Source organism: Budorcas taxicolor, chromosome 11 (genome assembly GCF_023091745.1).
Source record: "Budorcas taxicolor isolate Tak-1 chromosome 11, Takin1.1, whole genome shotgun sequence".
Taxonomy (NCBI): Eukaryota; Metazoa; Chordata; class Mammalia; order Artiodactyla; family Bovidae; genus Budorcas; species Budorcas taxicolor.
The window spans coordinates 158706246-158847866 of record NC_068920.1 but is presented as its reverse complement, the minus strand read 5'-3'; the positions used below and the strand labels follow the sequence as shown (position 1 = coordinate 158847866).

The 141621-nt window shown below is 53.2% G+C and overlaps 3 protein-coding genes across 4 annotated transcripts; 2 read left to right on the top strand and 1 right to left on the bottom strand.

The window, feature by feature from the left end:
• The first annotated feature begins 69004 nt into the window (after positions 1-69004).
• IER5L (immediate early response 5 like) lies at positions 69005-70546 on the top strand. Its single transcript, XM_052649389.1, has one exon. The coding sequence runs from the start codon at positions 69196-69198 to the stop codon at positions 70414-70416; it is 1221 nt and encodes a 406-aa protein (XP_052505349.1). The 5' UTR covers positions 69005-69195; the 3' UTR covers positions 70417-70546.
• Positions 70547-93967: 23421 nt separating this feature from the next.
• Positions 93968-127425, bottom strand: PTPA (protein phosphatase 2 phosphatase activator). Of its 2 annotated transcripts, XM_052647644.1 has the most exons (10): positions 127224-127425; positions 120594-120691; positions 117075-117161; positions 111927-112052; positions 110090-110207; positions 108525-108624; positions 107538-107662; positions 106479-106579; positions 99211-99318; positions 93968-95361 (listed from the first exon to the last, which is right to left on the bottom strand). In XM_052647644.1, the coding sequence occupies exons 1-10, from the start codon at positions 127252-127254 to the stop codon at positions 95281-95283; spliced, it is 975 nt and encodes a 324-aa protein (XP_052503604.1). In that variant the 5' UTR covers positions 127255-127425; the 3' UTR covers positions 93968-95280. The 2 variants fall into 2 exon arrangements, with proteins under 2 accessions (XP_052503604.1, XP_052503605.1); XM_052647645.1 differs by lacking the exon at positions 106479-106579.
• A 681-nt stretch (positions 127426-128106) lies between these two features.
• CRAT (carnitine O-acetyltransferase) lies at positions 128107-140981 on the top strand. Its single transcript, XM_052647746.1, has 14 exons — positions 128107-128278; positions 130754-131017; positions 133461-133579; positions 134656-134709; positions 135267-135432; positions 135767-135941; positions 136364-136542; positions 137083-137183; positions 137524-137643; positions 137793-137915; positions 138004-138139; positions 138684-138746; positions 139500-139637; positions 140136-140981. The coding sequence occupies exons 1-14, from the start codon at positions 128252-128254 to the stop codon at positions 140349-140351; spliced, it is 1881 nt and encodes a 626-aa protein (XP_052503706.1). The 5' UTR covers positions 128107-128251; the 3' UTR covers positions 140352-140981.
• Positions 140982-141621: the final 640 nt, after the last annotated feature.

The following is a 141621-nucleotide window of genomic DNA, read 5'->3' as shown; positions in this document are numbered from 1 at the left end:
GGTCCCTGTAGCCTTACAGAGCCCTTGGCCAGGCAGAACAAATATGAGAAGCCCAGAATCAGAGTTCTGAGGCCCCATCAATGTTCATTTCCTTGCAATTTTAGCACATATCCCAAGCTGCTGGAATTACCTCCCAAGCTGCTATGAGACAGAATGACCCTGGAAAAAGCAAGTGGGAACAGCTGACGTCAGCACAGGTAGGGAGGGAGAAGGTGGGGAAAACAGGCAGCCAGGTGGAGAGGTTGAGAGACTTGGGAGCTGGACTTCTGGGTTCAAGCCTAGCCCTCCTCCATGCCGTGTACCAAGGAAATGACCTTGGCGAAGTCATTTCAGCTCCCAGAGTATGAGTTTTCTATCTTTAAAACAGGGATAGTCATTTAAAAGTCTAGAAATAACCAGCACTGGAGAGGGTGTGGAGAAGAGGGAACCTTCCTCCACTGTTGGTAGGAATGTAAATTGAAGCAGCCACTATGGAGAACACACTGGAGTTTCCTCACAAAACTAAAAATAGAGTTGCCATATCATCTTGCAATCTCACTCTTAGACATACATCCAGAGAAAACTAAAATTTGAAAAGAAACATTCATCCCAGTATCCGTAGCAGATTATTTACAATAGCCAAGACATGGAAGCAACATAAATGTCTGTTGATATGACAAGATGAATGAATAAAGAAGATCTTTCTATATATATATACATGCACACACAGGATAGAATATTACCCAGCCATTAAAAAGAATGAAACAATGCCATTCACAGCAACGTGGATGGCGCTAGAGAATACGAAGTGAGTCAGAAAGAGGAAGATAAATACCATACGATATCACTTACATGTAGAATCTAAAATATGATACCAATGGACTTATGTAAGAAACAGAAACAGACTCACAGAGGCAGAAAACAAAGTTAAGGGGTTTCTCGAGTGGTCTGTGGTTAAGACGCTGCACTTCGAGTGCAGGGGGCAGGAGTTTGATCCCTGGTCATTTTCCCTGTCGGCTCAGAGGTTAAAGCATCTGCCTCCAATGCGGGAGTCCTGGGATCTCTCCCTGGGTCGGGAAGATCCCCTGGAGGAGGAAATGGTAACCCATGCCAGTACTCTTGCCTGGAGAATCCCATGGACGGAGAAGCCTGGAAGGCTACAGTCCACGGGGTCGCAAAGAGTCCGACACAACTGAGCGACTTCACTTACTTACTCACTTACTGGGAACTAAGACCCTATTAATACATGCCTCAGTTCAGTTCAGTCGCTCAGCCATGTCCGACTCTCTGCAACCCCATGAATCGCAGCACACCAGGCCTCCCTGTCCATCACCAACTCCCGGAGTTCACTCAGACTTACATCCATCGAGTCAGTGATGTCATCCAGCCATCTCATCCTCTGTCATCCCCTTCTCCTCCTGCCTCCAATCCCTCCCAGCATCAGAGTCTTTTCCAATGAGTCAACTCTTCTCATGAGGTGGCCAAAGTACTGGAGTTTCAGCTTTAGCATCATTCTTTCCAAAGAAATCCCAGGGCTGATCTCCTTCACAATGGACTGGTTGGATCTCCTTGCAGTCCAAGGGACTCTCAAGTCTTCTCCAACACCACAGTTCAAAGGCATCAATTCTATGGCACTCAGCTTTCTTCACAGTCCAACTCTCACATCCATACATGACCACTGGAAAAACCATAGCCTTGACTAGACAGACCTTAGTCGGCAAAGTAATGTCTCTGCTTTTGAATATGCTATCTAGGTTGGTCATAACTTTTCTTCCAAGGAGTGAGCGTCTTTTAATTTCATGGCTGCAATCACCATCTGCAGTGATTTTGGAGCCCCAAAAAATAAACTCTGACACTGTTTCCACTGTTTCCCCATCTATTTCCCATGAAGTGATGGGACCAGAGGCCATGATCTTAGTTTTCTGAATGTTGAGCTTTAAGCCAACTTTTTCACTCTCCTCTTTCACTTTCATCAGGAGGCTTTTTAGTTCCTCTTCACTTTCTGCCATAAGGGTGGTGTCATCTGCATATCTGAGGTTATTGATATTTCTCCCGGCAATCTTGATTCCAGCTTGTGCTTCTTCCAGCCCAGCGTTTCTCTTGATGTACTCTGCATATAAGTTAAATACATGCCTCATGGCATAGCAAAAAAAAAAAGAGAGAGAGACAATAAAATTAGGGTTGCCAAAGGGGAAAAGGATAGAGGAGGAATAAAGTATGAATTTGGAGTTAGCAGACACAAACTACTATATATAAAATAGATAAACAGCAAGGTCCTACTGTATAGCACAGGAAAGTATATTCAATATCCTGTAATAAACCATAATGGAAAAGAGTATGAAAAAGAATATATATATATATATATATATTTCTGACTCACTTTGCTATTATACACCAGAAACTAACACAACATTATAAATAAATCAACTCTACCTCAATTTAAAAATTAAAAAATAAAATAAAGCCCCAGCTTTGGGGGAAAGAATTCCATGGAAGAGAAAAAAAAATAAGCAAAGTGAAACAGGGATATGACAAAATCCACCTCTCAGGGCCACTATGAGGATGACTTGGGGTAATATTTGTAAGGTGTTCAGCACAGCATAAAGCACATTCTTGGTGCTCCATAATTCTGGTTATTATTGCCTTTATGATTGTCATTTTTCCTCTTACCTCCATCTATAGTATTGCTGCTGGAATGATGGTGGCTGATCCAGCATTCCCAGGAGAGAAATAGCCTTCCTGAATGTTTGGCCCCTGTTTGGTGTTCAGCCCTTGTTTGGCCCAGCGGCCCCAGTGGCCCCAGGTCTTCCCCATTCCTGTGCACACTGCACCCCATATGGGGTCCAACTCGAGAGAGGAAGCTTCTTCCACCAGAGCGAGAGCTCAGAAGGCTCCCCCGAGGTCTTTGTAAGGCTCTATACCAGGCACTCCAGAGATGTTGCCTCATGGACTCCTCACCCCATTTTACAGAAGGGAAAACTGAGACTCAGAGAAGTTGAGCGATCATCTAAGATCCCCTAGCTAGTAAGAGTCAGAGACAGGATCTGATCATAAGTGGTTGCCCTCACCTACTGGGCTACACCCTTCTTCTCAGCCATTGGCCAAATTGGAAAGTTCAAGAAGTCACCTTGGGACAAGGAGGAGGGGGCCCAGGTAGAGGTCCCAGAGCGGTCCATGACAAGACAGCGAAGCAGAGCCCACGTCAGCAATGCGGAGTGATGTACTGGGCCCCAAGGGTCTACCATTCTGACCCCAAGTGCCCACAGAGACCCTGCTCTGGTTAGCTGTCAGGGGCTGAGGGTCCATCTGGGTACCTCCGGGGGCCTCTGCATGCGTGATACGTCAACTTCTGTCATGCCCAACTCTTTGAGACCCTATGGACCTTAGCCTGCCGGGCTTCTCGGATTCCCCAGGCAAGAATACTGACATGAGTTGCCATTCCCTTTTCCAGGGGATCTTCCCAACCCAGGGATTGAAACTGCCTCTCTTATGTCTCCAAGATTGGCTGGTGGGTTCTTTACCACTAGTGCCACCTGGCAAAGCCCCTGGGGGTCCCTACTATTCTGTAATCAACCCAAGACCCATGGAGCTTCCAGACAACTTGCTGTTACTTCCTGTCAACTGACAGGATGACTGTCAACCCCATCCTTCAGCTGACTTTTGGAGCCAAAATGCAGGTGGTTTTTTATTGTAGAACATTGATGAAGGGATGACCATGTATTTATTCATTGGCTGTGCTGGGTCTTCGTTGCTGTGGGCCGGCTTTTTCTAGTTGTGGTGAGTGGGGGCTACTCTTTGTTGCAAGGCACGGGCCTCTCGTGGTGGTTTCTCTTGTTGTGGTGCCCAGGCTTCAGTAGTTGCCACATGCAGGCTCAGTAGTTGTGGCTTTCAGGCTTAGTTGCTCCACGGCATGTGGAATCTTCCGGGACTGAACCCATGTTCCGTGCATTAGCAAGCAGATTCGTATCCACTGCACCACCAGGGAAGTCCCCAAAATGCAGATGTTAACATTCCTTATGATAAACTTCCTCGGTAAGTTGTAGACACCAGAGAAATCAAGAAATCATTGTGGATCTTAATTCTGCCCCAACAGGAACCAGCACCTCCCCCAGCTTTGGGCCCTGCAGACCTGGGAACCCTCCCAAGCCCCTCTCCCGTCGGCTCATTTGCGATGGAGGCTATTTACTTCTGGGTCTTTCACGACCCACTCTTCACCCACAAAGTCACTCGCCTCTGAAGATGGGGGTGGGTGTTCCTAGGCAACAAAAACCATCGCTGAACACAAGCGCTCTAACCCTGTTTCTCTGTCTTGTAAATCTCTCATTCAATCAGTCTGCAGATTTACTGTGAAGCTGTACCGGGCGTGGTGGGAACTTGAGGCTCAGACTCCCAAGCCAGGGGAGGCACATGAGCCACCATCTTTAGCCCCTGCTCCTGCCAAGAGCCACGTGCCTCATGCTTTCAGGCACTGACCCCTGAAAAGCCCAAGAACAATGCCAGGAAGTATGTGTTATCACTACTTCATAGACGAATGTGTCACTTTACCCTGAAAATATATGCCTTGAGCAGCTGCTAAGTGCTTGACTTGTGCAAGGGGGCGGGCGCACGATGACGGCAAAGATTCCCTAAGCCCCCTCCCTGCTTCCTTCAAAGACGATCCCCAGTAGGAGAGGCAGACTCTGAACAAGAGAAGAAAACAAGGAAGGGGGGAAAGGCGGGCAGCAGAGTGCAGTAAACACCGTGGGTGACAAGACTTCGGGAAAGCGACAGAGGAGACCTACTTTAAGCATGCGGATCGGGGAAGGGCCTGTCTGAGGAGGCAACGTTCGAACCACTCCAGTCTCGTCTCCGTCCTTTCCGGAGCTTCAGGCCACGTCCACCCCCGGCAAGGATGCTGGGCCAGCTGGAGAGGCAGGCAGCCCTGCCCTCATCCTCTCCTTCCTCCTGCTTCCCCCCGTGGCGGGGGAGGTGGGAGGAAATATCACATCCTCCACCAACGAGCTGTGTGACCTTGGGCAGTCACTCTGCGTCTCTGGGCTTGTGTCCATGAAATGATCCACCCCATCCTGTCCTCCATAACTGAGGTCAGAGATGAGAACGTGAGGGACCATTTCATCGAGTTTAAAGCACTTTACAAGGCGCAGGGGAAACAGGCTTCTTCATTGCCCCCAAGCTCTTACTAACGGGGCATCTGTGGGCCTTTGGGATCCTCCAGTGCCCAGCGGAGGCCCCATCATGTGCTCCTCTTGCTGAAGGCGAACTGAGGCTTGATGGCAACATGGTCAGCCTGAAGTCTCCCAAAATTAGGTAGTGAGAAATAACCCCCCTAGTAATACTCGTGGCAGACACTACTGAGCACTTGCTGTGCTCAGGTCAATACCAAGGGTCTTACATGGATTGTCCCAGTTCGTCCCCAGAGCAGTCCTGCCCGGAAAGCTTTACGGCCGTTAGCTCTGTTTTATGGGAAGGTGGGCAGCCAGCAACCATTCACGACCCTCAATTTAGACCCAGAAAGAGGCAGGAAGGCCCTGGCCGGCATTTAAGACAAATGGGAAGTCATTCAGTCATCCAGCCCCGACAGATCCCACCACATGCCAGACACGTTCTAGGTACCGACGAACCACAGACAGAAATGCAGGTCCTCGTGGGGCTTACATCCTAGCGGGAAGACAACAGTGAGCGAGGGAAAATGCGCTGCGTTAGGTGCCAGGGAAGACAAGTCCCCAGACCCTCTTGCTCCAAGCACCACGCTGTTGGGACAGCAAGTCTATGCTTTTCAGCCATTGCTGCTGGAAGGTGGGGTTACCTGCATCTCTGGCTGCGTCACCGGCATCTTTCCCTTCGTCATGAGTGTCTGAATCGCCAAGACAGCAGACAATCTGAGGCAGGAACTTCATTCGAAGTGCACTGCCAGGTGGAGCCGGCCAGAGGGACCAAACGTGGGCCTCGGAGTCCTCCCGCAAGCCCGGGGCCGCATCTCCCTCATCATGGAGTAAGCATGTGATTAAGTAATCTTATTACCGGAGTCCCACGTGATCAGACGCCAGGCGACACTTCGAATTGAAATTAATTCCAACGTTCAGCCAAGTCCCTGGGTGTCTTCCTTCCAGGGAGGCTGTTGAGAAGGAAATGAGGTCTGCATGTTCCCAAGACCCCAAGGAACCAGCCCAGAGGGCTGAGGCTGCTAGAGGTTGGGACTGGGGAGGGGGTTCAGCTTGTCGTTACTCACCCTTAAATCCCAGCCACCTTCATGGACAAGGGGTGTCTACAGGAATGCCCCACACACGTCTTGATCATAACCAGGTTCCTGGGACTTGCTTGGCAGTTCAGTGGTTAAAGTTCCATCCTTCCACTTCAGGGGTCAGGGGTTTAATCCTTGATTAGGGAACCAAGATCCTGCATGGCACATGGCAAGGCCAAAAAACAGAAAAAATAAACCAGATCCCTTGTTGCACCCTCTTCAGAGAGCTTCCTCCTCCAAGGGCCCCTCACTCTACAAACGACTCCATCGTCCTGTCAGCCATCCTCTCGAAGTTCTGAGTACCCCCTGCCCCATGGCCTCATGTCCAACCTGTTGCGGGGTCTGCCCGACTTCTAGAGGGATCTCAAATGCCTTCTTTTGTCTCCATCCCTCCAGCCTCCTCCTCGCCCCCAGCCTCATCACCTCGAGCCTCCTCACGACACTGGCTTCCTGGCTGTGGACTCTTCCGGTGCTCCCGCCGCACAGGAAGTGATCCCCCTCCTGCCCAGAACGTCAGGTCCCAAGTAGTTGCTGGGGAGACCACGCCTCCAGCCCTCAGAAACCCTAGCCCCTGCTCAGCAGTCTCCAAGGACATAATCCCAGGGGGAAGAGGGCAGGTCCACCCAGGGCCTCTGTCAAGCAGGCGTCTCGGGCTGTGAAGGCTGAGTCGAGTGAAATAACGTGCTGTGTGAGCTTCAGGAGTCACTGTCCCTCTCTGGACTTGGGTCTCCTCATCTCTAAAATGACTGGCCCACCCTGCCCTCTGTCACTGAGATCCACAGGGGAATGAAAGGGAAGCATTTTATATATCTTCAAGTTTATATCACTGTCTGGGAATGTCCCCATCACTCTTGAAAATCCCAGGAGGTGAACATGTGTCTCCAACCCAACATTGCCCCCCGAATCCCGCCAGCCTCCTCCAAGTCACAGCTAGGAGTCAGAGGAGATGGGAACCACCAAGAGACCAAGCAAACAGCTTCTGTAAGAAGCAAGGAAGAGACAAGAGAATGGGACCTTGCAGGTCTCACTCATCACCGCACCCCCAGCACAGGGCCCTGCACACAGGAGGTGCTCAATCAATGCTCCAAATGAAGAGTGAGGCCCCCACCCCACCTAGCTGCTCCTCACATCAGGGAGGACAATGCCAGCAAAGACCTGCCTGGACCAGGGCGGTCAGCATGAGCTTCCTGAGGAGCAGAGCCTGGCCTCACAGGACTCGGCAGATGTGACTAGTCAGAGGAAGGGAAAGGTGGTCCTGGAAAGGCAGAGGGACAGGGAGGGACAGGGAGGGTGGGACAAGGTCACGGAAGGACAGTGGCTAGAATCTAGTGGGAATGCCCCATCCGCCCAGTCCTGCATCAGTGCTCTGCCATGAATGATACAGATTGGGGGAAGTCCCACAGCCAGGGATCCTAACCCACGTCAGAGACCCAGAGTCCTTGCACATCATCGCTGAACTGGGCACCTCCCTGCTTGACTTTCTCCTTGAAGCAGGCCTTGGAATTTGTGTGCACAAGAAGGAACTTTATAAGAAATAGGGTTTCCCATAGTTGGAATTAAAACTGTCCCCTCTGATATATTCCCCTATTTCTGGGATTTATAGTCCCACTTCTTGACTTAAGGGCCAGGGAGAGGGTATGAACTTCAAGGAAATTGTGTGTTAGAAGGAACCTGAAGTCACTCTGGGCAAAAGATCAAGCAGGTAATGTAGAGGGAGAACAAAGAAGGGATACCTTCTAGCAGGCAATACCAGGTCAGTTGCGGGGTATGGGATGGGTCCCCAAAGAGCCAGAATGATTGACAATGTCAGGGAAAAAGTGAGATATCATCCAGCTATTTATCCATCTATACGTCCATTCATTCATTCCAGATTATTAATTAAGCCCATAGTCTAGCGGAGTGACAGAGAAGTATGTAATTATAGTCAGTGTAATCATGGGGAGTACAGGGTACCATGGGAGCCCAGAGGGGACACCTAACATAGAAAGAGGTTGGAGGGTGAAGTCAAGGAAGGCTTCCTGGAAGAGCTGATGCCTAGCCTGATACTTAGAGGGCAAATAGAGCTTAGTCCACAGGCTGAAGGAACCAAACAGCACCTGCTGACACTCGGAGGTGCGTGACTTTCAGGGACCAGAACAGCTCCATGTGACTGAAGCAGAGAACACCACAGAGGAGGCGTGAGAGGTGAGTTTACACGGGAGGCTGGCCAAGGCCAGATCTGCCTGGACCTGGGGAGAACAGTGAAGACTATAGTCTTTACTGGAGAGCAGTGGGAGCCTGTCTAGACTTCTAAATACAAGAGAGATGTGGCCAGATTTCCTGTTTAGAAAAATAACTCAGCGGGGACTGGGTCATTTTGACCAGGCTTCTAATTGAAGATAACTTAAAAAGCTGAAGTATCTATGTTCAATGTAGAGATAGAGATGCGTGCGTGCGTGCGTGCCTGCTCAGTTGCTTCAGTCATGTCTTACTCTTTGCACCTCTACAGATTGTAGCCCAACAGGCTCCTCCATCCATGGGATTCTCTAGGCAAGAATACTGGAGTGGGTTGCCATGCCTTCCTCCAAGTGATCTTCCCCACCCAGGGATCGAACCCACGTCTCCTGCATTGCAGGCAGATTCTTTACCACTGAGCCAATGGAGCAGCCCAGAGATAGAGATCTATATTTCCAAAAGCATTAAAAGTTTACAAGAGAGTAAAAAATTTTCAAACCATACCTGAAGGTCAAGCAGGAACCCAGAGAAGAGAATGTACATGGAGACCATTCTTTCCTAAAGAGCTTTTCCAAGCCCAGAGAAGTATTCCCTTTGCCAGTTGTGAAGAACTAGGTTCAGTTCAGTTCAGTTCAGTCGCTCAGTTGTGTCCAACTCTTTGCGACCCCATGGACCGCAGCGTGCCAGGCCTCCCTGTCCATCACCAACTCCCGGAGTTTACTCAAACTCATGTCCATCAAGTCAGTCATGCCATCCAGCCATCTCATCCTCTGTCATCCCCTTCTCTTGCCACCTTCAATCTTTCCCAGCATCAGGGTCTTTTCAAATGAGTCACCTCTTCACATCAGGTGGCCAAAGTATTGGAATTTCAGCTTCAACATCAGTCCTTCCAATGAACAGCCAGGACTGATCTCCTTTAGGATGGACTGGTTGGATCTCCTTGCAATCCAAGGGACTCTCAAGAGTCTTCTCCAATACCATAGTTCAAAAGCATCAATTTTTCAGCACTCAGCTTTCTTTATAGTCCAACTCTCACATCCATACATGACTACTGGAAAAACTATAGCCTGGACTAGACAGACCTTTGTTGGCAAAGTAATGTCTCTGCTTTTTAATATGCCTTCCAGGTTGGTCATAACTTTCCTTCCAGGAGTAAGCATCTTTTAATTTCATGGCTGCAGTCACCATCTGCAGTGATTTTGGAGCCCCCCAAAATAAAGCCTGCCACTGTTTCCACTGCTTCTCCATCTACTTGCCATGAAATGATGGGACTGGATGCCATGATCTTTGTTTTCTGAATGTTGAGCTTTGAACCAACTTTCTCATTCTTCTTTTTTACTTTCATGAAAAGGCTCTTTAGTTCTTCTTCACTTTCTGCCATAAGCATGGTGTCATCTGCGTATCTGAGGTTATTGATATTTCTCCCGGCAATCTGATTCCAGCTTGTGCTTCCTCGAGCCTAGCATTTCTCCTGATGTACTCTGCAAATCAGTTAAATAAGCAGGGTAACAATATACAGCCTTAACATACTCTTTGATGTACCATGACGAAGCATGGTAGAAGCAGCCAAAATTCTCTCTGGAAAAAGGCAACTTCATTCCATGCCTTAGATTTCCTTGCACTCAAGTTTTCAAATACTACACGACTGAGCTGATGACCAACGTACAAAGAAAACTGGCACACAAAGAAGTAAGGCATCCAAGAAACAAAAAGAACAATAGAAACACACCTGTAAAGTTTTCAGATATTGGAATTAGCATTAAACAGCTATGTTTACTATGTTTTTGAAAATAAAAACACAAGAAACATCAACAGAGAACATAAAACTATAAGTGACATAGCAAACTGGCCAAATAGAAGTTCTAAAAATGAATAACTAAAATCTAAAAATTCTGAGACTTTACTTCTTGACCTTTTGGTGATGGTCCCTTACTCTTCCACAGAGCTGTATGTTTATAATTTATGTGTTTTATGCATGTATTATATATTTCAAAATAGCAAAAGGTAAAAAAAACACTCAGTAAATGGGTGTAAGAGCAGGTTAAATGCAGACAAAGAAAGAATTGGGTCAAAGGAAGATAAATAAAAAGAAAGTATCCTGAATGTGTTGCAGAGAGACCCAAAGATAGGGGAAAGGAGAGAGTAAGAAACAGAGAGGATTGAAAAGGTGGAGTTTAATTAGAAGAAAGAAAAATAGAAGAAGATAGTTAGGCAAAGGCAGTGTGTAAGAGATAAAGGCTGATAATTTTCCAGAAATAATTAGCAGCATCAAGACACCCAAAGAGTCACAGGAAAGATAAATTTTAAAAATCCGCACTTCAGGACTTCCCTTGTGGTCCAGTGGCTAGGACTCTGCACTCCCAGTGCAGGGGTCCGGGTTCAGACCCTGATCAGGGAGCTAGATCCCACAGGCCACAGCTAAGAGTTCGCATGCCACAGCCAAGACCTGGTGCAGCCCTATTAATTAATTTAAAAAAAAAAATCTACACCTCAGTCCAGCATGGTGAACCTGCAGAAAGCCAAAGGTGAGGAGATAAGATACCTAACAGCAGTCAGAGATTTAAATCAAAAAAAAAAAAAAAAAGAATCAGATTCACTTTCCATGGCTCCCTAGTTAGACCGACAGCCAGCTCCTCCACGGCAACAATGGAAGCCAGAAGCCATGAGAGATACTCCGCATCCTGGAGGGTTGGAGGCAATGAAAGGACACTTGGGACTGCTGAGTGGAGAAGAGTACAAGGGCCAGAGCAGAGGCTGAGAAACCAGCCAGGGGCTGAGATGATGGCCGCCTAGACCAGTTCAGCAGCAATGGGGAAGGAGATGAGGGGACGGGTCTGAGAGAAGCTGAGGACGCAGAGCCAGGATGACTCGGTGAATGATGACTTGGTAACAACTTGATGTCTGACTGTTTATGGGGAAGGAGGAGGTGCGCGTGAAAGCCAGGTCTGACTCAAGGGGCTGCTGGGCTGGAGGGGCCCCACGGGGATGGGAGTGTAGAGAAGGACCAGGTTTGGGAGGGGGTAGGGCTTAGTTTGGGATGTGGTAGTCAAGAAAATCAAGACCACTGGTACCCAAAGGAAGGAGAATCTGCCAGGCAGAGGAGACAGGATAGACATCCGGAGGAGGAGGAAACATGTGAGTATGTGAATGCTGAGCCGCTTCAGTCGTTTCTGACTCTTTGCGATCCCATAACTGTAGCTTGCCAGACTCCTCTGTCCATGGGATTCTCCAGGCAAAAATACTGGAATGGGTTGCCATTTCCTTCTCCAGGGGATCTCCCGACCCAGGGATCGAACACACATCTCCTGCAGCTCCTGCATTGCAGGCAGACTCTTTACTGCTGAGCCACCAGGGAAGCCCAAGAAGAAGCATAGTCAGTAGTTCTAAAGGGCAGAAGGTGGGAGCAGGGAGATCTACACGGTGGCAGGTTTGCAGAGCAAGACACTCACAGCTGCAGGAGGCAGCAAGGTTGACAGGAGACGATGAGAGAGAGCAAGCCTGGACAGGGAGGCTGAGCAGGCAGAGCCCCTCCAACCAGCAGAGCCTGGCTGAATACACGTGCTTGGCCAACCCTTAAGTTTACCCTCAAGTAAAGCAACGTCTGCTCTACACATAGTGGGTGATAGTGGTTGGAGGCCACAGTGAGGGCAGCGCTTCGCCTGGTTTCCTTTCTCCATTCCGGTGCAGAGAGCCAGCCCTGCTCACCTGTTATCTTCTCCTCCAGTGGTGACTTCTGAACCATAAGTAACACCTAGCAAACTCCGGCAGGTGTGACACCAAGTCAGAAAACTGAGGCAATCAGAAGCAACGATTGCTTGGCAGAGTTTTTTCTCTTTTCTTAAAGGTATTTAATTTGGATTGAAGGATAACTACAACACTGTGTTGGTTTCTGCCAAACATCAGCATGAATCAGCCATCAGCCATAGGTATCCATATGTCCCCTCCTTTTTAAGCCGCCTTCCCTCTTCCCACCCCATACCATCCCTCTAGTTGTCACAGAGCCCCAGTTTGAGTTCCCTGAGTCACACAGCAAATTCTCACTGGCTATCTATTTTACATATGTTAGTGTATATGTTTCCATGCACCCAGCCCCTCCTGCCTGTCTCCCTGCTAACCCACTGAACCCTTCCCACCTCACCCAGAGAGGATGTCTGCAGAGAAAGGCATATATCCTCATCTATCCTCATCACAAACTGAAAGCCAACAGATTAGCCTTGCTGATGTCCCCAGAGGTCCCACCTCTGGAGCTAAATGCACAGCCATCTAAGGACATGGAGACCTTACCTCCCAGGGCAGAGAAACCCCAGGGCTCCCAAGAGCCTGTAAACTTGGGGGAACTGAGGCTACTCGGAGCCCTCCTGCTCCTGCCTGCCTCGCAGCAGCTTGTTTCTACAAAACCTGTGGGCTGAGACTCTGCGTGTGACTCACCTCCCTCCCTTCCTCTCTCTGAGTAAATGTCAAGTAACATCAGTTATCCCATCTCCTTCAGCAGCCTCACTCCCCGCTCAGTTTTGGCGGAGCTGTTTACCTCAGCTGGATCAATCAACGTTTGGGGAGAAAATAGAAACCCTTTTAGATCCAATTAATGAAAATTGGGCAGCAGGAATGTGCCTGTTTAAAATTTCACTACCTGCGCAGGGAAAAGACTGGCGATGTAGGAACGTGGGCCCTGTTGTCAAGCCCTGGACTCTGCCAACATTCAGAAAAAAGAAAACCTATTTCTGCAGGGGAAAGAGCTGGATCCCCTCCTCCCAAACTTGGTTCTGGTCAGACACTTCCTTGCAGGTACAGAGCCGGAAGCAGCCTCTTTGCTGGCTCCTTGGGGGGTGACCAGGGACAGGATGAAGGAGTGGGAAGGGTTTGGGGTGAGGTGGGGGCCACATGAGTAGCATGAAAGCTTGGGGGAGACTCGGGGCCCAGCAGCTGCTTTGGGTGGGGTTTACTGCACGCTGACCGCCCCCCGTTGCAAGGGCCTCTGCTTCTCTATCTCCCTCTCCCGCCCTTCACGCTGTTCCCAGGGAGCCCTGCCCAGCAGACCATCTGCACCCAGGCCTTCGCTGGGCTCGGACAGGGACAGGAGGTAGCACAGTTCTTCCAAGCACACGTGATGATCACCTGAGCTGATAGTGGCCCACGCGCGTCCCCAGCACTGCACTGGGACGGGCCCAGCGTGTGCCAGGTGCTTAATAACCAGGTATAGCTCCCCAGGGCGTGGCAGCACCCATTCATCCGCACCACTCAGGGTTGAGAGGACACCCAGGAATGGCACGTTCCCTGTCCCTGAGGGCCACGGTCTCTAGGGCAGATGGAGAAGTTGACCATGGGCTACAAAGCCAGGTGACCAGCATCAGCTGGGTGAGTGAGGTGAGTAGGGTACGATGGGAGAAAAAAGGAGGGATGAGTAGGGGCAGGAAGGAAGTGCTTACAGGCAGACAAGGCAGGAAAGGCGTTCCAGGCAAAGGGGATGGCTCGAGCCAGGGTCCCAGTACAGAAGACAGCACCAGGCGGTGGGCACAGTCAAGGTGGGTGGAGGGAGGAGGGAGGGGGCAGGGGTGAGGCTGGCTGGGCCCAGAGCCACGGGCTCCCTGCAGACTGTCTCCTGCCAGCTGGCCCTTTGCTGGCAGAGGGGGTGATGCCTGGCTCCCGGCGATGGAAGAAGCACCTGGGTGAGCATGGCATGGACGTCTCTTCACCCTGCCAGCCGCAGCTGGGGCTTTCATGGAAGCGCCTAGCTCCGGAGGGGTGCACACAGGAAGGACCCCAGCTGTGCTCTGCGCAGCTCTGCCAGGTTCAGAAAGGCCTGGCAGAGAAGGCAGGCTGCCCTGTGCTGGCCCAGAGCTGAGGCCCTCGCTGTCCTGGCGTGGAGATGAGGCCACATCTGAGAGGGCCTGGGTCTTCTGTGCAGCTGTGCGGCCCGGCCTCGCTCAAACTGTCCCGGAAAGCAACACTCGAGCCCTCCCAGGGGCTACCCATGGTGCAGGGCTGGGGCACAGTGTCCGGCCACCCTCTCACACGTGGTGGGTAGGGCCTCTGAGGTGGGAGAGTCGGGCTCCGCTGGAACAAACAACCCCCAAATCTCAATCTCGGTGGCACCACACAACAAAAGTTGTTTTTTTTTTTCACTAGCACCTCTTGGCCAGAGCTCTGCTCCACAGAGTCACTCAGGGCTCCAGGCTGGGAGGGGCTCCCCTGCTGGTAGCTCCCCAGGGGGATTTCTCCGTCACCAAGACATAGGAAGACACAACACGGAAGTTGGTGTTCAGGCCAGGGGGTACCCCGGTCACTTCAAATCTCAGCCTGTCGGACAGAGACAGAGCAAAGGGGCTGGGGCAGGAGACACAGATGGATCATTTGGCATGACCATCCTTGACGCAAGCAGTGACGAGAATCCTTCACGTGGGGCCCCAGACCTGGTGGCCTCGGGCACTCCAGCTTAACCTCTCAGGGTCTCAATCTCTTGGCTGGTGGAACAGGGACTGGGTAGTCTTGGCCTCGCTGGGTTGGAGTGGGGAACTGAGAAGTAGAGTCAGCAAAGTGCTTTGTGCCACAGGAGGCCCACAGACAGCTGTTCCCTGTGTGTGTGTGTGTGTGTGTGTGTGTGTGTGTGGTTCCGCCTCCCATCTCTGACTGCAATGGTTATTAGTGAGAACTGTCAAAACATTTTGTTGCATTCGCTCTTATTTTATAAAAATGAGTTGGAAAATGCACAAGCAGAGCCATGAGCACCAAGGGAGGAAGGCTGGGCATGGTTGGTGTAACGGGACCAAGGGCAGACATCCAGAGACACACCAGGAACCATGGACACTGATCGTCCTTTGGCCGTGCCCTGGATGTACACACAAACTCCTGACCTTGTAGCATCTTGACAACGGTGCCTGAAAAGACACAGTTGTCTTTTGCTGCTTTGAAACTGAAACCGCTGTCGTGTCCAACTCTTTGGGAACCCATGGACTGTAGCCTACCATGCCCTTCCGCCCATGGGGTTTTCCAGGCAAGAGTACTGGAGTGGGGTGCCATTTCCTTCTCCAGAGGATCTTCCCAACCCAGGGGTCGACCCCGGGTCTACCTGCATTGTAGGCAGATGCTTTACTGTCTGAGCCACCAGGGAACTGCTGCTTCAGGGGAACAGAAACCCCATTATAACACTCAAGTGTATGTCACATTCACCCATTGACCTGCCAAGAGTTTTCTTCAGGAACATCATACATTGAAAGGAAGGGATTCCCATGGCAGGATTCCAGGTGTCCTAGGGGTGAGGGGCAGAGGAAGGCTTAGCTAGTTGCCAAAGGAAGTTGGCTCCATAGAAGCGGCAATATTTAGGGTTGACCCAAAAGGGTGAATTTTGGGGCCTGACCCAAAAGGACTTCCCTGGTGGTTCAGATGGTGAAGAATCTGCCTGCAATGCAGGAGACTCAGGTTCGATCCCTGGGTCAGAAAGCTCCTCTGGAGAAGGGAATGGCAACCCCCTCCAGTATTCTTGCCTGGAGAATTCCATGGACAGAGGAGCCTGGGGGCTACACAGGGTCACAGAGTCAGACATGACTGAGTGACTAAGCGACGCACGAAAGTGTGAATAGTCACATCCTGGAGAAAGGGAGACTAACAGACGTCGAAGGCCAACTCTCCTGGCAGCGAGTCCCCCAGTTGCCTCCCATACAGAGGCTGCAAAAGTCATGCGCTTGCTTTCCCGCCCCCCTTGCAGCCAGAAGAGGCCATGGGACTATGCTCTGGCCAATGGCATATGAAGCAAAGGCTCCAGGGGCCTCAGGGGAAAACCTTTCCCTCCCTGATTAAAGGGGAGAAGTACAGGAGGAGAGCACTGTCTCCACACCCTCACTGTACCTTCTGTCACACACCCTCACCCTTCCCACCTGGGCTTGTGGTCTGGTGAAGATGGGATGCTGGAGCTGCGGCAGCCACCTTGTCAGCATGAGGCCCACGCCTAGAGCTGAGCAGCCACATTGTCAGCATGAAAGATATACCTAGAGAATCACAGAGAAGCAACCCAGGGCCCTGACCCTGACCCTAAGGTGGAATAGGCCTTGTAAGCACCTTCCCTGGTCTTCTTTTTAGGTAAACGTTCATTGGTCTGGGAGTTTGTCTAACACCTGTGGCTAAAGGCATATCTAAGGATATAAGGTAGGATATACGGTCCTACCCACCACGGAGCCCACAACAATGAGCAGCTTTTGCCTCTAGAGACCATCTCAGGAAAGAAAGTAAATTCCCACTGAGGCACAGAATGTTTTCATTATATCATCTAAAATCAGAACAAAGGGTGTTCCTACATAGCAGCAAGTCTGAATGTTACTCAGGGCCCCCAGCCTCCCAGCTAAAGCCCACTCTCCTGCGCCTCCTCCACTTTCCTAACTGCCCTTCAGCTCACCATGACCTCTGGTTCCTTAAACACACAGAGCTGTGTGCTATGTCCAAGCCCTTATCAACCAGGGCCCTGCCGACTGTGCCCGACCACTGCCCTCCTGTCTTAGCTTGGGCTGCTGGACAAAACTCCGTAGACTGGGGCACTTTGACAGCAGGCATGGATGTTTCACAGTACTAGAGGCTGGGAGTGGAAGGTCAGGTGCCAGCATGGCAGGGTTCTGGTGAGAGCCCTCTACCTGACTGTTGGGGTCATTGGGACTGAGGGGCTGTGGAGCAGTGGGATCAAGGGAGATGTCCCGTCTGACATGTGGGAACAAAAGGCACTGCTCTCAAGGAGACCCCACCTGGAGGGCAGGATGCTGGAGACAGAGCCCCAGGGCCAGGGCAGGCAAGCTGTAAAAAGCAAGCAGAAGCCTAGGCCAGGTCAGCAAGGGGTCAGGGGTCAGAAAGGAGAACCCAAGAGTGGGAGGGGCAATGAGCCTTGGGATTGAGAGGCCAGTCCTGGAGTCAGACAGACCCCAGTGGGCTCAAATCCCCATGCTGCCACTCGGAGCTGGGTGATGGGGCCGGTCAGGGCCCCTGGAGCCTCTGCACCCTCGACAGAGACGTGGGGCCCCGGAGGGCGGGTGAGGACAAGGACTCACTGCGTGTTCCCATACTGTCACTAGTGACGAGCAGCGCTGGCATCTCTGTGGGAACCACCGTGTGAACGTGCTTGACCGGGGATTGAACCCATGCCCTTTGCATTGGAAGCACGGAGTCTTAACCACTGGACCATCAAGGCAGTCCAGGAACCACAGTTTAAGAAGCTGTGAAAACTACCTTATGCCTCCACCCTACCCCCCAGCCTTGCACCCAGTGATGCCCACACCTCTGTGGCCCTTCCCTTCTGCCCTCGGTTTCAGGAAAAAGTTTCTGAAGTCAAGGACAGGGGTGAGGCAACCCCCAGGAGATTCCGGAATCCTGTGGTGGGCTGTGGCCTCCTCCCCATCCCCTTATTGGTCGGCTATAACTCACACCCTGGGCCTGGAGAAATGTTCATTCCATTTGGGGTTGCCAGATTAAACAAATAAAAATATAGGATGCTTTGTTACATCTGAGATTTCAGATAAACAGTGAAGAAAATCTTAATTCAAGTCTGTCCCATGCAATATTGAGGACATACCTACCCTGAAAAATGACTATTTACCAGAAATTTAAATTTAACTGGATGTCCTGTATTTTATGTGGCAACTCTAATCCCCTATGTCCTTATGCCATACCCTTCCTAAAGATCCATCCATGGCTCCCCAGTGCCTTAGGCCAATGTCCCGTCTGCAGCTCGCGGGATGACAGAGGCCTAGCAGAGACTCCTCTGAACCAGCCCCAGCAGGAAGGAGCAGTAGGGCCCAGAGCGTGAACAGCCAAGAAGACTGTGTCGGGGGCAGGGTGGAGGGGTGTCAATTTTTCTTTTCTGAAGACAATGAGGAGACAAGAAAAGAAAACCCCATGCCACCCACCCCCATCCTGGCACCCTGCCCTCATCAGAGAGTAAAAAGGGTCAGAAAAAGCCCTTTTATGTTGTGGTGGCCCCCCCGATGGGAAGGGCAACGGAGCGATCCCTCCATCCATGTCCCAGTAAATGAGCCCAGCAGAGGCTTGGCGACCCTCCCGCTGTGGCCACCCTGGATTCCCACCACGAACCTCATCCCCATCACAGACTTCTGCCTAAAAAGGCATTTCTTTTTGTTTTAAGCCCCTACTTCCTCCTCTGCCTGGGTGGGAAACCCCTGGTTTCAGATCAAAGGGACCCAAAAATTCACATGGCATTTCAAGTTGAGTTGCAGTTGAACCACTGACTTCAGAGAGTTCCCAAGGGCATCACAGGGCAGAGTCGTCCTGCCCTTTGTCCTCCTGGCCACGGGAGGGAGAGATGCCCACTTCCTAGAATCCTGGACCAGCTACAAAGGCCACAGGCCTCCCTGCCTTCAGACTGAGCAAGAGGCCAACCAGGGGCATGACTTGGGGTGCATGCAGGGATGAGACCCTAAAAGAAGAGATTAAAGCAGCAACAGTCGGGGCGTTTACAGGCACAGTGCAGGAACTTCCCAGGTGGCTCAGTGGTAAAGAATCTGCCTGCCAGTGCAGGAGATGCAGGTTCGATCCCTGGGTTGAGAAGATCCCCTGGAGAAGGAAATATCAACCCACTCCAGTATTCTTGCCTGGAGAATCCCATGGATAGAAGAGCCTGGCGGGCTCAGTCCATGGAGTGGCAAATGCAACTGAGCACACACTCATGCACACACACGTGCTTCACAAGCAAATCTAATCCTTGAAGACTTGCTCCAAGTAGACCTTGGAGCTCACCATCGCCTGAGAGCAAGCTGGGTCCATAAGTGACTGATATCTGAGCCCCTGACCTGGGGCCCATCAGTCTCACTTACTTACTTGGGGAATGATGTGGTCAAGGTCTGTCTCCCCCATTGCTGGGGATGGGCGGCGTTGGTGCCCATCTGTCTGCCTCCCTGCAGACCCCCAGCACCCCAGCACCATACCGGACATAGAGCAGGAACTCAGGGCAGCTTCGTGGGACAGAGGAGGGAGGAGGGCCGTGAACTGCGTGAGAGCAGGCATCTAGCCTGACCCGCTCCCCACCCTGCACCCTGTGCTCCGTGGGACCCCCCAGGAAGCTGTGTTGAAGCAACCAGGGCTCCCTCCGTCAGCACCATAAAATCAGTTCCTGGAATTTAACCAGTGAGCCATCATCAGGAAATGCAATACCTAGCTTCTGCATTGTGTCCCCTCCGTCTCCCTCGGCGGGGGAGCGGGGGGTGGGGCGGGTGGCACGGGCTGGGCTCATCGCACAGATGAGGAAGCAGAAAGAAGCCTACTTCCTCGTCACAGGCAGGCCAGCCTAAATCCCAGGGCAGAGATACGTGAAACTCTAGAGGCAGTCAGGGGAGGGATTCTTCCAAAAGTTAGGATAGGGGTTACCTCTAGGGGAGACAAAGGCGGTGCGAACAGACAGGGGCACACAGTGGTGAGGGGCAGTGTGGAGGGGAAGGGGCCCCAGGGTGCCAGTGGCGACACGCTATGCCCTGACTTTCTAGGAGCATGTGAGAGAGGGATTTCACGACCTGTAAAGGCTTTGCCGGGACTTCCCTGGCGGCCCAGTGGTTAGGACTCCGTGCTTTCACTGCAGGGGGTGTGGGTTTGATCTCTGCGTGGTGCAGCCAAGGGGGAGAATAAAAAAGCTTTGGCTTCCACGTTCTGCTGCTCCTTGATAACCCACTCCTCCTCTGAGGGTCCCCTAACTGTCTGCTCCTTAGGGCTCTGGCCCAGGTCCTCTCCTCACTGCTCCATTCCGCACCACCCCCCCACCTCCACGTCCCCTCCAGGTCTGGCTCCAGCCCCATCTACACACTCCCAGGCTTCTGTCTTCAGCCCAGCTTACCCAGCTGCTGGTCAAATGACAGAAGCTCCTCAGGGCCCCCACAACATCCAGGCCGAGACCCAGGAAACAGGCCAAGAAAGAGCATTCGAGGGGCAGAGACAGGATGTGCAAAGGCCCTGAGGCCAACATGAGCCCTCTCCGTTGCAGGAACTGAAAGTCGCTCCTCGTGGCAGAGAGGAGGAAAAGGGAAGGGACTGGAGGGGGTGAAATTGTGCAGCGGCAAGGACTCTGGGGTCCCTGGGGCACAAATGCTCGCGTTTTCATACAGGCCTCCACCTTACACCCCAGGATCCCCCAAAGGCACCAGCTCAGGCCTCGTGTGTTCTCACAAGCGGGGTTTATCCTTCCAGCCCAATTCAAGCCCTCGCCTTCCCAAACCACTCTCCCTCTGTCCCTCCTCCTCTCCCGCCTCATCCTCACCCTTCTTGCGCCCCCTCCTCCTCCTCCTCCTCCCCACTATTTCACACACCCTCCTGATTGTATGTGTTCAGCACACTGTGCACAGCCCTTTTTGTTTTTGTGTTTGTCTAGTTGCTAAGTTATATCCGAATCTTTTGCAACCCCATGGACAGTAGCCCACCAGGCTCCTCTGACCATGGGATTTCCCAGGCAAGAACACTGGAGCAGGTTGCCATTTCCTCCTCCAGGGGATCTTCCCGACCCAGGGACTGAACCCACGTCTCCTGCATTGGCAGATGGATTCTTTACCACTGAACCACACGGAAGCCCTCTCCTATTTCACACACACTTCTCATCTGAACAAGGAAGCAGGGACTAGCGCAGCCCATCCCATGTCCCCACTAGCTAGCGGACACGACAGCCCAGGACCCTGGGAGCCAGGAAGTATGTTAAGCATCCGCAACCAGCCTGGAAGCTTCTTTCCAAGAATGGCCTCAGTCTCCTTCTTGCTTTCTCATCCCACCCCTCCTCTGGTGGGTGCACCCTGCCGCCATCCACTTCCTGCACCGCTCTGTCTGCCGAGGGTGGTCGAGCTCAGGCCTGGCTTTCATCAAACACCACCCATCCCGAAGGGCATGAGCTGATGCGGAGGAGGAAGGGGTCAGGGGAAGGGGTGGAATTCTCCAGATTTTCTCCCAGCCTCCAAAGGGCCTCCAGAGAGGTGGTTATATAAGCTTTCTTTTTAAAAAGCGTGGAAAAGAATGTTCTCCAAGCATTAAGAAGTGCCACACAGGACAAATAAGGGGTGGATACCCTGCCTGTGGGTAGGGCCAGTCCTGAGCCAAGAAGACCCAACTGCTCCCCAGGGTTGGGGGCTGGACCAGCCTGTCACCTTGGGTCCTCAGGCCAAACTCGGAGCCAGGCAGGAGGAGGTGCTCAGAGAATATTTGCAGACTTAGCAAATGAAATCAAAGGAGGGAAAAAGATCTGAAAAGGAGGAGAAACAGGCCAGGATTGGGAGTGCAAGGAGGGAGCCCGGGAGAGAAGGCAGGAGGGTAGCTCCTGATGGGAATGGGGCTCTGGAATCAGGAAAACTGCTGAGTAAAAACTGTCTTTGAAAAGGCCCCAGATTATTCATCTAAGTAAGTCCTCATCTCGCTAAATTTCAGTTCAAGCGGCTGCAAATATTTGAAATGAGTAATTTCTCCTGATGAAGAGAGTCTGATTTTGATTTTGCCTAATTTATTTCACGATTTCGGGGAGCACCCAGAGAAGAGGGGGCTGTGGCTGTCACCAAGCATCTCCTGGCTGCCCTCTCCTCCAGGCGGTCTCCCTGCCCTATTCCACCCCACCCCAGAGCGGAGATCCTTGGAAGAGGACAGTGGGCTGGTGCCCTGGACCAACGGAGGAGCCTGCCTGGACCACACGTGAGCCCTTAGGCCCAGGCAGCAGAGGGGGCCCCCATCAGGGGACAGAATCAGAGCCAGGTGGCCCCAGGACTCCATGAGCTCCTGGCCAATGCAGACTCCCCTGGGCCTCCAAGCCTCTGGTCCACTCTGTCACAGCTGCCAGCCCTGGGCCCCTGAGCCCCTGTAGGAGTCCCTGAACCCAGTTAGTCTGCCTCAGTTAACCTCCCAGCCCATGGCTTCCAGGGCCCCTCTCTCCTCTACTCAGTCAGACAGTTAAGTCGCTCAGTCGTGTCTAACTCTTTGCACCCCGTGGACTGCAGCACGCCAGGCTTCCCTGTCCATCACCAGCTCCCGGAGCTTGCTCAAACTCGTGTCCATCAACTCGGTGATGCCATCCAACCATCTCATCCTCTGTCGTCCCCTTCTCCTCCTGCCCCCAATCCCTCCCAGCATCAGGGTCTTTTCCAATGAGTCAGTTCTTCACATCAGGTGGCCAAAGTATTGGAGCTTCAGCTTCAGCATCAGTCCTTCCAATGAATATTCAGGACCAATTTCCTTTAGTCCTGATTTGGTCTGACTGATGTGGTCTCTTTGCAGTCCAAGGGACTCTCAAGAGTCTTCTCCAACACCACAGTTCAAAAACATCAATTCTTCAGCGCTCAACTTTCTTTATAGTCCAACTCTCACATCCATACATGACTACTGGAAAAATCATAGCTTTGACTAGATGGACATTTGTTGGCAAAGTACTGTCTCTGCTTTTTAACATGCTGTCTAAGATGGTCATAACTTTTCTTCCAAGGAGTAAGCGTCTTTTAATTTCATGGCTGCAATCACCATCTGCAGTGATTTTGCAGCCCAAGAAAAGAAAGTCTGTCACTGTTTCCATTGTTTCCCCATCTATTCGCCATGAAGTGATGGGACAGGATGCCATCTTAGTTTTCTAAATGTTGAGTTTTAGGCCAACTTTTTCACTCTCCTCTTTCACTTTCATCAAGAAGCTCTTTAGCTCTTCTTCACTTTCTGCCATAAGGGCAGTGTCATCTTCATATCTGAGGTTATCGATATTTCTCCTGGCAATCTTGATTCCAGCTTGTGCTTCATCCAGCCTGGCATTTCTCATGATGTACTCTGCATATAAGTTAAATAAGCAGGGTGACAATATACAGCCTTGCCGTACTCCTTTCCCAATTTGGAACCAGTCTGTTGTTCCATGTCCAGTTCTAACCATTGCTTCTGGACCTGCATACAGATTTCTCAGGAGGCAAGTAAGGTGGTCTGGTATTTCCATCTCTTGAAGAATTTTCCACTGTTTGTTTTGATCCACACAGTCAAATGATTTGGCATAGTCAATAAAGCAGAAAGAGATGTTTTTATGGAACTCTCTTGGTTTTTCTATGATCCAACAGATGTTGGCAATCTGATCTCTGGTTCCTCTGCCTTTTCTAAGTCCAGCTTGAACATCTGTAAGTTCATGTTTCACATACTGTTGAGCCTGACTTGGAGAACTTTGAACATTACTTTGCTATCGTGTGAGATGAGTGCAAGTGTGCAGTAGTTGAGCATTCTTTGGCGTTGCCTTTCTTTGGGATTGGAATGAAAACTGACCTTTTCAGTCCTGTGGCCACTGCTGAGTTTTCCAAATGTGCTGGCATATTGAGTGCAGCACTTTCACAGCATCATCTTTTAAGATTTGAAATAGCTCAGCTGGAATTCCATCACCTCCACTAGCTTTGTTCATAGTGATACTTCCTAAGGCCCACTTGACTTCACATTCCAGAATGTCTGGCTCTAGTCCAGTGATCACACCATTGTGGTTATCTGGGTCATGAAGCTCTGTTTTGTATAGTTTGTCTGTGTATTCTTGAAACCTCATCTTCATACCTTCTGCTTCTGTTAGGTCTATACCATTTCTGTCCTTTATCGAGCCCATCTTTGCATGAAATGTGCCCTTGGTATCTCTAATTTTCTGGAAGAGATCTCTCTAGTCTTTCCCATTCTATTGTTTCCTCTATTTCTTTGCACTGATCATTGAGGGAGGCTTTCTTATCTCTCCTTGCTATTCTTTGGATCTCTACATTCAAATGGGTTTATCTTTCCTTTTCTCCTTTGCCTTTAGAGTCTCTTCTTTTCTCAGCTATTTGTAAGGCCTCCTCAGACAACCATTTTGCCTTTTTGCATTTCTTCTCCTTGGGGATGGTCTTGATCACTGCCTCCTCCTATACAATGTCACAAACCTCTGTTCATAGTTCTTCAGACTCTGTCTATCAGATCTAATTCCTTGAATCTATTTGTCACTTCCACTGTATAATTGTAAGTGATTTGACTTAGGACATACCTGAATGGTCTAGTGGTTTTCCCTACTTTCCTCCATTTAAGTCTGAATTTTGGAATAAGAGGTTCATGATCTGAGCCACAGTCAGCTCCCAGTCTTGTTTTTGTTGACTGTATAGAACTTCTCCATCTTTGGTTGCAAAGAATATAATCAATCTGATTTCGGCATTGACCATCTGGTGATGTCCATGTGCAGAGTCTTCTCTTGTGTTGTTGGAAGAGGGTGTTTGCTATGACCAGTGCATTCTCTTGGCAAAACTCTGTTAGCCTTTGCCCTGCTTCATTTTGTACTCCAAGACCTAATTTGCTTTTACTCCAGGGATCTCTTGACTTCCTACTTTTGCATTCCAATCCCCTATGATGAAAAAGATATCTTTTGGGGGTGTTAGTTCTAGGAGGTCTTGTAGGTCTTCACAGAACCATTCAACTTTAGCTTCGTCACCATTACTGGTCGGGGCATAGACTTGGATTACTGTAATATTGAATAGTTTGCCTTGGAAACGAACAGACATCATCTCATTTTTGAGACTGCATTCAAGTACTCCATTTTGGACTTTTCTGTTGACTATGATGGCTATCCCATTTCTTCTAAGGGATTCTTGCCCACAGTAGTAGATATAATGGTCGTCTGATTTAGATCTTACAAGATAGCAAAGTAGAAGGACATGCACTCATCTTCTCCTGCTAGAACTCCAAAATTACAACTCGCTCCTGAACAACCATCGACAGGAGAATGTTGGAGCCCACCAAAAAAAGATATTCCACGGTCAAAGGCAAAGGAGAAGCCCCAGCAGGATGGTGAGTGAAGTTGCTTAGTTGTGTCTGACTCTTTGTGACCCTGTGGACTGTAGCCTATCAGGCTCCTCCGTCCATGGGATTTTCCAGGCAAGAGTGCTGGAATGGATTGCCATTTCCTTCTCCAGGGGATCTTCCCATGCCAGGAATCGAACCCAGGTCTCCCGCATTGCAGGCTGACGCTTTACCGTCTGAGCACCAGGGAAGCCCATATGCCAGTGAAAGCTATCATGCAGGAAGCAAGATGGTAGGAGGGGCGAAATGGCATTAAGAATCCCTGCCAGGGATGCTCAGAGGGCTCGCACAAAACTTTGTGCGCACAAGGAGACCCCACAGAGACTGAGCCAGACCTGCCTTTGAGTGTTTGAGTGTCTCCTGAGGAGGTACAGGTCAGCAGTGGCCTGCCACAGGGGCAGGGGCTCTGGGTGCCGCAGACCTGGGTGTGGCATAAGCCCTCTGGGAAGAGGTCGCCATTAACCCCAGCATAGAGCTGCCAGAACTTACCCAGGACTGGGAAACAGACTCTGGGAGGGCACAAACAGAACCTTGTGCACCAGGACCCAGGAGAAAGGAGCAGCGACCCCATGAGAGACCAACTCAGACTCGCCTGGGGGTGTCCAGGAGTCTCTGGGGAGGCGGCGACCTGCTGCAGGGTCGGGGCACTGAGTGTGGCAGTGCATGCACGGGACCTTTGGAAGGAGGTCGCCATCATCTTCAGTAGCTCCACCATAGTTTGGCCTCAGGTCAACAACAGGGAGGGAACACAGCCCTGCCCATCAACAGAAAATTGGATTAAAGATTTACTGAGGATCTCCTCGCCCATCAGAACAAGACCCAGTCTCTCCCACAGTCAGTCTCTCCCATCAGGAAACTTTCATAAGCCTCTTATCCTTCTCTCTCAGAGGGCAGACAGAATGAAAACCACAGTCACAGAAAACTAATCAAACTTATCACATGGAGCACAGCCTTGTCTAACTCAATGTAACGATGAGCCATGCCGTGTAGGGCCACCCGAGATGGACGGGTCATGGTGGAGACGTCTAACAAAATGTAGTCCACTGGAGAAGCGAATGGCAAAACCACTTCGGTATTCTTGCCTTGAGAACCCCGTGAACAGGATGAAAAGGCAAAAAGACATGACACTGAAATATGAACTCCCCGGGTCAGTAGGTGCCCGATAACGTTACTGGATAAGAGCGGAGAAATAACTCCAGGAGGAATGCAGAGACAGAGCCAAAGCGAAGACAATGCCCAGTTGTGGGCGTGACAGGTGATGGAAGCCAAGTCCGACGCTCCTCTGCTCACCATGGCCAAAGTGTCCCTGGGCCCTGGTGGCTTCTCATCACTCAGGCAAGCACCCAGCAGTCCCTTGTTTCTTCTACAAGGATTTTGAGCCCAATATCACCTCCTCTTGTGAAGCCTGCACTGCCCCATGGGAGGCAGAGGGCACCTGTGGTTCCCCCACCCTGCAGAACCCTTGACCCCAACCCTTGAACCGTTGCCATCTAAAGGCTTCCCTACTTTCCTCCCAGGAGCGAGGCCCAGGGATGTTTTGTGACTTGTGGCTTCCCAGCCTGGTACATACAGTACACCAGGGAAACACTGGGGCTGAGAATTAACTATAAGTGCACAGATGAAGTGATGGGTGTCTGGTTAAACACACAAGGGAACCAGCGGCTAAACTCAAAGTCCATCCTGAATGAACAGAGGCCCCCACACCCTCTCTGGCTCCGGGGGAGGTCAGTCTTTGGAACCTCTCCGGAGTCCACCCACCTAGACAGGGAATAAAAGGTCGGCCTTGGCCCTGGGACCCAGACAACACAGTATCTCATCAGCCCCTCACCACAGGCAAAGTGTGGCTGACTCAGGGCCATATGTTGCCACTGGGAGAAGGCCACTGAAATGGCATACATCGGGCACTCAATAAACATTTGCCAAATGAATGAATGGATGGATGCAGACAGAGATGCGGGGATGGAAGGAGGGATGCAGGGATGGATGAATGGATGGATATGGATGGATGGATGGAGAGGTGGAAGGGGGGATGGTGGTGGTGGTTTAGTCGCTAAGTCATGTCCAACTCTTGCAATCCCATGGGCTATAGCCCATCAGGCTCCTCTATCCATGGGATTCTCCAGGCAAGAATACTGGAGTGGGTTTGCCATTTCCTTCTCCAGGGGATCTTCCTGACCCAGGAATCGAACCCAGGTCTCCTGCATTGCAGGCAGATGATTTACCAACTGAGCTATGAGGGAAGCCCAGAAGGAGGGATGGATGGATGTAAAGAGGGATGGATGGATGGAGGAAAGGATGGGTGGATAGATATGGATGGGTGGATGAAGAGGTGGAAGGATGGATGGATGGAAAGAGGGATGGAGAGATGGATGGAGAGATGAAGGAATGGCTGGAAGGATGAATGGAGGGCTGGAGGGATGGGTAGAGGGAGGGAGGGATAGGGAGATTCCTTCTGATTCTAGACCCCTAGTAAGGAGTACAGGCTCTGGGTAAGAGAGCCTGGGCTTCGATGAGGTTTTGCCACTTCCTGGCCTCAAGACCACATCAATCCACTTAACCTGGGGTGTGGGGCTTCCAGAGCATCTGATGTGCCTTCTCTCCAGGGGCCCCAGGAACCCAAGGCCCCGACAACCCGGATAACAGCTGCAACAACCCAGAGCATTGATCGGGCGCCTGGCCTACGCCAAAACTTCTCCATACCGTGTCACCCACAGATGATACCACCCTGACCTCGTTTCAACAGATGAGACTGAAGTACAAAGAGATACAATAGAGCAACAGGTCCCAGTTTAGAGAGGGGAAGCATGCACGCCTCCCCGCCCCCCCTTCAATTAACTCAGTAAGAAGGGGAAAGGGCAGAGGGACAGGAGTCCAAAACCTGGGTCCAGGCCAGCTCTGCCCCTGCCAGGACACCCACAGCCCGCGGTCCTCCTGTCTCTGACTGTGAGCCTGCCGTCCCCCACTCTGGATCGAGCAACCCCCAACACAGGTGCGGGAAACGAGGAGCTCCAGAGGACGGAGCTCAGCCCAGAGGCCTCAGTTGAGTCCTGAGCCCTAGAGACGAGGCAGGTGTGTGCCCAGTGGGCAGGGGCATCAGAGGGCAGCAGCACAGAACAGGAAAAGGTGGGTGTGTGACGCCTGGGAGCGGCGCCCCGTGCTTTCTCTTGCCTTTTCCCTGTAGAGGAAACTCAGCCTCAGGTCGGAGATGTTAAAGTCAGCAGGCAGGTGACGACGGGCTGTACACACAGGCCCAGGAGCCCTGGTCCATTTCAAGGATGCTTGACCTGACCCTACAGGGCTCCAGGATCTATGCTGGGGTGGAGTTAAAAGCTGAGTGAGGGTGGGGGATCCCTGCCCTTGAGGGTTCGAGGTGGGGGAGGCGAGGCAAGAAGAAGGATCGTTCGTGGGGGCAGGGATTGCACCCCAAGGCGGACAGGGCTGGCAGCTCCCACCACCAAGGATCAGCTTCAGGACAGAAGTAATACCAGGCCCAGAACTCCACCCTGACCCGCAGGGACTAGCCCAGACATTGCCACCCATCCTCCCAGCGAGGCTGGGCTGGGCTTACACTCCAGAGGGGAAATACATGAGCTGAGTGAGCAACTGAGTTCCCAGATTTCAGGATGCCCACAAGGGCCGGGGTAGGAAAAAGGAGGGGGATTTCTGGTTTTAAAAATGCAGGTTCCCAGGCCCCATTCCAGAGATTCTGATTCTGTCCCTCTGAGCCCACTCCCAGGAATCTGCATTTAACCAACTACCCAGGTGACTCTTGGGCAATGGGTCCAGCAGGGCATCACTGCCTGATGCTGTATGGATGGAGAGCCTGGCAGACGTAAGGGCAGGTCCCACCTTCGCCCCTTCCCTGCTGCGTGGCCTTTGACCTTCTACTGGTGCCCCACACAGCCAGTGGGTGCAGGGTTTAAAAGATCAGGCTCCCCACTCAGATGACCTGAGTTTCTGTCCCACCTCGGCACCTCACTGCCTGTGTGACCTTCCACAGGCTAATTAACCTTTCTGGGCCACAGTTCTTTCATCTGCACAGGGAAGGTAATAATAGCACCTGCTCCCAGGGGTATTGATGGAAAATCCATGTATACCCTCAACATTCAATGAACCGTGACTCTTGGGCACCAATTCTCCACTTCCCAACAGTCTCCCTGCACCTGCCTTCACCCCCAGAGCAGCAAGACAGATCCTATTAAAATCTGTGTCCCATCAGGTCACACCCCGACTGACAACCTGCAGAGGCCTCCTGGCCGGTCGCCTTCTTTCTCACCCTGGACCACTGAGATGCTGTCCGTGTCTGTGCTCTCAGCCCCACGCACCACCCAGCCCCTGGCTCATGGGCCTGCCCTGCCCAGGAACCCTCCCTGGCTTGGCTCCTTCCATCCAGGCCCCAGTCCAATCGTTAGTATCCATTGTGCCCTGACTTTTTTCATTTGAAGAAACTATTTACATTTGCTCCAACAGACACACCTCGTTTTACCAGGCTTCCATTTATTGCACTTCACAGATGCAGTGTTTTTTACACAGTGAAGGTTTGTGGCACCCCTGCCTCGAGCAAATCTCTCGGTGCCATTTTTCCAACAGTACTGGCTCACTTCACATCTCTGTGTCACAGTTTGGTCTTTGAAATATTTCAAAAACAGCAAAAATATATATATATTTATATATGATTCACTAAAGGATCAGGTGATTAGCATTTTGGGGGGCAACAAAATTTTTTAATTAACGTGTGTACTTTGAGGATTTTTTTAGACACGATGCTATTGCACACTTAATAACCTAAGTTATAGTGTAAATATAACTTTTATATGCACTGGGAAACAAAAAAAAATACCTATGACTTGGGCTTCCCTGGTGGCTCAGTGGTAACGAATCTGCCTGCCAATGCAGGAGACACGGGTTCGCTCCCTGGTCTGGGAAGATCCCGCAAGCTAAGGAGCAACTAAGCCTGTACACCCCAGCCACTGAGCCTGTGTGAGGGCACAGACACGGACATGGACAGAGCCCAAGAGCTGCAACTACGGAAGCCCACGTACGCTAGAGCCCGTGGTCCACAACGAGGGAAACCATGGCAATGAGAAGCCCGTGCACCGCAAGCAAAGAAAGGCCAGCCCAGCAACAAAGGCCCAGTGCAGTCAGAAATCAAAGAAATAAATAATTTTAAAAAAAATACGCATGACTTGCTTTATTGCAATATTCACTTCATTGCAGTGGTCTAGAACCAGATTTACAATATCTCCAAGGTATGACTGTACCTACCAAAAGAAACTCTGAAAACTTCTTTAAAAACTAAGAACAGTGATTACTGGGACAGGGAACCAGGCAGATAGGAAATCTATTCTGGACTTTGAACCACATGAATGTTTTATATATTCACTCATAAGAAGTCTAAATAAATGGACAGCTACTTCTTTTAAAAGAGTCTCCACTTTTTTCATAGAGAAAAATGAAAAGACAGCTTACCGAGTGAGAGAGGATTTTGCAAATAACATGACAAATAAGGGGCTAATCACTCAGTCAATTCAGTTGCTCGGTCACGTGCAACTCTTTGCCACCCCATGGACCGCAGCACGCCAGACTTCCCTGTCCATCACCAACTCCCGGAGGTTGCTCAAACTCATGTCCATCGAGTTGGTGATGCCATCCAACCATCTCATTCTCTGTCGTCCCCTTCTCCTCCTGCCTTCCATCTTTCCCAGCATCAGGGTCTTCCAATGATATTCAATATATATATAAGCAGCTCATACAACCCAACATCCAAAGAAAAAAAAACAGATTAAAAAAATGGGCAGAAGAACTGAATAGACATTTCTCCAGGAGGAAGTACAGATGGCCAACAGACACATGAAAAGATGCTCAACATTGCTAATCATGAGGGAAATGCAAACCAAAACTACACTGAGATGTCACCCCACACCTATCAGAATGGCTATCACCAAAAAGAACACAAATAGCAAATACTGGTGAGGATGTGGAAAAAGGGGACCCTCTTACACTCTTGGTGGGAATGTAAATGGGTGCAGCCACTGCAGAAAGCAATATGGAGGTTTCTGAAAAACACTAAAAAGAACTACCATATGACCCAGCAATTCCACTCCTGGGTGCACATTGTCCAAAAATGAACACACTAACTTGAAAAGATACACGTATCCCAATGCTCATAGCAGCACTATTTACAATTGCCAAGACATGGAAGCAACCCAAGTGTCCATCAACAGATGGATGAAATTGTGGTGTGTATATATACACATATACATAGGTTTCCCAGGTGATGCTAGTGGCAAAGAACCCACCTGCCAATGCAAGAGGCTTAAGAGATATGGGTTCAATCCCACAGTTAGGAAGATCCCCTGGAGGAGGGCATGGCAACCCAATATTATTGCATGGAGAATCCCATGGACAGAAGATCCTAGCAGGATACAGTCCTTAGGGTCACACAAAGTTGGACACAATTGAAGCAACCTAGCACTCACACACGAATATATATATACACACACACACAACACACACACTCAGACATATACCATGGAATACTATGCAGCCATTAAAAAGAATGAAAAATTTGCCATTTGCAGCAACTTGGGTAGACTTAGAAGACATTATGCTAGGTGAAACGTCAGAAAGACAAACAGCGTAAGATATACAGTCTAAAAAATATAACAAACTAGTGAATAAAACAAAAAAGAGCTAAACTCACAGATATAGAGAACGAAATAGTGGTTATCAGTGCAGAGAGGGGAAGGAGAGGGGCAATATAAGATAAGGGAGAAAGGGCTTATTATGGGATTATATGAAATCATGTATGTGAAACTTGAGAACTGTAAAGCAGTATAGCATTTAAAGGTGCTTTCAGTCAATTTTTTTTTAAGTGTGAACTATTACCTAGAATAAAAGTGACCTCAAAACTTGAAAAAAAAAGTTTTAATAAATAAATTTTAGGGAATTCCCTGGCAGTCCAGTTGGTTTCACTGCCAAGGGCCTGGGTTCAATCCCTGGTCAGGAAACTAAGATCCCACAAGCTGTGCAGTGCAGCCAAAAATAAAATATATAAATAAATTTTAAATTTTAAATTCCTTCTTTAGAGAGGTTCTGCATGACCAACCTTAATAAGCTATCTCCTTTCCACCACTCTCATCCCCTCATCTGCTTTATTTTTATTCATAATCCTGTCATTGACTACCATCATTTTAAATGTGTATTGGCTGATTATTGTATATCCCTCCCATTGCAATGTCACCCTGTGAGCAGGGGACCATATCTTGCCCCAGTGTCAGAAATGTGTCATAGATCCCAGAGGGAAAGAGTGAAAATCATCCCAGAGTTGCTCACCTGCCCAGCTGTGTGCATCTCCACACACAATCCAGGGCTGGTTGATGTCACACCCAGGATTGAACCTGGCACACCATCAGTGCTCAATAAATGTTTGCTGAGTGAATAAAGAAATGAATGTCTAAATGAACTTTTAATAGATGGACACATACCTTCCAGAGGGACAAGCAAAACCTTCTAAGAGGAAAACACCAAGAAGAGCTACTGGCGTAGAGGAGTTACGCCATATGTGGTGACGATAATTATACTAAAGTGTGAATGACTTACCCGAGTCTCTTTCTTTGAGCAGGATGAAGAGAGCCCTGAGAAGACTGGGAGGAAGTAGTTCCTGAGACACAAAAATTGTCTTTGGAGTTTTTCTCCAATAATTGTATCATTTCCTTTTTCTTTTCAAAAACCGTCTGTTGGTGTGGGCCTCTGCTTGCCTGCTCCCCTCCCTGCTGTAGGACATCTAGACAGGAGCCCCCACCAGAGAAGCTACAGCTTCAGACTCGTGATCAGGAAGCCCACAGCCGCCCCGCCCCCCCCGGCCAGGGACCAAAGGGGCCACACCTAGGTGTTGGAACTAGGAGAGCAGGGAGTGACCGCCTCTCACTCCCCCTCCACCCCCGGGCTCCTCCAGGCCCTACCCCTGGCTGCCTTGAGAGGCTACAGTGTGCAGTGGAAGGACCCTGACTTCTGGAATCTGGATCCTGTCCCGGCTCTCAACCTTCCAGTACAGTCTATGCCTCAGTCACTTTCCCCACTGTGGGATAGGCCTGGTTTTATTTCACCCCCACATCTTTGGGAAACAGTTGTGCTATTGCCCCATTTCACAGCTGGGGAGGTTGAGGCCAGAGACTCGCTTGCTCACACATTATAAGGGTGTCCTAAGCCAGGCCTCCCACCCAGCTGACCTGTGCTCCCATCCCCTACTGCTCTGCCTTAGCCAGGTGCTCTGCCCAGGGATCCTCAGTTTCCCTATCAGGAAAATGCGGGGGACAGAGGCTCCTCTTCAAGTTTATTGTGAACACCGAGTCACTTGAAAAATGACTCACGGAAGCGTTTGACCCAGGAGGGGCTCGTCAAACGTCTTCCCTCCCATGGGAAGTCCTGCATCAGCTCCCATGGACCGCAGCCTTGGGAGAGTGGCTTCTTCCGTTTCCCGTGGGAGTGGGATGAGGGTGTAGGGAGGCACAGATGGAGGATGGCTGGGAGGACCCGCAGGGGCGCGGTGCCCACCAAGCCCAGCGTGGGAAGGGGCTGGGGCTGACAGCCCACGTGCCAGGACCCTGGACCCCCTCCCCACCTGTCCCCACGGGGACGTGGTGCCTGCTGCCATCCGGGCTCCAGCAGGGCTGCGAGGATCTGGCAAAGGAAACTAGACAGAGAGGAAAGAGCAGCCCCCTCCTAGCTTTTGTCTCTTCTTTGCAGCGCTGATTTTTGGTGGGTTTTTTTTTTTAATCCAGCCACGCTATGGTCCCATCCGGGGCCCCCTGCCTCCTCCCATCTCCTCACTGGTGGCTGTCACACGATAGACATTTTTAGTGGTGACAGCTGGCCTTGTGGAACTCGGCTCGAGTACGGGAATGGTTTTTTAAAAAACTAGCGAGCCAAACCACCGTCACTTTAAATAGCACTGCCTGGGGAGGAGAGGCGGGGAAACACGTGCAGGCAGGAGCTCCGTGTCCCCACGTCCCCACGTAGGGCTGGGCTTCCACACGCAGCAGCTTCGATGGAGGGAGGTCCTAGCTGCTAGGACTTCAGAACCCCTGGCTCCCCGCTCTGCATTTGACTAAGGGAGAAACTGAGGTCCAGAGCGGAAGGACGTCACACCCAGGATCACACGAGCACATGTGTGTGCGCATGCGGGTCCGGTGCCACGCCCGTCACTGCGACAAGGCCCCGCCTCCCGATGCCCCCTGTCCTTTCCAGACCTTGGAGACAGCCCACTGCAATGGACCGTGACTGAGGACCGCTGCTGAGACCAGTGTTCCCAGACTGAGCCACCGTGAACGCCGAGCCCCCTCACCCGCACCGTGCCCCGGAGTCTAGACAGGCTGGACCTCAGTTAACATCTGTAAAGGAAAGACAGGTCCCAGGCTTGGATCCCCGGGAGTCCACAAGCCTCCCGGGGACCCTTCCTCTTTGTAACTGCAGGGATCTGAAGCCTGTGGACTCCCCTTGGCCGTCCAACGCCAAGACCTGTCACGGCTGTCCCCGCCACATTCCCTTCGGTAGGGTGAAACTGACCACCACGGGCCACTGACAACACAAAATGGATGGATGCCACCACTGCTTCACACACAGATCGCGAGCTCCAGCTCCAAGCCCGGGAGACCTGGGCTCCGATCCTGGCTCTTCTCCTCCTTGCTGTGGACCCAGCAGTTCATGCCACACTGAGCCTCTATCGGCATCTTTGTGGGTGAGGAGAAGACTATCCGTGGACCTGATTGTGGGAATCGGTTAGAAAATGCATGTAGCACCCAGAACCCAGCACCCGCCTCAGCAGGTGGCGGCCGTTCCTAAGATCACCAAGGCGACAGTTCCTTGTCCCTTCACCACCCAGGTCACCCCTCTCTGGACATGTGCCCCTTCGCTCTGACACCTGTAAGGGGCAGCCGATGCTCGGCACAGAGCAGCACGGAGCCGGGAGAGTACCCGAGGACACGCCCCTTCCTTGCCCCAGAGACCGCGTGGCTCCTGGCGTCACCTAAGGCTGAATTCCCGGAGGCTTTCCCACCCCTGCCCCGTCCTGCCTAGTTCTCTCCATGACACTTACCTTCAATGCCGTGTTGGCTGGTTCACATGCATCTCCCCGCCACCTACACAAGGGGCTCCATGAGGGCGAAGGGTTTGCTGCAACATTCAGAGTCCTACCTAGCACATCCCGGGAATTTAACACACAACCATGAGGCTCAATGGGGCTTCTCTGGTAGCTCAGCTGGTAAAGAATCTGCCTGCAATGCAGGAGACCCCGATTTGACTCCTGGGTTGGGAAGATCCCCTGGAGAAGGGATAGGCTACCCACTCCAGCATTCTTGGGCTTCCCTGGTGGCAACGAGGGAGACCCGGTGGCTCAGTCAGTAAAGAATCCATGTGAAATGCGGGAGACCTGGGTTCAGCCCTTGGGTTGGGAAGATCCCCCAGAGAAGGGAAGAGCTACCCACTCTAGTATTCTTGCCTGGAAAATTCCATAGACAGACAAGCCTGGCAGGCTACAGCCCATGGGGTCACAAAGAGTCAAACATGACAGAGCGACTTTCACTCACTCATGAGGCTCTAACATGGCCCTGGGGGCACCTCAGCAAACTGACAGCTTCTCCCTGTCTCATCCAGAACAACCTGGGCAGTTGTGGGAGATGTTAAAAATTAGAGAAAGGAAACATAAAGTGGAAGGGAGAGGTGAGGGAACAACTCCATAGCAAGAGCAAACCTTTGTATCCTAAGAACCTTGGTTTAAATACAAACCTCTGCTCTCCTCTGCTGACCTGCTGGGTGTCTCTCATTTGATGTGAAAACACCCTGGGTGGTGAATTTTTTTACCATCTCTTTACCCGATTTAACAGAGAGGGCCACTGAGGCTCAGAGAGGTGAGTACACTTGCCCAAAGACACACGGTACAAAGTGTGGGACTTAGAATTCTAACCCAGCTCTGACCCTAGTGCCTAAACTCTTGCTATTAGTAACCTATTGATAGTCTTCAGCCCTGCCCAAGAGTCATCCTGCAGCAGGGCAAAGAGAAAATCCTCTTCACCATAAGGAAGATTCGGAAATTAAACAGCTTAGGGACTTCCCTTGCTGTCCAGTGGTGAAGACTCCATGCTTTCACTGCAAGGGGCACAGGTCTGATCCCTGGTCAGGGAACTAAGATCCCACATGCCATCGAGTGTGGCCAAAATTCTTTTTTAATTAAAAAATTAAGCTGGCTGTTATGTAAAGCAGGGAGCTCTCCATCACTAGAAGTATTCGAACAGAGGCTTAGCAACCCCCAGAGATGGACAGGATGCCAGGGTCCCTGCACTGGGTGAGGGTGGGTGTCAACTAGAGGGACTTTAGGATCTCAGTGCTGACTTTTTGATTCTGTGATCTATACCACAAGCTGTGAACTGCAGGTCTGTGCTTCCACAACCAACGCAGTTACTCTATGTTTCAAGGCTTAGAAAAGAAAAAAATAACCCAGAGGGTTAAAAAAATGTACTAGTGTATCATGTCATACACTGAGAAACACTTATTTTTACATAAGAAAAATTTTCATTAATAATAATATCTAATATTTCATGGAGTTACTACATGCCAGACTATAACAAATATTTTACTATATCAAGTTATTTAAGTATATTATCCCATTTAACCCACGCTGCAATCCTGTGCAGTGTATCCTCTGATCATACATGTGAATCAGTCAGCTTTCTGCTTCAATCCTGCTGTGTAACAAACTGCCCCACCAATCCAGAGGCTTGCCACAATTTCTCTTCCTCTCTCATAGGCCTGCGGGTCAACCCGGCTGACACTGCTTCATTCTGTGGGTCAGCTTGATTTAGCTCCAGTCCATGGGTCAGATTCAGGTCAGCTCCATGAGTGTCTCCTTCTAGAGCCATCATCTATGTGAGACATTTTGCCTTGTAGCACATGGCGGAAGATCAGGCAGCCAAGCCCCAAACTCAACCATTTATCAGGCTGGTGCTTTGGTCACATCCACTAATGTCTGACTGGCCGAGGCAAGTCACATGGCTGAGCCCACACTTCAGCGGGCTGGGGATTATCCTCTGGTGACTGCAGTGGGAGGTGTACCACAAACTCACGTGGCAAAGAGCGTGGATATATCATCCTGTTACAGGAGGGAATGAAACTTTGAGAATAATATCTAGTCTACCCCCAGGAGCTGTCACAGGTGAGAACCCAGCCTCACCTAAGGACACAAGTGGCCCAAGGTCACATGGCTGGTAACTGGAATTCCAACCGAGATTCTGACCTAGGTTGTCTGACATCGAAGCTCTCTGCTCCCACAGGCTGTAGGGCAAGTACCTGATACACACTAGGTGCTCCATAAATTATCAGTTCATTGTTAAGGTGTGTGCTTCAAATGGATGGCTTATTGCCTGTCAATGAAACTGTTAGACTATCTTTAAACGGAAAATTTTAAGTACAAGAGAGAAATGATCAGTCGATGCCTTCACTAGCTGCTAGTACCTGGTGCGAGACTTGGTTCTGAAGCATGTCAGCAAAGGATAAGAGCTCAGCTTCCACAGTGAGAACCAAGAAGTCTCTGTGACGTCCACAAGGGGCTGTTCACAGGGGAGGTCAGGCCTCCACGGTGAGGCTGCTCTGGAGAAAAGGCCAAAGAAGGTCTCATTCTTCAGAACCAAAGGCTGAGAGCGAGCGACCAGTCAGCCTGGACATCGAGGACGTAAGGAGAGAGGCGGGTGCACCGCTTGCTTGGGTCTGCCCCAAACACCCCTCGCCCTGAACCAAGGAGAGTGATGCCCCGCACTCAGCCAGTGAGCTGAGGTGGTCTACGAGATGCAGGGGACAGGGCCGAGGCTATGGCCCAAGGTCAACCCAACACTGCATCTGCCCTTGCACCTCCTGGGTTGCAGAAGGGTGACCACAGTGAGGATGTAGCCCTTGCCCAGAAAGGGCTCTTTGCCTTGCAACCCAGAATTTGGGTCACACGTTGCCTCTGAGCCCCAGATTCCTCCTTAGTTAAAAATAAGAGGGCAGGAGAGGAGGTGGTAAAAGATGATAAATAAAGGGAAAGGTTGGACCATCTGTTCTACCTGTCGTAGCAAACTGTATCACCTGGTGCCCAAACATAGAGGAGGAACATCCCAGCTAATTGGTGAAGCCAGGAGAGTGCTGGGCTAGCTGCACTGGGCGGCCCCCCGTGATTTAATAGGTCTGGGCCATGATGGGCAACCGGCTGCAAACCTCCCCAAACCAGAAACCAGAGGGTATCGTGCCCGGCGGGGAAACACGCCACCACTGTGAAGTCATCTTGCTAAAAACAGCGAACTCAAATCTGGAAGAGCCTCAGACCCAAATACCAATTTACAGAAAATACAGAGAGCAGAGAAACAGGTTAGAAACTGCCACGGAGACGTAGTCGGCAAGATCCAGATCAAGGGGAACTCTTCGTGACAAATATATCGCAAGGAAAACAAGACGACTCAGAGAGCCTATTTAAGAACAGATTAAAAACACTTGTCAATTTCAGTGTGTGGTGCTTATTTAGATGCTGATTCGAATGAAAATAATCACATATGAGTGCATGTTGTATATATTTTCACATATTAAATACATAAATATAAGTATATATTAAATATCTAATATAAGAATACCCTAAATATTATATTAAATAGATAAGTGTTTATATGTTTAATATAAATTGAGACCATTGTAAATGTAACGACACCGTGTGTTTTATGTGTATAATTAGGCATGAAATATGTTTACACTTAGAAATGTGATTATTTGATTTGGGGTTTTTAGGTGTTAGAGTGAGAGGTTACAATTTTTTCTTTTTAAATTAATTTTTATTGGAGTATAGTTGCTTTACATGTAGCATTATTTTCTACTGTACAGCAAATTGAACCAGCTATACATATCTATCTATAGCTATGTATATACATATCTATCTATATATATATACATATATATGTATATCTCCCCTCTTTTTTGGATTTCCTTCCCATTGGTCACCACAGAGTACTGAGTTCCCTGAGCTGTACACTAGGTTCTCATTAGTATCATTAGTAATCTATTTCCACTCCAGTATTCTTGCCTGAAGAATCCCAGGGACAGAGCAGCCTGGCAGGCTACAATTCATGGGATCACAAGAGTTGGACACGACTTGGCGCTACCATTTTCTTTCTATGTCTCTGTTTTGCAAATAAGATCACCTATACCATCTTTCTAGATTTTATGTGTGTGTGCTCAGCTGCTCAGCCGTGTCCGATTCTCTGCAACCCCGTGGACTGTAACCCACCAGGCTCCTCCATCCATGGGATTCTCCAGGCAAGAATACTGGAGTGGGTTACCATTTCCTACCCCAGGGGATCTTCCCGACCCAGGGACTGAGCCTGAGTCTCCTGCATTGGCAAGCAAATTCTTTACCACTGAGCCACCTGGGAAGCCCCCGGATTCTACATATATGCATTAACATAGAATACTTACCCTTCTCTTTCTGACTTACTACTTTCTGTATGGCAGTCTCTAGGTCCATCCACTTGGAAAGGGCTTTAATTTCCAGAGCTGCATTCTGAAGTATTTCCAGATGAAACAATATGATGTATGGGATTTGCTTCAAGGTAAATAGAGAGGAAAAGCAAGTGGGGACAAAGAGGTGAAATGACTCTGATCGTGAGCCGGGTGATGGACACACGAGCTCACTGCACCACTCTCTCCATTTGTGGTAAATGCTTTATATTTTCCATCCTGAGAAATTAAAGCTAAATAACCCCCATAAGAAAAAAAATTTAGAAAGGTTCCTTTTCCATTTTTCATTGGAAACACAGAGAAACATAAAATGTACTGCCTTAGCCATTTTTAAGTGTGCCATTCTGTAACATTAAGCACATTCACACTGTTATGCAACCATCACCACCATCCATCACCAGAATCCTTCTCATCTTGCAAAACTGGAACTCTGTCCCCGTCAAACAATTCCCCATTTCTCCCTCCCCACAGCCCCTGGACAGTTCAGTTCAGTTCAGTTGCGCAGTCGTGTCTGACTCTTTGCCACCCCATGGACTGCAGTATGCCAGGCCTCCCTGTCCATCACCAACTCCCAGAGCTTGCTCAAACTCATGTCCATCGAGTCGGTGATGCCATCCAATCATCTCATCCTCTGTCGTCCCCTTCTCCTCCTGCCTTCCCAGGATCAGGTTCTTTTCAAATGAGTCAGTTCTTCACATCAGGTGGCCAAAGTATTGGAGTTTCAGCTCTCACAGTTCCAACTCACATTCAAACATGACTACTGGAAAAACCATAGCCTTGACTAGACGGACCTTTGTTGGCAAAGTAATGTCTCTGCTTTTTAACATGCTGTCTAGGTTGGTCATAACTTTCCTTCCAAAGAGTAAGCATCTTTTCATTTCATGGCTGCAATCACCATCTGCAGTGATTTTGGAGCCCCAAAAATAAAGCCTGACACTGTTTCCACTGTTTCCCCATCTATTTCCCATGAAGTGATGGGACCAGATACTATGATCTTCAATTTCTGAATGTTGAGCTTTGAGCCAACTTTTTCACTCTCCTCTTTCACTTTCATCAAGAGGCTCTTTAGTTCTTCTTCACTTTCTGCCATAAGGGTGGTGTTATCTGCATATCTGAGGTTATTGATATTTCTCCCAACAATCTTGATTCCAGCTTGTGCTTCATCCAGCCCAGCATTTCTCATGATGTACTCTGCATATAAGTTAAATAAGCAGGGTGACAATATACAGCCTTGATGTACTCCTTTTCCTGTTTGGAACCAGTCTGTTGTTCACTAGCTTTGTTCATAGTGATGCTTTCTAAGGGCCACTTGACTTCACATTCCAGGATGTCTGGCTCTAGGTGAGTGATCACACCATCGTGGTTTTATCTGGGTCATGAAGATCTTCTTTGTAAAGTTCTTCTGTGTATTCTTGCCACCTCTTCTTCATATCTTCTGCTTCTGTTAGGTCCATACCATTTCTGTCCTTTATTGTGCCCATCTTTGCATGATGTTCCCTTGGTATCTCTAATTTTCTTGAAGAGATCTCTAGTCTGTCCCATTCTATAGTTTTCCTCTATTTCTTTGCATTGATTGCTGAGGAAGACTTTCTCATCTCTCCTTGCTATTCTTTAGAACTCTGCATTCAGATAGGTTTATCTTTCCTTTTCTCCTTTGCTTTATCTTCTCTTCTTTTCTCAGCTATGTGTAAGGCCTCCTCAGACAACCATTTTGCCTTTTTGCATTTCTTTTTTTGGGGGATTGTCTTGATCACTGCCTCCTGTACAATGTCACAAATCTCTGTCCATAGTGCTTCAGACACTCTATCAGATCTAATCCCTTGAATCTATTTGTCAATCCAATGTATAATCGTAAGGGATTTTATTTAGGTCATATCTGAATGGTCTAAGATCATGGCATCTGGTCCCATCACTTCATGGGAAATAGATGGGGAAACAGTGGAAACAGTGTCAAACTTTATTTTTGGGGCCTCATGGTGATTGCAGCTGTGAAATTAGAAGACGCTTACTCTTTGGAAGGAAAGTTATGACCAACCTAGATAGCATATTAAAAATCAGAGACATTCTTTGCCAACAAAGGTCCGTCTAGTCAAGGCTATGGTTTTTCCAGTAGTCATGTTTGAATGTGAGAGTTGGACTGTGAAGAAGGCTGAGCACCGAAGAATTGATGCTTTTGAACTGTGGTGTTGGAGAAGACTCTTGAGAGTCCCTTGGACTGCAAGGAGATCCAACCAGTCCATCCTAAAGGAGATCAGTCCTGGCTATTCATTGGAAGGACTGATGCTGAAGCTGAAACTCCAATACTTTGGCCACCTCATGCGAAGAGTTGACTCATTGGAAAAGACTCTGATGCTGGGAGGGATTGGGGTCAGGAGGAGAAAGGGATGACAGAGGATGAGATGGCTGGATGGCATCACCGTCTCGATGGACATGAGTTTGGGTGAACTCCAGGAGTTGCTGATGGACAGGGAGGCCTGGCGTGCTGCGATTCATGGGGTCGCAAAGAGTCAGACACGACTGAGCGACCGAACTGAACGGTCTAGTGGTTTTCCCTACTTTCTTCAATTTAAGTCTGAATTTGTCAATAAGGAGATCATTATTTGAGCCATAGTCAGTTCCCAGTCTTGTTTAGCTGACTGTATAGAGCTTCTCCATCTTTAGCTGCTAAGAATATAGTCAATCTGGTTTAAGTATTGACCATCTGGTGATGTCCATGTGGAGTCTTCTCTTGTGTTGTTGGAAGAGGGTGTTTGCTATGACCAGTGCGTTCTCTTGGCGAAACTCTGTTAGCCTTTGCCCTGCTTCATTTTGTACTCCAAGGCCAAACTTGCCTGTTACTCCTGGTATCTCTTGACTTCTTACTTTTGCATTCCAGTCCCCTATGATGAAAAGGGCATCCTTTGTTTTTGCTGTTAGTTCTAGAAGGCCCTGGACACCACACATAGCCCCTGGACACCACCATTCTATTTTCTGTCTCTATGAATTTGACACCTTTGGTATCTCATAGGAGTGGAATCATACAGCATTTGTCCATTTGTAACTGACTTATTTCACGTAGCAGAGGAGCCTAGGGGGCTACCGTCCATGGGATCGCAAAGAGTCAGACACAACTTAATGAGTCAACAACAATGTCCTCAAGCTTCATTCGTGTTGCAGCATGAGTCAGGATTTCCTTCCTCTTGGAGCTAATATTCCATTGCACGTATAGACCACATTGTGTTTATCCATTCATCCATCAGTGGTCACCTGGGTGGCTTCCACACTCTGACTATTGTGAATAATGCTGTGATGAACACGGCTGTATAAATATCCTTTGAAGTTTCTCTAAGAAGATAATTAAGGCAGCCATTCTTTCCACATCAGAAGTGGGAACTCATGGCCTGACATTCCTGCAACATTCAAAATAAGACACATTAGGGGATTTCCGTGGAGGTCCAGTGGTTAAAACTCCATGCTTCCAGGGCAAGGGACACCAGTTCAATCCCTAATCAGGGAACTAACTAAGGATCCGTCTGCCATGTGGCATGATCAAAATTTTTTAAATAAATAAGTGAAAATTGCTGGGCACCTGCTAAATGCCAGGCGCCATGTTAGAGTCTATGGATCCCCCAGTGAGCAAGACAGATACACCTTTGGCTGCGTGGAGCTGCCTGTCCCATGGGGCCTGTCAGGGCAAGGGGCCTTAAGGGCATGGGGACGGGGCGTTGCAGGTCAGGCCTGTGCTTTAGGGAGCTCTAGCAGGTCGGACACGACTGAGCGACTTCACTTTCCCTTTTCACTTTCATGCATTGGAGAAGGAAATGGCAACTCACTCCAGTGTTCTTGCCTGGAGAATCCCAGGGACGGGGGAGCCTGGTGGGCTGCCGTCTCTGGGGTCCCACAGAGTCGGACACGGCTGAGGCAACTTAGCAGCAGCAGCAGCAGCAGCAGAGTGTCAGGCTGAAAGGGAACAGGTTTACCAGCCAAGTGAAGGGCAACAGCAGAGCCATTCCACACACCCCCATCAGTGCACTGTCCTGCCCCATCCAGAATGTGGCCCCTCATCCCTTCCCTCCGTCCCTCCCTGCTAACACCAGACTCAGGCAGCCCTGCCTGTCAGGCCAGCCAGCCCAGCAAGACTCGAGGGGTCACCTCTGCTTTTAAAGTGAAAGCGATAGTCGCTCAGTTGTGGGTGGTTCTTGAAGTGATGATGGCTTCTTTTCAGAACCTAAGAAAGCTGGGCCCATGCATTCTCTCTGCTCACTGTGAGCCCGCATGTGCCAAGGCTTGAGGAACCATCAGGGAGACAGAGGTGGGCACACCCAGATTTCTGTTCTCAAAGGGTTCTCAGTCTAATTGGAGAGCCAGACACACACCCAATGGCAATGCATCCCGGAAAGTGCTGTGATGGGAGAAGTACAGGCCCAAAGAGGGCCCCAAGCCCACTGCAAGGGGACACCTGGGCTGGAAGGCACGCCGGGGCTGACTCTGGCGCGCGGGGAGGCAGTGTGCCTCTTGGGGCTCAGAGGGGAGGGTGGCCGTGGCTCAGGGTGAAGTGGGGCTCCAGAAAAGAGGCTGAGCAGTGGGCAGGGCCAGGGAATGAAGGGCCTGCAGGCAAAAGGTCTGGATTTTACCCCAAGGCATTAGGGAGCCATTGAAGAGTGTTCAGTAAGAGAGAGAGAGCTGAGCACGTATGCCCTCGAAAGTTCCATCACTCCGGCTGCTGTGGCCAAGACGGGAAGTAGGAACAGGGCAGGGTGGAAGATGGCAGATGGGATGGAGGGTTCCACAGCATCACAGAGGGTCTCCAGCGCCTTCCTGGGAGCCTGCCTACAGGGCAAACCCCCTTCCCGCCACCCTCAGCACTGGAAAACTCCAGAAATGACTAGGGCCACTTCTTTGGCCTCCACCCCAATCCCCTGCCAAGGCATTCAGGAAGACATGGCTAAAACGTAGAGCTGCAAAGAGTCCACATGGGCCTGAATGGGTAGGAGCCTGGGATGAAATCAGAGAGGCTTACTGGCACACCTGGCATTTGCAAAGCCTTGGGGTCATCGCTTCTCTGGGCTTCGGTTTCCTCACCTATAAAATGGAGATAATGCATGCGCTTCCCCTTCAGGGAGGCAGAGACAATCATGAGAAAATAAAATCCAGTGCTACCACGGTGCTCTCTCAACAAAGGCTAGTTACTGATCATCAGTAGCAGTATTACTATGACACACATCGTCTCAACCCCTCCACCGCAAGCAGCTTGGTTCAAGTGTTCCTGGTCTTTGCTACTTGCTTTTTGGTGACTCTTTCTGCTCTGAACAGTCCCCTCCCTGATTCTCAAGCCAGTGAAATCCTGCCTGTGCCTCAAAGCCTAGCTCAAAGGTCACCTCCTCTGCAAAGCCTGCCCGGATTCCCCCTCCCCTCAACACAGAGACTCTCACACCCACAGCCTTCAAGGCTCACCAGTTCCCAGTTTCCCATGAGGTAAGAAGCTTGTGTCACCTTGTCACGTCCCCCTTTGGTCTTTGAGGGCTGAGATTCCAGCATAGGGGCTGGCATGGAGCAGAAGTTCAGTACATGTGGGATGGCTGTGTGGACAGATGGACAGAAGAATGGGTGAGATGAGCTCTCTGCATCAGTCAGAACTAGTTGCAAGTACAGAAACCCAACTCAAACTACTGTAAACCAGAAGGCAGAGACTGCTTCAGGCAAAGCTGGATCCAGGTGTTCAGAAAATGGCCTCTCTTTCTTTTTCTCTGTCTCTCTTCATCTCTCAGCACTACTCTCTATTATGTTGGCTTCATCCTTTCCCAGGCTGTCCACTGATGGTTGACCAGATATCTTATACCCTACCAACCTTGACCACCAGCAGAAAAGAGTTGCACGTTCCCCTTTATCTGAGCCCACGTCTCAGGATTATGTCTCGTTGGCCTCCCTTGGGTCACATGATGACACCCACCGAGCACTCTGGCCAGGGGGATGGCCAGGCCAGGATCACAGGCCCATCCCCAACAGAGGATGAGGAAACCACTTGAACCAGGAAACTGAGGGTGAGGCTGGGGTGCTGGGCAGATAAAAACAACAGCCACATCGCATGTTCCCAGCCCCAGCCCCAGCCCCAGTAGCAGATCTGCAGGCCAGGTCTGGCTCTGCCTGTAGTGGAAAGAGTAGACAAGAGGGCCCTCCTCAGAGAACTCAGCCCCAAAGAGGAAACGGATGGGTAAACATATCACTAGGAGCCTCATTGTCGGGCCATAGGAGCCAAGCAGATGGCCTGAAGGAGGTGACCACGGAGGAAGCCTCCTGGGTGGTCAGGAGGGGCGTCCCCAGGAGAAGCTGAGAAGGGTCATCACACCCACCTTGGCCAGGCATCCCAGATCCTCCTCCCACGGGCTCATCTGCCGCCACCACCCCCTCCAGGCCACACCCAGACCGGGTATGAAGAGGCCCAAGGGTCTCCAGCTCCCACTAGCTCTGATCCGGAGGGTGGTTTCCCCCAACGCACGACAGAAGGGCACCACACCCCGCAGTGTGCACTCAAGGCAAGAAGAACTGGAGTCATTTAGATGGCAATCAATTCAAAAGCTCTCACCTCCTCTTCCATCCTCCTAGGAGCCACGACAATAATAATAACAACATGCACACCACACCCCGTGCAACCCTGGGAAGCGGCTGCACACCACGTTATCACCACGTTGTTTCCAGACAAGGACTCGAGGGCCAGGGAAGGACGTCCCCTGCCCAGTGTCACACAGTAAGCGCCGAGCTGGGACTGGAGCCTGGGTCTGGGTGACCCCGGAGCTGTGTTTTCAACACTTCGCTGCTGCCTTTCACTCCAGCCCACTGTCTCCATAGCTCACCACTGCCTGGAGAGCTGCATATAAAGCCTTATCCCTGGACCCTTCTTCAGACCCTCTGCACCAGGGTCTCAGGACAGAAGGAGCCCAGGAATCTGCATTTCGCCATTATCCGGGTAGACTCTGATACAGCCAGACTAGCAGGAGCCTGGGAAAACCATTCGGTTTCCAGAATATCCCCGTCCAAAGGGTGAGGAGCCAGGTAGAGACAGTCCCCAAGGGCCCCACTGGGGAAGGGACCTCAGTGACAAACACCCCCCTTGGTCTTCCTTCCCCCTCCTCATGGCCCCACATATTCCAATTTTTTTTTAACTTAAATGTTCAGAGTCCCCGCCCCTGTTCAAGCACAAATGTGTAGTTTCCACCAGGATTTCGGGGGCATGGGGGAAGGTCTCAGGCCAACACTTTCTGTGTGTTCCAATCTTCTCACGAAGAAAAGGCCCTCGACCCTCAAGATGGATTTTTTTCCCTACCGTCTGAATTGCATTTGTGAAGGGGTCATTGATTCACTTCCCCATTTTTTATTAATCAAAGACAAATCATAGCCAGCCAGGCCTCTGATCTGGGGGACGTGGCCACTCTGAGATGACCCCATCCTCACCTGGACCACAGACACCCAACGTTTCTGAGGGGATCCCAGGAGCTTCGTTCCTACTGGACTTTCTCGAGAATCCAGAACACTCCTCAGAAGTCCGGGAGCCTGAGGTGCCAGTTAGGGGGCCTGGGTTCCAGGCAGAGGGGATAGAGAGTAGGCTGAGAACAATCTGCCAAGATTACCTTGGAAGCAAAACACCCAGGTGCTGTGAGCAGTAAGGCAGGGCTTCCTACCAGTCCCTGTAGACATGACCAGAGCCCAGGAGTGCGTCCCCAGGGTCTCTTGGCCACAGAGCCAGAGCAGAGCAAACCAGAGCGGTGACCCAGTCAGAGCTCATTTTCAACACCAGAGCTCCAAACACACACACTCCCCACCCCACCCTCATGCAACTAGCTGGACCTGCGGACCCCCAACATATGGCCTGAATCCTTCCTGCTTCTGCCACATCTGGAATGGAAGGGAGGGTGTGAAAATGACCTCCCCTATTTCCCAGGGCTGGTCCCTGACAGTTGGGAGAGTCGGAGGAGAAGCCTCCTCTTGGATCTCACACAGAAGAAGCTCATTCAGCAGACATTTGCCAAAGTCTCAGTTTCCCCTCCCAGTAACAGGGATGCTGAGCCTCCTCCGCCCCCAGCCCGCAATTCTGCCCTCTCCCTGCCTGACTCCTGAAACAGCTCCAGGACGGCAGCAGACCGGCTCCTGCTGCAACCCTGCCCTGGAACAAGCCAGGACCTGGAAACAGGGGCCCCTGGGCTGGGTCCAGGCTCTGCCACTGACCCCTTAGGCCAGACATCCTGCCTGAGAAACAGTCACCCATCCATTTGAGATCAAATGAATACTCTTCCCCGTGATTCCAGGTCCTTCAGAGGCCCCCACTCGACTCACCACCTCTCACACTGGCCTCAGCCCCGAGACCCCTCTAATAAGCCTGAGAGCCCTCCCTCACGCTGTTCCCTGCAACTGGAACACCTTCACCTGATCTGGCCAGCCATGGCCCAGTCTTAAGAACCCCGTCCAGTATCTTGGGCCTTTTTCAGGCCCCTGGGCCACCCTCCCTACGTTTCAGGTGGGGTCATCATTACGTGTTATTGATGCGATTCAGGTGGGGCCATCATTATGTGATACCCCTTCTCATGCGCACTCTAACCCCAAAGCACCAGACACATAGTTGACAACGTTTGGCCAACGGAGACTGGAAAGGTTTCTGTGAGATCATGGGTTTTAAATCGCGGGCTCGGACGCCGCTGGGGGCTGATGTCAGTGAAAGGAGGGTGGGTGCTCAGGGTTGGGGGCAGGCGCCCGGCTCCGCCCCTTAAAGGGCTCCTGGGGGAATGCGAGCGAGTTATCCAGAGGTCTTCCGCGGACTGAGGGTTAATTCAAGGGTCTTCCACGAGTGCGACCTCCACCCAGGCGAGGAGCCCGCGCTCCCGCGCCAACAACGAGCTCCGCGGGTGCCCGGGTGCCCCGCGGCTCGGCGCACGTCTGCCCCGGCGGCGGCGCGCCCGGGGCGATGGGGATGAACTACAACTCCCATGATGCCGCACTCCGCGCTGTGCCCGGGCGGAGCGAGCGCCGGCAGCACCGCCCCTCACGGCCTTCTGGGGACTGTAGTTCTCCCCAGAGGGGCGCGGCCTGGGCACTGAGGCGTCTGGGCGGTCTCTTAAGGGAAATCCGGAGCCTCAGCTGCCCCCTGGTAGGGAGGGGCTGAGGACGCTGACGGCCCGGCTGGGGCTCCCTCCACTCCAGCAGCTGTGTCTCCCAGCATCATTTCTTCTTCATCTTCATCATCGTCGTCACCACCATCAGCTGCAGCAGCATCACACAAACTTCTCTGTTTCGTGAGCAGCTACTTTGTGCCAGGCCCTGGGTAATCTCTGGGAAGACAGGGATGAAGATAGACATGGTCCCCCGCCGTTGCTGGCACACAGTCCAGGCAGGGAGACAGACTTGGGAGATTTAACCCCACAAATACTTAATTACTTGTGCTGGGTCTGCAGGAGTACAGCATGAGGCTCTAAGACAGGGAAGGAGGCTGTAGCTATTTCTGAGCTAAGGACAGACATAGAGTGTGGACAAATGGACTGGAATCTCTGAAATTCAAAGAGTGAGTCTGAGGGGTGCAATGGGAAAATCCAGAACCCTTCCTGTGCAAATTTCTTCATTCTCCCCCAAAAGAAATTTGTCCAGAGAGGTTCGGGGACTTGCCAGAAGTCACACAGCAAGTCAGAGGAAGCTGGTACAAGGAGGCAGCCTGGGAGGTTAAACTGCCCAGGGACTGGGCCTGAGTCTTCTGTCTTCTAGACGTGCCACCATTCTCTCACACACACACATGTGAACACACACATGTGAGCACACACACACGTGAACACACACACGTCATCACACACACACACACCCCTCTCATCCCGCCCTGCACACAGTGGTGTGAGGAAGAGTTCCAGGGGCAAAGACGTCTCATGCCCAGTGCCTCCCTCAACGTGGCAGAGCCCAGCCCTTCACCTCCTTGCAAAAGTCTTCTCCCTGAGCTGTCTCCCCATCACTGAAAAGGGGGCACAAAACACCCCCCTCGTGGGGTAGTTCTAGCAGAAAAGCCGAAGATGATGGACCTGAAACTAGTGTTTTACAAGCAGGAGAGGTGTCGGTGTGAGTCACTTTCTGTTCTGTGTCCCAGTGCAATACTGTGGGACGACCAGGAGCCACCTGTGGACAGCCATTGGGTGCCAACCGGGGGACAGCTGCCAGTGCGGGAGGTGAGCAAAGGAGAGAGCTGGGAGTTGGAGGCCCTTCTCTGAGGAATTCAAGTTTAATCTGAGCCCTGAGGACTCCCCCCTTCAAGTCCCCAAAGTGAAGGTGGCATGTGTCTCCGTCAGCAACACCCTGCAGGCACTCAGCTCACATAGCAAAGCTTCAGTGCAAGTATGGCCATGTCACCCCTCCTGAAAAGTCATCCGTGGCCCCCTGTGGCCCTCAGGTGAAGTCCACAGTCCATTGTCTGACCCCTGCCCACTCCTTGCCCCAGAATTCACCAAACCCTTCTCTTCTAGGGAGGGAGGGCCTTTGGCCAAAGCTATGGGTTGGCAACCCGGAGGGTATTCCAGTCCCTCTCTTTCTGTTTCCTACTGTAGAGATGAGCAAAAATGTAAAACTCCACTTCTCCCAGCCTCTCTTGCAAACTGAGGCGGCCAGGTAACCCAGTTCTAGCTAATGAGAGGGAACAGAAGTCCCTGGGGAGCAATTCCTTTCTGAATAAGGAGATGAAGTCTGGCAAGGAAAAAGCCTTTCACCCTGTGTTCCTTGGCTTTTAGCTCTTTCTTCTTCTTCCTACCTGGAACACAGACATGAGGCCCGGAGGTTCGGCAGCCATATTGTGTCCATGAGGCAGCAATGTGCATTTTCAAGGCCTCCCTGCTGAGGATAGTGAGAAGGAAGATAGAAAGAGCCAGGGTACCTGGTGGCATCTATAAACCTCTATACCAACCCCTGATTTCTCACCACCCCCACCCCCACTCCCCAGTGTGTTGTTGTCCAAGTCAGAATCCCCATATGTTAAAGCTGCTATAGTATAGTTTATTTATTTGATGTGAACACAATGCTGATGATACATAACCCTGCCTGAATGTCCCCTTGTTGCTCTCCTTGGGGTTCACTGTGCTGCAGCCTCTGTCCTGGCCTCTTTTGGTGCTTTGACTACACTGAGTTCATTTCTGCCTCAGGGCCTTTGCACTGCCCATATCCACTCTTGACTGGCTCCTTCCATCATCCAGGCCTCAGCTGAAATGTAACCTCCTCCAAAAGGCCCTCCCTGGTCACTACACCATCTGGGGGAGTCTCCCTAGAGGCCTCCCCTCTACCATTATGACCTTGCTTAATTTTACCACCATTCCTTATCGCTAGCTGATAGTTTCTCTCTAAATTTATTTCTTCATTTGCTTATTATACAGAACGTGAGCTTTGTGGGAGGGAGGTTGTCAGCATTTATGGCTGAATTATTCACCTCTGTATCCCCAGTGCAAGGCACATAGTAGGCACTCACTAAGGGTTTGTTGGATTAATTAATTGACATGTTAATTAATGCTGCTGCCCTGCCTGACATGTGCTGTCTCTCTGGCTCTTTGCTTGGGAACTGGAAATGCCCACTCTTTCTTCGAGTCACGTCTCCTAGGAAAGCCTTCTTGCTGCTCCTGTATTGGGGCTGGGCCAGGTCTGGTTCCCACACTCAGGACTTTGCATGTCTCTCCTCCTCTGCCCTTTCACAGTCATGATCACAGGGCAGTCGATGTCTTCATCTGTTAGATGTCATCTCCCCCTCCAGGACGTAAACGCTGAGAGGACTGTCTTCTTTGTTCCTCATTCCATGGCACAGGTAGAAGTGTTTGGGGTTGTTTTTCGCTTTGTTTTTGATTTATTTATTTTTTTGGTCGCACTGGGTCTTCGTTGCTGCGTGCAGTCTTTCTCTAGTCGTGAGCAGGGGCTCCTCTCTAAGCGGCAGTGCTCGGCCTTCTCACTGCAGTAGCTGCTTTTGTTACAGATCACAGGCTCTAGGGTCCGCGGGCTTCAGTAGTTGTGGCTCACGGGCTTAGTTGCTCCGCAGTGTGTGGGGTCGTCCCGGATCCACGATCAAACCCGTGTCCCCTGCATTGGCGGGCGGATTCTTCACCACTGGACCACCAGGGAAGTCCCAGAAGTGTTTGTTGAATGAATGAATGACAGGAGCTACTTGCTGACTGTGTGCCAAGCCCTGGGGAAGGGGCTGTTTCGATGACTTGATCACTGCCCCAGCCTGGAAGATCTCAGTCTTGAGGACAGGGACCACTCAAGTACCATCTCCCCTGCCCCACCTGCTACAGGAAAGACGAAATCAAAGCCGCGCAGCCAGTTCAGATCTGCCCTGCTCTGAACAAAGGGGCAGCCGAGGCTTCTGCCCAGACAGGCGCCAGCACCAGCAACACGAGCAAAACCAGGCTGCCTGCGCAACCCCAGGGGCTCCAGGCTACTGCTCTGCAAGAGTGTGCCCCTTTCCTTCACCACATCCTTCTCAACCTTTCCCCCACATAACAGCACAAACCCTCAGCCCTCGAGTGGAATTTTTTGTCTTCTAAGCGCTTTATAAACATTAGCTCATTAGCCGAGCGGCCCCTCGACACCAGGAGGGTGCTCCCTGGGTGTCTTCTGAGTCATAGTGCTGGAGTTTACCGACAAAAACAAGTTTTTCCCATGGAGCGAGTGCTGCGCCACGGCCAAGAGCACTATGTCTCAGAAAAAACGAAGAAGGAGGAAAGAAACGCTGCCTCTGGTGAGCTCAGCCAAGCGCTGGGTCTGGTGTCAGCATCAAGAGAGCCGAGGGGTGCCAGGCTCGGGGTGGTGCCACCCAGCTTTGGTCCCCTGCCCAGAGCCCAGGACCCCCACGCAAGAGGAGCTGCTGGAGCATCGCCCCTGGCACCCTGGCACCTCTTCCTGATCCACATCTGCCTCTCCACCACTGGGGAGCTCCCCACCCCCCCCCCCCCCAGCCACACGCAACCCATCCACGGTGAGTGGAGGACCACCACCCCCGAATCTCAAAGAGGTGGCATCAGTCACTGGTGCAGAAAGCAGCTGCTTTGGGACTGGGTGACCCAGGTTCAATCCCAAATTGGCACCCACAAGTGCGGGGGCCGCGGGCAAGGGGCTGAGAGTCTGTCTTCCCCTCTGCAGGGCAGGGCCAAGCTGGCACCACCTCTGTCAGGGGTGGTCCTGAGCCCTCGGTGGAAGACGAGTGAGAAGCACCTGGCACTTGGGGGTCTGCACTGTTCTCAGCGAAGGGGCAGCTCCCTCCCTCCCTGGTTGCAGGGCGTGGCAGAGGTAGGGCACAGGTCTCTGTGGAGGGACCTCAGCCCTGAGCATCACTGAAGCCCATCACAGAAGTAGGTTCTCTCTCCCAGGGAGGGCCTCAGCGACCCCCGCCTGCATCGCCTGCACACCTCATCCACGGAGGAGGCATTTAGTGAAGGCCCAACTGAGAGCCCAGAGAACACCACCTAAACCGCTGCAGAAGCTCGACTGGCTCAGGGTAAAAGCCCGGCAATACTGCTTTCTAGAACCCCCTCCCCTTTTTCCCAACAACTATTGACTGAGCCCCTCCTGTGTCCCAGGCACCGCACTGGGCAGAGGATCCTACTTTCAAGGACAGTATGAGAAAGCTAAGGGTCTCTCCTGTGCACACACCAGCTGCTTGCTGCTTCCTCCTGCATTGAAAAGCTCCAAATGTATGTGGCCCCCCCAAAGAGCCCCCTTCTGGGCTCTTTGAGGACAGAGAATCTGTTGAGCGGGTGACCAACTGAATCTGTTGACTGCTGACCAACTGGGTGTCCATTTCATCCCCATCTCCCCTCCTAGCAGAACCTTGGTTTTGAGTGAGCAAGTATGCTCACATGAAATATTCACCTCCAAGACCCCATTGCAGCTAGCTGGGCTGGTTGACCCAATTCTGGCCAATGAAATGGAATTAGGAGTCTCCTGCTGGGAACACCCAGGAAATCAGCTGTTTTTCTGATAAAAAAGAGGAATTCTTTTGACAGAGGACTTTCGTCCTTTTCCCTTCACTTTTCCCCAACCTTCACCCTAATTTTCCTGCCTGGAATGCTGTCATGATACCTGGAGTCAAAGCAGCCATTTTGTGCCATAAGGATGAATGGCACATCCTAGGGATAGTGGAGCAGGAAGCCAGGACATCTTGAGGTTGCCCAGCTATGACCACCTTTCCTAGGACTGTCTGGGTTCTATGTGTAAGCTATCTTGGTTGGGTTTCTATAACTTGCAGCTAACTGTAACTCCTGCCTCATCACCAGGCCACCTCAGAGACCCTCACAATGCCCAGTAGAAGGGGCAACACAGAGCAGCTGCTTAATACACATGAGTGAACAACAGAGTGGATGAATGAGTGGGGGCAGACCAGCCCTGAGACTGCAGGACCTGAGCTGCAAACTCAACCCAAAGGGAAGCACAACAGACAATCCCGTCAGTTAGGAGACCTGCATTCCCAGCCAGTCTTCCTCGGGCCATGCTGTGTGACCTTGAGCAAGTTTCTTCCCTTATCTGAGCCTGTTTTCCTATCTGAAAAATTCATATGAGCCTTTGATGGGTTTGCCAAGGGAGCTACTAGATTCACAGGCAGCGGCCACTGTGGTTCTTCTTTCTTTTCTTTCTGGTGAGGGTGGAAGGGTGCTCCTATCACCATCAAGCCAAATTCCACAGTAGGGACAATAAAGGAAGAAACTGCTGGGTTTGGCTGTTATCTGGGAAGCGCTGGCCTTGAAAGAGCTTGGCCCCTGTGCCAGACACCACCAGCTGTGTGTCATCTCCCTGAATCTTCACCCCACCCAACTAACTGGGTGCTCTTACTATCCCAACTTAACAAATGAGGAAACTGAGGCTCATGAGTTTAAAAGTTGGGCCTACTTTACAAGGTGAGCATTTGGCAGAGCAAGGACTTGTGAGCCAAAGGGATGAGGCCAGACACAACTGTGATCCCCAGTGATGGGGACAGACAGCCAGAACCTACAAGAGGTGACATCAGTTTCCCCAAGGTCCCAGGGAAAAATTCAACAGGAAGTTCCCAGGACCCAACCCCAGGTCTTTCTGCCTCCAGAGTAGTTGCCTCCTTCCAGAAGGAGCTGGCCATTGAGGGTGAGAGAAGGATAAAAGGAGAGACCGACATCAGTGTGAACCCAGCCCACGGAATGGGCTTGCTCAGCAGAGATGCTCAGAGCCACGGAGACAAACAAAAATGAATGATTCTGATGGGGACATCAAGAAAGGCTTCCTGGAGGAAGTGGCATTAAAAGGGGACATTTTAAAGGGGTGGGAACAGGGAAGGGATTGTAGTCCCGGCCTGAAGAGCCATGAGAGGGCAGGACACTTGCTCCACCGTGCTCTCTGAGTATCGGGGAGGCCAACAGTGGAGGCAGCCCGCTCATGACCCATCAGACGATGTGCCCCTCAGAGTCTTCCTCAGAACTTAGCACAGGCTGGGGATCAGGGGAGGGAGAGTGGCTTGATGAGGTCTAGCTGGGTCCCAGAACATCTTGGGGTGAGCAGGGAATGAAGGCAGGAATTTTTGCCCAATCCCAGCATGGCATACATGGCAGCATCCTCCCTGATGGACTCTTACCTTTTCCTGCCTCTCTCACCTCTGACATTCCCCACCCCCACCCAAAAATCCCCAGCTGCCCCTGGGCTGCAGGAAGTGCTGGCTGGCAGCGGAGGCCAGAGGGAAGTCTGGGGTCATTAGACTCACCGCTCCAGAGAGCCTGTATGATCTTACTCTCCCTCCATACATTTCTGCATATTTAACAAGCCCTCGTGTGGTCCTGAGGCACAGCCAGGTTTGAGAACCACTGACTTAACCTGCTCGAGTCTCAGTTTCCTTATCTAGAAAATGGGCCAATACATGCCCCACTCCCATAGCCTAGCTATAGAGACAGTGAGATGGTGGGCAGGAATGTTTAGCAGAGGGGAAGAGCCCTGCAGGTAGGTGCTGGTGACTGGCCTTCCACACATTCGACTAGTAACCGACCACAGAGATGGTCCCGACCTCCGCCATAGGCCAGAAAGTGGCCCAGAATATGTGCAAGAAGTGAAAGCGTTATTTTATTTGTGAAAAATTCATTGTGACCAAGTAGTTATTCAATACCTCCCAGATCGTTTTTTTAAAATGCAAATTTTATCAACAAAGAGAAGAGCCTAGTGCAGTAATTAGAGGAAGGGAAAGCAGAAAAGTGAATAAAATTGAAAACCAAATCAGCCTCTTCTACCCACTCCCACACATCCCCAGCAGGAGTCAAATATTAATTAATTGCTTCTTCCACTTGGACCCCCTGTTTGCAGGATTCATTCATATTTGTTATAACAAACACTGCAGGAGCCAACCAACAAAGCCCATCCATCCCTTCAGAGGAAGAGAGAGAACCCAGTCACCAACAGGACAGACACCAGGGTGGGCTGGACCTTGCAGAGTTCTCTCTTAAAACAAATGTACCCTAATTCCAGTCATTTGTATATGATACCAAGGAGCGGGGGTAGGGCGAGGTGTTTGATGACTTTTACCTGGAATACAAGTATTCACAGGTGTCTGGAGCTATCAAAAATTTTCATTCTTGAAAATAATAATCCCACAGGACATTTAAATAATAATCATGGTATGCAGGCACAGAGATCATTTCAACAAATTCCAAAGTCAAACGCATTCGCCACACAGTGAAATAAAATTAAATTAATATCTATAGAAGGTTCTTTTAATCGAACTTGGTGGAAATTTGAATATTTTTTTCCAAGTTAACTCTTGAGATAAACAGGGAATTTGAAAGGAGAGTACATCCTACTTCGACGTTTTATACTATTTGAACATTAAATACAATGAGAGTGTTGAACACTAAAACTTACAGGGTGCAGCCAAAGCAATACTCAAAGGAAAATTCATCTCCATAAATATACCTAAAAGATATTAACGTCCCTAAGAAAGAGATTCTTTTAGCAGAAAGTTGGCTTACCCATCAAACAGCCCTCAATAAGAGGAAAAACTTCTATCTAGTTGCCTTTCTAAGGTTCCTTAAAGCTCCTACAAAGGACAGATTTCAAATATACGGTTTTCTTTCCATTTCCGAACTTGAGATGTATGGTGATGAAATTCCAAGAACAGCACAGATGCATCAGTATATACTGGGTTCACTATTTTTACACATAGAGAAAACAAGCTAGAGAAAGTCTGTAATGCCTACACAGAACCCTCAACCCTGGTTGTCTTCTCTTTAGTGGATTTTTTACCAGAAGCCTCCAGATAAGCAGTGGACTGGGAGTATCAGTTCAGTTCAGTTCAGTTGCTCAGTCGTGTCCAACTCTTTGTGACCCCATGGACTGCAGCATGCCAGGCTTTCCTGTCCATTACCAACTCCCAGAGCTTACTCAAACTCATGTCCATCGAGTTGGTGATGCCATCCAACCATCTCATCCTCTGTCATCCCCTTCTCCTCCCACCTTCAATCTTTCCCAGCATCAGGGTATAAAAAGACCAAAATTCTAGACCCTGGCTCTTCCATTCATTAGCTGTGTGACCTTAATGAAATCACTGAACACCTATGTAGTAGTCAGCTTTTGCCATAATGATGCTGTTTAACAAACAGCCTCAAACTCTCAGAAACTTCCTCAGTTCAGTAGCTCAGTTGTGTTCAACTCTTTGTGACCCCATGGACTGCAGCACGCCAGGCCTTCCTGTCCATCACCAACTCCTGGAGCTTGCTCAAACTCATGTCCATCGAGTCAGTGATGCCATCCAACCATCTCATCCTCTGTTGTCCCCTTCTACTGCTGACTTCAATCTTTCCCAGCATTAGGGTCTTTTCCAGTGAGTCCGTTCTTCACATCAGGTGGCCAAAGTATTGGAGCTTCAGCTTCAGCATCAGTCCTTTCAATGGATATTCAGGATTGATTTCCCTTAGGATTGACTGGTCTGATCTCCTTGCAGTCCAAGGGACTCTCAAGAGTCTTCTTCAACACCACAGTTCAGAAGCATCAATTCTTTGGTGTTCAGCTTTCTTTATAGTCCAACTCTCACATCCATACATGACTAACTGGAAAAACTATAGCTTTGACTAGATGGATCTTTGTCGGCAAAGTAATGTCTCTGCTTTTTAATGTGCTGTCTAGGTTTGTCATAGCTTTTCTTCCAAGAAGCAAGTGTCTTTTAATTTCATGGCTGCAGTCACCATCTGCAGTGATTTTGGAGCCCAAGAAAAGAAAGTCTGTCACTGTTTCCATTGTTTCTCCATTTGCCATGAAGTGATGGGACCAGATGCCATGATCTTAGTTTTTTGAATGCTGAGTTTTAAGCCAGCTTTTCAGTCTCCTCTTTCACTTGCATCAAGAGGCTCCTCAGTTCCTATTCACTTTCTGCCATGAGAGTGGTGTTATCTGTATACATGAGGCTATTGTTATTTCTCCTGGAAATCTTGATTCCATCTGTGCTTCATCCAGCCTGGCATTTCGCATGATATACTCTGCATATAAGTTAAATAAGCAGGGTGACAATGTACAGCCTCGTTTCCCAATTTGGAAACAGCTCATTGTTCCATGTCCAGTTCTAACTGTTGCTTCTTGATCTGCATACAGGTTTTTCAGGAGGCAGGTAAGGTTGGCTGGTATTCTCATCTTTTTAAGAATTTTCCAGTTTGTTGTGATTGACACAGTCAAAGGCTTTGGTGTAATCAATAAAGCAGAAGTAGATGTTTTTCTGGAACTCTCTTGCTTTTTCTATGATCCAATGGATGCCTACACAAACATTTATTCTCACTGGTCTGTAGGTTGACTGTAGTTGGCTGGACTCAACTAGGTAGTTCTGTTTCAGGCTGTGGATCCCTTGAATTTGGCTCCAGACTATGAGCTGGGCTCATGCATCCCATGAGTCTCCATATTCTTTTTGTGATCAGAATCTAAATGGGATATATTTTGTTGTGACAGATCACAAACATGCAAGATGTAGGGCAGTAGCATGCACTGTCTCCCAAGGCCTCCTCTTCAGAGGCATACCATCTCTTCTTCCCACAGTCCAAAGTAAGTCACGTGGCCAAGGCCACAGTTAGTGGGTCAGGAAAAATGATTCTACCTCAAGGAGAAGGGTAGTGAAGAATTGCTGAACAATAATCCAATCTCTTCTACTTTCTTAGCTTCAACTTTCTTGTCTGTGAAAGGTAGTTGATGGAAATTCCTGGGTTTGATTCCTGGGTTGGGAAGAACCCCTGGAGGAGGGCATGGCAGCCTACTCCAGTATTCTTGCCTAGAGAATCCCCATGGACAGAGAGAAACCTGGTGAGCTACTGTCCATAGGGTTGGGAAGAGTCAAACATGCCTGAGCAACTAAGCACAGCACAGAAAAGCCTGGGTCTCTTCATCTGTAGATTGGGGATGATACAAGCTGCCTGAAAATCCTATGGTGTATGAAAGTCCTATGGTGTGAACCAGCAAGTGCAGGGCCTCATACGTACTCAGTTCTCAGTAAATGATGGTTCCCATCCCTTCTCCATGACTGAAATACCAAACAGGCCGCCTTTATCAACACAGGGTCAGAACTAGTAACTAAATGCGGGGTGACAGGGCAAGTTGTATGAAGTGCCTTATAAATGTTAATTAGTCCAATGAGGAAAACATCCAGACTTTGGCAAATCTAAGATGTTATCAAAGGCAAGACAGATAGAAATCTCAAGGGTGTTAGATTGAAGTTAGGAGACAGGCAGGGTGGGGAGTGGGTGCCTTCAAATAGATTAAACTCGGTGTTTGGTACTACAGGTGAGAAATCAAGCTATGGTTCCAAGGAATTCAATGGTGCCTGCTTCTATTACCTTGAAATTGCCTCATCTCCCTGAGTATATTGGATCCCCTGGCGAATAACCGTCCTTTCTCTTTCCCTAGTGCCCTGAAATGGCAGATACCCCACACATATCTGTTAAAGAGTGAATCAGTCTCTCCTTCCATGCGTCAGAGAATCAATGAACAAGTCAGCAATGAATGACACTTGTTTTCTTTTTAATAATTTTATTTATTTATTTTGGCTGTGCTGGGTCTTTTCTCTAGTTGCAGAGTGAGGGGCTACTCTGTAGTTGCGGTGCACGAGCTGCTCATCGTGGCGGCTTCTCTTGTTGGGAGTGCTGGCTCTAGGGCCCGGGGGCTTCAGCAGTTGCAGTTCCCAGGCTCTAGGGCACAGGCTCAATAATTGTGGTGCACGGGCTCAGCTGTTCCCAAGGCAGGCGGGATCTTCCTGGATAAGGGATCAAACTCATGTCTCCTGCAGGCAGATTCTTTACCACTGAGCCACCAGGGAAGCCCGACACTTGTTAATTAAAAAAAAAAAAAACTATGTTCACCACTAGGAAAGGACAAGATTGATTAAAACTCTTTCTTTTCTTTTCAAGAGGGATTTCCATGCTAGTTCAGTCACTCAGTCATGTCCGACTCTTTGCGACCCCATGGACGGCAGCACGCCAGGCCTCCCTGTCCATCACCAACTCCCAGAGCTTGCTCAAACTCATATCCAGCGAGTCAGTGATGCCATCCAACCATCTCATCCTCTGTCATCCCCTTCTCCTCCCGCCTTCAATCTTTCCCAGCATCAGGGTCTTTTCCAATGAGTCAGTCCTTCACATCAGGTGGCCAAAATGGACATTTTAAAAGATTTTTGTCCACATCTGATCCATGCAAAGCTAAAACAGTTGTTCACCAAGATCCTTTCACACAGACAATATTTATTCATGGAACAGATAGAAATTGGGCACCTATTATGTTAGGGACTAAACAAGGTACCAAGTACAGAGAGTTGCTTGTGGGCTCTGCCCACGAGGGGCTTCCCTGTGGCTCAGTGGTAAAGAACCCGCCTGCCAATGCAGGAGACATGGGTTTGATACCTGATCCGAGAGGATCCCACGTGCCACAGAGCAGCTAAACCTGTGCACCACAACTGCTGGGCCTGTGCTCTAGAGCCCGGGAGCCACAGCTACTGAGCCCAGGCACCCTAGAGCCCGTGGGTACTAAGTAGGAGTCCAACTTTTTGAGACCGCATGGACTATAGCCCGCCAGGCTCCTCTGCCCATGGGATTCTCCAGACCAGAATACTGGAGCGGGTTGCCATGCCCTCCTCCAGGGGATCTTCCCCACCCAGGGATCGAACCCACGTCTCTTACATTTCCTGCCAAGCAGGTTGTTTACCACTAGCGCCACCTGGGAAGCCCCCCTAGAGCCCATGCTCTGCAACAAAAGAAAGCCTCCTTTACATTGCTCTGCAATGAGAAGCCCCTGCACCGCGACTAGAGAAGAGTCCACGCAGCAACGAAGACCCAGCACAGCCAATAAGTCAATACATAATACAAAATTATCTTTTAAAAAAGAAATGAATGGAACTAATGATGTCCTCACTGCCCAGGAGGAAAACCAGGCACTGAGGACAGATCCTGCCACGAGGAGACTGCACGAAGGGCAGATGAGGCGCTAGCCTCACTGTCCGGAGAGGATCAGTAATGGGGCGAACCACCCTCCCAGCCCTGAGCGCTACAAACCGGTGAAATCAGGCCGCAAAGATGAACCAGCCCTACACCAGAGGTTCACAAGTTCCCAAGGACAGTCACCAGCCTCAGCTCTCAGAGTCCTGGAGGCCACCTTCTTCCGGCCACCTGCATATCCAGGTGTCAAGGTTAAAAGAGCCAGCTCCGGAGGCATACCAGTCTAGATTGCAGTCAATTCACCTCTCTGAGCCTCAGCCTCCTCCTCTGTAAAGTGGACAGGATAACAGAAGGATCTTAGTCATAGATTCTATCATGAGGATTCAACGAGATGATTCACGTCAAGAGCTTGGCGGCTAGTCCCAGTAAGCATTCAATAAACAGGCTAAGAGGAGGACACTGGCAGCCACTACCAAGGACATAAGGCAGAGACCCACTTTGCTACATCCTGGGGTCAGTTCCACAAAAAGGTTCTGACCCTCCAGCACAGGGTCAGAACCACTCAGTTCACTCTCCAACCTGTGTGTCTCTCCCCACTTCCTCTTTCTCGGCCAGATTATTCCCAGCCCCTTTGAGCTCACAGGCTGGGGTCCTTCCCCCATTTCCACCCCTCTTGAAGCCAGAGTTGCCTTGAGCTTGTGTGTGTGTGTGTGTGTGTGTGTGTGTGTGTGTGTGTGTGTGTGATGGGGCAGGCGGTGTGGAGCCATGCGCTCTGGCCTCCCTCCCCACCACTCATTAGTGGAAGGACCCACACAGACACTTCTTGTTTCTGTACCTCGGTCTCCTCATCTGTATGACAAAGGGAATGATGGGGCCCAAGGGGCTGGGTGGGTTCGCTAAGGACATGGATGCCGAGGGCCCTCCCGGGTGCCCTTTCACCAGCACGAAGTCCAGAATTGACATCCTATTTAGCCCCATGTTTTTAAAAATTTCTAAATAGAAAGGAGCTCAGGAGATGAATTGAGGACAGATCATCAGTACTCGCTGGGCTGTCTCCTTCACACTCTTTCTTCATACACACACGCTTGAGAAATGATTTTTTTGTTGTTGTTTGAGAAACGCTCTCAAAACAAAACCCAAAACTCTGCTCTGTTCCATGTAAGCAGCATTAAAAATTCACCAGTTGTGGGGAGCAGGAGGGACAGAAGTACAGCCTGAGCTCAGAACAGATTGCTGGAGAGTTCGGGCCTCTGAAGGAGGGACTTGGGCCTGGGGAAGACAAGGGATGGAGGGAGGGGGCTCATGGAGGGGTGGGGGCTGGGGAGCTCGGGACCCTCTGCCCAGGGAGCCTTTGAGGCTGGTCAATTCCCCGCCACAAAGCCCTGTTTACTTCGTTATCACCCTCTTTGCAATCTTGTTTATTTATCTGCTTTCCTTTTGCTTGTTTCCCATCTGGTCTAGAATGTAAGTAAGGTCCTCGAGAGTGGGGTAGTTGTGGTTCTAGGAGTTGATGCAGAGCCTGGCGCACAGTGGGAGCTTAACATTTGTGAAAGAAAAAATATACGAAGTGAATGAAGGAGTAAACGGATGAATGGACAGAAGAGCCAGGACGAGGCACCGTCGGTCATGACGGACGAGACGGTCTTTCTCTAGCTCAGATCAGGGCCTGGTACCCACAAACCGGCAGCAGCCTGGAGGTGTGTGGCCTCCGAGTTTCAGTTCTCTGGGCCTCAGTTTCCTCAACTGTGAAATGGAGATTACTCTGCTACCTCATTAGACTGTTTTGAGGATTAATGGGAAAAAAATCCATGTTAAACGGAGTTCTGCGCCTGGCACAATGGTCTAGTTTTAATCTCTGAGTGGGGATGTGGAGGAGGCAGGTGGCACACACACCAGCTCCCACCAGTCAAATGAAAACAAACAAACAAAAATTCTAAGATTCAGTTCCTAAGACCCAAGGAGCTTCTGACTCCTTAGAAATTCCCAGCTGAGGCCAGGGAGGGGACAAAGGTCTATACTAAGTGAGTTATAAAAACAACTCTGAGCCAGGAACCACTGAGGGGCCCCCCACCCACCAGTACACACACACACAGGACCGTCCGGGATTAACTCTACCCTGCCCAGCATGTTCCATTTCTGGCAAGATATTGAGAAAGAAGAAAAGAGGGAGGGGAGCAGCTCCCATTCCCTTTCATTACCAGTCTCCTCAACTCTTCAAACACTTCCCTGTCGTTTGATGCTCACAGTACCTCCTGGAGGAAGGTGACAAATGAGGAAACTGAGGCCCGAAAAGGCTGATGTGTATTTCCTGAGGGTTACAGGGCCAATCTGGGGCTAGAACCCGTTTCTCCCAACCTCCAGACCCCTTCTGTCTGCTTAACCAACCCAGATGTCCAAAGCACGGAGCAGACACTCCATCCTCATCCCAGGGGCAGCTACCCAGCAGGTTTGCCATAAAAGCTCCCAGCTGAGCCCTTGGCAGACATCACTAATCAACTGGGGCACCCGCCAAATCCCTTCCAACCCAGGGTTCCAGGCAGACATTACCAATCAATCAGAGTTGGCTAAGGGGATTAAAAGGATCCTCTCAGCCCTGCCCTGGGCAGACAGAGCTGTCTGGTGTTCCTTTAGCATGGCGCCTGCTCATTGGCCGGTATCTGTTGCCGTTCAGTCACTAAGTCGTGTCCGACTCTTTGCGGCCCCGTAGACTGCAGCAGGCCAAGCTTCCCTGTCCTTCACTATCTCAGTCCATGGTTATTGAGTGAGTGAATGAATGAATGAGTGAGTGAACGAACAAACGGGCACCCAACCTGTGCCAGGTGCTCGGGCAGAAGCCCCCAGGTCACACCCACTCTGCATGCACATTCCATTGGTAAGGACAGAATTCGTTCAAAAGCCAACGAATCCGAAACTCACAGCGGGGGTCTCCACTCCTCCCCTGCTGCTCGTGGTGTCCCCGACTTCCCCAGAGCCCTGGGATCAGAGTCACTTTTCTTCCCTTGCTGGAGGATCCCAGTCAAGTCACCCAAGCCCTCTGAGCCTCACATACTTCATCCATCAAATGCAGATGATAACCGAACCTGCCTCAAAGGTTGCTGTGGGGCTTCAAGGAGACCAGCACGGGAGGCAGCGGCTGGCAGAGAACAAGAGCTCCAAAAAACCAAGCTGCTGTCAACCTTCCACATTACATTTAAGACCTTGAAGCCAGGAGCCATGATGTCTTCCTGGGCACTGAGCCTGTTGCCCTGGACCATGCTGGGCAAACACAGACGGGTCATTAACCTGTATGTGGGGCAGTAACAGGATGCTGGGTCTTCAGGGCAGGAGGAGTGTTCCCCAGCTCTGGGGCCCCAGCCAAGCTCCCCAGTGCCCATTAGCCACAGAACAACTTTCGTGGGGTGTAGCACCAGGCTCCGCATCCAAGCACCGTGGACTCTGAGCCTCAGAGAGGACTCAACAGTGACCCCGGCATTCAGCTGTGCCCCACGCTTTCTCTGCCACTGCCCACGGTGTCAATCTCAGTCCCCACGGAGTCACCCCCACTCCAAGCCTCAGAGACAGAGAGCTGGGGAAGCCAGAGGCTCGACTGGGAGCTGGCCGTCTGGGCTCCAGTCCCTTCTCTGGGGGACACACTCAGCGCACCCTTCCTCCTCTCTGGACCTCAGTTTGTGTGAGTGTGTGCTCACTCACCCAGTCACGTCCGACTCTTTGCTGCCTTGCCAGGCTCCTCTGTCCATGGGATTTTTCAGTTCAGAATACTGCCCTGAGTTGCCATTTCCTACTCCAGGGGATCTTCCCAACCCAGGGATCGAACCCGCATCTCTCGCATTGGCAGGAGAATTGGCAGGCAAATTATGCATTGGCAGGCAAATTCTTTACCACTGAGCCACCTGGGAAGCCCTCGGGCCTCAGTTTACCTACCTGAAATTATGGATGGGGGCAGCCCGATGCCTAGGACCCTTCCAATTCTAACAGTGTCTTCTGCATACTTGCACTTACTGATTGATTGATTTCACAAATGTTTATTGAGTGCCTACTGCATACCAGACCCTGCGCTGAGCCTCAAGCTGTTCTCTCTGCTAAAAGACCCCTCCCCATCCTTGGCCTCCCAGTCTCAGCTTCCTGCAGGAAGCCTTCTCCGGGCCAGCTTTGGGGACCCTCCCCTGCCCTCCTCCAGCCCCTTCCTTCCTATCACAGACTTATCATTCTGCGTCATCCGGTCTGTTTATCTTCTCTGCTTCCCTCTGAGTTGTGGCCTCCTGAGGCCAGGATCACAACGTGTTCCCCCTCATCCATTTGCAGGGATTCCAGAGGAAGGTTCTAGAAACATCTCTCTGGCCAATGAAGAAAGGAATGAATGCCTCAATTCCAAATCCTCCTTCTCCCAACACAGACCTTCAATTAACCTTTTTGCCTCTGCATCCTCTTCCCCAAATCGGTCCCTGAGAGCCCACCAGGCGAGTCCCAAAGCTGACTAGGAACTTCCTGGCATGTCTTCCCTCCTGAGCCCAGTGAAAGGTGTCCCCAGGCCCAAGTGGCATTTCAAGGTGTTCGCGGCTCCAGTGACACCCCCTGGGGTTTGACAGGAGCCCAAGTCCACGTAGGTTTGGTGACCTGCTCTACACTGTCCCAGCACTCTCTTGGTAAATATTTAGGCATGAATTAACTTCCTCCAGAGAGCAGTGACTCAGGGCCAGATGTGATCTTCCAGCTTTAGGGGGAAAGGTGAGGGCCCCAACCTTTCTCATGTGCCCAGACCCTTCATCCCAAGGAGACTTGTCTCACTTGGACCCACCCTCCTGCACAGATGCGCACACGGACATTCATACACACATGTATACATACACATGCTCGATGCCCCGGACGGTCCGCCGTCCCCTGCTCGGAGCCATTGGCCATTGGAAGAGGAGCCACCCATTCGGTAAATATGTGTGAGTCCCTACTGTGTACCCTCCCGTCTTCACTGCCCCCAGGGGCACCAGATAGCTCAGCTGCTGCATTGCCTCCTTCAGCAAGTGCGTCCTTACAACGGCTGCAGCAACTCCCCCCCTCCAGGCCACCCCAAAAAAGATCAAGGGTTTTCATTAAGCTAGACAACTGCTTAGCCCTCTCCACTAGCCCGCCTCTCCATTCCCGAGAAGGAGGTGAGACCAAGGTGAACATGGGCCCCAGACAGGAGGACCCAAAGAACGGGGCCATGCAGACGGGACTGACCACTCCTCAGCTGGCCCCAGGGAGCCGAAGAGCCTTAGCAGAGCTCAGACCCACCTTGAGGCAGAGGCTGAAGCGGGTGCTGCTTCCCCTGCCCTCAACCGTGGCTAGGGAATCCATTTCCCTCCCTACCCTGGTGTCCCATCTGGGCCCCCAGAGTTAGGAGGTGCTGCTCTGAGAACGGCTGTCAATGATGAGCTGCGCTGTGAGAGGGATCTTCTTCTTTGTGGATCCCGCAGGCCCTGGTTTCAGAGCAGTTGGCAGGAAAGTGGTGGGATGTTGATCAATCAAAGTTACATTCGTCATTAGCTGAGCCCTGAGAACTGGACTCAGACTCACCCACGGCAGAAGCAAGTGGCTGATTTCAAAGAACCTAAAGCAAGTTCTGCTGCTGGAAACAGACCTGGGTTCAAATACTGCCTTCACCCCTCTTGACTGCGTGCCCTTGAGCAAGACACAAACACTCAAAATCTTAGCTTGCCCCAATAAATTCTGGGCAATGACAGAATGAAGGTCCAAAATAAGCACTAATAATACATTCTTAGACTCTCGCAACATGCCAGACACTGTCCATCCCAGACTTGACTGTAGAAACAGAACCTCACAGTTCTCTCCACATGGTAATGACATCTCAAAGGTGGACTTCAAAAATAAATGAATGAGGGCTCTCCCTGGCAGTCCAGAGGTTAAGACTCAGCTTTCAATGCAGGGGGTGCAGGTTCGATCCCTGGCTAAGGGACTGAGATCCCACATGCCTTGCAGTGTGGTCAAAACAAAATAGATAAAAGAATGAAGTCTTTGTGTGTCTTTAAGACAGGCCCTAGGGAGGTAAGGAGCAGTATATTTTTATCATTACAAATACTAGCACATGAACAAGTTGTATTCTGTGTGTCCCTGTCAGCAGATCACCAATATAATGGAAGTAAGACGCCTTTTCTCACAGTTCCCCTAAAGTGTCAATCCTGGCTTCTCTGGGTGGGGGCAGAAGAGGTTCTTCTGATCACAGGGGCTCAGACCAGTTTGAGATTGTGCACAAATGGCATGCAAAGGCCAGAGCACTGGACTTGGAGCTGTGGGACCTCAGGCAAGTCCCTTCCGCTGTCAGGGCCCCAAGTTTCATCTGAAAAATAGGGTATGTTCTCCCTAAATCTGTTTTTAACCTTGCTACCTGGCACTGAGTAGATGCTGAAAAATTGTTGGAGGAAACAAACTTGGAGAATTCTTAAATCTGAGGGGACACCGAGAGAGTACTGGATGGGCTGGCTGGGTCCCTTTACTCCTGCCAAGGGATGAAGCAGGTGCTGAGGACAACAGCCCCAATGAAAGAAGAGACTCGGAAGGAACCCCAAGAAGAGGGTGAAACAGCAGGAAGGTTGTCTCTGAGCCCTCCTCCCACCCAGCACCCACCCAACACACAAGGCCCACTAGCCTTCATACTCTCTGTGAACCCTGTTTCTCCTTCAAGGGCCAACTCAAGGACCCCCTCCTCAGGCAAACGTCCTGGCCACTTCAAAGAGACCCTCCCACCCAGGTGCCTTGGACCTCCCCACACACACTCTAAGCAGCAGTCACCCCCTTTCAGGCTAACCAGTCCAGATCAAGAGCCCCCTGGAGAAAATCCCCACCGTCTCAGCTCCCAGCTGGAAGGAGGTGGCCCCATGAACGATTCAGGACAAGAAGGAAAACAGTGTCAACAAGAGTTAAGTTGGCGAGTTCCTTGACTGCGTGATTTCCTGAGTGTCATCCTTCTCTAAGACTGAGGTCCCTATCTGCAGGCAGTCTCGGGGAAGGAGTCAGGCGTTTCTGGCAGGGCTTCCCCCATACTAGGTACATCATAATAGTCCCTATTGTCATTATTATTAGTTAGGAAAGAAAGGAGAGGTTACAGGACCGGTGATTAGGACACTGGATGTCTGCTCTCAGACCGCCTTTAGACCTCAGGCGTTTGCCAGGGGCACGCCTCCAAGCCTTCTCCATCTGGGGAGATCAAAATTCACCATGTTTGGGGTTCTTCCGTCAGACCAACGGAGAGGACGGCCCTTCTCCGAGTGTTCTCTGAGGCCCCTCGACCAAAAAGTCAAGGAGTCAGATCCCACATTCTCAGCGACTGAGGGGACCTCGAAATCTCTTTCCCCTGAGGAGTCCCCACAGGTCCCACGAGGCTCTTGCAAAAGCCTTGGGTCCAGTGGGTCACCCGGGGGTGCGACAGATCAGGAAGGAGGTGCCGCGTGGCCGTGAGTGGGAGGTGCGCGCACCTGCCGCAGGTGAGGCCCAGCCATGCGGAAGGGGGAGGAGCCGTCGCAGCAGCACTCAGGTGAACCGACCCTGGGCTCCCAGGAACTAGGCCGAGGGCTGCCACGGGCTCCAACGTGACGGCTGCGAGGCGGCCACCTCGCAGATAGCGGCCCCCGTGACTCCAAGTCCCGCGCGGCGCGGCGGCCCCAGGAGAACATTCGAGGCAGCGGCAGCGTTGGAGGCCCCGGGTCCGTTCGGTATTTGAATAGCACAAAGGAACCGCCTTGGTCTGATTGGCCAGCTTAGAGGCCCCGGGGCGGGCAGCGTCTGTCACTCGGGAGGTTTGGAGCACTCTCATTGGCTCATCAGGTGTGGGGCGGGGCCCGGACGCCCGGCTAAATAGCTGGGGCCCGGGCCGGCCGAGGCTCATTGCTTTGGCGCCGTCTGGGGAGCACGATCCCGCGGGTGGCGCGCAGCGCATGGTGGCGGCTCCTCTCGGAGCGCAGCCGACCCGCTGACCCGGGCTCCGTTTCCCCTGCCCAGCGCGTCCCGGAGGCCGGCTGGAAGCCGAAACAGCAGCAGCCTTAGCAGCAGCAACGGCCGCGGCTGCTCCGCCGCCGCCGTCTTCAAAGGAGCATGGAGTGCGCCCTGGACGCCCAGAGCCTGATCAGCATCTCCCTGCGCAAGATCCACAGCTCCCGGACCCAGCGCGGCGGCATCAAGCTGCACAAGAACCTCCTGGTGTCCTACGTGCTCCGCAACGCGCGCCAGCTCTACCTGAGCGAGCGCTACGCCGAGCTCTACCGGCGCCAACAGCAGCAGCAGCAACAGCAGCAGCAGCCGCCCCACCACCAGCACCAGCACCTCGCGTACGCGGCGCCGGGCATGCCGACTAGCGCGGCCGACTTCGGCCCTCTCCAACTTGGCGGCGGCGGGGACGCGGAGGCGCGCGAACCGGTCGCCCGTCACCAGCTGCACCAGCTCCACCAGCTCCACCAGCTGCACCTCCAGCAGCAGCTGCACCAGCACCCGGCGCCCAGGGGCTGCGCGGCGGCGGCGGCGGCGGCCGGGGCGCCCGCGGGCGGCGCGGGGGCGCTCTCGGAGCTGCCCGGGTGCGCCGCGCTCCAGCCGCCGCACGGCGCGCCCCACCGCGGGCAGCCCTTGGAGCCGCTGCAGCCGGGTCCTGCGCCGCTGCCGCCGCCGCCGCCGCCCGCGTCTCTCTGCCCGCGGGACCCTCGCGCCTCGGCCGCCTGCTCCGCGCCCTCCGCGCCCCCTGGGGCCGCCCCTCAGGCCGCGGCCGCCGCCTCCCCGCCCTCCTCCCCGGCCCCCGCCTCCTCCCCCGGCTTCTACCGGGGCGCGTACCCGGCCCCCTCGGACTTTGGCGTGCACTGCAGCAGCCAGACCACCGTGCTGGACCTGGACACTCACGTGGTGACCACGGTGGAGAACGGCTACTTGCACCAGGACTGCTGCGCCTCCGCCCACTGCCCCTGCTGTGGCCAGGGCGCCCCGGGACCCGGCCTGGCGTCCGCCACCGGCTGCAAGCGCAAGTATTACCCTGGCCAGGAGGAGGAGGACGACGACGATGAGGATGCAGGCGACCTGGGGGCCGAGCCCCCCGGGGGCGTCCCGTTCGCCCCCTGCAAGCGCGCTCGCTTCGAGGACTTCTGCCCGGACTCGTCCCCGGACGCGTCCAACATCTCAAACTTGATCTCCATCTTTGGCTCGGGCTTCTCCGGGCTGGTGAGCCGACAGCCGGACTCCTCCGAGCAGCCGCCGCCGCTCAACGGGCAGCTGTGCGCCAAGCAGGCGCTCGCCAGCCTCGGCGCCTGGACTCGAGCCATTGTCGCCTTCTAGGGACCCCCGAGGGCACGGGGACCCGTGGCCCCGCGGGGCTGGGGCCAGACAAAGACTCGGCCAAGGGGCGAGAGGAGGGAACGAACGGGCGCCCGGCCACTCCGGGCTGAGCAGGGGGTGAGCAGAGGGAGACGACTGATGTTTTATAAATTGTAAAATAAAAAAAAAAAAGAAATCTAAGATCTTGGACTTTATTTTTGCAGAGAGAAAAAGCGCCTATTTAAGTATGCTTTGTGTTTCTCCTACTCTTTTTTTTTTTTATTATTGTAGTGATTGCAGTGGTGTTTAGCGAGGAGCCAGCCACGTGAGGAAGGGCTGCTGCCCGGAGGAGGTGCCGGGCAGCCGGGGGGCGAGGCAGGGCGCCCGGACCGCCGGGGCGCGCCGGGGGCGCAGCGCAGGAGGGCGCGGGGTCCCGGACGCCGATTCCAATCAGACGTCAGACCCAGGAAGCCCGGAGCTCTGTTCTCTCGAGTCCCTCCGCGGGGTGAGGAATGGGTCTTGTGAAATCCTGAGCAAAAACAAAGGCAAACTCTATCTCCGAAAGGGAGGTTTGGGTCACATTTCCTCTCTGGGGGCGGCCTCCAAAGTTCTCAAAATGAGAAGGCAGAAATGAAAACACTTCAACTTTTTTTTTCTTTTCTTCCCAGGGCGGGTGTCTTGAACCCCTCGTCTCCCCGCCCCTCTGGCTCTGTTCTCCCCTCCTCCACCCGTCTTCCAGACCCGGGGGTGGCGCCGGACACCCCGACACTCTCGGACACTGTTTGGGAAAAGGGTAGGGGGCGGGCACGGCCGACTACATTTCCCATCATGCCCAGCACTGCGGTCCCCACTAAACAAAAAAGGAAGTCGATTCCTTCACCTGGATCCCCGGCGGCCCCGAGAGAGGGAGGGGCCGGGACCGCCGACTGCGTTGGAGACTTTTCACTAAGTTCCTGGTCAGATGTGGTGTGTGTCTCTGTGTGTGTGTGTGTGTGTGTGTGTGTGTGTGTGCTTCTAAGTTGCACTATCCTAGTTCAGCCTTCGGTTGCATTTCATGAAACCAGCATTGTTCGAGCCCGTAAGAACCCCGTCCTGTGTCTTCAGCTTGATAGATTTTGTTTCATTTAAAGCCTTTTGTTGTAAAAAAAAAAAGAAAAAAAAGGTGGGGTTCTCCTGCAGCCCCTCTGGTTCCCTGCCATCAGCACCATGTGGACTCCAAAACAAGTTGCCAACCCTTCCTTTCTTGGCCCTTCTCCCTCCTTCCCCTGTATTTTTGTGCATTCTGAATTGTGTATCAACCGGGTAAAACTGTTCAGATGATCTGTTTAAATTTATCATCTTAATAAAAAAGTCGACTCTAGAGGATGGCGGCGCCTTGTTTTCAGATCGACCTGGAGGTGGCGGGAAGGATAGAGGGAGGTGACACGAGCCCCCTACCTTCCTGCAAAGCCCAGCTCTCCTAGCCTGGGAGGGCAGGAGCTGCCCACATCCGCAGGGCCGGGGGTGGGAGAGAGATGGGAGGGAGTTCTGTTTGCTGGGGAAGAAGCCGGTGCTGCGCGCCTCCCCGGGCCGCCCCCCCTCCCCGCGCCGCCTCTGCAGAGGGGCCTGACCCCCACGGGAACCGGTACCCCGCCCTCAGGGTCTCCAGCAGGAAGCCGAGCGAGCCACCATCACATTTCCTAACCCAGCCTGCTCGGCCTCAACTCAGAGCTCTCTTGGGCAGGGGAGAGCCGCTGGGGGACATCGGGGGCTTCTGGGCCACCCACAGTCCCCGCCCTGCGCCTCCGCCCGCACGTCCGCACATCTCCGGCTGCAACTTGGGGAAGTTTTTTCCTTTTTTTTTTTTTTTAAGTTGAGTTTGTTATCACTGCTCGGTGCCACTTGGTGGTGTGCTGGCGGCGTCTCCCTCCCTCCTCGCGCCCCTCCCCTCTCCCTCTCCGCGCCCTCCCGCCCGCGTCTCTTCTTCCCTCCCCAGTAGATGGAGGCAGGAAGGCTCCAGGCGCGCTCTGCGCTCTGACCACCTACGGAATGACCTCAGAGTGGGAGAATGTGCCAAGGCCCCGAGGAAGCTCGCGTCCTCCCCACTGGAACCAAATTCACATCTGGAGCCGCGCCTCGGGCCCGGGGGCGCGCGGGGTGGTTCCAGCTTAAGAGGGGATAGGAAAGAAAGACTGAAGGCGAGGAAAAAAGAAAGAAAGAAAAAAGCAAACTGGCAGCTTGCTCTCGATTTGATAGCCGCCCCCCTCTCTCTCTCCCTCTCTCTGTCCCTGGCTGTCTCCCCAGTGCCCTCGCTCGCTTTCTCGCCCCTGCGCTCCCCTTGGCTGCGCGAGCTCCCCCCCCCCCCCCCCCGCCACCAGCAGGACGGCTCACGCCCCCACCCCAGCCTTCACGCCCCCCGCAGGGAGAGGAAGGGCTGCAGCCGAGAGGACCCCCCCCACCCCCACCCCAAGCCTCCGAGGGCGGACGCAAGCCAGTCCCAGGAGCCCGCTGGGTTCTAGGTCCCGGTGACGCGCGAGGCGAAGTTCTCGGGGACACTCCAGAACCAAGGGGTTTGGCGGGGGGAGGGGGACCGCGGAGGTGGGGGCCGCGAAGGGCCCACGATGGGGGAGGAAGAAAGAGGGAGGCTACGGAGGCGTGAGTTCCGGGGAGGAAAGGCACCTTCACCCCCTCACACACAGAACCAGGGCTGTTTTCTCGGCCTCCTACGGGAAGAGAAGAGTCTGGAGCTGCTGAGGTGGGGGAACGGTGTGTCGCCCTCCTCCCCGTGCGCCCCCCACCCACCCATCCCCTGCAAGTCTAAGGAATAGCCGTTTGATGCGCGGTTTTGATTCAATCCACCAAGCCAGTTGCCACAGCTCCCCCTAGCGCCGCTTGCAGGACGCTGCAGAGACTGAGGCTGGGAGTGGGCGAGGCAAAACCCGGGGTGGTGGGGGATGCTGCGAGGGGCTGCTCCGCGCCCACCCCGGGCTCAGCGCGGTCTGGCTCGAACCCTGGCTGGAGCGGAAACCCGGGGGCAGCATGCGTTCCCCACTCCGGGCCCGCCTCGAGGAAGGGCACGTGGTCGGCCGCCTTTGTTGGGAGGGCGGACCTGGGCATCCGAAGGGACCAGCCGAGGGGCTTGGGACCTATCACCTGTCCCTTACGGGCAAAGGAGCGTGGGTGGTGGCCTGCGAAATCAGAGCTCTGAACTGAACGGGGCCGCGGACCCGGGTTGTCCTCTCCTTTGCTAGGTTTTCTTGAGCTTCAGCTGTGCCCAGAGACCTCAGGCATATTGGGATCCAGGGATCCCCGTGGGCAGGGGGTGGAGGGCGCCCGGAGCACCCGGAAGAGAGATGCCCTCCCACTCAATTATCTTTTCAGGGCCAAGGGACCTTGGGCAGCCACGCAAACGGTCAATGCCCTGAGCACAGCGTGCAGCAACCAATAACACAATCCCCTGGCCGGCCACCTCTCACACTAAGAGGGTCCACCTGAAATAGCAAGATAAGCAGTCCTGATGTTACAGTACACACCACACTGAAGGCCACACCCACCCAAACGCACTGTCCCTAACACAGGAGCCCTAAGGAGCATCCCCACTCCACTCGATGCCATGACCCCTCCCCTGAAGGTTGCCGAGACCTCTGCCTGCCCTCCCAGGACATCCTGAGAAACTAACATATGCTCCCCAGCAGAACACAACTGAAAGGCAGGCAACGTGGGTCTTGGGGAAGGAGGAAGAGGGGAAGGCCGGCAGGCAAACCAGGAGTCCACAGACCCAGATCCACAGACAAGCCCTGCTCTTTCCAGGAAAATGACCCAGACAGAGCCCACAGGAGCCCGTAGGCAAGACTTGGGGTTGGGGGGCACTCATTGAGGAGGTAGGGAGATTGGAAAAGACTGGGGACTTAGTGATGAGGCAGAGCTTTCAGAGAAGAGCAGTTCTGGAAGCCAGGGCTCTAGAAAGCTCTCCCCCACTCCCCAAGTTAACCAGCATGTGCACACACACACATGCACACACACACAATTCCCCTAGCTCCTAGAACACCGCAGGTTCTGCTGCCCTTGATACGTGGTGTAGGGCTGAGCCAGGCTCCAAGCTGCATTCCTAGCAATATGGAGCTGCTGGGATGACAGCTGAGAGCCTGGGAGAGCTGCAGGCTGCCCTCAAGAGAAGCCAGGGGCTGGGGATGCCCTGGGCTCCCAGGAGGGTCGCTGTGTGGGGTGCTGAGCTCTGAGGGCTTCTATTCTGTGTATGTGTGCGTTTGTGTGTGGGTAGGTGGGTGTCACTCTGGTAACAGGGTGTGTCTTTCTGCCTCTCCATGCATGGGACACGCATTTGCAGGGTGCCCCACTTAGTGCCTAGCCAGAGCAAAGCACTGAGCTGATCCCTGCGAAAAGGAACATCAAAGAAAAGGACGGCAGAGTCCCTCTGTATGAATTCACAGAGTTTTCCCAGCTATGCTCAGAGAAATATACTATGAGCATCCTTGTTTTAGAAATGAGAAAGGTTGCCCGAAATCACATGACTATCAAGTGGCCAGTCTTACTGCTGGAGTTCACAGTCTAGTGGAGAAGAATTTATTACATACTACAGTGTGAGCTGTCAAATGACCCTGATGTTGTCTAAATAGCAACACTGGTTAGTTCCAGCTGAACCTGAGCTAGCAGATTGGGTGCACACATCTTCTGACACTTCATGCTCTGGGTGGAGGGATGGAGAAACACACAGGACAGTTGTGTCTTATCCCACCCCACCCAGCACAGAAACTGACCTCTTCCTGGTATTTGTCAGGACCCTTATGATAGGGAACAGTGAACTGACTGGAGCCAGCATGGGAGGAAGTGGGATTTCTTCGTTCATGGCACTCAGTTGTACAGTGGGCAGAGATGGAGCAGGCTTCAGGTACAACTGGATTCAGGGACAAACCTCCAGATGCTCTCTCTGCCTCCTGTGACTTTCTTTTCTGCACTGGGCACCCACTCTCCTACTGCAGACCCATTTCTCCTGACAGCAGCTCTGGCTTCCCATCCCACATCTTCGCCACCCAAGAATGGCTGTCCTCTTCTCTTGTCAGCTCAGAAGATCTCAGGGAAAGACCATGTCCTGTCCCAAACCTGGAGCAGAGTTAGAGGGTGGTGGTCACCCCTGCTGAAATCTCACGGACAGAGAAGGCGCTCTCTTCTCAGAAAAGGGGTACTCTACTCAAGAAAGTGACAGACCAAAGATGTCCTCCAGAGAGAGGAAGTTAAAGGAGGCATTTTCATGTGGGACTTGGGGAGACCCAGGGCACAGGCATGGGTGCTTCAGGGCCTGGGTGATTAAATGCAGCCAACACAGCTCTGGAAAAAAATACTCGCCTTGCTCCTCGCCAGGATAATGAGGCCACAGGGCCATCTAATTCTTCCCAGGGCTGCCACTCAGGAATCACCAGGGGAGGGGAGGCTGCAGGCCCCGGGGCAGGGGCAGGGACATTGACAAGAGCCACCCTCGGGGGACTAGGGCAGTGGGTACCTGCAAGGAGGCCTAGGTGGAGGAACTTGGCTGGAGCTCATACACGGTTCCGCCTGGCACTCCCAGACCCAGCTGAAAAGGCTTTGAAGGGAGGCCAAGGTGCTGGCCAGTGGAATGGAGAGGGACACGCTGAAATTAACATGCCCGCCTGTACACCCCCAGCTGGCAGGGCCCAGGGACATCTGGGGAACAGGTACCATTATCGATCACATGTGCAGACGAAACCGACGGAACAGAAGCTGGAAAATACTGCAACAGTTGAAAGGTGGAGAGAATACAGATGACCTTTGCTTCACCATTGCACATTTCTGTGTTTTCCAAATTTTCTACAATGAGCATGTATCACTTTTATATTTAGAAGAAAAAAATTAACGCCACATTTTTCAGAGGAAAAAAATGTGATGTGACAGGTGCTATCATCAGTGTTCAGCATGCTACAGAGCAGAGTGCGGGGAGCAGGGCTATTCAACCTTTCTGAGGCAGGCTCAACCCCTGAGAACAGAGCTCTCGACCAAGAGGCCTTGGCTCCCCAGAATTCAGCATGCCGCACTCTGCCTCTGCCAAGAGACCGTGAGACAAAAAGACAAACCCCAGGGAGGCATTCTGGAGGGAGCCTTGCTTGTCCTCACCTCTGACCCCTGTCCCAACTCTGCCCCATCCTTCCCATCAATCGTCACAGAATGTTTTGCTCAGAATTTTGCTAGATTACCTGGCCAGGTGGGTAGTTAAGAGGGAAATGCTCGGGAAGTGTCTTCAGTGACTTAAGCTGAAACTAAAGACAAAGTGGCAAAGCTCAGCACAAAGGTCTGTGGACTAGGAGTCTGGAAACCCAGGGGCAGACTCTGGCTTGGCCATAGGCTCGGCTTGGGACCTGGGATGAGTTGTTTTCCTAGCCGGCCCACATTCCCAGGTCTGAAGGGATAGAGTGGGAGGAGACAAGGAAGGTCTGAATCCAATGTTGACACTCCAAATATAGACAAAAGAACCATTGCTTCCAGCCTTCTGATGTCTAATCACAGTAAGAAAACCGCTGGTGGCAAGATCAGACTCCACATCTACGCACGAGAATGGCCACCTGCCTCTGTCACTGACTCATTCAAGAAATGCATGTACTCACCCATTCATTCAAATATATTGAGTACCTGTATATGCCAGGCCCTGTGCCAGGCACCGAGGATGTGGCATGAACAAGACAGAGAAGCACCCTGCTTTTATGGAGCTTATGTGCTAATGGAGAGACAGACAATAAGTAAGTGAACCACTGAACGCTGAGATAAGTGTTGTGGGAAAATGAAACAGTGAGGAGCTGGCAGCATCACTTTAAATCTGGTGATCGGAGAGGGCAATACATGAGCTGAGATCTGAATAGATCAGCTGTATTAGTCAGTATAGGATAAGCTCTGCTGTGGTAACGCATTAATCCCCAAATCTCAGCAGTTCAACACAACTTAGATTAATTTCTTAACCATGAAAAGGCCAGCTGAATGGGACAGCTCTCCGGGATGCTTCCCCCCACACAGTGGCTCAGTGGCGATTCAAGAGTTGGATTATTCTGCAAGGGAAGGAATTCTCCTCACTTAACGCTCACAGCCCATTGGCCAGAATTAGCCCCATGACCCCGCCTAACTGCAAGGGGCCTGGGAAAGAGAAGTGAAGTGCCGATGGGTGACCCCTAGAAATCTCTACCACACTAGCTGGGTGAACAATGAGGGAAGAGCATTCCAGGCAGAGGGACTAAACACAGGAACTCATTGGCATGTTGGAACTGGAAGATGGCTCTCAAGAGGCAGAGGGCCATGGGCAGTGGCAGGAGGTGGGACCAGAGGAAGGCAGGGATGGGAGGATTCAGCTGTCACCCAAGAAGGGGCTTCTTGGAACGCCTGGCAAACAGTAAGCACTCAAGAAATGGGAGTGATTATTGGTGTTATAGAAAATTCCTGCCTTCCCCCAGGGCAATGGTGCAGAAGGGGTGGGGGGGACAGAAGGAGGGGATAAACCAGTATAACAACAGTCTGGGGCAGCTGTTCCAACCAGTTTCCCTGGTGATCCGGAGAGGCTGAGCTTTGTCCTTCTTTCCAATGGACCAAGGAGGGTGGGAGGGGTGTCCTAGGGCAATACACCAGTTCCCTGTGAGACATCCCCTCCCTGGAAGTTAGTAATATCAAATGAGAGAATGTGGACCAGCATGCAAGGACCAAGCACCAGAGGGCTTCCTGGGGCCACCTCCCCATGAGGGGGGCCTGTCCAAAGGTGGGACTTGTCGTTCTAAGTTCAGCCACCAGAGCCACACTGACCTGGTTACACACGGGGCTTTGCCACTTTCTAGGTGACACTAGGCTCTTCGCGGCCCTTTTTCAAGTCTCCAAACCCTTGTCTGCACAGTGAGGATGCTTGTGAGCACCCACCTATGCCGTGAGCCTTCTACAGCCCCGCGCCTGCCATACAGCCAGCGCCCAATAAACCAGAGTTGCGATATCATCACTGGTCAGCTCCGCTCAGACAATACACGCCCTCTGCAAAACGCAGGACACTTTTTCTACTGACTCTCTCCTGTTGAACAAAACTGATTACCTAAGAAGTAACAAGATGCACCTTTATCCAGAGAGACTCAGTCAAGATCTTTTCACTGCTGGGACTGCAGAAGGCGAGTTAAACTCTGGTGGATTTTTCTGGGCCTTTCCACAAATTGGCATGTGTGTCTTCAAAGAGGTTAACCTCCAGTGAGGTGTCTGGGTACCTTCGAGGCCTGGCTACGCCTGACAGTCAACAGTCACTCGGTGCGGGTTTAACGACTTCATTCAGGATGTAGGCTTGGTGATGGAACGAACAAACGGATGGGTTCAGGGAGTGGGTTAAAGGAGAAACAGTGGGTGAGGGATGATCTGCCCACCCTCCCCCAGTCAACCCCTTCCCCACCCCCAACCCTTGGGTCTCTAACTCCTGCCCCACTCTGCCCGCCCACCCCCGCCACCAACCCAGTCATTTTCTGATGTTTCTTAAACACTCCCTAGAGCCTTTCTCACTTTCCTTCCCTGGCTCCCAGACACCCTCCAGGCCACACACACACACATACATCCCTCACCCCAGTGGGGAACGTGAGGGTCTCCTTTGACACCCACATCAACCAGCCTGGGGAAGGTTGGAACCCTGAGGAATAAAGCTTCCCTTTGTTGGAACAAAGAACGGGCGGTCTAACTCAGATAAAGGACCCGGCCGAGAACAGAACATGTCCATTCGGGGAGGGGGCAGTCAGATCTCTGCATGACTCACAGGCATTTTGGGGATTGTGTTGATCAGTCCTGTCTGACTCTTTTGCGACCCATGGACTGCAGCATGCTAGGCTTCCCTATCCTTCACTGTCTCCGGGAGTTTGCTCAAACTCATGTCCACTGAGTCAGTGATGCCATCTAACCATCTGGATGGATGGACAGTTCCAAACGCTATAAGCCAAGCAAGAAGTCCAGGTATCCAGATTCTCAGGCCTGGATCCTCTCCTCTGCAGGTCCCCCCTTATGCAGGCCTCAGAAACTCAATCGAAGCTAACTGAAGCAAAAAAAAAGTCACTGGCTCAGGAACTGGAAAGTCCATCGTGTTTTAGCTCCAGGCACAGCTGGACCCAGAGGCTCACATGATGTCACCAGGGCTCACTCACAGTCTCTTGGCATTTCCTGTCTCTTCTTGGCCTTTTCTTGGGTTTTCTCTGGGGCGTGAGCAAGAGTGCCACCAGCCAGGGCCAGCTCCACCAGCGCATGACCAGTATAGTCACCACCAGGGTCCCACGCTCAAAAGACTCCAGGCCTGGGGTGTCACGCCCTGCTGTCTTGATGGGGCCTAACATTTATGCCGTCCTGAAGCCATAATCATTTTGACTTTGAATCTGCGTTTTGTAAGTGAAATGTGAGGAGACAATGAACCATGAGCTGAGGGCTTGAAATTTCAACTCCCTTGCCATCCTACCTCCTGGTACCTCCTTGCCTCCCTGGAAGAGGTTCTCTGCCCCTGACTCCCCTATCTCTGGCCCCTGGCCCCGCCTGGCATCCCCTCTCATGTGACCACTGCTCCCCTTCACCCTGGGAACAGACAGGGAGGCTGGGGTCAGGCTACATGCCCAGCAGCGCCACAGGGCATGGCGACAGTGCTAGTTACCCTGGGTTGGAAGCACCAAGACCCATCTAGAAACCAACCAGAGACTGTGACTAGGAGGAGGCGAGCCTCTTACCTACCCTCTATCCAGGGACTGAGGTGTGTGTGTAGTGGTGCGGGGGCAGGGGGAGGTCATCCCTCTGCTGGAGGTTGAGATGAGTCATGTTGTGGGGGTGGTGCCTAGATCCAAGCTCTGATCAGAACTCAGCACATCAGCCTGCTGGTTGGTGGAAGGAGTAATTCAGTAACTGTCAGGCCCAAGAGAGGCAGGAAACACACACGTGGTCACGCATGGCCTGGTGGAGGGATGTCTGCGAGGTTCTGCAATATCCCCTCAGCCACTCCCCTGGCCTGGGGGATCCTCTCCTCCTATGTGTGTGCGTGTGCGTTAGTTGCTCAGTCGTGTCCAACTCTCTGCAACACTGGGGACTGTAGCCCACCAGGCTCCTCTGTCCATGGGATTCTCCAGGCAAGAATACTGGAGTGGGTAGCCATTCCCTTCTCCAGGGGATCTTCCCAACCCAGGGATCAAACTTGGGTCTCCTGCATTGCAGGCGGATTCTTTACCATCTGAGCCACCAGGGAAGCCCTCTCTCCTCCTATAAGCTTCTTGAATCTGGTTTGTATCTGTCTTTTCCGGCCATGTCAAGGTACCATCAAGGACTAGCCACAAAATACAAATTGTGTAACTTGTGTTACACGAATTAACTGCTCTAATATTTGCATTTTAAACTGGTATTGCACAGTATGAAGATGAATGGTAAAAATTCATGCTAATCACTTAACATTTTTATTCTTTCCTTACTTAGAATGACATGCTGCTGCTGCTAAGTGACTTCAGTCGTGTCCGACTCTGTGCGACCCCATAGACAGCAGCCCACCAGGCTCTGCCGTCCCTGGGATTCTCCAGGCAAGAACACTGGAGTGGGTTGCCATTTCCTTCTCCAGTGCATGAAAGTGAAAAGTGAAAGTGAAGTTGCTCAGTCCTGTCTGACTCTGAGCGACCCCATGCACTGCAGCCCACCAGACTCCTCCGTCCATGGGATTCTCGAGGCAAGAGTACTGGAGTGGGGTGCCAGTGCCTTCTCCGAGAATGACATAGCAGATAGAAAAAAAAAAAAAAAACCACCACAACAAGTTGAGAGCCTGTGGAAGGAAGGAAAAGTGTTCTAGCTACTGCTAGTGGTACTTTTTCTTGCTTTTTGAGCCGGGGATCCTGCATATGTGTTTTGCACTGGGCCCACAATTACACCACTGGCCCTTCCATTAGCATCCCCAGGATAACTTTTCCCCAGCTTAGCAACTTTGGCAGAAGGGGCATCTTCCCATAGCTCCAACAGGAAGTACCAGGGATGCCACTCATTGGCGCAGTCTGGGTCAAGTGCTCATCCCCGAACCAATCACAGCTGATGGGGAGCCAGGAGCCCTCTGATTGGCCAGGTCTGGGCATGTGTCCATCTCTAAGATTAAGGGGATTGGTCAGCCCACTTCAGCCCCTTTCCATAGGTTCTCCATAGGGAAGAGGGATTCTATTCCCAGAGGAATGATGGCTGCACAGCCACCAATCCCTGATATCCGTCCTCTCACCTCTCTTGCTTAGCGTGAAAAACAAAACCCCCAAAATATCAGCTGGGCAGAGAGCAATTTAGTTCTACTCTCCTGGCTCGTAACTGCCCAGTCTCCTTTGTGGAGCCCAAATGGCAACCCACTCCAGCATTCTTGCCTGGAGAATCCCCATGGACAGGAGCCTGGCGGGCTACAGTCCATGGGGTAGCAAAGAGTCGGACACGACTGAGCGACTAACACTTTCACTTTCTCCTCTTCCTTGAAATGAGGAGAGGCTCTGGACTCAGACCTTGGCCCCCTTCTCCTTCCTGTCACGTTCTCCCAGCAAAACTCACGCAGTCCCATCGACCTGCTGACAACTCCATCTCTAGCTGGGACCTCTATGCCGAATGCAACCCAGAGGTCCCAGCCCTGTGTGACTTCTCTTCTTGGGGCACCGGGCATCTCAGAACCCAAACCCCTGAGAACCACCCCCAACACCTACTCCGTGGGTCTTTCCCATTCCATCAATGGCACCATCATTCAGTAAGTTGCACAGACCCAAAACATCAGAATATCTGAACTCCTTCTTTTCTCAGAAACCCAGATCCAGTCCATCAGCAAATTCTGGCAGCTCCCCTTCAGAGGAGATTCACAGCCCACCCTCTCTTCACCACCATTGATTTTGCTCTCTTAGTCCAGCCACAGCATCGCTCCCCTGGATCGCTGCACTAACCTGCTAACTAGACTTCCTAGTTTTGTGGTTGCTGGTGTTGTTGTTTTTAAATATTTATTCATTTGGTTGCAATGGGTCTTAGTCGCAGCCTGCAGGATCTTTAGCTCTGTCATGTGGTAGTTAGTTCCCTGACCAGGGGTCAAACCTGAGCCCCCTGCATCAGGAGCAAAGAGTCAGCCTCGGGCCCACCAGGGAAGTCCTAGACTTCCTATTTTGCTCTCAGCCTCTTATTGTCCACTTTCCTTCTCTCCATTCTCTGATATTTGAAGATATTTAAAACAGACCACATCCCTCCCCAACTCAAAACTTCCCAGTAGTGTAAATGTTTAAAACCAGTTGGAAGGTGGAGGGCAGGGTTCATCTGTAGAAACTGCCCATCCCGGTGGTGTAAATACTCCCACCTCAGCGATTCCAAGCTGCCAGTGTGATGTCACTGAACGTCGCAGAGTGGGAACGAGATGCTCACAACCAGCTTGCAAAAGCCAGCTGGAGGAACTCCGGCACATTCTCCTGCTGGCCCACTCAGATCAAAGCACAGAGTCCTTCTATGGCCCAGCTGGCTCCGTGCTGCCCAGCCTGGCTGCCTTTCCACTCATGCCCTTGCCTCCCGTCACTCACTGCCCTCCCGCCTCTACCGTGCCCTCCGACCTGCCAAGGCTGTTCCCACCTCAGGGGCTTAGCAGGTGCTCTGCGAGCGTGTTCTCACGGCTCTCTCCATGGCCGACTCTCGCTCCCACGTGGCCCTGACTACCTCTCTAAGGTAATACCTCACTGTTGCATTCTCCCTGATTTTCCCATAACCTGGATCACTGCCTGATGGGGTTTTTTTTTTCCGTTTTTTCTTTCTTAATTTGGTTGCACCGGGTCTTAGTTTTGGCTCACGGGATCTAGTTCCCTGACCAGGGATCAAACCCAGGCCCCCTGCACTGGGAGCTCGGAGTCTTAGGCACTGGACCACCAGGGCAGTCCCACTGCGGGATGTTTTATGGTAGGTTTATGTGTCCATTCATCCCTCTTCCTCACTAGGGCAGGAAGTCATCCTCCCCTTCTCTGTCCCCAGCTCCTGGGGAGAACAGTGTACCACACATAGTAGGTGCTCAGTAAACTTCTGTTGGCTGAATGGATCCACTTCTCTGGTCAGCCAGGCACTGGGAAGATGGTATGAATAAGTGCTGGCTCCCGTCAGTGAAGCAGAGGAGACCCACGGGGGAGGCCTCCGATGCAGAGAAGAGGCCAGCTAGGAGGCCTGTTTCCAGCAGAGCCCTGACCGCCGGGATGGACACTTTGACCTTTCCCTCGTATGTCAGGTGGCATCTGTCTGTTATCCAAAGCAGGGCTTCTCCTGTTCCATCTCTTTCCTTGCTGCTCTGCCCCTCCACCCCTGGGGATGTCCCACACACAGCCTACCCAAAGCCAAGCTCACATGGTCTGCCCTGCCTCCATCCAGGATGCTGCCTTGTGACTCTCTGAATGAACCACAGAACCACAGAACTTCAGAGCTAGGGACCCTGGGAAGTTGTCCTGCCAGCCTGACCCTCCATGGGCCCCAGGGCTCCTGCACTGGGCCCTGGGGAGGGTCAACTTGACACCTGGGACCCCATCCACCCCATGCTTTCCAGCTTTTCCTAGAACAACTTCAAGAAGCTTCATTCATTCTTTCACTCTGGTGGCTCAGGCAGTAAAGAATCTGCCTGCAGTGCAGAAGAAGCAGGAGATCCAGGTGGATCCCTGGGTTGGGAAGATCCCCTGGAGAAAGGAATGGCAACCCACCCCAGTATTCATTCCTGGAGAAGTCCGTGGACAGAGGAATCTGGTGGGCTACAGTCCATGGGGTCACAAAGAGTCAGACACGACTGAGTGACTAACACTTTCACACTTTTCACTCAGCAAAGAATTACTGGGCAAGTACCTACTCTGGTAGGGCCCTAATTCTGGGAAGGATTGAGGACTGGAGGAGAAGGGGGTAACAGAGGATGAGATGATTGGATAGCATCACCAACTCAATGGACATGAGGTTGAGCAAACTCCGGGAGATAGTGAAGGACAGGGAAGCCTGGTGTGCTGCAGTCCATGGAGTGGCAAAGAATCAGATATGACTTAGTGACTGAACGACAACCTACTTTGGGGCAGTCACTGTTCCGGGCATTGGAGATTCAGTGGTGACCACAATCGACCTGGTTCTTGCCCCCACCAAGCTTCCAATGTACAGAACAGAGGGCCCATGTCAGGACAGAGAACAGCTGATGTGGTCAGGGCTCCCACTGCAACCTAGAGAAAGCAGGGACGGCCCCTGGGAGTTGGCGGCATCTGACCTGAGCCCTAAACAACCAGACAGAGCCACTGTTCAGCCTGGTGCCCAGGCAGGCCAAGCAGAGGGAACAGCAGATGCAAAGGCCCTGGGGCAGGAGTGAGCTTGGCATCTTAGAGGGCCAGGGAGGAAGCACAGGGAGTGATAGGAGAATGGAAAGGGTCAGAGGGGTCAGTTCGTAGTGTGAGCTTTCTGCTGGGAGTGAGAAGCCACTGGTGGAATACGATGGGACTCACCTGCGATCAGCTCAGTGTGGAAGCCAGGTTCAGAGGGCAGAGTGGAACCAAAGAGGGGGATACCAGAGAGGCCTGCCAAGAGCCGACAGCCACTGACACCAAGGTGGCCGCAGCGCAGGTCAGAGAGCAGTGGGCAGAGTTGGATTATAACTTGGATGGACCCAGGCTTCCCTGCTGGCTCCGATGGTAAAGAAACTGCCTGCAACATGGGAGACCCAGGTTCGATCCCTGGGTTAGGAAGATCCCCTGGAGAAGGGAATGGCTATCCACTCCAGTATTCCTGCCTGCAGGATCCCATGGACAGAAGACCCTGGTGGGCTGTATAGTCCATGAGGTCACAAAGAATTGGACACAACTGAGCAAGTAACACTTTTACTTTCACTTGGATGGATCCAGTTGGACCTGCTCGTGGGCTGGATTTGGGGAGTGAAAGAAAGACAGGCTAATGTCTGGATTGGGGGTCAGATGGATGATGCTGTCCACAGAGATAGGCTGCGTGGGCCTGGAGGAGAAGCAGGAGCCACCGGCCACCAGCAGTTTCCAGGACTGTAGAGACTCCTCCTCTTGCCCAGCTGGAAGTGCCTCATCCTGCTCACCATCACAGGACCCATGTCAGACAAGCCCACTTCCCCTGTGATTTCGCAGGAGGAGCCAGAGACCTTGGGCCGCCACTGAAATCCTCCAAGCCCATTTCATCATCCCTAAAATGTGAAAGTGATGCCAGTTTCCGGGCTCACTGAGGGGGCTCCGTGAGGGCACATGTAAGCACATCTTGCAAGCTGACACGTGGCTGCCCGCCAGCACTGTCATTACCGGCCTTGCTATCCGCCTCTTCATTGTCTTTGTGTGGACCAGCCCTGCCTCCCAGAAGGAAGAAGGGTTCTGGGAGAAGGTGCCTCTCAGACAGGGCTGACCCTGGAGAGACGAGCTCTAAAGAAGGAAGAGGATTGGGGGCTCTAACGCCAACTGAGCATAGAACAAGGCAGCCAGGGCCACCCTGAGGCCTCAGTCCAGGAGAGGCTACTGGGGCGTGAGCTTTGACGGGAAAGAGAGACTCAGCGCCGCCCCCATCTAGCCAGTACCTTGATCTGCTTGATTTACTCCTCTGAGAAATGGGTACATAGTTGGCCCATAGTGAGGATGAGGTAAGACATGCTTTCAGGCACTTCACCCAGGGTCAGACACACAGGCCGGGCTCAGGAGCCGCCAGCTCCGAGGTCCCTCAGAGGACACCAGCAGGGGTTAGGGTGCGCGTGGCTTCTGGGGCCTGGAGCAGCAGCGGCAGATGAGGACACGGTGTCGGGGGGGGGCCGGTGCAGGAATGTGTATGAAGTCGGGCGGGAACAGCCCCTGAAGAAGACTGTTCAGCCAGGAGGACTCACCAGGCCAGTGTGATCCAGGCTGGAGGTCAGGCCTGGGGTCAGCTGTCAGCAGTGGGACCACCAGGCCCAAGCTACCCTTCAGAGCCTCCCTGGGGTTCCCACTGCCAGGGGCCCTCGACCCACCTGCAGGGGAGCCTCCCTGCCCCCCCATCCTCTACGTTCCCATCACCCACCTTGTGTGTGGCGTATTGTCCTGAAACATCTGTGAGAAACTAAAGGCCATGATGGAGCTCAAGGGTTAGAACGTCCACATGCCGCGTGTGTACACGCAGTCATGGCCAGCTCTGTGACCCCCATGGACCCTAGCCCGCCCGACTCCTCTGTCCATGGGATTCTCCAGGAAAGAACACTGGAGTGGGTTGCCATTCCCTTCTCTGGAGGATCTTCCCAACCCAGGGATTGAACCTGGGTCTCCTGCATTGCAGGTGGATTCTTTACCGACAGAGCCACCAGGAAGCGCCAGTATAGTCCCAGGCGCATAAGGAGGGGAAAGGGGCCAGCAGGCCAGGAAGTCCACGTAGAGGTCAGTGAAAATCCAGCTGCACAGGCCCAGGAGCAGCGGATGGAGACCAGCCCGGGACACCGCCCACTGCCTGGCGGGAGGCGATGCATCCCCCCTGCTTCTTTCTGTTCGTGGGGAGTCGACTATGTGCCGGGCGCTGTGGACGCCACCCCAGCCTTGGGCTCTGGACTGCCATCCACACGCACACGTAGAACTGAGAGGTTCAGAGGGGTGCAGACCCTTATTCAAGGTCACACAGGCAACCCTGGTCCCCAGGTCCTTCCCACCACCACACGCCCTAGAGCCCTGGTGCTGTCCCCAGCATACCTGGCGTTGGGCACAGGGCCCTCAACGTCCCCTGCTCAGTGGAGGGTGCTGCCCTGAGGCTCTGCCCCTTTGCTGGGACTTGGGAAAGCAGCCTCCAGAGTATTGAAAGCTGTGGGAAGAATGGAACCATTCATCCCATTGGTCCCTTGGTATGTGTAACTGAGACCACTGCCACCCCTAATGCAGGTCACAGGCAGGGGAAAGTGCACTCAACTCGAGCATTAGTTCCTGTACCCATCCTGTGTTTGCCGGCATCCTGCAGGTGCCAACCAGGGGGCCACAGGCTCCCCTCCACTCCCGCCCACCCAAAGGCTCTGGGAGGAATCAGCCTGCAGGAGCTCTTGCCATTGGTCCCTGACGGGTCGCAGAGTCAGACACGACTGAAGAGACTTAGTCCCCAAGCAGACTTCTCCCGGAAGCCTCCAGCCCACCTGCCCGCCTCCCTCTCAGAGAGACTGCTAGAACATACCGACTCCTGACAAATCTGAGCAAGTCTTCCCGCCCCCCTCTCTCCCACCTACCTGTCAGAAGTACACCAGACTCTAGTGCTCTTTAGGGGGAAGGTTTTTTTAATTCTAAAAAATGACCTGTGGATATTATGCGTGTGTGTGTGTGTGTGTGTGTGTGTGTGTGTGTGTGCTCAGTCATGTCCAACTCTTTGTGACCCCATGGACTGTAGTCTGTACATGAGATTTTCCAGGCAAGAATACTGGAGTGGGTTGCCATATCCTACCCCAGCGGGGGTCTTCCCAACCCAGGGATTGAACCTGTGTCTCTTGCATCTCCTGCATTTGCAGACAGATTCTTTATCACCACCTGGGAAGCCCATGCCTTTGGATATTATAGAAATGCCTGTGGACACTATAGAAAGATTTAAAAATCAAATAGGAACAACAAAAAGCAAAGTTAAAAGTTCCCCATAATCATTTGCTTTTTCTTTTTGTGAGGTCAGTAATGATGTTTAACACCTTCATAACCATTTTTGGAGGCAGAAACAGTGGTGCAGAGCTTCCCCAAATCCTCACACCCCCACCACTCAGCAATAAGCACATTACTATCCAGAGAAACAGCCTTCTGGTCCTTTGTCCACGTACATGGACAAACAGAGAGACAGACTGATCAAAAATATAGATTTTTCACTTTTTTACAAAAAGAGGTTGTACTTTCCTAAGCGGTAAAGAATCTGCCTGCCAATGCAGGAGATGCAGTTTCAATCCCCGGGTCAGGAAGATCCCCTGGAGATGGAAATGGCAACCCACTCCAGTATTCTTGCCTGGGAAATCCCATGGACCTGGGCGGGGGCGGCTCCTGTCCATGGGGTCACAAAGAGTTGGACACGAGTTAGCAGCTAAACAGCAAACAAGCAGATGTTTTAGCTACCTTCCCTTCTTCACAACAGGTCAGAAGCATCTTTCTAGAAAAATACATGAAAAGGCATCATCTGATGGCCCATTGTACGGCTGCTCATCCGGCCTCTGACAATCCCCCACTGCCAGACACCAGGATATGTCCAGTGTTCCATTAGGAGAAGTCCTGCTGGAACAGGCTCTCGGAGGAGTGGTGGAAGGTGAGGGGAGCTGTCTGTCTTGTTCACTGTAGCACCCCAGCACTCAGCACAGGTCTTGGAGCCGAGCGGCCTCTGGCGATGTTTGCTGGATGAATGAACCAACAGAAGCCAGCCTCTCCAGCTCCCCTCTACCTGTGACTCTGGTGCTTGGCCTGCGGGGGCACTCAGGTTCCCCAGGGCTGCCCACTGCACTTCTGCCTCGGTTTTTGTGCCTTGGAACTGCTCTCTGAAGTCCCTCGCACACTCCAGCTCCAGCGCTGGCCGGCTGGCCTCAGGACCCCCTCTGCTTCAGCAGTTTCTCCCTGCCTCCAGGCTGGGTGCCCAGCCTCCCTTCCTCCCTCCCCATTCCCTTGGGCGATCTGGCTCACTTCTGTGCCTCCAGCATCCTGGAAGGGCCCCTCACTCTGTCACAGCCATCCACAGATACTTCCATGGTGCCTGCAGTGTCCAGCACCCTCCCAGACCCATGGCAGGGAGCAGGGATGATGAGCCCTGAGTTTAGGGGGTGGGCCTCAGGAACCCCTAGGAACACCAAGCAGAGAAGCTGTGTCTGCAAAGCAAACAGCCCCCTACCAGCCCAACTTCCACCTAGATGGCTGTCCCCCACCCCGCTGAGTCCCGTTAAAGATCCTGGAGCAGCTGCACAGGCACACGGCAGCCAGGTGTGCCGAGCACTCAGAGCAGGGACAGGTGGGTGGTCACACAGGCACAGCCAGGACATCTGCCTGGTCTAGGGGCGAGGCGAGGACCTCAGAGGAAGTGAGGCCTCAGCTGAGCCCTGAAAAAGGACCAGGGGCTCCCAGTGGGGGAAAGAGCTCTGGGGAAGCGGCCAAACCCTAACTATTCAGTGGCCCCGGGAGTCTGAGAAGGAGAGAGGAGGCCAGGGCCACTGGTACCCATAGAGACAGGGTGGGAAGGGAGCCTGAGGCTGGAGCACCGGCAGGGTGGCAGGCCAGGGTGCGTGGCGGGGGCGGAACCTGGAAGACCCTGCAGCCTGACTCCTCTCCCCACTGGGGACGGGGTCTCAGCAGCCCCACCAGCCTCCCCTCAGCCAGGTCCCGCAGGTCTACCCCAGAGAGCTCCTCAAACTCTGCAGCCCTGACCCAGTCCTGCTCCTTCCCTTGGGTGTGCCCAGGTCCTCAAGAACCCCACCTTCTCCCTTGGCACCAAATCCCACCCAACCTTCCCTTTGCAGCCCAGGGCCTCTCTCCGCCCTTCACAGGGCCTTGCCCGTCTCCTTCACCACCCACCAGCCCTGGCACCAGCGCCAGCTTCAAACCCTGTACTCGGATGGCTGCCCCCCGTTTCCCAAATCCCAGGTGGACAATCTGGGTCACAGGTTTCTTTCGATCTCCACACACACAGGTGCACACATACACAAACACATTGGGCAATCTAGTTTGGTCTCTCTCTCCCCCTACACACATGCACACACAGGTGCCTGCGATGTGAGAGTTGGACTGTGAAGAAGGCTGAGTGCTGAAGAATTGATGCTTTTGAACTGTGGTGTTGAAGAAGACTCTTGAGAGTCCCTTGGACTGCAAGGAGATCCAACCAGTCCATTCTGAAGGAGATCAGCCCTGGGATTTCTTTGGAAGGAATGATGCTAAAGCTGAAACTCCAGTACTTTGGCCACCTGATGCGAAGAGTTGACTCATTGGAAAAGACTGATGCTGGGAGGGATTGGGGGCAGAGGATGAGATGGCTGGATGGCATCACCGACTCGATGGACATGAGTCTGAGTGAACTCCGGGAGTTGGTGATGGACAGGGAGGCCTGGCGTGCTGCGGTTCATGGGGTCGCAGAGTCAGACACGACTGAGCGCCTGAACAGAGCCGCACCCCCGCTCCACGGTCGCTGCTCTGGGTTTGCCGCCACCTGCTATGTATGTGCCAGCCTTTGCCGGCACTAGGGTCCAGCTGAGCTGGTCCCTGTCATCCCGTGGCTCGTCATCTAGTGGAGAAAACAGACGGTAACCATACACCTTGCAGATAATTAGACTCAGCGGTGCTGTGCATCTTGAGGATGTATACAGGGCTTTGGGAGCCTGGCAGAGGTGACCTGGAGCCCCCAGGGGCCTCCCCCACCTGCCTTTCCAGTGCTGCCCAACGGCCACACCTCAGTGCACAGCAGGGCCCCACCAGAATGCCCTCCATCTGTGCCCACATTCAAGGCCCGGCTGAAACATCACCACCTCCCCAGAGCCATCCCTGAGCTCCCCCAGAGTCCCTTATCCCCCTTCCTCCACAGCTGGTCCACTAGCTATTTTAAAATATATATATATATATATATATATATATATATATATAAGTGAAGTGAAGTCACTCAGTCGTGTCCGACTCTTCGTGACCCCATGGACTGCAGCCTGCCGGGCTCCTCTGTCCATGGGATTCTCCAGGCAACAATACTGGAGTGGGCTGCCATTTCCTTCTCCAGGGCATCTTCCCGACCCAGGGATCGCACCCAGGCCTCCCGCACCGCGGCAGACGCTTCTGCCGCCTGAGCCGCTGGGCTGCTTTGTTTTGGCTGCGCGGTGTCTCCGTCGCTGCTTGTGGCACCGTTTGCTGCGGTGTTTGGTCTTCTGTTGGTGCCCTGCCTGCACGTGCGGGTTTAGTTGCCCCAGGCATGTGAGATCTTAGTTCCTGACCAGGAATCGAGCCCAAGTCCCCCACAGTGGAAGGCAGATTCTTAACGACTGGACCACCAGGGAGGTCCCGCCACTAGCTCTTACTCCTCCCACTCCGAAGTTTCTTGAAAGCTGGACACTCCCCTTTTCATCTCTGCACCACCCCCCAAACACCTTGGATGAAACGTACATAAACTTAGTAATTATTGGATTCAGGAAAAATATGTCGCCCGACTTTGGCACAAGTGTTAGGCACAAGAAGCGCTCACCTTTGTTCTCCTACCCAACTCCTGCCTGGGCTTTTCCTCCTAGAAAAAACCTCTTCGCTCGCACGTCCCCTGAGCATGGCTCCAGGGTTGGCCCCTTTGAGCCAGAAAGGAGCAGAGCTGGGGTTCACCCTGTGCTCTGGGGACCCTCTAGCAGAGGGCAGTGGGAAGCCGACACCCCCGCCCCTCCAGCTTGGTGGCCAGCCCGGCTCTCAGATTCCCCAGGATCCAGTGACAGCATGCAGCCATCCTTCACTGAGCACCGGGTGGGTGGGAGGCACGGACCCTCGCCAGGTTCCATCTTCCCACCCGGCCCCAAGTCCTAGCCCACATCCCGCCTTTCCCCACGCCAGGGGCAGTTGATGGCCTTGCCTCACGTCTCCTGGCAGAAGTAAATCCCATACGATCCGTCTAATGGACGTCCCTTTGTCAGAAAGGACAAGCACCTTCTAGTGCCTTCTCCAAGGCCCGCTACCATCACTTGGCCTCTTCCGCCAGCATCGCCGCCTTCTCACCTCTCCTGGGTCTTTCCCAGCCTACAGTGTATACAGCAGCCTGCAACCGGCCTGAACATCTCCTGCCCCAAAGCCTTCCCTGATCTCAAGCCCCCACCCACCCACCCACGCACCGCCCCCCCAGTCTCTGCTCACTTCTCAACAAAAAAGGGGAGGTAAGCTCTCAAGAGCGAGGCCCTGCTGCACACTCCTCCTTCTGGACTGGGGGGCTTGTGGGGGAGGGGGCACTCTGGGCTTCCATGAGCCCATCAAGCCTCACTGTGAGCGTCTGGCTCCCCTGCACCTGGGCGTTCTGTCCCCCCTTGCTGCCACCGAGCCCGCACTCTCCCCACCCCCTCAGCTGGAGCAGCCCTTGGTAAGGACAGCCCCTTCTCTGACCTTAGTCACATGTCTGGCAGGTCATTGCCACCTCCAGGGCCTTGACCTTGAGTTCTCCTGCAGCTCCCCTGCAGGTCTGCCCAGAGTCAGCCCCTTCTCTCCTTCACCCCCAGCTCCCGGTGAGCAGGGAGCCTGGGACCCACCACTCGCTGATTCGTCCCTGATCAGCTCCAGCGGCCCAGCTGCCTGCCCACACCTCCTCTTGGCAGCTGACAGCCTCCGCTACCCGCAACAGCAGATCCTCTCTCTGCTTTGCCCCGCCCTGAGGAAGTGGCATCCAGCTGCACGTCCCAAGAAGTGGAGGTCTTCTTGGCTCCTCTTTTCCTTCTCACGCTTTCTTCCTGTTTGTTCCTTCTGAACAAACACAGCCTAAACCAGACCACTTAGCACTTCCACCCTGAACCCTAATCCAGGCCACCAGTCTCACAGGCACAGACCAGACTACTCCAATCCGAGCTGGAGCTGGACTCCAAACACTGACATATAGCTCACAAGGGCCATCCCCGCACCGCACCCCCGCAGCCCCCCACCAGCCTGGCCTCCTCCCCCTCCCCTCCTCAGAGGGGCTCTGCCACCTCTGCTGCTCGTTCCCCTGCCTTCGCCAGCAGATCCTTCTCCTCTTTGGGGTCTCAGCTCAGGTCATTCCTGACCCTTGTAGCTCAAGTACCTTGCTGACCCTCTCTAGTTAATTGCTCTCCTTTTCTTCTTTATAGTAATGCACCACCACCTAACAATCTTGGTATGTTTAGAGTTACTGTCATCAACATTAGAATGAGGAAAGTACAGCCACTATTTGAGAAATGAATGAATCCCAGAATCCATGACCCAAATATTACTTTGCTCATTTTTCTGATCAGAGGCTCGGACATGAAGTCAACTATCAGGGTCTCCAAGCCACCACATCAGTCTGACTCCAAAGGCAGGGCTCTTGGCCACCAGGCTCTCCTTGCCCTGTGTGAGGCCTCCCCTCCGAGGCTGGGCCAAAGGCCAAGGGATCTTGTTTTTGGAGGAGGCTCGTCTGAAGACAGAAGCCAAGTCTAGGGCACAGCAGCCCAACCCAGACTTCCAACTCCAGCAGGATGTGGACATGAGGAGTGGAGAGAGTGCAGAGGGTGCCCCCTTAAAAACTTCAGGGGCCCAGTTCACAGTCAGTCAGGCCCAGTCCAAGGACTTCTCAGGCCAGTTCGGGGCTGACCCAGGGGCTCAGGAACAGCCACAGTGACCGTGGAGCGTTTGCTGTGTGCCAGGCCCTGTGCTGAGGACTTCACACCCCGCACTGGCTCCTCACAATCACCCTATGAGTAACCCCATTTTATAGACGATGAAGCTGAGGATCAGAATCAGTAACTGACCTAAGACCTTGTAGCTGGGCATGGTGACAACCAGGATTTGAGCCCAGGGCTCAGCTTTGAGCCTGCTCAGGCCCCCCAGACCCCAGCTGAGCCCTAGACTCCTTGGCTCAAGGGAAGGGGATCTGATGGGGGACAGACTGTCGTGTGGAGGGAACAAGCACGTGGCATGGAAAGACACCTCACATAGGTGGCAGGTGCAAAACAGAGGCTTTAATCTGAACAGCAACAAAGGCGCCAGGACTGGGGGGGCCCAGGGGCACAGGGGAGGAGGAGCCAGGAAGGCGGTGGTGTGGGCCCTGGGGGGAGGCAGGCGCTGAGCCTCTCCTAGGAAACTATTTCTGTGACTCTTACAGCCCCTGTCCCAGCCTCTGCCCAGGCCATTGGCCCAGACCTGAAGGCCAAGCCCCTCAGTTGTGCTTCTCAGGTGCTCCCCTTTCCCAGAAGGGTGGGTGGCCCCAGATATGGGGAGGGGGCAGCGGAGAGTCAGGACTGGGAGCAGCCCTCCCCCAGAAGAAAACTCTGGAGCTGGCTGGCTGTTGCTAGCACCCCCTCCACCCCGAGTCTGGACCCGCCCTGCCCCGCCCATCCTCACAGCTCCTCCTGGAGCCCCACTGGGCAAGTCCAGGGAGGTGGGAGGACGAGGGGCGGGGCTGCTGCTCCCGGAGCTCTCCTGCACCCACTCACCCACCGCCCAGAGAGAGGGGTGGGAAGCAGCGCCACGGGCTTGCAGAAGCAGCAGCAATGAGGGAGCAGGAGCAGCGGGGCAGGAGAATGCAGGGAGCAGCCCAGGTGCGACATCCGGCCCCCGGCCCACCCTCTTCCCTCTGGAGTTTCTACCACCCGCTCCCAGCCAGGGAGAGTCTGGGGAGCAAGCCCTGCCAGGCCCTCCAGAGGGTACTCTGGAGCCAGAGAGCAGAAAAGCAAGGATGAGGCACTGGACACAGGGGCCCACACAGGCCAAGGGTCAGCGTGAGGAGGAGCTGGGAGGGTCACTGGCCAGAAGAGTCCACCCTTCTCCCTTCCCAACCCCACCCCAGGCTGGCTGCCAGCCTCAGCCTCCAGCCCTCAGGACCCCAGACACCCACCCAAACATGGCTTAGGAAACTGCCCCACCCCATGGGGGAAGCAGCTGCTCCAACCCTTAGAAAGGCAACCTGCAAGGGAAAGCAATGGCCACAGCCGAGTACCTCCCCCCACCCCACGGTGGCTGGGTCAGCCTGGGCTCAGATGGGACTGAATGAAAGGAGCGGGAGGCCAAGGCAGGAGCGGGGCCCCCTCACCTTGCCCGTCCACCACAGGGCAAGTCGGGAATCTGGCCACACTTTGGTCACTTCTCCCAACCTGGGTCCTTCAGCCCTATGCCCTGAGCCTCCATCAGCCCTGCACTCAGCACCCACCCCAGTAAACAGCCTCTCATCAAACAGAAAGAACAAGGGGAGGGGATGGGGGGGGCAGCAGCTGGAGTCAGGGAGGGCAGGCACGGGAACAGCAGCCGGGACAGGCCGCTCTCAGCACGACGACGTGACGGGATGGATGGGCAGGAGACTCCCGAACTTGAAGTGCTGGATCACGGGGAACTTCTCCAGGCACTGGGAGGAGAAGGGGCAGAGAGGACAGGTGAGAGCTGCGCGGTGCCCTGCCAAGGCCCGCCCGGCTGCTCAGGCCTCGGACAGACCCCCGGACGACTCCCATGTGCGGTTGCAGCAGGTGGCCGCCCAGGGCCCGGGAGTGGCCCAGCCCCAGAGCAGCCCCCAAGCCTTTGGGGAAGACCAGCCCTTCCCACCCAAAGCCGCCCAATCCACGACCATCAGGCCAGGCCCCAGTAAGGACAGGAGAGTGAGAGGAGGAGGAGATGGGGGGAGAAGGCAGCCCAACCCCACAAGGCAGCCGTCGAGAAGAGGGGCAGCCAAATGACACCACTAGGCCCAGAGGGGAAAAGAACCCTCCAGACCCCGGGGACCCCTTGCCCAGGGCCCGCCCTGGAGAAGAGGCATGGGGATACACCGGGACACCAGCTCAGACAGGCCCGAGGCCCGTTTTCCCGCTTTTCAGTTCTCCAGACTGAAAAAGGCATCCTGGCACTTCAGAGTGAGACAGGAAGAACCGGCTGACAGCCCCCCACTCCCCCACCGCAGGGCAATTCCCAGCAGCCCAGTGCTCAGGCACAGAACAAGCGCACTAGGCAGGGGGGTAGCTGCCTGAAGCCAGTCGGGCCAGGGCCTTGGCCCAGGGCTGTGGCAGAGGGGGGGGGAAGGGAGAAGCAGAGCCTGCCCCCACCCCCCGAGTCAGCCCACTGCACAGGCAGCAGCCCCGCGCATGCGAGGGAGGGGGTCCTCCTCTCAGACCTCTGGCTGCACAGGCAGGCAGGATGTGCACCTCCTGGCTGGGCTGGAATAGGATTTTGGCCACAGAGAGGGCGAGGGTCCCATCCTGTTACTGTCTCCTCCTTCTGCTACTTCAGAGGAACAAAGGCCAGCGCTGGCCCAGGGTCCCTGACCTCAAGAGCCAGCAGCAGAGATGAAGGGGCCTTTGCCAGCTCTGTGTGTGTGTGTATTTGTGTCAGGGTGGGGGGGGTGTGTGTGTCTCAGAGTGGGGGATGGTCCACGAGGCCTGAAGAGGGCCCGGAGGTGAGCAGCAAGGGAAGTCTATGATGGAAGGATGGGGAGCTAAGCTGTGTGAGGGAGCAGACCTCCAGGCCACAGTCAGACTCCCGGGCCTGGGGCAGACAAAGTCGGGGGCAGGCAGCTGGGGGTGGCCCCTGGCGGGGAGGAGCAGCAGATCCAGGCCAGAGGCAAAAGCAGCTGCCATTGTGCTTAGGTCATGGAGGAAGTGGTAGGAGTTTGTCAAAGGGGGGCCCCCAGGGCCCTGGAATTCCAGAAAGGGTCAAAGGTCGACCTGCTTCTAACTTTCAGGCCTGAGAAGTTACAAAGGCAAAAGGCTTAGGGGGCTGGAGCAGGGGTTCTGTTCACTCCGCCCTCAGGGATCCCCCAAACAAGCTTCCCTAGGGTCAGAGGAGGCGAGGAACTAGGCTAAAGGCAAAGGGCTCGCCTGGGGCAAAGGAAGTGGAACGCCAGGGTCACAGCAGAGGCGCCTCAGGCCGGGCCTCTTCTCCAGAGCAGTGACCTGTGCCGGCAATACCTGTGCTCTGGGCAGAGCAACTGCTTCAGCCAGGCTGAGCCCAGACCTTTCAGTGGGCGGCCCTTCCAGCTCCCAGTGAGTCAGGGAGAGAAGGGGCTCCTCGGTCCTGACAGACCCTTCTGAAGGGAACACCCACATGGGGCCAGCCTTCAGGAAAGACAGGCCCACCCCCTCAAAACAAGGGCCCCAGAAGCATCTGGTTCTTCCACTCAGAAAGGCCGAGACAGGCAGCTTGAAGATGCAGACAGTTGGGCCCAAACGCCAGGCCTGGACAGGTCTTTGTGGCAGCTCAGGGCAGCTCCCCTCCCGCAGCCAACTCTGTCTGGGGCTCTGCCCTCTGCTAACCCCCATCTGCACTTCAGAACTGGCTGGCCTCGGAGGTCCCCAGGGACCCAAGGTCTCCAAGGACCGGAACCTGTCTGGAAGAGCGAGTCCGTTCCTCGCTTTCCTCTGCTCAGGCAATGTGCGACTCCACAACCCCAGGGATCACAGACTAAGGGTGACCTGCTGGCAGCTTATAAATGGCTGCTGCAGGTTACAGGGACTCGGTGGCCCTATTAAGAGCTGGTTCAACCAAGGCGCAGCCACCACACAGTGGCTGGCAGGCTGCGCGCACCCAGAGCCGCAATCTCTGGGCTTCAGGAAGGGCGCTGGGTTATCTGCCCAGCACTCCCTCTGTCTGGTCCTGAGCTGCGGGCAGTTTTCAGTCGCTGACCTCCTGTGTTTAACAGCCAGAGACACATGGACAGCTGTTCCACCTTCGACCACTTTGTGCGGCACCATCAGGGCTGCAGTCTTACCCTCTCCTCCAGCTGTTCCACCTTCGACCACTTTGTGCGGCACCATCAGGGCTGCAGTCTTACCCTCTCCTCCCTCGTCCTGTCGGCCAGGGTTCTTTTGCCTCTGGACACAGGTAGAGACTGGAGGCAGGGCCTTCTGTTCCACCCTTAGGGGCCCAGGTCAAGACAAGTTTAGTCACTCAAGTAAGAGCCTGCAGGAAGGACAGCATCCCAGGCAGGGAAGGCACCAGAGTCCAGCCTATGCGGGGGTGGGGGTTGGGGGGCCCTGGAGGGGGCGGCAGCGGGGAGACCCCTTCAGCACCCACTGTGGGACTGGGGTGGGGAGGGGTCGAGAACAACAGAACACACAGAGGGCAGTGCCCTGGGGACTCTCCAGCAGGAGGGCCAGCGTGGAGGGCTGAGGGCCGGATGGAGCCTGCCCAGCCCCAGCAAAGGCTCCTCTCAGATTAGAGAGGTATGTGGGCTGGAACCTAAACACAGGATGTGAAGTCCAGAGGAAGAGGACCGGAGGCGGAGGGGGCGGAAGGGAGGGAGAGGGCCAGGCCTGGTCAGTCCCAGTGCCTTTAACCCCTTCAGGGCGGCATAGAGGGATCCAGGCCACTGGAAGCGCTGGTGCTCCCAGCCCCTGCACCCTGCCCCCTGCCCCTCCTGCTCCTCTGCCTCTGCTCATGGCCCTGAGTGAGCTCTGGCTGTAAGGAGGCCACCGAGACAACCTTCCCCTTCCCTGGAGAGGGATGACCAAGGGTCAAGAAAGAAGCACCTGCAGAACAACACCTGAGACCACCAGCCGAAGGGTGAAAAGAGGGGAGTTTGGGACCCACTGCTCTGGGTAAGGGACTTCACGGCAGGCCCTCCCGGGTCAAGGTCAAGCAGTTCTAGGACTGGTCTGCCTAAGATGTGGAAGAAGCTAGAGGAAAGGACAGAGTGGGAAGAAATGTCTCCTCCCTACTTGCCAGAGAAAAAGTCACGTCCTTGGATGGGAGAAGGGTGCCAAGGAAGGAGGACGAGCAGAGGGGGCAGGAGAGAGGGCAGCCGCCTCCCAGCAGGGGGAGCTCCGGAGGCCCATACCTCTCCCTGCCGCTCTGACTGCAGAGCAGGGAGGACCCCAGGAGCGGTTATTAAAAATGCAGCCCCGGGTCTCCCCCCAACACCTCCTACCTGCCCAGCCATCAGACACACCAAAGTGGGAGAAACAGCACTTTGGATGACATCTCCAAAGGATAGAGCCTTTTCCCAAGCCTATTTCCTTTTTCGAGTCCCCACAGGACACAGAGCTGAGAAGGGCCTCCAGCCATTTGACAAGTGGGAACAGAGACCCGGGGGCAACAGGATCTGGCCTCAGTCACAGGGCTTTTCCGGCCGCCCATCCCATAAACAGAGATTCACAGGCCTCAGGTGTGAGAGGGAGCTGGCCCACAACTCAGAGATGGACCAAGAGCAGAACTGTGGGGTGGGGGAGAGGGCGCCCAGAACCAAGAGTGCCAGCCAGTCCCCACTCACCTCGGCCTTATACATACGGATGAGACCCTGGTTCACTTTGGACCAGGAGGGGACCGCGCTGATGTTCCACAGCTGGTTGGAGTGCTCTGCAAAGGGGCCTGTCTTCATCTGGAAAAGAAGAGTTCACAAGCTGGAGAGGTGGGCCCTGGAGCCTATCCCCTGCTCCCCTGCAGCAAGGCTGCTCCAGCACACACATGTGTACACCCACGCAACATGTAAGCACAAACATACACATGCATACAAACACACATGGACGTGTATACAGACACACGCGCACACACTCTCACGAAGACCAGGTGGCAGCATGCACCTATGGGGTGGCAGTCGCGCAGGCAGGCGCACGAGTGCATGTGCCCATGCGCACGCATACACACACGTGCCAGAGATAGGGTCCCTCTTGGCCTGCCACAGGCAGAGCTGGAAGAGCCTAGGGAAGGGTTGGTTTTGGAGAGGGCCTGGACCAAGCCCAAGCACCCGACTGCCTTCTTCATGGGAGGCGGAGGGAGGAAGGAAAAGAGGGGAAAAACACGGTCACCTGCAGCAGATGCGGGAGGAAGGTCTTTAGAAGGCCAGCCTGACCTGGCAGCCGAGTGGAGAAGGTACGGCAACCCCAGCAGCAAGGGACAGGCAGGAGCAAGGACCGTATGGTCCCAGTCCCTCCTCTTGGAAGATATCCTGCAGCAGGCCCAGTGGAGCCCCCATGATCTCAGAAACCAGCGCTGAGATGAGGAAGCGCGTGCGTCTGAGTGCACCCCTCAGACAGCACAAGGCCAGCACGTCCGTATTTATTAACAGGCAGTTCACAATCCCCTCCACACTGCCCCCTCCCCGGCTGATGCTGGGGGACGGGGCTCAGCACCCTGAGCGCAGGCTTCAAAAGAAGGAGTCTGAAAAGCAGAGGCTGAGCTGGCGAGAAAGCTGACTTGGACCTCGAGTAGGTGGAAGGTTCCAGAAGAGGCTGTGTGTGGAGGCGGGGCTGGTAGAGAGCTGTTCCAGGGGGAAGGGATGGGGTCCCTCAGCCCCCTCTCCGTACTGGGGCATGAGTGCGGGCCCCATGAGCACAAAGCCCTCACCCATGGCTGTGGACTCACTCTCTCACTCCCCCAGGGAGGGCAACTCTTACAAAACTGCAAGATCAAAGCTGAAAATGCTGCCATTTTACCCCTGTCATCTCCCTCCCCGGCCCAAGTCCCCCCAAAACACCTCTCTCAACCCCCAGGTTCAGTAGCATGGACAATGGGCTCCTTCCCTGAGCAGTGAGGCCACGGCCCAAGGTCCCCACTGGGCTTCTCCTGGGCTGGTCCCTTCACTCAGACTTCCCCCTCCTCTCTCTAAGATTCCTTCCTCCAGGAAGGCAACCAGGAGCCCCCAGCCTGCAGGTGCTGGCCCTCGCCCTCAGCCCTCAGAGCTTTGTTCCGGAGCCCCACTCCATCAGACTCCACCCCCATCCTCCCCTCGCCCCGCCCCTTCCCCAGGCACCCTGCCCCACAGGAGGAGTGCCAGGCTCCAGCCCTCTCTTGCACACTTCCAAGCCCTGAGAAGCTCAGGGATCACTGGAGCTATAGAACCAGTCTTACTCTGGACTGAGCCCTGTGAGAAACCACCCAGGAGGCACCCTGCTGGCCTGTCACAGCTGCAGCTCCACGAGTCTGCTCAGCAAGGGCTCTTAGGCCACAGCTAGCAAGGGGGCGTGGGCCAGCCTTCCCCACTAGGGGCACGGGATGGCGAGCCGAAAGGCCTCTCTGGCACCCTGGCAGAGCCCGGGGGAGGCCTGAGCCCCAAGGCCCCAGAGGCCCTGGCCCCCTCCCTGGAAAGGCCAAAGATGCTTTCTCTAGAGGGGCTGCCCCCCCCCCCCCCGCCCGGCACCCCCACCCTTCAGTCCTTTGGAAGGAGCCTCTGTAACTCTGGAAAGGAAAACAGATGAGGGGAAAAAGGAACGGGGTCGAGAAGACAAAAAAAAAAAATTAGCTCATTCTAGCCACAAAGGGAGAAGAGAAAGCTAGAACGAGCAAGCGAGCTGCAGTCCCGCAGTGACCCCAGGGGAATTGTGTGAGTCAGAGCAGCCATATTGAGCAGGAAATTACTCACAGACGCTGCGTTCCTGCCTCTCCACTCCCAAGAGAATCGGCCTTTTGTAAATGGTTCCTCTGTCAGTAACTGAGGGGGGATGGGGTGGGGGGGGAGGCTCTGCACAGCGCCTTCCTGTCAGCTCCTTCCCTTCCAGCTGAAATCTGATCCCTCCCTTCCCAAAACTCCAAATTTAGAAGCCAGATTGAAACTGAAATTCTTTTCCTGCCTGCCCTGGACTCTTAAAGGTGCCAGGGCTGCATTTCCTGAGGCGGAGAAGCCTGCCCCATGAGGGCCTTGTGCGGGAGGCCCAGGGCCACCAAGGCAGGTCCCAGGCTGGCCCGGTCTCCTTTCTGACTCGTCTGTTCAGTCTCCCAGCTGCGCCAGCCCTAGCGAATCCCTGGTTTTGCAGAGGCAACACTGCCCCCGCCGCGGCCACAGCACGCAGGCCACAGCACACAGAGCTCCTTGCAACCGTCAGTCAGGGCCTCCCTCACCACCACCGAGGGGCTGCGAAAGCCCTGTCTGGGTGCTGAGCCCAGACTCTGGAGAACTAGCTCAATGTGTGCCTTCAACAGGAACCGCACCAGCCGGCTCAGGGCCGGCCAAATAGGTGAGAGGGGCCCCTGCCAGCACTCTGAGCTCTGCGGCATGCCCCTACTAGCGTCCAGCGCCGCCCACCACGCCCAAGCCCAGATCCAGGGTGAGAACCAGGCCTTGAACAGAGCATGCAGAACAACCTAGAACTCGAGGGCCTGCCGCCTCCTCCCAGTTCACGCCTCTACCTCAACTGTTATCAAAACCTCCGCTAAGTTCAGCGTCTCTTTAGCACCACCTAGCGGAGATGGAGAAGCTCTATACAGTCAACAAAAACAAGACCAGGAGCTGACTGTGGCTCAGATCATGAGCTCCTTATTGCCAAATTCAGACTTAAATTGAAGAAAGTAGGGAAAACCACTAGACCATTCAGGTATGACCTAAATCAGATCCCTTATGAATATACAGTGGAAGTGAGAAACAGATTTAAGGGACTAAATCTGATAGATAGAGTGCCTGATGAACTATGGACTGAGGTTCGTGACATTGTACAGGAGACAGGGATGAAGACCATCCCCATGGAAAAGAAATGCAAAAAAGCAAAATGGCTGCCTGAGGAGGCCTTACAAATAGCTTTGAAAAGAAGAGAAGCAAAAAGCAAAGGAGAGAAGTAAAGATATAAGCATCTGAATGCAGAGTTCCAAAGAATAGCAAGAAGAGATAAGAAAGCCTTCCTCAACAATCAATGCAAAGAAATAGAGGAAAACAACAGAATGGGAAAGACTAGAGATCTCTTCGAGAAAATTAGAGATACCAAGGGAACATTTCATGCAAAGATGGGCTCGATAAAGGACAGAAATGGTATGGACCTAACAGAAGCAGAAGATATCAAGAAGAGGTGGCAGGAATACACAGAAGAACTGTACAAATAAGATCTTCACAACCAAGATAATCACGATGGTGTGATCGCTCACCTAGAGCCAGACATCCTGGAATGTGAAGTCAAGTGGGCCTTAGAGAGCATCACTATGAACAAAGCTAGTGGAGGTGATGGAATTCCAGTGGAGCTCTTTCAAATCCTGAAAGATGATGCTGTGAAAGTGCTGCACTCAATATGCCAGCAAATTTGGAAAACTCAGCCGTGGCCACAGGACTGGAAAAGGTCAGTTTTCATTCCAATCCCAAAGAAAGGCAATGCCAAAGAATGCTCAAACTACCACACAATTGCACTCATCTCACTCGCTAGTGAAGTAATGCTCAAAATTCTCCAAGCCAGGCTTCAGCAATACGTGAACTGTGAACTTCCTGATGTTCAAGCTGGTTTTAGAAAAGGCAGAGGAACCAGAGATCAAATTGCCAACATCCTCTGGATCACTGAAAAAGCAAGGGAGTTCCAGAAAAACATCTCTTTCTGCTTTATTGACTATGCCAAAGCCTTTGACTGTGTGGATCACAATAAACTGTGGAAAATTCTGAAAGAGATGGGAATACCAGACCACCTGACCTGCCTCTTGAGAAACCTATATGCAGGTCAGGAAGAAACAGTTAGAACTGGACATGGAGCAACAGACTGGTTCCAAATAGGAAAAGGAGTACGTCAAGGCTGTATATTGTCACCCTGCTTCTTTAACTTATATGCAGAGTACATCATGAGAAACGCTGGGCTGGAAAAAGCACAAGCTGGAATCAAGATTTCTGGGAGAAATATCAATAACCTCAGATATGCAGATGACACCACCCTTATGGCAGAAAGTGAAGAGGAACTCAAAAGCCTCTTGATGAAAGTGAAAGTGGAGAGTGGAAAAGTTGGCTTAAACCTCAACATTCTGAAAATGAAGATCATGGCATCTGGTCCCATCACTTCATGGGAAATAGATGGGGAAACAGTAGAAACAGTGTCAGGCTTTATTTTTGGGGGCTCCAAAATCACTGCAGATGGTGACTGCAGCCATGAAATTAAAAGACGCTTACTCCTTGGAAGAAAAGTTATGACCAACCTAGATAGCATATTCAAAAGCAGAGACATTACTTTGCCAACAAAGGTCCGTCTAGTCAAGGCTATGGTTTTTCCTGTGATCATGTATGGATGGGAGAGTTGGACTGTGAAGAAAGCTGAGCGCCGAAGAATTGATGCTTTTGAACTGTGGTGTTGGAGAAGACTCTTGAGAGTCCCTTGGACTGCAAGGAGATCCAACCAGTCCATTCTGAAGGAAATCAACCCTGGGATTTCTTTGGAAGGAATGATGCTAAAGCTGAAACTCCAGTACTTTGGCCACCTCATGCGAACAGTTGACTCATTGGAAAAGACTCTGATGCTGGGAGGGATTGGGGGCAGGAGGAGAAGAGGACGACAGAGGATGAGATGGCTGGATGGCATCACGGACTCGATGGACGTGAGTCTGAGTGAACTCCGGGAGTTGGTGATGGACAGGGAGGCCTGGCGTGCTGCGATTCATGGGGTCGCAAAGAGTCGGACACAACTGAGCGACTGAACTGAACTGAGCAGCCACTGTAGGATTTCCTCTAGCAGAGGACCTGCGTCCCAAATTTTGGGAAGGTTTTGGGTTTTTATACATACCGAGCATAACCAAACAAATAAACAAAAATACATTTTAACGTGGAGTCAATTCCCATATTCCCTGAGGCCCAGCCTGGTCTTCTGCCTCATTAGATACTGACAGGGGCCCTGGGGCTTGGCCAGCCACCTGGGGGAGCCTAACTGGCTTAGCCTCTTAGAGGGGCCTGCGAAGCCACCCCTTCTCCCCACCCAGCCCCAGGTGTCTCCGGGCTCTGCAGACCCTCCCAACCTAGTCTGGAGACAGCAGCATGTGATTGGCTCTCAAGGCAGCCAGGCAGGCTGCCCTGGAGTCCTTCCGACCTTGGGCTGCCTACAGTGCTGAAGGCAGCATATCTCAGAGAATGAAGCGGCGGCCACTCAGCCGTCAGAACAGGCTTCATCTGCTGACTTGGAAAAACGTGTCATTCCCCTCTGGCCTCTGGAGTCGGGCAGAGGCCTGAGCCGAATGCTGACCAGGAGAGCCTGCAGCTACAGCTGTTTAACCGGGCGGCCCCTCCTCAGGGGACAGAATGGGCAGCAGAGAGCAGCCCCCACAGGGAGGGGGGATCCACGAGAGTGCCAGGGAGGTCGCTGGGGCCAGGGGGAATGCTTGTAGGCATCAGGAAAGAGAATGCGGGCAGGACCTCTGTAGGAGGCAGAGCCAAGGTCCCCCTTGGAAGTGTGTGGGCGTCAGGCACTAGGCAGGGAAGCTGACTAAGATCATGGCATCTGGTCCCATCACTTCATGGGAAATAGACTGGGAAACAGTGGAAACAGTATCAGACTTTATTTTGGGGGGCTCCAAAATCACTGCAGATGGTGACTGCAGCCATGAAATTAAAAGACGCTTACTCCTTGGAAGAAAAGTTATGACCAACCTAGATAGCATATTCAAAAGCAGAGACATTACTTTGCCAACAAAGGTCCGTCTAGTCAAGGCTATGGTTTTTCCTGTGGTCATGTATGGATGGGAGAGTTGGACTGTGAAGAAGGCTGAGCACCGAAGAACTGATGCGTTTGAACTGTGGTGTTGGAGAAGACTCTTGAGAGTCCCTTGGACTGCAAGGAGATCCAACCAGTCCATTCTGAAGGAAATCAACCCTGGGATTTCTTTGGAAGGAATGATGCTAAAGCTGAAACTCCAGTACTTTGGCCACCTCATGCGAACAGTTGACTCATTGGAAAAGACTCTGATCCTGGGAGGGATTGGGGCAGGAGGAGAAGGGGACGACAGAGGATGAGATGGCTGGATGGCATCACCGACTCGATAGACGTGAGTCTGAGTGAACTCTGGGAGTTGGTGATGGACAGGGAGGCCTGGCGTGCTGTGATTCATGGGGTTGCAAAGAGTCGGACACGACTGAGCGACTGAACTGAACTCACTGAACTGAGAGGCCCCCAAAGCAGTGGGTCCCCACCTTTAATGCACAGTCACCTTGCACATGTCCTGTGTTTAAATTCAGGGTCCTAGCATGTGTCCCCCAAGATTCGGATTCAGAAAGCTGAGGTGGGGCCCAAGACCATGCATTTTAACAAGCTCCCCAGGTGACCCTGAGGAAGTGGTCCAAGGCCACATTGTGGGAGATCCTACATTAGCAGGATAACAACACACACCTAAATGATCCCCGCGGGGTGGCCTGAGGGTCCAGGCCTACTAACTTTCACTTCCAGCACTTCATGTGGCCCGTGTCCTCAGACACCAACAGAGGTGTGTCCCTTCAACAGAAATCTGTCTGGCTGTCCACTCCAGTCTCTCCAACTCCTACAGAGGCTCCGTCACACACATTCACACACAAGTAGCTCTACAGATGCCGGGGGGCCACTCAAGAGATGCTGACATCCACCCACCCTTCAGACCTGCTTTATCAGTCACCAAGTCCACCTAATGACCGGGTCTTAATCCATCAGCTCCAGCAGAAACTGATCTAGGGGAGGAGATCCTGGACAGCCAGAAGGTGGCTTCGCCTTTCAGAGAGGCCCAGCTGGGCTTCCTCTTCAATAACCTGCTTCGGGGTGGCCCCGCCCCCTTCAGACAGCAGCTCTGGCTCCTCAGGCCCTTTTGGCCCGGAGGCTGCCAGGGGCCCCTTCCTCACTCCTTTTCTCTCACCTCGGTGATAAACAGGATGCACTCCAGGAACATGTAGTCCTTGTGGTTCTCGTTCACAGCCTTCTCATCCACAAAGTGCCTGGGCTCCAGATACGGATGGTCTGGAAGCAGCAAAGAGCCCCAGGGTTCAGAACCAGGCACTGGCACCACCGGGCCACAGCAGACCAGCCCCGTTAATACCCGCCCGAGGGCCGAAGATCTGCCCCTGCGCCCTCAACACTTGACCTCGCAGAAGCAATAAACGGCCGTGTGTGTGTGCTCTAGTGTAATGAGTATCAGCCCTGCTTCTTTCCAGCCATGTGACTCAAGTTTCCTCATCCGTGAGGTGGGGATAGGAACACCCTGTAAGGGCTGGGAGTGGGGAGGGTACCTGACCATCAGCACCGCCCTAAAGCCCTCAGCACGGCGCCTGCCCAGGACAGTGTTGACGGTCTGCTGGCAAAGACCCTGCCAAGGGTCCTCGAGATGATCTCCCTGAAGCACCGAGAGCAGGCCTGGCACAGGGCAAGGACTCAACAAAGCGTCCTTTGCTAATGTTATTCTTAAGGCAGTGAATTCTACATGCATGTAGACATGGAACCCTAACCCACTCTGGCTGGCCCGTGGGAAGGTGAGGGGAACCACCACCAGAGCAGGCTCACAGTGGGTGGGCCCCCGACCAGCATCCGGCAGCAGCTCCCTGATAGGCCCCTGTGCGCAGCTCGATAATAACAGTGGATGACACTGGTCATCGAGTCAAAAGAACCCCTCATTTTCAACATAAAACCCTGCAGCTGTGGCCAGGAGTGGGGGAGCGTCTCACACCAGTCCATTGTGCGCCAAGCGCATGCCCTCAACCCAGCCCGTGTCACTTCCCATTATCTCGGTGGTACGTGGCCTCCGCCTCCCTGGCCTGCCACGCCGCAGGCTGCAGCAGCAGGCCGGCAGCAAGCCGGCTCCATCAATAGCTGGTCTGATGCCTGCTTTACAAGCTGTCAGCGTGTGCCCCGAGCGGGAGGGGAAGGAAGGAAGGGATGAGGGGGGGCCAGGGCTGGGGGGGTCCGCGCCCCACTTCAGTACCTATCAGCTGCGAACTGCCCCAGATGAAGGGCAGAAACTGGAAGTCATCCAGGCCCCACACACCCTGGCTGCCGGCCGGTTCCATCCGGTACGTCTTTTGGAGCTTCCTCATAACCTCAAGGTACCTGCACCGGAGGGCGGGAAAGGGCGGGTGGGTAGCAAAAAGCAGAAAGACAAGTCTCAGCCCTTCAGCCAGTGGAGCAGAGGAGGCTAGAAAGAACCGCCGAGGAGGGCAACAGGTCAAGTTACACATCAACCGATACACTCAAAATAATGTAGCTTCATTTTTCTGTCTCACATTCAGCCTCCTACGGCCCAGGAAACAGGCAATACACCAACCGGGAAAGGGGGTTAGTGCCATCACCTCCTGACAATGCGAGAGCCCAGGCAGGAGTTGCGGCTTCTCTCGCCAGAATCCAAGGAGCTCACCCCTTAGATCCCTTCAGGAACTGCTTCTGCAGCACCTGAGTGGGGCCCAGAGCAGACGTGTCAATGCCCTCTGGTGACTGAGACACGCCCATATGCAGGGAGGTGGCCTGGGTGGTGAGCGGAACGGGTCAGAGCCTGCCTGCCTGCCTGGGTTCAGCTGGCCACGACCTCAGTGAAGAGACCTGATTTCTCTATGCCTCAGCTTCCTCATCTGTAAAATGAAAATGACAGTTGCTACTTCCTCGGGTGGTCATGAGAATTAAAAGACTTGCATGTAAGGTGCTTAGAAAGAACCTCTATGTGGTAAATGCCACAGAAGCATCGGCAGCCATTAGGTAACTTTCCCTTCACTGATTTTTACTTGAATCTGAAGCTCTCAGGAGGAGTCTTGGACACCCCGTTCACAGTCATGGCTTGATTAGGACAGAACGAAAGAACCCACAGCAACTCAGGAGCTCCTGCCAGGGCTCTGTCCCCAGTCTGACAGCAACAAGGAGGAAAGAGACCCCCTGGCCTCTCCTCCCACGGGCAGCCGTACTTCCCACCTGGCTCACTCACCGATTGAACACCTTGAAGACAATGGCTATTTGGTCATCTACCCGCAGCACCCCGATCTTGCAGAGACAGCAGAGGAAAGCAGCAAAGGCTGCTTCATGTCCTGGGGGAGAAAAAAGAGCCGAGGCTGACAGTCTTCCAGAAGGGGTGGGACTGTTCTTAGCCCCACTGGAGTCCAGATCACCAATAACTTCCCATCTAAGGCAGGAGGTCAACATGGAGGTAAAGGGGCCTCTTCCCCATCCAGAAAGACCAGGGTCCCTTTAAGAACCACCAGTACTATAATTCTACTCCTAAAAGGCCCAGGCTGGCGATTCTTACATAGGCATTCACATTTTACTTGGGAGGTTTAACTCACTCATCAGTTCGACCCTATTTATTGAGCACCTACTATAGGAGCAGTCACGGTCCAGATCAGGCGCTAACGGGACAGAGGCAAAAGTCCCTGCCCTTGTTTGATAGTTTATGATTCCTTGGGCCCGTCCCAGGGCCTGGAATGCTTATGAGCTGGTACTTTCAGTTTGGGATCATGACCAGCTAGAGTTCAAGCCACCACCACACAGGGGCAGTCATCACCCCTGTACAACAAGGAGTATCTGACAGTGGAGGAAAGACCCAGTCCCTGCTGACCTGGTCCCTCTCCCCTACAGGTTGTTTGTCACAGTCAAAGCTCCAACCCTGAAAGTCTCACTTGATAATAAGCCTGTTCCTCAGCATCAGGAGAGCAGACAACAAAACTTTCCCAGGACCCAGGTCCAAGGGGGCCCTTCTCCAGGCCTGCCCCTCTGGCGTAGGCTCCTCTAGAGGCAAAGGAAGGGCCCCAGAGAGCAGCAGCTCCTGCATTTGCCTGCTTCGGTGAGGAAAGGCAAGGCAAAACGGGCCTATCAAAGCAGGGGCCCTCCCCAGCCACCCCGACCTACATAATAGAGAAAACCCTCTTTCTTTTTTAAGGTGCCGCAGCACTCCTTCTAATGGGCACTGTGGCTGAGAGTAATGCCCCACAGCACTGCCAGAAGCTGCCAGGCTCTTTCAGTTCTCAGGTTTCTGTAAGCACTGTTTTGGGATATAGAAAGTGCTCAGTATGTTGTCAGTTTGGGGATGGTGATAAGCTCACGTGAACGTGAAGTCGCTCAGTCGTGTCCGACTCTTCGCGACCCAATGGACTGTAGACTACCAGGCTCCTCTGTCCATGGGGTTTTCCAGGCAAGAGTACTGGAGTGGATCGCCATTTCCTTCTCCAAGGGATCTTCCCAACCCAGGGATCGAACCCGGGTCTCCCACACCATAGACAGACGCTTTACCGTCTGAGCCACCAGGGAAGCCAGTCAGGCCATTTTACAAGGAACAGAATCAGCTCTGTGCTTAAGGCCACCACATGTGTGGCACCGGCTCCCCCTGGTGGACCAAGTTGGAGCAGCTGGCTTCCCTGCACCGACTGCACCCCAGGATGCCTGCTCCGGGCTCCCTGCTCAGGGCTCCCTCATCCCACACAACCCAGAGCAAAGTGGAGGCAGTCCAAGAAAGAACCACAGTGAAGCCAGGCAGGCGCCGCCGGGGGTCACAGGTACCTGTGCCATAGTCGATGCGCGTGGAGTTCCCCACGGACTCCTTTAGGTAAACAGCCACCTCGGGCACAGCGGCTGCCAGGTGGGTGGGGACCACCGTGGCCACCAAGTTTTCTGCTTCCTGATAACACAAGAGACACACATGGCAGCAGCAGATTAGGTAGGCGCCCAGATATCCCAACTCCCTGCTCTGACTGCCCACAGAAGGAAGAGATGGGAGAGTGTGTATTTCTACACAACAAAGGCCACCCTAGGGTGGCTTTTCATCTGCTGATCCTCCAGAGGGCATGGCTCTGAGGACAAGAGGAGAGGGATCTGAAAAGAAGCTAGCTGACTTTCCCACTGAGTAACTCACTGACATCCCCAGAGATGTCCTCCTTCATACTCCCAGCAAGGGAGTTTGTGCCCGATGTTCACCAAAGACATATGCAAGGATGTTCACAGCAGTATCATTTATAGCAGCCAAAACATGGAAACATTCCACAACTAAACTGTCCATCAGCAGCACAACAGATAACCTATGCTATGGTCATACACTGGAATACTGGGCAGCAAGAAGGAGCACTGTTTCCCACAACACAGGTGAATCACAAAGCTGAGCAAAAGAAGCCAAAGACACAAAGTTCAAAAGCAGGCAAAATCAATCTATAGGGGAGCAGTGAGAAAAATCTGGGGGATATCAACTAGAAATGGGCACAAGGGCCCTGGTGAAGTGCTGGAATGTTCCATGGCTTGATACGAGTGGTGGATGCAAGGCTGAAAACAGGTTAAGATCTATCAAGCTGTATGACTTGTCAGCTTTCTTTACGTTATAACTCAACTAAAAAAATAAGCCATGTGCCACCTTAGCACCCTGAGGCAGCCCCAGGTCACTCTTACACAAGGAGAGCGTTTTGCTGGGTCCTTGGTACTTCCCTCTGTTCCATCATGTGAAAATACCGGGACAAGGACCCAAGTTTCTTTAGCTTCAGTCTGTAAATACCTGGCATGAGAATCTCCCGGAGACCTGGTGAAAATCTGGATCCCCAGGCCCCGCCCCAGACCTACAGACCTATGGGATAGGGTAGCTACTCTGCATTTTTATTTTTTGTTTGCTTTGAACAAATATTACCTTTGCTTGACTCAAAAATGAACACACTGTAAGAGGGATGTACTCAGAAGTCTTACTCCACCTTTCTCTCCTCTCCATCCACCCCTCCCCGACGCCCCAAAGGAAACCACCACTTTATTTGCCTCCTCTGTATCCTTCCAGTACACACTAGAAACACAAACAGACCTTTCTTGTTTCCCCTCTTTCTTACCAAAAGGCAGCTTGCCATGCGCACCACACCTTGCCTCCCCTCTAACAGGATAATCAGCCCTTCGGACCCACTGATGGGAGAACCCGTGGACACAGAGAACTAACAGACCCTCATCATCTCATACAAGGGAGTATCTACGGGGGATCCTGGACCCAATCCCCCACAGATACCGAGGGAGGGACCACTGGAAGTCACAGTCCCTTCCCCCGAGTCCCTGAGTCGCCTCCCTGTTCTCTGTTAGAGCTGCATGGTACTCCCGGGGCAGCCTTACTAGCTTATTCAACTGATAATAAACTGCAGATGGACACATGGGCCGTTTCAGTCTGCTGCTACATACCATCACCTACGAACAGCCCTGTGCAGAGGGCAGCACACCCACAGTGGTGATTCCCAGAGGACAGCTGGGGCAGAGGGTAAACGCATTTGTACTTTCGGGGAACAGAACTACTGTTTCAACAAACTCCCCAGTGCTGATATCTGAACACTTCCTTCCCTCCCACCCACCCCCAGCCCCCAAGCCCATTCTGCGGCAGCCTCACCTGGTCAAGTCTGGCATACCAGGTCCTGTAGGCCTTGTTCCCAAATCGAGAGGGCTGGTCCACTGGAGGGGTCTCATCGATCCACCTGTCCAGCGTGTTGAGAAGAGCGACCAGTTTCTCAATGGCCTGTGGAGGCAAACAGAGGGGGCCCAGCCACCATGACTAGTGGCCCCATGCTAGAGCCACAGAGGGAAGCCCAACAGCTGCTGGACAGTGACCACCAGGCCTCGCACCACTGGCATCTCCCTGCTGTCCCTCTTTCTTCCCAACCCTCCTGAGCGTGAAGGAGGGGTCAGGGGAACACAGTGAGCCTTCCAGAAAGGGCCCGGCACAAGGCTGAGGGAGGGGCACGGCTCCCAAGCCCGGCTTCTCCAGCTGGCCTGCCCGGGGTCGGGGAGGGGGCGGGGACAGCTGCTAGACAAGCGTGAGCGGCAGCCCTGACTTTCCTTACTGCATTTTATCGAGGTCTTCTGTTTAGTGCACAATACCTGCTCATCACTGAAAACAGAAACGTAAAAAGGAAAGATACAAAGACGACAGGTAATCCTGCCACCCGGAAATCAACGCCACAAGGCATCCCCTGGGTGCTGCAAGCTCACTTTCCACCACTTCACTCTCACTCAGGTCCTACAGTAGCAATGGTTCTTGCTAACCAAAAGAAACCCGAAGAGGATTTTCAGTGCAAAGGATTTTCCCTCTGCACCACTTCTGCTCACAAAAGGTTCCACAGAAACACTCTTACTTTCAGATAGCAGGAGAGTCTGTCTTAACATTTTAACATACTCTTCCATATCATCATTTTATGTTTTTCACTGCTTATCATGGTTAGAATTTTGAAGGCAGCTGGACCTGGATTTATATCCCAGCTAAGGGACCTCCCTGGTGGCCTAGTGGTTAAGAATCTGTCTTCCAATTTAGGGGATGTGGGCTCAATTCCTGATCTGGGAACTAAGCACCCACAAGCTGTGGTGCAACTAAGCGCGCATTCCACAACCAGAAAGAGGCCCCTGGGCTGCAACTAAGACCCAAAACTACAAAAATAAAATAAATGTTTTATAAATAAATCCCAGTTAAAACATCATTTGGTTGCTGCAAAACCTTGACCAAGTAACTTCAACGCTCTGAGCCTGTTTGCTCATCTCAAAGATGGGCATAAAAATGGGTAAATAATGCTGAGGGCCGCCTCGAGGCCTAAGTGGCAACTCATGAAGCACACCAGCGCATGTCTGGCACAGGGTGACAGGGCACATCTACACACACACACCCTCAAACTGGGTCTTGGGGCACACGCTACTTTGTAGTCTCATCAGCTCCCTCACAACCCTCGTTCCAAGCACCACAGAAGTGTGGCCTTTGCGAAAGCCTCTTGCTAGCGAGCGACATTCCACTGCACCGAAGCGCTGTGACTATTACCCACTCCCTCACTGCTAAGCATCTGGGCTATTCCAGCTGTTCCCTCTGTGGAAAGCCGGGGCCACAGGTCCGCGTGTGGGCAGCGGTGGCTAAGACCCGGCTCATATCTCTCAGCTCTGCCTTTCTCACAGAGCAGGCTTTAAGCAGTGGGATCGGTGTGACAGGCCAGGCGGTGTCAGCACACCGAACATTACTCAACACAGAAATCAGGTGAGGCTGTCTCGCTCCAGCACAGGTCTGTGAGGGTGGCTCCAAAGGCGCTTGTTCCAGATACGGCCCGTGAAACGAGCCAAGACAAAGGTTCGGTAGGCTCAGGAGCACGACACGGAGACACGTGGAGGCAGGTGGCCTGGGAGGGGGGGTCCTGCCCAGAAGCAGATCCTGCCTGAGTCCGCCGGGCACAAATGGGCTGAGGAGACGTCTCTGGGAGTTCCACGCTGGTAGGAGATTGCAAGGGACACCCATGGGGACAGTTGTGACCCAGAGGGCAAGGCACGGTCAGGTATACCATTGCTGAGCCCACACACAGAAATGGCCCCGGGAGCCGAGCGTATAGCTGTATGGAGGAAAACGGCAGGCTTGAGCTAACGGAGTATGTGGGAGTCAGGGCACCCCCTCCCCACCCCAACGCAGCTCCAGGAGGCACGGACCACACGGCAGTCTGCACAAACAGCGTGACGGTGGCCCTGGTGCTGCCCTCCCTCACCCACACTTGGGGCCTGGGAGGAGAGGAAAGTTACCTGTAAGAGGAAGAAGTTTCCCTTCTAGCTGGCCATAGGGCCAGGATGACACAAAGCTGCATTGCTGAAACGTGACCAAAAGCACTGCCACTGTCTGGCGCTGTGAAGAACTAGGTCACCAGGAAGAGCTGACAGGGTCCCAGCAAACCTGGCCCCACAAAGCAACTGAGATTTCTGAGGACGAGTGGCCCCACGAGGCACCAGACTACTGGTCCCCCATCAAATGAGACAAAGAAGGTGCTCAGAGGCGGGCAGGAGCCAAGCCAGCTGGGCCAATGAATAATTAGAGGCTCCCAGGTCCTCCTGGAGAGGGCTTTCTGAGTGCAGGGGCTGCCTCTACTGTTTGGCTGGCTGGGGGAGAGGGGCTGGAGGGGAAGGAGTTGTGGGCTGAGACCCCCAGGAAGCATGGAGAATCATTGGAGCCACCTTCTTTCTCCTTGGACCAAAGAGTCCTTTTCGGATTTCATGGACCAGTACAATTTACTTGTCGATTTAAAATTCTGCCTTCATTTTAAAAATCACACGAAACTACAGCAAAATGTAAGCCTCCTATCTACTGTCAGCTTTATTTTATAAAAAAAGAAAAAAAAATTTTTTTTTAAATTTTAAGTCCCCCAAAATAGGACAATTCCAAAAGGAAGGAGAGCCTTCTAAACGTGGGTCTAGACAATCCCACCCCACGGCTCCCTTTGCTGCAGGTGGTCCGGACGCCAATCCCAGGCCCCTCGGCCCTTTCCCCAGCAGCAGCTGCGTACCCTGCACCAAGAGCCAGGAGCAAGCAGCAGCAGGGGAGTCAGGCAGCTGCCGCAGGCGGCACAGGAGGCCGCGTGCTGGGTGCGGTGCCTTCAGCTGCCCCTGTCAGCTGTGGGTAGCAGCTGGGAGACCCCTGGAGACCACGCTAGCCATCTCTGTCCCCTAAGCGAGGATGAACCCAGCTCAGGAAGAGCCCCAAGTGAAGCAACAACAATGCTACTGGAAACTGAAAAACAGCTAATGATAACAATGGCTGATAAATGATAGTGTTGCCTAGTACATGCCAGGCATTGTGCCAAAAAAAGACACCTACACATGGATGGGATCACAGTGAATGCTGGATCACAGTGAATGCTCCCCAGGGGCCATGAGTAGGTCTGCAGCTCTTCCCACTCGACAGATGAGGAGATGGAGTGTCAGAGGGGACAGGGCCATAGAGCTCAGAAGTAAGAGGTTATCAAAACCTGGTCAGCTTGACTCTAGAACCCCAGCACTCAAGCAGGCTGCAATCCTGCCTAAAGAACAGCCTCTGCTCTAAGACAACGCCTGGCTGGTATGGACAGCTACCATCAAAGTCTCAGGGCTAATTAAGGGACCTGAGAGGGACTTGGAGGCTCAGGATCTGCTGGGGTAATTACAATTCTCTCCTTTAATTAGCCTCCCCCCGCCACATTCGCCAGCCCACTGAGCACAGCTGACCGTTCCTTACCACAGGCTCAAGGAGGTGCCCTCTCTCCCCACAGCCAAAGCCCCAGAGCAGTGACCAGGCCCAGGAGGAACCAAGAAGTCACTGGTGGACCAACTCCCTTCTCTTGAAGGCTGTCAATCCCCAACACAGGTCTGGCGTTCCACAGGACCTCGGTCACCCAGCAGCCAGTCAGTGGCCAGGAGCATGAGGCCTATGCCAGCCTTGCAGCAGGTCGACAGACGGCCAGGCCAGGGCCAGGCCGTCCCCAATAGGCCAAAGCTAAGGCTAGAGAGCTGGGTGGCCAAGGCATTGAGAGGCTGCTTGGGCCTGAGGTCTGAGATAAGAGAAAGCTCGAGGGAGTGCTAGGCTGCCTGAACAAGACCTCCGGAGGCCCCTGGAGGCCCAGGACCCAGAGCTGGGAGGTGGGAGTACAGCAAGAGCCAGCAGCTGGCGAGACCACACCTTCCACGGGTAGGAGCTTCCCCACAACTCCTGCACTCCCTCCATAAACAACCCTGTCTTTGAAACACAGCCAAAGAGCCCCTACCAAGCAGTGTGCGCCCTTCACCTCAGAACTGCCACCTCTACGAATGAAACTTTAGGAAAGAATGCCCACACAGACCTATGTGCGGGGGCATTCAGAGCAGCAGTGTTTGGGGAAATGACCTCAAAGTCTAATTTGGGGGCTGTTTAAACCAGTGAGGGCATGGCTCAAGGGCAGAGGAGCTCCCGGGGAAGGTCTAGGTGACAGTCCCCACACTGTTAATAGGGGGCTGTCCCTAGGAATCAGTTATGGGGAGGAATACAGGGTGCTGCTGCTAAGTCGCTTCAGTCGTGTCTGACTCTGTGCGACCCCACAGACGGCAGCCCACCAGGCTCCCCAGCCCCTGGGATTCTCCAGGCAAGAACACTGGAATCGGCTGCCATTTCCTTCTCCAATGCGCGGAAGCAAAAAGTGAAAGTGAAGTCGCTCAGTCACGTCCGACTCTCAGCGACCCCATGGACTGCAGCCCACCAGGCTCCTCTGTCCATGGGATTTTCCAGGCAAGAGTACCGGAGTGGGTTGCCATTGTCTTCTCCATGGAATATAGGGTGAGGCCAAGCTTTTTTGTTAGTGTCACACAAGTTTCTAACAGTAATCTCTTCAGTTGGCATGTTTACTTCTTTTGTGATCATTTTTAATTTTAAAATTACATGAAACACCAGTTAACAAAAGTGCAGGCTGGGGAATTCCCTGGCAGTCCAATGGTTAGACCTCCAAGCTTCCAGTGCCAACACCTGGGGTTCAATCCCTCGTCAGGGAACTAAGATCCCACAAGCTACAAGGCTTGCCCCCACTCCAAAAATGTAGGCTATAAAACAGCTTGTATACCTTGGTCCCAATTCTATAAATACACATCTACACAGACTTTTTAAAAAAGTAGAAATAGTTCAGTGTCAACAGTGTCAACTGCACATGTGTCTGGCTGATCGTATTTCCTGCACCTGGCCCACCAGTCCCACTGCGGGCTCTGGGAGCTGTTTTGGGAAAGGGCCCGCCCCGACCAGGCCTACCTCGGAGACCTTGTACTCAAAGCTCAGCTTCTTCCCCTTCACACCTTCGTTGAGGGTGAGGATGAATCCGATGTAGTCAGCGTACGCCTGCCAAACAGAGAGGGGACTGAGGACGTGGAGGTGTCAGACCTGCACCCTCTACACCCCAGCCAGCCCCCAGCTCTGCCCAGCCTAGGGAGCTCCAGGCTGCCCCCGGCTCCCCACCTGATAGCCGGAGAGTGCAAAGACAATGCCAAATACCCCACCCTGAGCCACCCTGGCCAAGGGCCACCAGAACACCCAGGCCTCTAGCCAGTGTACTGTGCACTCACTACTGCTGCCAGCTGTTTCTCTGCACAATAACCCATCACTGTCCCCATTTTACACACGAGGACACCAAGGCTTCGGGGAAAGTAACTCCTAAGACCAAGGTATCACTGGACACGGAGCTAGGACCCAGCCAGCCAAACTCCAGAGCAGAGTGGGGAGTGCTCCATCATTATACTATACCAAGGGTCCGCCCCCTGGGAACTTTCCAGATGTTTCCCCCAACAGGCAGACCAGCTGTGTGCCTGTGTGCAGATGCCCTGCCCGCAGGAGATGAAGCTGTTTTCCAGCCATGGCCAGGTCCCCCAGCACCCCCATCCCCAGCTCCCAGTAGGGCACCCTCTTCCCTTGGGCTGCAGGTTACAGCCAGCACACAGTTAAGAACGCACTGAGGCGCAGGCCTCTGGAGAGGCAGTTCTTGGGCGCTAGCAACTTCCATGTGGTCTTGTTTCTTCTTCATCCCTTTCACCTCTCACTTCCTTTCTTCTTCTTTATCCAAGCCTTAGGGATGCCAGTGGGGGGTCTTCCTTGGTGGCCCAGTGGTTTAGACTCTATGCTCCCAATGCCTGCAGGGGGCACGGGTTTGATCCCTGGTCAGGGAACTAAGATCTCGCATGGCATGGCCCCAAAAAAACAAAAAAATCGATGTTTGGGTGGCCACAGCAAGCCAAGGTAAGCCCTGAGAGGTGATTGCTCAGGGTCTGGAAGGGAACATTCCTAGAGCGGCCTGTGGAATGGCTGCAGGTGGAAGTGCAGGCCACAGGGCGGGCCCACCACATCAGCTACAGCAACACCCACAGTGCAGGGCAAGCCTGAGTCCTCGTCCTGACTGCGCCAGCGCTCACAACCGCTCCCGCGAAGCACACCAGGATCCAAGAAGCAGCCGCACGAGGGCGTGTCGCTGCCACAGTCACTGTTCCCACATGGCTCCAGGGCTCTCAGTGACTAAGACTTGTAAACATGACTGTGCGAAGTTTCTGCCCACACCATCAGCAATAACTGTTATGCCTACAGCTCCGTAAAGCTCACTGCACCCCCGTGAGCACTGGGCCACGCGCTTTTCTGGCTTTCCATCATTTGAGCCCCGAACGAACCCCATTTTATGGTAGAGGAAACGGACACTTGGCCCAGTTAGGCACTGTGCCTAAGTCACAAGAAGAGAACAAGGCAGCCCTGAGCTTCCAGCCCCAAGCTCCTGGCCACTGCACTCCGTCTGCCGCCTGGTGAAGCACTGTGGTCAACACACAGCCCCCTGTCTGGCTGCAGCAGTTTCACACATTTGATCGATGAGCTTCAGAGCAAGTAAAAGACTTCCTCAGGCATCAGTCAAAACACACTTCCCAAAAAGTGTGGGTGCCTAGAGCAGGGCTAGCAAACCACTTGCAAAGCACCAGAGAGTCAATATTTTAGGCTCCAAGGGCCACATGTTCCGGTTCACAAATTCTCAACTCTGCTCTTACAGAATGAAAGTAACCACAAACAACATGTAAATTAAATGAGCAGGGCTGTTTTCCAATAAAACTTTACTTACAAAAGCAGGAGGGTCAAGTTAGGCTGCAACCTGTGGCCTAGAGCCCAGCAGCTCAGCCCCTGGGGCTCTGAGTCATGGGGGTGACTCTCTGGAGTCTCACCTCAACCAGTGACTGTGCCACCAGGCTAAGCGTCTTCACCTCCTGGCCTCAGTTTTCTCACCTTCAAAATGGAGATGACCTCAGAGTCCACCTCCCAGGTTTTCTGTAGCAATTAAATGAGCTAAAGTACCTGGCACATTATAAATACCCCATCTTTTTTGGAGAACATCCAGGGGAAAGCAAGAAACTACAGCCACATTTGGATTCAGACAACCCTGCAGGTTCAGGGAAGAGAAGAACGGCGGGCCTCAACCTGGACAAGATGGCTCCCAGGAGACTTCCCACATGCTTGGAGACGTTCTTGGTTGTGGTAAGCAGGAGGAGGGCTGCTACCGGCATGGAGTAGGAAGAGGCTGGGGTGTTATGAAACATCCTACAGTGCACAGGACAGCCCCTATGACAAAGGATTATCTATCAACGTCAGTAGTGGTGAGGCTGAGAAACTGAGGGCCAACAAACAAGATGATGAAAGGCCTCGAGCCACACCTTCCAACAGCTAAGGGCCTCAGGTGTTTATCCTGGTGAAGACCTGGAGGAGACGACAACTCAGAAAAGACATGATAACCATCCCGATACTCAAAGGGCAGGCTTGTGAAAGAGGAGCCAGGTAGGCTTGTGTGGCCACAGCCCCAGAGAGGCCAGGACACAGCGGCAGCAGGGCTTGGGCTCAAGGTCAACACAGCAGACTCCTCACAGAGAACCTGCCAAGCTCGCCAGGACCCCCGGCCACCCTTCTGCACAAGCAACACTTCCCGCCCCACCTGCTCAGACCAGGTACAGGCAACTGAAAGCAGCTGGACCCAAGGCCATTCCTGAGAACTTGAAATTGGCTTTCTTTTTCATAGTCCCAGTCTTTTTCACAGCCTGTACCAGAAGCATGGCAGGTACAAGCTGTTATCTTCTGCCTACCCCGGGGAAGAAGTGCAGAAAGCTGGCTGGGATCCCAGTTCCCTGGTGTTTCAGGCTCAGCCACCTCTCTGGCCTGGGACTTCGCGGGCAACTCAGATGGTAAAGAATCCGCCTGCCAAAGCAGGATACAAGTTCAACCCCTGGGTCAGGAAGATTCCCCTGGAGTAGGAAATGACAACCCACTCCAGTATTCTTGCCTGGGAAATCCCATGGACAGAGGAGCCTAGCGCGCTACAGTTTACAGGGTCGCCAAAGAGTCAGGCACAACTTAGCAACTATGTCAACTTAGCACTCCTCTCCATGTGATATGCTGACTCCCAGACCTGCTATTACTTGGAACCAAACATCAAAGGGGTCTACCATTTCAGATGTGCAATCAATACAGTAACGCCCAAGGGGCAATGGCTTACAAGAACCAGGAGCAGAACTCTCCATGGCTGTCTTCACCCTGGCTCCCAGAGACCTTCCCACTAAAGAACACTGTGTACTGCCCCTGAGCGGGGAGAGACAGCCAGCTCCCCTGTCACTTCTTTCCCTAGCTTCTAGACAGCTCTGGCTCCAAAAACAAGAAGGGTCAAGAGCCCACAGCCCCACCCCAGCCTAGAAAACCACTTTGAAAAAGCCCAAGTCTCTCATGCCAGGTCTGAACCCACAGTGCAGACACCACTGGTACCTGAGAACGCTTCCATTTGCCCATATCTGGAACAGTGTGGATCTCTTTCTTTGGAATGATGAAGTTCTGAGTGGTGGGAGGGGCATCCTCTGAAGAGTCTTGACAAAGAAAATGAGAAAGCAATCAGATAAATAAAATCCTCCCCTCCCAACACACACACACGCATGCACGCACGCATGCACGCACACACACACACACACTTTTAAACCAACACCCAAGCCCTTGCATAACCAGACATGTACTCCCAGGATAAAGTATTGGCTTGTTAAGCCAAACTCACTGGCTTCCTGTCTCCCCTTACTCTGTCTGCAAGGAGCTGGGCAGTGCTGGCAGTGCCCTCAACAACTGATATACCCAGTGGCTCTGCCATGCTCTCTCCTCCTGCTCTCCAGCCAGGCAGAAAGGTTAGAAAAGTAAAGCCAAGCTGACCTTTTAGACATAAACAGGCAACTCAAAGAAGAAGAAAAAAAATGGCCGATAAACAAAATTTAAAAATTACCAACATCCCGAATAAGCAATGAAATGGAAATCAGATGAGACTGCTTTTCTAAATCAGGTCGGCAGATTAAAAACATCTGGCACTGATTGGGGATGGGGAGAGAGGCATGCTCCTGTACTGCTGGTACAGCCTTAGATGGTAGATTCTGCTGAGGGGGCAACTCGGTGCTATCTCTTGAAGTAAAACTATACCCACATAAGCCATATGGCTTATACACCCATATAAGCCAACAGTAGCAATCAACTCTACAGATGTGCCCTCAAAAATAGACAAAGACATATATAAAAGTGCTTACTACATCGAAAAAATCAGAAACAACCTATCAATCAATCAATAAGGTGACAGGTTAATAATGATATGCCCACATGATGGAAATCTTCCTGGCTTTTTGAAAAGAATAAAATCTAAATTACTGACACGAGAAAAACAGCCTAAATATTAGTAGTTGAAGAAATAAAACTGCACCATTCAACTTCACAGTAATCCAAGTCTATGCCCCAACCCTTAATGCCAAAGAAGATGAACAGGTCTATGAAGACCTACAAAACCTTCTAGAACTAACACCAAAAACAGACGTCCTTTCATCACAGGGGACTAGAACACAAAAGCAGGAAGTCAAGAGATAACTGGAGTAACAAGCAAGTTTGGCCTTGGAATGGAAACGGAAGCAGAGCAAAGCCTAACAGAGTTTTGCCAAGAGAACACAATGGTCATAGCAAACTCTTTCTTCCAACACCACTAGAGATGACTCTACACATGGACATCACCAGATGGTCAACACCGAAATCAGACTGAATATATTTTTTGCAGCCAAAGATGGAGAAGCTCTAAACAGTCAGCAAAAAAAAGATCTGGAGCTGAATGTGACTCAGATCATGAGCTCCTTATTGCAAAATTCAGACTTAAATTGAAGAAAGCAGGGAACACCACTAGACCATTTAAGTATGACCTAAATCAAATCCCTTATGATTATACAGTGGAGGTAATGAATAGATTCAACAGATTAATCTGGAAGACAGAGTGCCTGAAGAACTATGGACAAAGGTTGGTAACACTGTACAGCAGGTGGTGACCAAATGTATCCCAAAGAAAAAGAAATGCAAGAAGGCAAAGTGGTTGAATGAGGAGGCCTTACAAATAGCTGAGAAGAGACACAAAAGGCAAAGCAGAAAGGGAAGGATATACTCAACTGCATGCAGAGTTCCAGAAAATAGAAAGAAGAGATAAGAAAGCCTTAAGTGAACAATGCAAAGAAATAGAGGAAAACAACAGAACGGGAAAGACTAGTATCTCTTCAAAAAAACACTGGGTACCAAGGAAACATTTCATGCAAACATGGGCACAATAAAGGACAGAAACAGTAAGGACCTAACAGAAGCAGAAGAGATTAAGAGGTGGCAAGAATACACAGAAGAATTGTACAAAAAAGATCTTCATGACCCAGATAATCACGATGGTGTGGTCACTCACCTAGAGCCAGACATTCTGGAGTGTGAAGTCAAGTGGGCCTTAGGAAGCATTACTACAAACAAAGCTAGTGGAGGTGACAGAATTCCAGCTGAGCTATTTCAAATCCTAAAAGATAATGCTGTGAAAGTGCTGCACTCAATATGCCAGAAAAATGAGAAAACTCAGCAGTGGCCACAGGACTGGAAAAGGTCAGTTTTCACTCCAATCCCAAAGAAAGGGAATGCCAAAGAAAGTACAAACTACCATACAACTGCGCTCATTTCACACGCTAGCAAGGTAATGCTTAAAGTCTTTCAAGCTAAGTTTCAACAGTACGTAAAACAAGAACTTCCCGACGTACAAGCTGGATTTAGAAAAGGCAGAGGAACCAGAGACCAAATTGCCAATATCCACTGGATCACAGAAAAAGCAAAGGAATTCCAGACAAACATCTACTTCTGCTTCATTGACTACACTAAAGCCTGAGTGGATCACAACAAACTGTGGAAAATTCTTAAGGAGGTGGGAATACCAGACCACCTTACCTGTCTCTTGAGAAACCTGTATGCAGGTCAAGAAGCAATAGTTAAAACCGAACATGGGACAACAGACTGGTTCAAAACTGGGAAAGGAGTAGGTCAAGGCTATATACTGTCACCCTGTTTAACTTGCATGCAGAGTATATAAAAAGAAATTCTGGGCTGGAAGAATCACAAGCTGGAATCCAGATTGCTGGGAGAAATATCAACAACCTCAGATATGCAGATGACACTACTCTAATGGCAGAAAGCGAAGAACTAAAGAGCTTCAACCCAGGTGATCAAAAAAGGGGGGAAATCAAAAAAGAAGGGAGTGAAAATCAAACCATCAATCCTAAAGGAAATCAATCCTGAACTCAATCTTCTTTTACCCTCATCAAGAAGCTCTTTAGTTTTTTGCTTTCTGCTATTAGAGTGGTGTCATCTGCATCAAAAAAGAGGGGAGTGAAAAACTTGGCTTAAAACTCAACATTCAAAAAACTAAGATCACAGCATCCAGTCTCATTATCTCATAGCAAATAGATGGAGAAAAAGTGGAAACAATGACAGATTTTCTTTTCCTGGGCTCCAAAATCACTGCAGACAGTGACTGCAGCCATGAAATTAAGACACTTGCTCCTTGGAAGCAAAGCTATGACTAACCTAGACAGCATATTAAAAAGCAGAGACATCACTTTGCCGACAAAGGTCTGTATAGTCAAAGCTATGGTTTTTCCAGTAGTCACTTACACATCTGAGCATTGGACCACAAAGAAGGCTGAGCACCGAAGAACTGATGCTTTCGAATTGTGGTGCTGGAGAAGACTCTTGAGAATCCCCTGGACTGCAAGGAAATCAAACCATCAATCCTAAAGGAAATCAATCCTGAATATTCACTGGAAGGACTGATGCTGAAACTGAAGCTCCAATACTTTGGCCACCTAATGGGAAGAGCTGATTCACTGGAAAAGACCCTGATGCTGGAAAAGATTGAGGGCAGGAGGAGAAGGGGGCGACAGAGGATGAGATGGTTGGATGGTATCACCAACTCAACGGACACGAATCTGAGCAAACTCCAGGAGAGAGTGAAGGACAGGGAAGCCTGGTGTGCTACAGTCCATGGTGACACAAAGAGGTGGACAGGACTTAGCAACTGAACTTCAAAAACATACTATATACAATATAATCTTACTGTTGTTAAAAAAAACTATTTATATACTAACATTAACAATACATATACCTATTAGCTCATGCCCTGAAAAATCTAAACAGTTAAACACCAAAGTTAATAGTTGTCATCTCCAGGAGGTAAGATTTATAAAGGACTTCCACTTTCTAAGCTACACATTACTATTAAAAACTAGCATTATGATACTATTGTAATCATAAATAAACTATTTTAAATGGATTTTCTATATTTTCAGGAGCTAGGGAAAGAAAAACAGAGTAATGTGTGCATCCCATTCAGCTGGAGTCTATGTTTTGCTGCATGGATCTTTCGGTTTGATTATGGAACACTGCCTTCTGAAATCTGAAAAACTGTGAATTCCAAATACACCTATTTTGTAGGTTGGGAGTTGTGGGCCTGAATCTACTATTGGAGGTGTGTCAGATTAGTAAGACCCTTCCTTTAAAAATGAAAACTCTCAAAACTTCCCTGGTGATCCAGTGGTTAAGAATTTGCCTTCCAACCCAGGTGATGCAGGTTTGATCCTTGGTCAAGGAACTAAGATCTCACATCCCAGGGCTACTAAGCCCGTAAGCCACAACTACTAAGCCTGCATGCCACAACGAACACCCAATGCAGCCAACTAAAAATGTAAATAAATAAAAATGAAAACTCTCAAAAAATAGTTTTAATAAACAAATGAAAATGAAAACTTTCCAAGAAGAGTGACAGACTATCAGTCACTCACAATGTAATATAAATCTGTCCCAATGCCATCCTCCTAAAACCTAGCTTACATCAGTTACATGAACAAAGGGAACAAAGTTCTAAGTAGGTTCTAGAACAAGTGACATTTGGGGGACTAGAGCCTTCCTGGAGTGGCCTTGAGGAAAGCAAATGTCCCAGGAGGCCTGGAGACCTAAAGAGAAAGGGGGATGAGAGTAAGGCAAAGCTCTGCCTAATTCAAATTCAACCCAGGGCCAAAAAAAAAAAAGACCAGAAACTGTTTTTCTTCAGCCCACCTGTTTTGCAAGTCCTGTTCCCAGAACCTCAAATTGATGACCCTACTATTAGCAAATTGCTACTTCAAGTAAGATGCTAAATTTAAAGCTTTTTAGGTCAGGCCGGTGACCTAACCACATTGTTTTTTGGGAAAATGTATTCCACATTTCAAATTATCTATTTGCAAATGATCCTCGGGAACAGGGCCCTTTTCTAAATTTGAGAGAACTGTTCCTCTCTGCAAGGGAAGAACCCTCCTGACATTATTTCACAGGGTCCTGTTCTCAGAGGAAAAGCTACTTGGAAGTTTTGCATCAAATCACTGACGAAACACATACACAAGCACCAGAACGTGTAATTCCAAATTAAAAAAAAAAAAAAAAGCTTTCAGACTTGAAACTATGATCAGTGAGGTCAGATCCAATTTCTCTAGCCTCAGATTATCCCTTCTCTGACAAAGGTGACATAGCACAAGCTGGATCTCCAACAACTTCTCAGTATAAGATGGAAATATCCAGGGTTTTAGAGATGTTCCTAAAAACCCTAAAGAGTATATTACCATCTACCATTTGGGAATCTGTCTAAATGTTCAACTCAAACCACCTTTACTGACTGCCACCACGTCCCACGATTTGCCTGCATCATCCCTGCCAAGAAGAAATAAGGAAACAGGCTCACAGAGGCCGCAGCTTGCCAGGTAGAGCCAAGTTTATGTAACTCCAAAATTCAAGGTTTTTATCACTACACTGAGTTAAGTAGTTCTTCTACTACTTGTTCCTAAACATCCTGAGTTTCAAACTTCAAAGAAGGACCACCTCCTGGGAACCTGAACCTTCTCAGACATACAGAATTCCCTGAGCCCACCTCTATCTCAGTGCCTAGGTTCTCACCCCTACACCTCCCGCCACCCATCTTCAGGGACACATTCATCTCACTGATAATTCTGGTTGCCTTATATACCCTGATGCCATTACCAGAACTCCTAAGGACATATGCACAGAAGTTCTGTACCAAGTAAAATAAATGTCTGGTTTCAGTTGCCTTGACAGACCATACCCAACTCTTTGTCCAACTCGTGTGTGTGTGTGTGTGTGTGTGTGTGTGGTTTCAAAACACTAGCTGTTTTGAAATAACTGTTTGGACAACCTATTTACACCTCTGACAAAATGTAAAAGTCATCTATCGTCAGTTCTCCTCAGTTCAAGGCAGGGGGAGTGGTCAGCAAACACCCTTCCATTCCCCTAGGTAACCGGTCTCTCTAAGAGGATCCTTTCCCCATCACCTCCATGCCAGTTATTCGAAATAATCTAAAAAGAAACCACTGCCTGTAAATAAAAGTTGTAGCAGATGATGCCGGAAAAGTGACTCGTCTCCTTGCACAACCAGCCTTTTTAAATTAGTGGCTTAGACGACCGAGGGGCAGTTTGTCTCGATAACTTCTCAGCCACTGAAACTCGAGTCCCTTTTTCCGAGGGGAAGAGAAGGGAGGTGATAAGGGGAGGTCAGGGAGCGGAGGCAGGCTGGCATAGGGGGTCGAGGCAAGCCCCACGGAGCACCAGCCCCCACCCCCAAGGCAGGGTCTAATAAAGACAGCAGCCCCCATCCGTGGGGTAGGGGTGGGGTGCTTCCCCACCAGCTCAAGAGCTGACTTGAGCCCGAACAGCCCAGATGTGGAGAAAGCCTCCTCTTCTGGCCGCGGGGCTCTGCCCACCCGACCCCTCGGGCCGCTCTGGCGCCCCGAGTCCCGGTGTCACGCCCCACTCACCACCCCCTTTCAGCCTCGGGATCCTGCCCTCCCTCCGGACCCTCCCACTCGGGGGCCCGATCAACTCTTGCTCCTTCTCGGGGCCCCAGGAGCGTTTGCCCTCGAGGTCCTCCAGCTCCCCAACGCCGCTTCCCCTCGCTGAGGCGCCCCCCACACCACCACCCCTTCCCCGCCCCCACGCCTAGCACCGCCCCCGAGCCCCCACTCCACACCGGCCCCACCGCCCTACCTGACGGCGTCTGCCGCTCGCCCTCAGCCATCTTCCTCTCGCCGGGAGCCGGCCGGGATGCCTGCCGTACCCTCTCCCCTTTCACCCCTGCACCACCCCGCCTTGCCCCGGCCTCACCACGCGCTCAGGGCTGGCTGAAGAGAAACGAGCCCCGGCAGGCTATAACCGAAAACTGAGAATTAAAGTCACCCCAGTGAGGACGTCCGCCATGTTGGTGCGGGGCACTCTGGGAGCATGCCCAGCAACGGCCGGCTCGGGGCGGCCGCACTTAGCGGGCGGGGGGGGCGGGGGGGGAGCCATGTTGGTGCGGGGCGCCGGCGAGCATGCGCACCAACGGCCGGCTCGGGGCGGTGCGCTCAGCGAGGGGCGGCGGCCATGTTGGTGGGGGGTGCCGGCGAGCATGCGCACCAACGGCCGGCTTGCCGCCCGACGCGCCAACCGCCTGCCAGGCGGGCGCTGGGAGCTCGGCAGCCATGCTTTTGCGGGGCGGTCCCCGCCTGTCATCTTCGAGCCGGGCTCTGACCCGACCCCGAGGACTATTAGAAGACCTGCCTCTGTCAACATGGTTGTGTTTTCCTACCACTCTGAGGGCAGCGCCACCAAAATGACTGAGGGGGGTGCACACCACTGCCTCCCACAGTTTGTGGACGCCTTAATGGAGGTGGGAGAGGGCGAACCGGACGGCGGCCTCCGCCTTGCTCCTCTTCCCGGGCTCCACCGCCTCGTTGGGTTCCCCAACCACTCATTACGCCCCGGTCCCGCCCCGGCCCCGCGCTCGCGGCTTAGCCTCCGGGGCCGGAACCGGCTCGAGGCCCCGCCTCACGAGTCCGCCTCTCCCGGACCGCCCCCCCCCGCCCCGCCCGGCCCGGTGGGTGGGCGCGGGGCCGCCTCTACCGGCTAGCGGCCGTGACTCGGCGACCTTGGCCCGGAGGCTCTAGCAGGGACCCACCGGCGGCGTCGGCGGCGGCGCGGACCTTGCCCAGGGCGTCGGACGGAGCGGACTGTGAGTCCGCGGGCGGGCTGCAGAGATGTTGGCATTCGCTGCCAGGACCGTGGTGAGTGTGGCCGGGCAGCCGGCCTGGCGGGCCCTGGAGCGGGCCGGGCGGGCGGGCGGGCGGGCGGGCAGCGGACGGGGCCAGCAACGTAGCTACGCCCGAGTGGGAAAACCGGCCGTCGAGGCGCTGGGGCCCGGCGGCCGCTGTCCAACCCAGCTAGGAGCTGCTGGGGTGAGGTCAGCAGATGGACTAACCCCGTTTGGCAGAGGGGGAGACTGAGGCTCAAGGTCAGGAGGCTTTTTGTGGCACTAAATTCCAACGACCCAAGCTGAAATGGATGAAGTTAACAGTTTTATTGTAATTTTAGTCTTAGCGTGTGGGGTTTTGTCCCTTTTGTTGTTGTCGTTGTTAGTTGTGTACAGAATGTGTATCTTTTTCTGTTTTTTTTTTTTTTTTACCTGTGAGGACCGTGGCTTCGGGCCGCACCTCCACCCTTAGACCCAGAGCCAAGGAGCGGAGAGACCAGGAATGTCTCCCCATGGTTATTCTCTGACTCACACACCTGTCCACGGCTCAGCCTGAGCCATTTCTTCCCCGGCCACTTCTCCAACCCCATCCAGTTGGTCACCCTTCCTGGGTTGATCAAATGGTCCCTGGGGAGCTGTGTGTGGCCAGAGCCACTCCAGTGAAGGCATCAAGCTGGGCTGCTCAGAACGTCCCCCGAATTGGGGAAGACGGCAGGCGGAAGCCCCACGCCCCCGACTTCCACTAGCCCCTCCCCGCAACTTGATTAGCATCTACAAACCCCCACCCCTCCAACCCTGACCACCACCCCCAGTCTTCCCCAGGGCAGCTTGGAGCAGGTGGCACTGCTCTCTGTTTAGATCCCTCTCCTCCGTACTCCTAGTGTATCTCTGTATCTCCCTGTGTTTTTACCAAGGATATTTAGACACTGCGAGGCCCCGAGGGCTGAGGTACTAATCTACCTTCCCAGAGACTTTTCCAGATATTTCAGGGCCCCAGAGTTCCACCTCCTCCTTGCTGGCGCCACCTGAGCCAGCAAGGTGTTCCCATCCCACAGATGGCCTCTAGGTCATCCTAATGACCTGATCACTGCCAGGAAAACTGAGGCAAAAAGAGACTTGGCCCGCCTTCCCTGGTCAGGGGACTCAAATCTAGCCCAATCCCAAAGCCAGCATTCTTTGGTTTATTTTTAATGCCCAAAGGTCTCTACTGGTAACCCCCAGCTGAATGAACTAGACTCAAGAGAACTAGACTTTAGGGGAAGGGTGGCCCAGAAGGAACCAGATGTCCTGCAGGGAAATGCTCACTGGCTGCCCCTTCCCGGGGTCTCCTCCTCGGTGGCTCCATCCCCAGTGTTCAGGACCATATTCACGGTTACAGTATAACCTTGGTGGTCAAGCAGTTTCTGTCCTCCAGCTAAGTATTCCCTCATCATACAGACCGATGCACATTCCAGCAGGTGGAGTTTTAATACCTCTTGGCCTGACTCCCTGGCACTGGACCCATCCAGGGAAGAAAGGGAAACATTTTCCAGGTTTCCTTCTCCTCCAGTGCACAGTGTTATCCCTCTCATCTGCTCCCCATTCCTCCACTTCTGGAAGCTGGGGAGGATGGAGCAGCTGCTCCCGCGGCAACCACAAGCCCAGATGCCACCACAGCCGCTGCAGCCACTATCCCATCTGCCTCCCCCTGAATCTTGGCTCTTGTCTTCTCTTTCCAGCCCGGGAAAGTGGCTGCCTCTTGCTAGGTTCTGCTCACCCACTTGGTAGCACAGTTAGGCTTAGAGATCCAGCCCAAGAGGCAGACAGACAGGGCTCAGAACCTCAGTCCTGCCATGGAGAACGGGCAGCAGAAAGAGAAGGTATGAAATGGAGCCTCTGTTGCTTGCCTGCCCACTGCTGCCAGCAGCCTTGGATCTTCTTGTCTCTCTCTCTCTCTGCCAACTCTCACCCTCCTGCCAGGCCACTCAGCTCTCTCTTGGCACAGCACTGTCCCCATGCCATCCCTCTCCCCAACCCACAGACAGGAAAAATCCTAAAGGTACTGTCATCGTCTAGCTCTATCTAATTTTCTCTTCTTCCCTCCTATTTCTCAACCTGGTACGGGTGGGAGAAAAGGAGGTGGGGACCTCTGGGAGGGAGCCATCACCTCACCAGGTGGCTGGCTCATCATCCCAGGGTGAGAAAGGCGGGGCCCTATGCATCCAACAGGTGAGAGGCCCGTCTGATCTCTGCCGCCCCCGGCAGGTGCCATCCATCCTGACTTGGTTCCTGTGAGCCCTGCCAAGATCAGTGGCCCCTCCCCACCCTCCCCCATCCCTACCTGCATCTCCAGGCCCCTAAGAGGCGGAGACACCTACAGCTGAGGGCTGGGAAACCAGGGCAGGCCCCACCCAAGAGGCTGTCTCTGACACCAGGAATGGGCACATAAGTGCCCAGGACTTCAGCCTTGGGAGCGCCAGGGTCTCCCAGAGCTGGTGAGAGAATGAGCAGGATGTTCTGCTGCCTGCAGGTGAAGCCCCTGGGCCTCCTCAAGCCCTCCTCCTTGATGAAGGTTTCCAGTCGCTTTAAGGCACACCAGGACTCGCTCCCCCGGCTGCCTGTGCCCCCGCTCCAGCAGACCCTGGACCATTATCTCAAGGCGCTGCAGCCCATCGTGAGCGAGGAGGAATGGGCCCAAACCAAGCAGCTGGTGGAAGAGTTCCAGACAGCAGGTGGCGTGGGGGAGCGCCTGCAGAAGGGGCTGGAGCGCAGGGCCAGGAAGATGGAGAACTGGGTGAGTGAGAAAGCAGGGGGCACACCAGTCCCTTTGGCGCATGTGGAGGGTGAGGGGAACAGGGCCACTCCCGGGAGGCCTGGGTCATTGTGAGCGCCCCTCCTGTGGCCTGTTGCTGGCTGCATACCCCCAATTTTCCAACACAGGCTGCTCTGGTGCATCCATTTGCACCATGGAATTTCCTGAGCACTTACTCTGTGCCCAGCACCAAGCAGGGTGCTGGGTGAGCAAGAAGGACATTGTCAACAGCCTGGTGGGATTGACAGTCAAGTAGAGCAGGGAGAGGACACGTGTGAGGGGACCAGGCCGTATCAGGCAGTGCAGTTCTCTCAAGTGGAGAGGACGGAGCAGGCGTGAGGGTGGAGAGTAGCTTCTTCGCTCCAGAGGGGCAGGGAGGACAGGGCAGAGGCGGTGCTGGGTCTGCGTCAGACAGAGGGGGCAGCGCACGCACAGGTGGAGACAGCTGGCGGGTTCAGGGACGGGGGCTGGAGTGGGGTGCAGGGGTGGGGGGTCCCGGGAAGCCCCTGGACTGGAGCTCAGTGGGAGGGGGCTGTGGGGTGATCGTATTGACAGTGACTGACTGTCCTGGTTCTGTGTCTCAGTCTTTCACAAAGCTGTGTCCAGCGTGTGCAGGCGTGTCTGCACTGGTGCCCCGGGCACTTTTCTGTGTTCATCTCACACCCAGCATGAACTTAGGGCTCCCGTGCTGGTGGGAGGGAAGCACAGGTGGGAACAGGAGCCCATGGGCAGGCTGGCGGGGAGAGGACGCAAGTCATTCAGTCCAGGATATGTTTTGGCGTCGGTGGCACTTGCTGATGGGGCTGCAGGGTGGACAGTCCAGGCCTAAAGCAACTCTGTGCAGGGAGGAAAGGAGGGTCGTTGAGACAGGGATGAATGGAGAACCAGAGATGGGTCTGGCCCTGTAAAGTGAGAGGCGCTGTGAGGGAGCAGGTGGAAGGGCAGGGGCTGCACAGAGAGGAGGTGTGAGACGTCAGCCGGCCACCAGCAGAGACGAACCTGCGGTAAGGTCAGAATCTTACTGCATCTGGGATCTGGCAGTTTTCCAACTTTATTTGTAGCCAGAACTGTTATTTCAGACTTAATCTTCTGGCTAAAAGAGTGGGAGCACCAGCCCGTCTCCACTCACGGGCCCTGGAGGGTTCTGCCCCTGCTCAGCAGATTTTCACTGAGGGAATGCCCCCATCTGCAGGGGCTCCCCTGGATTCCAGAGCTCTGGTCAGAGGCTCTGAGATCTCCAGGGCTGTGGGGGCACTTGGCTGAAGGGCAGCCCAACCTGGCTGTCCCCAAGGGGAAGGAGCTTCTGTCTGCCCCTCCCCATCTACGAATGAGAAAACTGAGGCCCAGGGAGATGGATCGAAGAGCCCCACAGCAGCGCTCAAGGAGGCTCCAAGCTAGACAGGAGGGCCTGGCTGATCGGGGACCATGTCTCTAGGTCACAGATCAGCAGACAGCAGTTGCCTACGGGCCTGCTGTGTGACCCAGGCATATTGCCCTTGTTCACCCCTTGCCAGGGGCCAATGGCCAGCAGTTTCCCAAAGGGAGTCCATGTGATAAGAGGCACGTCCTACTGCATTTAAGATAGATGAGGAAGCACAGTGGGGGTTGAGTCTCCAGGGATTGAAGGACCTGCCACAGAGGGTTGTGCTGGGGGGAGTGTGTAGTGGGGGCGGTATTGCTATCAGCACATAAGGTTCAAGGATGATGGTCACCTGCAGGTCCCAAGACAGGAACCTTTAGCTGCATATCCATGGAAATACCCCACGCTGAGCAGAGAGTGGCCAGCCTAGTAGAGAGTCACCTACATCTTGTCACTAGTACAGTGATCTGTCTTTACAGAGGCTCTGAGATGTCCGGGGCTGTGTTCCAGATTGCCCTGACCTTGAGATCCAAGTGGCTGTCCATGCCCTAGCCTGACAGCAGCAAAGCTGAGGGCATAGAAGATCAGGGTTTCTGAGGGCTCCTGCTTCCCTCGAATATGCCCGCCTGAGATGGGCAGAAATTTACTTATCAGACTTTGTTTTCATATAACTTTCTCTCTTGCTTCCTTTCTATCAGACGTACATTTTTATTTTCTAAAAGTGCTAAAGTCATTGACCTGAAATATGTCAATGAAGAGAAGAAAAAAATGACTGCTATTTTTCCCTCTGTTCTTCCCCCAACCCCAGGTTTCCTGCCAGTCTTTTTTTTCCTTGGCAGTGTTGCCTGATTCCCCTTGCTAATGCTGACTGGCTCCATTAGAGAGACGAGGATGGATTGCTGCTGGGTTTACAGGACTGGGGGGTTCTGGATCTGAGCATTCAGTCTGAGAATCTGTGCCCACTAGAGAGGGCAGAGGGCACCCAGCCAGCTCTGTTGGCCCTGGTAGTGAAGGGGCAACCAGGTCCCCATCCATCCCTCCTCACGGGCTCTGGTCCTTCCACAGCTGTCCGACTGGTGGCTCAAAACAGCCTACCTCCAGTACCGCCAGCCCCTGGTCATCTACTCCAGCCCTGGTGTGATGCTGCCGAAGCAGGACTTTGTGGATCGGCAGGGCCAGCTCCGGTGAGTCACCAAGGTGGGGGCAGAGCTCTGGACCTTCCCAGGGCCCTGATGTCCACTTCCCCCAGGAGAATAGAGGGGCCCCAGCCTTGTTCATTATCTTTCATCCCCACAAATAGCCTTGGGAAGTAGGCAGCGTCATCCCTGTTTTATAGATAGGGAAACTGAGGTCAGGAGCAGGGAAGGGACCTGCCCAAGATCACCTTTCAGGATTGACTGACCTGGACATGAAGCAGAATCTTCCTGACTCTTGTTAACCACCAAACTGCAGAGTAGGACTCCTCCCTTTTCCTAAACCTGAGGCTACCACTCACCCCAGTTCTGGCACTTGACCTCTTCCTTCCCACTTTCCTCAGCTGGCCACAAGGGTGACCTTTGCACACAGTCCCGTTTTCCACATTCAGCCATGTCACTTTGCCTTGGCCTCTATTCCAGTTTTACCAGGGATAAAAATACCAGTGACAAGATCTCCTGCCCAAGGACTAGTCAGTCTCTCAGGGCCATATCTGCTTCTTTTAAAGGGACCAGGGCACCCCAGGGAGGACCAGGGGTTCAAGCCCAGAAACTCTAGCCAGCGGTCCCCATGTTGGGGGCCAGGAGCACCCCCATGCGTCAGGCATGGTTGATGTGGCCCAGACGGTTCAGGGAGGAAGGAGCAGGTTGACTGAGATGCCCTGGGGGACACACAGGCCCAGAAACAGGAAGAGATCTAAGAGGGGGGACACCTCAAGCCACTGTCCCCCCAGTCACCCTTCGCCTTCCCCCCACAGCCCTAGGTCCCTCCCTAACTGATGCTTCAGAACAGGGTGAAGGCCTTCCAGGCTCCAGGCTGTGAATCAGGGCCTTGGACCCTCTGAGGATGGAGCCAGCCATAGTCATGCTGCTCAGTAGCACCAAAGTCCTGCCAATTGCTTGGCCAACACATCACCCTAATCCCTTTCCCTAGAGATTATGCAGAGTGAGACAGAAATACAGGTTCTACACTTGAACTTCTTCAGGCTCTCTAGGCAGTGAGAGGAGTGAAACAACCTCCTTCTGGCTGTCCACACAGCCTTCGGATTTTTACTTTGTCCCTCCAGGTTCGCTGCCAAATTAATCGAGGGCGTGTTGGATTTCAAGGCCATGATTGACAAGTGAGTGGCCCTATCCCCACCCTGTCACCTCCCACCTGGACCGCCTAATTACTACAGCCACTCCAGCAGCCCAGCCCCACCCCCTGCCTGACTGCTGAGCAGGCCCAGAGCTCAGAGGCTTTCACTTCCTGCTGACCTAGCCTCTTTGCGGATTGGGGAGGCAGAGCATGGGGATCGGGACACCTGAGTCCTCAGCTCCAGCTACCGTGACCTCCTCCAGGGGATCCTCTCCCAAGAGATCCCTGGAATTGACGTCCCAGCTAAAGAAGGGACCCCAGGGGATGACTCACTGCTTCATCTTCCCTGTGGCAAAGTGAAGCCCAGAGAAGAGAAGGGAATTTCCAGGGTGACTCACAAGTAAGGTGGCTCGCAGGCCTCCTGACCCAGTTGGCCTCCAACAACCACCCCCCTTCCCCTCTTCCCACGCTAAATGGGGGGGGTGGGCACCAAGGGGCCCAGCACTGCTTGTGTGAGCCCCACTGCCCAACCCAGCCTGCAGCCAGACCCAGGAGCTCCCTATGGATCCCACCTACCTCCCTGTCCCTCTGCCCCTGCAGCGAGACCCTGCCCGTGGAGTACCTGGGGGGCAAGCCACTGTGCATGAACCAGTACTATCAGATCCTATCGTCCTGCCGTGTGCCAGGCCCCAAGCAGGATTTGGTCACCAAGTTCAGCAGGACCAAGAAGCCGCCTATGCACATCACCGTGGTGCATAACTACCAAGTGGGTGATCCCCCTGCAGCTGTTCAACCCCCACATGGTTGCAGGAAGAAGCAGGGCAGGGCTCAGAGTCAGCTTCCCCAACACACTTGCCCATGTGCCCTTGGAACAGGCAGGCCCTGGACCTCTTCTCTCCACTGGGTATCCAGACAGGCCCCGACCCGGGGGAGGCCTGCAAGAGTTAGGGCCTGGTCAGCCCGGGGAGAGCAGTGCAGGGATCTCCTCCCCTTCCTTGCCCTCGGAGTGACGCCGTCCCCTCAGCTGGGCTGGGAGGTGACCGCTGCCTGTCTGAGGCCCCCACAAAACCTCTTCTCTCCACCTGCCTGTGCCCGGACAGTTTTTTGAGTTGGATGTGTACCACAGCGATGGGACACCCCTGACCTCGGATCAGATCTTCACACAGCTGGAGAAGGTCTGGAACTCGTCACTGCAAACCAACAAGGAGCCCGTGGGCATCCTCACCTCCAACCACCGTAACTCCTGGGCCAAGGCCTACAGCACCCTCATCAAAGGTACTCACATCAGGCCCCAGCAACCCCTGTCACGCTGAATCCCCTCGACTCAGAGCGGGCGCTGTTGGCCCCATTGCACATAAGGGAAAACCTCCGTTGGGTTCTGTTAGTTTCTTCTTTCTGTTCAGTAGCAAGTTGCAGTGAGAACGCGTCCTCTGACTGAGGAGCCCACCTTCACATCCCCTCCGAATCCTGTGTTGGGCAAGAGCATCTTCCCCAGAATCCACTCCCGTGTTGGATCCCCAGCTGCCTTACTGGTTCTCTCTGTGACCTGGGCTTCTGTTTTCTGAAGGAGGGCAGCAGGGCCTCATGGGGTGCTCTGGGGCTACAGGACCCTGTTAAAGGAAACTCTAGAGACCTCCCCAGGCCTAACCCTCACCGCCCCCCCCTCCCCACACACACACACACACACATCCCCACAGACAAGGTGAACCGGGAGTCAGTGCACTCCATCCAGAGGAGTATTTTCACCGTGTGCCTGGACGCACCCATGCCTCGGGTCTCGGAAGACACGTACCGCAGCCAGGTGGCGGGCCAGATGCTGCACGGGGGCGGCAGCAAGCTCAACAGTGGCAACCGCTGGTTCGACAAGACACTGCAGGTAAGGAGCTGGCAGGGCCAGGACTCCCACCCCCAGCCCGCACCCAGGCTCAGCCCACTGCCGCCTCAGGACTTCCTGTCCCTCCCCTGGACTCCAGCGTCCCTGGCTTCCCAGCTTGTAAAGCAGGGGGAAACCAGCAGGTGGACGAGGCTATAATTAGCTGTCTTTCCCAAGCCTGGCCCAGTAACCCCTGTCACCTCCAACACATCCGTCTGTGATCAGGGAGAGCCTGGAATGTGGGGCCAGGCTGAGTGGCACGGTCTTGGTCATGACTTCCCCTCTTACCTGTGAAATGGGGTAGTGGTAGGACTTCTGGGAACGGTAGGTGCGAGGACCCAGAAAGGTCTCTGAGCACAGGATGTGCTTAGCATGACCTGGGACAGGCGTCCCAAAGTCCCTGGTGAGTGTTAGCTGTTATGAATAAGAGTAATAAGTCAGCCGAAGTGCTTGAGATGGTTCAGAGCACCCCCCCCGCAGGGGACCCTGCAGGAGAATGGCTGCTGGGGCCTAGAGCTGTCAGGGACCCCATCTCCCCTGCAGTTCATCGTGGCCGAAGACGGTGCCTGTGGGCTCGTCTACGAGCATGCGGCGGCCGAGGGACCCCCCATCGTCTCCCTCTTGGACCACGTCATTGAGTTCACGTGAGTGTGGGTCTCCCACCCTCCAGCCAGTTCTCCAACTCCTGATGACAGTGACACAGAGGTGACAGACGAGCTCTCAGAGGAGGAATGGCCTTCTCCCTTGTGCTGGGAATCTGTGCTGCTTCAGAGGAAGCCAGAAGGGGGCGTGGGTTTCAGAGTCCATCAGAGCTGGGTTTGCATTCTGGCTTTGCCACTTCTCAGCTCGGTGACCTTGGACAAGTCCCTTCTCCTCCTCCAAGAGTCTCCCTGGACTGGTTCCCTCCTCCCCATTGTAATCCCGGGGATGGACCCAGGTTCTGGAGGCTCCTGGTAGGAGCCTGAGACCTCACATCCTGTGCAGGAAGAGGCCAGAACTCGTGCGGTCTCCCATGGTTCCCCTGCCCATGCCGAAGAAGCTGCGGTTCAACATCACGCCTGAGATCAAGAGCGACATTGAGAAGGCCAAGCAGAACCTCAGCATGTGAGTGCTGGGAGGGGCTCCTCCAGCCAAAACAAGAGCCAGGTCCGCCATGGTGCCTGCTGGTTCGGAGACTGCCCTCGGCCCCTCTGTGGGGTTGGCAGAGGCTGCTGGGTACTGCTCCTCAGTTTCCACCCCCACCCCACCCCCAGCATGATCCAGGACCTGGACATCACGGTAATGGTGTTCCACCACTTTGGAAAGGACTTCCCCAAATCGGAAAAGCTGAGCCCGGATGCCTTCATCCAGATGGCACTGCAGCTGGCCTACTACAGGTACACCCCACACCCTGGGAAGGAGGATGAAGCCTGGGGGCAGGTGGAGGGACCTTCCAGGGGTGAGCTCAGCGCCTTTCCCACCCAGGATCTACGGGCAGGCCTGCGCCACCTACGAAAGCGCCTCTCTGCGCATGTTCCACCTGGGCCGGACCGATACCATCCGCTCAGCTTCCATGGACTCGCTGACCTTCGTCAAGGCCATGGATGATCCCAATGTAACGGTGAGAGGTCGGGGGCAAGGGTGGGAGAGCTGGGTTCGAGCCTTTCTCCCTTCCTTCTCCTTCTGTCAATGCACGTTGAGCATCTACTATATTCCAGACCTGTGGTGGACACTGGGCATCTCATGGAAGATGGAGCTATGGATTTATTGGTGCGGAGCTTTCTGGCAGCCAAAGAGAAAAGGAACTCCAGTGGATCCTTGAGCAACTCGGGGGTTCAGGGCACCACACAGTTGAAACTCCCCGTGTCCCTTTATAGTCGCTCTCTGTGTCTGTGGTTGTGTGTCTGCAGGTCCAGCCCTCCCGTCCATGGGCTGTGTCATACTGTTGTGTTTTTTGACAAAAGTCCTCATATAAGTAGGCCTGCACAGTTTAAACCGAGTTGTTCAAGGGCCAGCCACCAGCAGTGAGCACTTGCCCTATGTCAGGCCTTGGCTGGGGACTGGCCAGTCTGTGCTCTCAGGGAGAACAGAACCTGGAGTGGGGAGTGGGCCCCTGAGTGGGGAGCAGGGACAGGAAGCGTCAGCGCCCTCTCCCCCTCACCTAGGAGCACAAGAAGGTGGAGCTGCTGCGGAAGGCCGTGCAGGCCCACCGAGCCTACACCGACCGGGTGAGCCAGCACCCCCCATCCCTGCTCCCTTGGCCCTGGGCGTGACCCCCTGGCCTGTCCATCCCTGCAGCAAATAGCTGCTCCCCTTAGCATCAGGCAGCCCTGCCCTAAGCACTGGGGCACTTGGAGCAATGCTGAACATCCCCATTCTACAGTGGGAGAAACGAAGGCGAGGCCCAGCAACTGCCCTGGGCCCAGGTTGGCCTCTGGATGTTGTGTCAGGCGCCCTTCCCGCTGCCCCAGAGCCCAGGATGCTGAGGGTGTGCACAGTCGAGCGGACCACAGGGTGCCTGTCTTCTGACAGCTTGGGCTGCAGTCCAGGGGTGGAGGTCCGGTTCCCAGCCTAACCCTGAGTGCCTGCACACGCCAGGCTTTGCCCATGTGATGCTCAGGCAACTACTTCGATCAGTGCCACCCCACAGAGGGAGTGCAGTGATTGTCCCTATCTCACAGATGAAGACACTGAGGCCCCAAGATGTCAGTGACCTGCCGAGGTCCCACAGCCAGGATGGGGCCGGGCCACTCAGCTGGAGGCCTGTGCTCTTAGGCTGTACTTTCCGGCCTCCCTAGAGGCAGGGGAGTCCCTAGGCCTCAGTTTCTCCATCTGTGAAGTGAGAGCTTTCCTGCCCGGCTGCTCTGGTCTCACTGGTCTGAGGGCCAGTGAGTGGAAGAGCCATCGCCACCAGAGGCTCCTAGGGAGGGCGGCAACTTGTGGGGCTACAGCCCCTGCTCCTGACAGCTCCCCTCCCTCAGGCCATCCGTGGGGAGGCCTTTGACCGGCACCTGCTGGGCCTGAAGCTTCAGGCCATCGAAGACCTAGTGAGTATGCCCGACATCTTCATGGACACCTCCTACGCCATCGCCATGCACTTCAACCTTTCCACCAGCCAGGTGAGCCACTGCCTTAACTGCCGGGGGGTGGGATGGACAGAAGCCAGCGAGGCTGCACCGAGGTCCGAAACACAGTCACTTGGAGGTGATGTGACTCACACAGGCCACTCCTGAAGCAGCTGAATTCTGGGATCAGGGGCTTGGCTTCACCTCTGGCAGGCTGAAAAGGAGTCGGGACCCCTCCTCTTCCTTGGCTTCATTCACTCACTGATCAGATGCTAAAGAACATCTGATCTAGGCCAGCCTGTGCAGGGCACTGGGATTCTGCCCCCAGGGGCTCACAGTCTAGGCAGGACAGTGACAGCCCCCCAGGAATGTCAGGGAAATCTGTAGAGAGGTGTCACCAGAACTGCACCCCTCAGGACTCGAGGAGAGTCAGCTCTCTGCTGAAGACAGGGAGAGGGCGTCTCAGGCAGATCATGGTGGGAGCCCACGTGGAAGGCAGGCTGGTGGCACCGTGGGGCTGGGATGAGAGCCTTGGTCCTGTGCCATCCTTAGGTCCCTGCCAAGACAGACTGTGTCATGTTCTTTGGGCCCGTGGTGCCAGACGGCTATGGCGTCTGCTATAACCCCATGGAGACACACATCAACTTCTCCGTGTCAGCCTACAACAGCTGTGCCGAGACCAATGCAGTCCACCTGGCGCACTATCTGGAGAAGGCACTCCTGGACATGCGGGCTCTGCTCCAGAGCCACCCCCGGGCCAAGCTCTGAGCCCGCTGCTTAGCCTGCCGGTGCCACAGCCACCCCGCCTTGGGCTGCGCCACCCACTGGGCTCCACTACTTTGCCCCCTCTTCCCCTGGGCCCCACAGATCTCAGTCAGGGACGGCCACCCTCAGCAGGGCCTGCGGACCCAAGCTGAGTGCCTTTCATGGGTCTTCGCCAGCACCCGGGCTGAGTCCAGAAACTGAACAGGAGGTCGGCCCGGGCACCCAGTGTCTCGCTCACTGTGGCCTCCTCCTGGGAAAGGAACTAGCTGAGCTCAGCCCCCATGAGGGTGGGGACTGCACAGGCCCTTCCTCACTAGCTCAGCTCTGCCCAGCTTCTGTTGCCTGCACGGCCAGGCTGAGGTCTGTAGCCCAATCCCTTAACTCCCAAGGACCTAGAGATGAAATTACCTGGAGCTGCAGTCTCCAGGCCTCCCCACAGCTGAGGGGTCAGGGGCGAGGTGTGCTGGTGGCGGGGAAGCCCATTCTGCATCGCAGCGCCATCCGCCTGCTCTTCTGAGGATGTGGCTCAGTGGGCCTCAGTGCGCTTGCTTTCACACAGCTTGATTCCTGAACCATGTCCTGGTTGTATAACAACTTACATGGCAGTTAATAAAGGGGAAATGTGTTGGTAAAGAGTTGTTTCAGCCGAGGAGGCAGGCAGGGCGGGGCAGGCGCCTGGCCCTGCCCTCCCCTGACTTTCCCTGCATCTGGAAGCTGGTGTCTAAGCAGCTAGTGGGCCCAGGGGCACGCCCCCAGAGGAGCCGAGCTCTCAGGTGTGGGTCAGGAAGCCCAGGGCTGGCTCAGACCTCAGGGCTCTGAGCATGGAGCAGCAGACCCAGGCCCGCATTCTTCAGACACAGCCCTCCTACCTGTGACTTGGGCTTCAGGTAGGGACAGCTCTCCAGGGGCCTTTGGGCCGGGGCCTGGGGTCTGTGGTCTGGGCCCAAGGCTATATCTGCTGCCCAGCACTGAGCCCAGCAGGAGTGGTGGCTGAGCGGCTGTCTGACCCCAGCCCTCACCACTGCCTGGGGCCACCCAGTCAGAACCTTGTATGTGTCCCCAGCCCCAGTCACCCAGCACAGTCCCCATGTCCTGCCACAGTCAACTGGGCAGCTTATGGAGAGTGGAGGGACTCTGGCCCTAGGGAAGACCCTGGCCCAAAAGGAAGATGCTGAGGGTGGGAGGGACTACCCAGCCTGGGGGTGAGGTGCTTCGTGGCCTGGCTAAGCTGCGACGTTCACTGAGGGAGGTTGTCTCCGTGTTTCAGAGGACG

Coding starts and splice junctions, on each gene's coding strand:
- IER5L (XM_052649389.1), top strand. CDS start 69,196: ATGGAGTGCGCCCTGGACGCCCAGAGCCTGATCAGCATCTCCCTGCGC.
- PTPA (XM_052647644.1), bottom strand. CDS start 127,254: ATGGCTGAGGGCGAGCGGCAGACGCCGTCAG. Junction 106,580..107,537: donor GGGCAGTTCGCAGCTGATAG/GTACTGAAGTGG, acceptor TGCTGCTTCCAG/ACCATCCGTATCTGGAGCCC. Junction 99,319..106,478: donor GCATCCTGTTTATCACCGAG/GTGAGAGAAAAG, acceptor CTTCTTTTCCAG/ATGAAGACAGGCCCCTTTGC.
- CRAT (XM_052647746.1), top strand. CDS start 128,252: ATGTTGGCATTCGCTGCCAGGACCGTG. Junction 133,580..134,655: donor GATCGGCAGGGCCAGCTCCG/GTGAGTCACCAA, acceptor TTGTCCCTCCAG/GTTCGCTGCCAAATTAATCG. Junction 136,543..137,082: donor GGTTCGACAAGACACTGCAG/GTAAGGAGCTGG, acceptor TCTCCCCTGCAG/TTCATCGTGGCCGAAGACGG.